At 40.1% G+C, this 106652-nt stretch overlaps 1 protein-coding gene across 9 annotated transcripts; it reads left to right on the top strand.

The window, feature by feature from the left end:
• Positions 1-18101: 18101 nt before the first annotated feature.
• ARHGAP12 (Rho GTPase activating protein 12) lies at positions 18102-94617 on the top strand. Of its 9 annotated transcripts, none has more exons than XM_057432878.1 (18): positions 18102-18167; positions 22721-23469; positions 54390-54653; positions 58133-58273; positions 59868-59948; positions 70543-70617; positions 73335-73396; positions 74981-75062; positions 76633-76755; positions 80838-80942; positions 81881-81979; positions 84515-84617; positions 85205-85324; positions 87928-88026; positions 90110-90187; positions 91200-91334; positions 91610-91712; positions 92143-94617. In XM_057432878.1, exons 2-18 carry the CDS (start codon positions 22807-22809, stop codon positions 92315-92317), a joined length of 2508 nt encoding a protein of 835 aa, XP_057288861.1. In that variant the 5' UTR covers positions 18102-18167; positions 22721-22806; the 3' UTR covers positions 92318-94617. The 9 variants fall into 9 exon arrangements, 8 of the variants coding, with proteins under 8 accessions (XP_057288861.1, XP_057288864.1, XP_057288858.1 ...); XM_057432875.1 differs by lacking the exon at positions 18102-18167 and adding an exon at positions 66926-67051 and having other exon boundaries at positions 85208-85324; XM_057432874.1 differs by lacking the exon at positions 18102-18167 and adding an exon at positions 66926-67051.
• The last annotated feature ends 12035 nt before the right edge of the window (positions 94618-106652 follow it).

Raw genomic sequence — 106652 nt, 5'->3', positions numbered from 1 at the left:
GTTAACCAGTCAGGGTGCTGAAATCTGCTCTTCTTACCTGACAAAAGCATGTCTGAATTTCACTCTCGCACTGTGACACAGGGATGTACTTCCAGCTGGCCCTCAGCCTTTTGTTGCAACCACCTGCCTAAGATTCATTGCAATTTTATACTTCTTGAATGACTGTCTTTAATAGATCTTTGATGTGTTCCTACTAACCCTGTGTGTGTGTGAACAGAAGGAAGCACAGAAGCACCTGTCAGGACAACAGTAATTAGTTGCAACTTCCGAACTGAAACACACAATTAGTACTGTGTCATATACCAAGTATCAGTCATGCAATGAGAGGGTTGTGACGGTAATTAGGAATTCCAGAGTTTTAGGGCAATTGCTGTGCCAGAAATCCTGCTCTGCTTGTACAAACTGTCCTGGGCAGTTGTGGTTTAAACCCAGATGGTAACTCAACAACACACAGCTATCCACTCACACTCCTCCTTCCCCCCCCCCCCCCCCCCCCCCCAGGAGGAGTGGGGAGGAGAATTAAAAGAATGTAAACCCCACAGGTTTAGATAAGAGCAGTTTAATAACTAAAGTACAGTATACTACTACTACTACTAATAATGGAAATAACAATGAGCGAGCAACACAAGGGGAAAGGGAGAAAAACAATAAACACAAGTGATGCACAATAAAATTACTCACAACCTGCTGACCGATACCCAGCCTAACCTAAGCAGCCATCTGCCCTTCTGGATGACTCCCCTCAGTTTATATACTGGGCATGGTGATCTGTGGTATGGAATACCCCTTTGGCTAGTTTGGGTCAGCTGTCCTGTCTCTTCTTCCTCTCAGCTTCTTGTGCCCCTGCTCATTGGCAGAGCATGAGACTGAAAAGTCCTTGATCAGGATAAGCATTACTGAGCAACAATGAAAACATCAGTGTGTTATCAGTGTTGTTCTCAGACCGAAGCCAAAACACAGCACTGCACCAGCTAATAGGAAGGAAATTATCCCAGCCCAAACCAGGATAGCAGTATTAATTCATTTTGTAGCATCAAGCAGAGGGTCTGTTTGCATCTCACAGTAACTATTGCAACCCTGCCTTCAAAGAGATGGTAGTTCCTCTGTAACATGTCTCTAGGTGATAAAGTAACCCTGACCCCAGCTGAAAAACAGTTCTCTCCCTGCAAAAAAAAACCAACAAAACAGTGAACAGTGAAGGTCTTCCTGCTTATCTTTCTTTCCTTAAAGTCTTTACAAACTCCAAGAGCTCCCATCCTCCCTCATGAGTTTCTTGCATTCCACAGAGAGTGAGGAGTGGACATGCAAGAGGCAGACCCATCAAAGAGCAGTGACACAGTGATGGCAGTGCCAGTGCAACACTTCCCTCCACCACAGATTCCATTAGCTTATGTGAGTATTGCTCATACAAGACTGATAGTGACTGTTTCTCTCTGATGGCACTTGGGAAAGGACCTCCTCACCCATCCTACAAACACAGAGCATGGCGCACGGAGAGCACCACTAGTCTTGTGCTCTGCGGGAGGGACTTGAAGCCTGAGAGCTTCACAAAATCATGTTTTCCTGCTCTTGGATGCAAACATGCCAGTTTTACAATTGCCAGCAGCCCTTGCCTGCTGCCTACCAGTTTGGGGAACAGATCTCGGACTTGCCCATGCCATCGGAGATGTGTGAACAAAAGGATCTGTGCCTGGCTTGGTGCCTGTGGCTCAACAATACATTCCACTGAAACCATCAGATTATGCAGTTTGTCTGTGGGTATCCAAAATACCTGTCAGAGATCTGAGACACGTTTGCAATGACTAAGGTCATGAGTCACTTCTCATGAACATTTGACATTGCAAAAGACATCTGGAAGGACAGCCCTTCCTGTCTGATGCCACTATGTTTGTTCTCTCCAGTATCACTGAGGCACTGCCAGATGTGTTTGGTTTGGGGACCCAACTTGGGATTTTCCAGTGTTTGGGTTTTCTCAGTCATGGTGAACATTGGGGCATTTTCATGGTCACCTCCAAAAGGGAAAGGATGGACTAACTGCCTACTGAACAACACAGGGACAAACTCAGCTGAGGCTAAAATTTAAGTCACACTGTTTTTAATGTGCTAAGGCACTTAGTTAATAAAAGAGGGAGCTTAGTGACTGTGCAGACAGCTCAGCACCCTGTGCCGGTCAGAGGGAGGAGAGAGAAGGGAACACTGAGCTCCCAGTTTCCTCATTAGCAACACTCCTGCTCTTTCTTTTTGAATTCCAAGAAAGCTAACTTGGTTTTTCTCACCAAATGCCTCCCACCTCTATACCCCAAACTCTTCATGGTCTGTTTCTGTTTTTCTAAAGCATTTTGAACTAATGCTGCTTTCAGACCTGTCCCCAAGCCCTACTGGTACCATACTGGATCAGCTTTTTTAACCTTTCACCTTTTAATGGTCCTCTTACAATATCTACTGCTTCCACTTTGAATAATGGGAGATTCATTCTGCATCTTTTCTGCCTAGTAGTTGTTATTAAATCTCTGAATCCTGATGCAGTATTATCAAGCAACTTCTACCAGCTGCTAGAATGGTAGGGCTGTATCCACAGACCACTGATTTCTTTCATTTTGTGAAAGCCATACAGGACTTAAGAAGGACCAGGTACTATTGTCACTGCAGACTTTTCACAGGTCACTAAACCAACCCCTGCACTGCCATTTTTATTCTAAACAGGGAGGCAGCCCCATCCCAGCATTATGAACTAGCTGAGAAAATTAGTGATTATCTTTTCAATCCAGCAGCTGAACTGAAATGTTAATAAAAGAAACAAAAATCAAAGGAGTGGGCAATAGGTGAATTTTGCTGGTGTTTCTTTTAGATTGAAAAAGCTTTGTCCACATAAACCATTCCATCTGACCCACAGCAAAATGTTTTGTTTTTTTTTTCCTTGCATTTATAAGAACAAAAATAAGGAGTGGGTCTATACACGGATCTGTTCCTACACATCCAAATTTATCTTTTACCAATAATACCTCACATAGCAGGTAGAAAAGATGGCAATATAAAAGAAACTTAAACCTACATCTGCCATTTAAGATCAGTGGAGACTTCCCAGGAGTGGGCTGGCCCAGGGGCATTGGGGCAGATACATATGCCAATCTATATTGGCCAAATGCCTTGGGAGAGACAGTTGTTCCTCCAGCTCTTCTCCCCTCCATGAGGAAACCCAGAAAATCATGTGAATAAAAGCCTTTGTGAGGATAAAGGAGAGAGGATCATGGAGAGAAGCTGGAGAGGAGGATGCCAGCCAAGCCCTCCCTCAGAAAGCAGCTGTGCCCCCATTGTGCTGGCTGAATGACAAGGCTCTGTAAGGCTTGTCGTGCTGACCCAAAATGTTGTGGCTGTGTCTAATTGACCAATAAATCATGTCTTGTTTGGGGATGACTTCCTGAACAGTGGGGTAATCACTGCTCCTTGGCTAAACGCTTCTTAATGGGTGAGGTTTCTTTTGGAGTAGATATGAGTCCCTGATGCCTAGAGGTGAGTGGTTTTCAGTGGTGCAAACTGGAAGAGCGGGTTTAAGAGCTAGGTCCCCTCTGCAGTGGGGAGAATGGTCACTAACAATTAATCATGGATTTGTTTGGTTGTGTTTTTTTTTCCTAGAAATAACTATCTGGGTTATATTTATGAACAGTTTTAAGATGACTGGATTACTTTTAGAGGATAATTTGCAATTTCCTTCTGAGAAACTGCTGAGATCTACCTGTTAATTACTACTAGCAGCTCTGAGGATCCTTCTGGCAGGTGGAGAATGCATAGAAGAGACAGAAGTGAGACAAAACATTTTCCAAGCAAAGATATAATTAGGGATTAGAAAGACTGATCCTACTGCATCGTATAATTAGGAGATTATGGCATGGCATTGGCCTGGATTAGTCTTGATAGAAAAACTCTACCCTGCTATATAAAACCTTACAATTTTTGAAATGGAAGCCTGTAAAAAAACAGGTCTTCACTGTCTTAAACCCTTGTCCTGCAGCAGCCTCACACTGCTGAGTCTTGCATATTGAGGAGTGAATGGAAACTTGTGTGGTCTCCTGGGTTAGAGGTACGGAAACATATGACAGGTGATGACCAGCATTTCCGCTCATGAAAGCTGGTCTCATTTCAGCCTCCTCTGGTTTACCCAGACCTCCCAGCCAAGCCTTTCTCTGCACCCTCCTGGGTGTAAGGAGCATGGGGCAGTGGGCTTGAGGACATCCTGCTCTGGCTTCTGGTCAGGGTCCTGCTGGGAACTCCCTTAGGGTTTGGGAAGAGGCTTGAAGAGCACCCACCATCCACCCAGCCCTGGGCATCACGTGTGAAGAGAGAACCATTCCCTGATGTGGTAAGGGTGGCCAGGGAAGGCACCCTGTAGGTCAGTGCGCAGGGAGAGAGAGAGAGAAACCCTCCTGTCACAGAGTTCTGCATCAGCCAAGCCAGCCCCTAAATCAAATGAAGACAAATATAACTGTGAGAATCAGCTGCACTGATTACATTCCCTTACCTCCTACCCTAAAGCAGTCCTAAAATCAATAACTAAAAAAAAAACAACAAGCAAACCACCAGCAGGATAAGCTTGGTGTGCTCTTGGCACATTACTTGCTTAATTCTCGCTAAAAGCCAATAAAACACTCCAGTGAAGCATCCCCCAAATCAAGCAGTATGACCAACACTGACATTCAACTGCAATATTTTCTGTGTTCCTAAAGCCATAGATTCCTTGAAGAGGACAGTGAGGAAGTGTAGTGCCCTCCCACAGCTCTAGCACTTTGCCGTGAGTTTCTTTGTCACACACTATGGTTGCAGCAGCAAGGCTGCTCACTTCCCACAGCATCTTCTTCTCTCCCTGTACCACTTTTTTCTTTTATCTAGTATCAATTCTCCAGCACAGAAGCCATATTTTTAATGTGTTAGATCTATTACTTGTTCACAGCAGTATAGATTGTGAATGTGAGCAAATCTGAGTACTACATTTTCCTCATTATATACTCCCCAGCACACAGCTGGATAATTAGATCATCATAATAAGAAATTTATTATTAACAAGATTAAATTTAATTAACAAGAATGGATCTGTGGAGGAAATGCATGTGACAAAAGCCCGGTGTGAGAAGGCCCTGCAGCCTCCACAGATCCTTTTCCTGTTTCTCTTTCTGCTGCTCAAAATTCAATGTTGAAACATCAGTTTCAACAGCCTTCACATGTCAATGCCACATAACAAGGGAAGATCTTGACCAAATCAAAGGCTTCTTTTACCTTGGGGAGCACTGATTTTAACAAGGTCATTTGTCTTTCCCTTTCCGTTCAATCACAGAATGAAAAATTGCAGAATTTACAGAAAATAGTCATCAGCACATCATCTTGTCAGACAATTTGTCTGGAGACAAATAACTGTCAGGTTTTCTCAGCCTAAGAAGTTAATCTGAGCACTGTCTGTGGTCTAGTAATTTTGCTAAACTTCCTAGTGCTCACACCAAGCCAAATGTTCAGATTACTAAAATGAAAATATTTAAACATGCGATTTTAATTAAAAAATGTCCCAGAACAAGTGTTTGGATTCTCAGATACACCCTCCTTTAGGGTGTTATTTGGAATTGTTTTACAATTATGTCTGTAATATGAACTAAATCTTTGTGATACACCATAGGCTTGTCTAGTAAATGTAACTGTCTCCCCTCTACATTGTATTTTCCTTGGTCAAGATTATTACCCCCCTTGAGTACCTTACTTAGCCTTTTGCTATCTGACAAGCCAACTAAAAAGTTATTTGAAGCTGTAAATAAAGAAGTAGAATATTTAGAACTATAAAAAGTAATCTGAATACTTCTATAAAAGCACCCATCTGGGGAACGTTAAATGACTGCAATGTATAATCAGGAATAAAAAGTACCACAGCAAACTGGAACTGTCATTTCATCTCCCATTAAAAGATTAATTATTTTTCCTTTGGCAGTGATAGCAGTTGAGCTTAAACATAATGACACATGATACAAAAGCATCAAAGCTTCTTTTATAAGAGCATATTGATAGTCATCTGCCTGGGATCCTACAAAGTACCATAGGAGTTTTTTCCCCCACATTTGATCCAGCAGGACTGTTAAGTAGTTCGTCAGAGGCTGCAGAAAGGCTCAGGAGTTCCTGAAATCAGAGTGAATCCCTATTTCCAGAGTGGGTTTTGTTTTTCAAGATGCTGAAGGTCTTACTGCTCCTAAAACATCTGCTTGCTTAAGGGATTTTTAAATGTGAGCCTCCTCACTTGTGTTTGGGATTCATTAACCCTTGGGAGAAGAAAGTCTTCCTGCATATCTAATACAATGACCTGAAAACATCTGTATGTAAAAGGAAGCCTACCAATGGCATGACAGCATAGTTCTATGCAATAATCCTGTTGCTGCTGCATGGTGGCTGGTTTTGGGGGTCCCCCAATGCCTCCAAAGATGCAACTTGAGCTGCAGCGAGCCCCAGTGCACAGCTCAGCCACCTAGTTTAAGGGGCCTGATGACTTCCAGGAACTGGGATGAGTTTCCTGGGCAGTCCAGCCTGATTTTCCAGCAGATGGCAATAACCCATAATGGGAGAGCAGGAGCAGCCCTGCCAAATCCCGGTCGACTGTGAGAGGGGAAAAGCAGGGAAGAGAAAGCAAGCCAATAAATAATAGATTACTAAAATCTAGCCAGCTAGAAAGTGCATACACAGGAGAGGGGAAGAGTGCATAATTCATCTATAATTGCTTGAGGAGGGGATTTAAAATAGAGAGATGGGTTGCACATTCCTTTTGTTTCTTTTTTTTTCAGGTTTCCGGTGGTGGAAATGTGTTTTTATTCACCCATCTTGGACTTAGGGCTCAAAGGTGACCCAGCTACCCTCCTGCCATGTCAGGTGACACTGCTGGTCACACACAGGGTGCCAAGGCATATCTGAAGCATGACCTAAAAATGACTGTTGTCTGTAATACTGCAGGCAAAAAGTGGTGAGCATAGAGCATGCATCTTAAAAAGACAGGGACAAAATCCTGATACTATCTTGTTGATGGCTATTTGATAGCTTCTGAAAATACTTATGAGGAATTTTTATCTTGTGATTCACCATGAATCATCCTGCTCACTTTTCAAACCATCAAAATTATGTGAAGTTTGATTTTGTCACAGCAAATGGAAACCATTTAGCTTTCTTGTGCTTCTCCGGAATAAATGAGGGAACAAGAGAGAACAACACAGGTTGGCTAACCTGGAGTCTATAAAGGATATTTCCTTGGGAATTTAGCAGGTTTGTGCCTAGAAGTGATGACTTTGTGCAATAAACTTACTTGCATTTGTCAGTTTCAAACATCTCAAAAACTGGTGTTACAGAAAGCAACACACAGACCCATGCTCTGAGCTCACAGTTCTGCTTGTGCCAACATCCCGTCCCTGAAAGTCAAAACCATCAAGCTCTTCTGGAGGAATAGCAAATGCGACTACCTGCCCTGGTTTCCTATTCACTGGGGGGGAAGTACAAAAGGCTGGCCCATGCTGTAAAACTTGATTGTTTATAACTGCTGCTGTTCACCGCTACCTGCGTAAAGCTCCTTTTGTTTTCTCGTCTTGCTATGCTCTTGGCCTGAGTGAAAGACTTTGGCAACAATTTCCATGTTCCAATTTGTGTGAAAATCTTTCTCAGTTTCTACTCTGTAACATTTCAGTATCACTGAATGTTCCCTTCTTTTTTCTTTTCTTTTTATAAAAGAAACTTCAGAAACTGTTAATCTACTTTCTCCTTGCTGGGATGTTATATTTCTCTTACAGTGTTTCCTTGTGCTAGTCTCTTCCAAAGATAATTCATTTTCAACGTGATAAAAAAAGGCATAATAAAGTGGAAAGAATGGGTAATGACCACTCATGCAGAAAAATACTGAGAGAAGTCAATTCTTTCATTTTGATGTCTCCCTTGCCCTTTTCCAAGAAGGAAACTAGAAGGGACGAGGAAGGTAACTGTTCTGGATGGGTATTTGATTGCGATTCTAATAATACTGTAATTGCAAGAGCAACAGTGGAAGGCTTTATATATTAGAAACTTGTAACTGTTTATTATTTACCTGCCACTGTATCAGCAGACCTGTTCTAACTTCTGCTGGCAAGACAGCTTCTCAGCCTCCACCACAATCTGTTTCATGCCTATTTTTGAATTATGATACGTTCAGCACCTAATGAGACATTCAGTTTGTGGCTTGCATGGAGTACGTGGTTCAGATCACCAGCTTTGTGTTTATTTTACTGTTCTGCCATGACAAAGCTGATGCAGGGAGGTGAATGCCAGCATTATCATTCAGTGCCAGATGGACTAGCACAGAAAACTGCAATTTCAGAGACCTGCTCAGAAGTAATTGTCATGTGCTTTATTTTCTGACCAAGAGACAAGATGCCTACAGAAACTGTGTTTCTTTTAGTGATAACTTGTGGTTATTGATGCACTAAACAATTTCCATCAACCAAGAGTAGGAATGGATGATGTATTTTCCAGTAAATAGTAAATTCACTGGAAAAAACAAATACAGTCTCATTCATTCAAAAACTTCATAGGTTTGATCTGAATTCGTTTGAACGATGCTGCCTAGGGAGAGCAAAGGAAGAGTGATGTCACTGTATTCCCATCACGGAGCTGGGGGAAGGAGCTGTCTCTCTTTGAACATTCACTCTCAGCATGAAAAACGCAGGTTCAGTGTCTGCTTGAGGGGATTTAAGCCCCCTCCACCACTTTTTTCTTAGTTCTTCATTGCTAACTGCCATGCCATTGAATATTCTGGGGTGCCTACAATCCTGTTGCTGCTGTTCCATTTAGCATTAATAATTAAATCTGGACTGAGCTTCAGATATCTTCCATCTTGAGGAGCGCTCCAGGCTGAGAAACATTCACGTCCTTTGTTGAAATGACTGCTCATATATTTTCCACACATTAAGACTGTGCCAGGCAGAAGGACTGAAAGTGGCCCACTTTAGAGTGACTGTCTCATGGTAAGGATGCTAGTCTAGAAGGGATGGTAAACATGACTTTAAATCCAGTTTCTGCTTCATTTGCACTAAACTACAAGCTCTTTGTTTTACTCTAAAAACTAGCACATTTAAATTTGTTTTGACCCAAGTCAGGCCCTGGTTTTAATTCCTCCTCCCCCCTTTGCTTTTTTGTCTCAGCAGGAAGCTTGAGAACTCTCACTCCCCTTTCATTAGCTGCAAATATAATGATAACAGAACTCTGAGCCAATGAACACCTCTCACTTGGCTTTGGAGTTTATTCATCCCTAAGGTATAGCTATTATTTTGTAATTGGAAGCACCTTCTAGGTATTCTTTTATCAGTAGTATAAATAGATACTTACAGCTCTGCTACTATTTCCTTGTGAAGCTGCCTTAGCATTAACAGCTTTTATCTTGGCTCAGCTGTTTGCAGGAGCTCTGGGGCCCCTCCCTTGCAGGACATAGTTTCATCCTGACCGAAACCAGCATCCTACACAGTGTTCACTTTGTCTCTAGAGCTGACAGGTGCTGCACCATTTTTCTTCCCACTCTGCAGGAAGAGATCATGATCTCAATTATGTAAAACAGTGGATGGATCATACATATCATGTACTGCTAAAGCCATGACCTAGTATGTACAAGGCTTCTAGACTTTACAATTACAAAATGAGCTAATTAGAACTGGCTAATATATCCATGGCTTTATTTCACAAGCTTCAAAAGAGACTTTCCCCCTTTCAAAAATCTTTGTATTTGTCATCAATATTTTCATTAAAATGCTTCGCATTTATTAAATTGAAACCTGACTTTCCAAATGGAGTCTGTGAGTACATGAATCAATGATTTTGATGAAAATAAGAGAGTCTGGAGATTGGCCTAGTGACAGTGGCACAGGTAAGAAGTTCATCTGAATGCTTTAGGGCGTGCCAGCACAGTGAGTGGCTGAGGTTGCAGGTAAAGGCATTGGACAACAGCTATGGTGAAGAGGTGCAATGCAGAGTCACAGCTAACATCCTCTTTCTTGCCCCCTTTATAGAAAAAGGAGAAATTGTAAAGTCAAGCTGCAATCTACCCTACATGTGCCACAGGATCCTTCACGTCAGATTGGGGTGTAAACCCATGCTGGGCCAGCTAAAACAGTACAAATTTCCATTCTTTCTAATGACACATCACTATCAATATTTAAAAAAACACAAATAACAAAGACCTGGCCAATTGTTTTTGATTAGTTTCTCTCATGGTTTGTTCTCTAGTGAAAAACTTGAGTGACTCCTTCCTGGCTAGAAACAGCTGAGGCAGCAGAATTAACAGCAGCATTGACTGCATTACCTACAACATTATTGCTATGCCAGCCTTAGAGCAAGGAAATACTTCGTAAGGGTTTCTTCTCCTTTTTCAATGGAAGATGATTAGGCAAACAGGAAGAGCAAGGAAAACAGCAGAGAAACTTGCAGGAAAGCAAACATAAGACCAGATGTGGGTTTGAGTTTCTGAAGATATCTTTATTTGAAGAAGGAGCAACAGGATTGGAAAGGGTTTGGTCTCTGAACTCCAGTGACTCCTTGGGGATGGCTATGATATGCTGAAATTACTAAGAACTCTGAGCCAGCACAGTTTCCTTCGTACCAGCCCACTCAGGGACTTGAAATAATGTTTTTGTCAGAAGCAAAGCACAGAACTGAAAGAAAGAAACACAGTATGTCATGGAAATGTCATAAGCTTCTACCTGATTCTTTCTGCAGTAGCTGTTGGCACAGTTTTGTTTTCTCTGTTATGAAGCAGAATTAAATAGAGTTGGTGCAGGGGGTATAATCAACACAGGAACTGAAGTAGGAAGAATAAAAGGTGGCATCTGCACTAGTAAATTAAACATGGTCACAGGCACTAGAACTTGATCATCAATACTGTGAAATTGTTAGAACAGTCCTTCCCATGGTTTTGGGCAGAGGCTAGCTTGCCATCTCCCATGCGTGTCCTGCAATTAGACCTTTCCCAACAGGTAGTCTACATACAAACTCCAGATTTTGAACAGAGCTCTATGGCTGTGGGGCCTTCTGGGCCAGTTGGCCTCACCATCTGAGAACTGCTTGGGCCTGCTTAACTCACTGGTGTAGGCACAGCCACAGAGAATTCAGGGCCCTTCACATTCTTCTTCGACATAAGCAATAAAGTCACATCTTTGCTCTAAATGTATCTTACAGCATCTTGAAAGGAGTTATGATTTTTCCTGATTCTAGTGCTCTCTCTGAAGTCATTCAAAATCTCCACCCTCCTGATGACAAAGAGCTTTTAAAGAAAATAATAATAATAAAAAAAAGCCATTTTGCATCCATTTGGTTTAGCTTCTGTTGGTGTTTCCCCTGACATATTTTCAGAGAGAAACCAAAATCCCTCTTCACCTTTGTTGTGTTCAACTAGAGAACATGGAAATGCTTAGCGACCTCACAAAAGATGGAGCGCACTGTTAAAGTATTTCAAATAGTCTCTTCCATGCTAAATCATAGAAAAGCATTTTTTTTCTTTCCTACTACTGGCTATTCAAGTTCTCATTTCTGTTATGGGTAGAAAGCACCTCCTAATTTCCAACTCATGTATCTTCACAGCTTGAACAGGAAAGCCACCCTGCACATACAGCATTTCCTGCAGCAGCAGTTTGCCCAGTCACACAGACAGCCCTGGATGCTGCAGCTGTGTCTGTCTTAGGAAATAAAACAGGCTATGGCTGTCCTTTGGAACTGGTGAGCTGGCACCATTCATCAGCTAAACTCTTTCACCCTCAGAAACAGAGTAGGTACATCCAAAATGCCTAATTCCCTTTCCACAGTCTCTGGTCTGTGTTATTTCTCAAACTGCTTGGACATGGAAAGATGCAGTTAGACCAAAACCATGCCAGGGAGCATGCTAACAATTGAACATGGTGGGTGGCCTTATTTGTTTACCAGCACAGCTATAGCCTTGGACTGTGATTTGAAAGAATGTTTACTGAGTTGAACATCATAGTTACCAGATGAAATATTTTTCTGTGTCACTGGGATCCATAGAGTGAAATCTCTTCCATCAGGACTGCTCTCCTGCTGTAGCACTTTTCTTCAAGATCAACCCCACGGTGACCAAGCAGCATCTTTAAAAGAAAATACGTTTATGGAACAAAAGATTTCAGAGACAATCTGAAATATAACACATACATGTATATTTTTCTGAGGATAGGTAGGACTAAATTCACTTCAGGCAGCTGAAATTTAAAATTCTAATTATTTTTTTTTCTCTGTGTAAATTATTTTTGAACATGGCAAAAAATTTTGAACATGGCCATTCACCAGTTCCAGTAGCAATGATTTCCACTGTTTAACTACATCAACAGACTCTAGAGTGCAGTTGTTCTGATCACATACAGGCACCTACTTTAGGATGAGACTAATTATTCTCCAGACTTCTTTGACTGTAACAAATACAACCCCACTTATTCTCATGGGAGATTAGACACCTAACTTTGATGTAGATACAGACTGGTAGATATCAAAAACACTTCCCTGGCTTTACAATATGCCTGTTAAGCTGAGATTGAATCCCATCCGGTCTATGGATTTCTGCTGTTCCTCAGAAACAGCATTCAGTATAAACAGGACAGCATCATGGTCACTTTGACCATCCACTGGGAACTTCACTGGATCTTGAGAAGCCTCTGTGGGATTAGCAATGTGCAGTACAAGTTTGAACTTCCAGTTTCAGAGCACCCAGAAGCGAGTGTGCTGCTTGCTGGGCCATGCCAGGACCTTGCACTGGAGCGAGTTCTGAACTTGTGTCATTTGGGGAACCTGAAACTCCCTTGTGTATCTCCTCTAAGTCTGAATTTTGTGCAATAATAAAAAGGACTTCAATACAAATAAAACATTTAACATAAAAGGTTTTATTTCATTGGTTTTGCACAGCTCTGTAATATCTTCATATTTATTTTGATTCAGCTTATCAGTGGTTCATAAACACAATTCCTTCTTTTCATTAGAAAAAAATAACCTACTTAGAAATAAAAGACACTGGTGCAGGACTCTCCTTAATTCTCCAAGGTATAAATGCACATTTACATTGTGCTTTTTGAATATCAATGTCTTTCATTATAGGTTTATCCCAGGAAAGTGATATTACTATTTAAAGGATTGATTGTACCTTCTCTGTATTTTGTTTGTTAGTTCATACTATGGCTAGATCAAGACATGATTAGTGCAGAGCTGACTATGATTTAGCTTAGCCAAAGGTCTTAAGTCAAGGTAGAACAAAGAAATGTTCTCCTTCACCCCATTCTAACGATGCTATGATTCTATGATTGTCTGCTTTAGCAATCCTGTCAGAAATACTTTTCTCTGCTTTTAATTCTGTGCTGTGACTCAGAGGTGTATTTTCATGCTCAACACAGAAGAGACACAGTTTGGAATGCTATGCTTAAGAAGACAAAAGTGATAAACAGTTTAACTACACAGGTAAGTAGTCAGCCTGGTCTTGGCAAGAGCAGAATTAAAGGATCAGTTGGGCCAAAACAAACCTCGCTTTGTTCATTAGTAATGCTGACAATCAGGCAGTTGTAAAAAATGGTTCTTTGCCTGCAGACTGAGACTGATAATACAAACAATAAACACATTTGAATTTTTGTCAGATTCTGTTGGATGATCTCAGGGAGAGATAAATACTGAACACCACCACAGTGACCATGTGGCAAATGAACAGAGAGGAGTAAAAAAGCAGGCCATTCTGGCTAATAGGATTTATAAAAATAATCTGCTGGCAAGATAAAAAAATCTTACAAATTCCTCTCTGCTTTTGTCACAGTAAACCAAATAATCTTCTCAGAACTGTGAATAAAAGTTCCTCCTTAAGGCAGAGAACATTCCTTTGCAGTGCCATGGTGAAAGAAGTTCTCTGAACTTCTGAGAAATCTGGGTTCCTATTTCTCTGTTCTTTATTTTCATTGTTCCCTTGTCAATTGACTTGCCTTATAATGCACAGTTATATAAATAAAGGTGGCTCATCTGTTACTTGAGTCAGGAGATGGGGTGTAAATTGACAAGTTCATGCAAAAAGCCCACAGTATCTGCACTTTTCTGAAAGTGCTTTTGTAGTAGCGAGAAAGAACAGAAAGGAGGAACTGATTGTGTTTAGATGTGTAGGTGGGAAAAGTATTTTAGACAGAGGTGAGAGGCTAGAAGCTGTCAAAAAACTGAGAGTAGGAGCAGATTAGACAGGAGATACGCCAGGTATCAAGGCAAGTTGAACCAATTTATAAAATACACTTGTAAGTAGTATTTGAAGTAAACCAAACATATTTTCTAGAACCAATATTTCAGAACCATTTGCTTAATTAAGTGCATTTCTTTGACTAAGTTTAGGTTTCTCTAGTGCATATCACTACTGAGGTTATATAAGACCAAACTGAGAGACAAAGCCTCTGAAATAATGGAGTGAAAACACAAGGAAACGGCAAAATGAGCAAGGTAGGTATCTGCAGTATCTGCCTGCAAGATGTGAGAGAGCTTTTTGTATTTACCTTCTCAGTCATTTCCGAAAGAAAGAATCAACATAGCTCATAATGAGATTAGACCGTTTGGTAAGGGGGGGGGGGCGGCGGCAAACAGTGAATAAACAACCCAGATTTAATGCCGATCCCGCTTTAACCAGCACATTTCTGTCGGTTACCTAACATCAGTCCTGGTATTATGAGTAACAAGACAGCAATGTCCAAGCCCAGATACACATTTCAAATTAAATTAAAACATGACGTGCATCTAGAATTACTGCAATTGAGGCACAAAAGAAGGGACAGCTGAACTTGTAGAGGTTTGAAATAGAGGACTTGGAAAAAAAAAATTGCAAAAAAAGTAAAATAGGAGTTTGTCATTCAAATTTAATAGGCTCAGAGTTTATACCCATGACCTTGGTATTTCAGAACTTTGTATCTACAGAAAGGAAGCATCCTTTCTATGTCTAATTCATACACCAAAAATGGATTCCTCCAAGACTGGATTTTCAGAACTATGAAACTTGTTTTCCATGGGTTTGTGTTTTCTGACAGACTGTAAGTATTGGGTCAACCTTTTCTCCACAACCGTGTCATTTTCACTGTCAGTTTCTTAAGTGGCTTTTCCTGCCCCTCTATACAGCTGCCTGCTTTCAGAAAACTTGTGGGAACATAATTACTTGGAGACAACTCCCTTTTGGCAAACATAGTTAAATCTGGACAAAGGTTTTGAAAGTTAGGCGTAACAGGACAGACGGACACAGTCCAAACACTGACTTTTTGTAAGGAATCAGCTTACAGAGACTGATGCGTGTGTGCATGTGAGTTATGATATAAAGCGTTCAAACACAATAGATACATGACTTAAGAGTCCTGTAGTTTCTACCATAGTTCACAAATACCACATAAAGCAATTGTAGTTGGCAATTCTTTCAACATGAAATTTGTGAGGTTACTACATGTACTAGATCTTTCCATGTAACGTATGGTCCCATCTGAGTTGTCACTGTGACAGCCATCCTACATCTCCAGGAAAACCAAGTCATGGTGAATAAGGGTTGTGAACTCTAGCACTTTCTACTCCAGTGAAATGGTGGAGAAATCCTCCACAGGCAGAATACGCAACAGATGCTAAAACTGCAACTGGGGCTGGACAGTTTATTTGTAATGAGTGCATTTTGGCAGGGACTCAACATTACATATCTTCTGGCACCTACATCTCTATTATGCATGCTGATATTATGTGGGCCGATTGGTTCAACACTGACTCAGAAGGAAGAGTGCCTTAGTCTGAATCACTAATGCCATGTCCTGCAGCACTCCAGTGAAGCTTTGGCAGTGAGGAAGGATAATTACAGTGTGGTTACTATGACTGATTTTTAAGATAGTTTTATGTATACCTCAGGCGTGTCAGTAGGTAAAATGTAGACAGCTTGCTTAGAAATACCCAAGTGTCCCAAATATACTATTTTCTACCACAAAATCGGGCATAGAGCTAAATCCTGTTAGACAAAAACCATACCCTCAATTTACCTTTTCCCCATACATATAATTTACAAAATAATGACTATAAAACTACTGTCCTTTTACACGTTTCTTTTGCCTTTCAATGATAAATAGTGGAGAGCTCTATAGAGAATTTGCTTACAACAGAAATACTAGCCTCTGGTCTGTTTTTCCTGACTGTGAAAAGCTGCTGAACACAAAGGTGTGACGGGGGTATCAGCCTCACAACATCAACAGAATTTTAATAATGATGTTTTGTGGCCAGACAGCCCAAGGTCTAACTATCTTGGTGTTGAGGGGATATCTTCACAACCTATTCAGTCGAAGACACACCGAAGCAAAGCTTTAAGGCATTTGCAGTGTTTACTACTTGTCTTGCATGTTGTCACATGCCTCCTAATACAAGCCATCAAGGAAATACTGATGTTGGAAATATCATTCAATATGAATGTGTCCACGTGTTCAGCATCTATCAATTTTTATCCCTTCCTCAAATAGAGTCTCAGTTTTGTTTCTCTCTTTCTGTTCCTTGCACTCCTCAGGTCGCTTTCCATTGCCTTTCTTTTCCTTCAGCAAACCTGTTCTTCCTACATCTTGAGGATTTTAGGGTCTTGTTCCTTCTGTGTGTTAAAATAATCAAAGAAAGAGTTAGGGCCAACATTAGTCTTGATTAGATTAATGGAGCATGGACAGTTTACACATCTCAGTGCCATTGTGTCAGGATGTTTGCAGATTCATTCAGATACCACTGTATCAGTTACAGTCAGTTCATGCTTTCAAAGTTATCTTTGCAACTATGAGGACTAGATCCCTTTATTGCTTTTTAAAAGAGAAGGATAAGATTACTTACAATGTGGAAATGCTGTGAAGGCCACATAAGTATGCCCAAACTGGATGCTTGGCTACTTTTACTAATATGAGATAGCAAGCAAATTAACTCAGAACAGCCGAATGGGGCTGTATCTTACTGTTTCTTTTTGGTCAGCCTATTTAGGAATTGTGGTTTCTTCAGTTTTGAACTATTCAACACTCAAAGCCCCGTCTGCAACGAGAAAGGGTTGTGGTTTTTGCTTTCCATCTGCTCTTTTTATTACGGCGGAAAGGCCTAGATATTCTACATTACCATGTGAATTAGAAAGTGATCTTATCACTCTGGCACTGGATTACTTTAGCAGGCTCTAACAAAGACGGACAGCACAACACACGACTAACCCGGGTCACGCTCACCGACCTGAAATTATGAGCAACCCGCTCTCCGGGGGCCAGGACCCGCATTAGCCGCCCCTTGAGCTCTTGTTCCGGTGAGAGGCCGGCAGCACCAGCCGCCGGCCCCAGCCATGCCCAGCGCTGCCTGGGGCCCCAAAACTCAGCTCTGGGGCCGGCGAGGGGCCGGGGCTCAGCCACCCGCCGATGCTTTTCCCATAGCAGCCTCAGGGGCCGCTAAGCAACACCAGGCCCTGGTACGTCGCCCGCGCCGGGAGCAGCTCGGGGCGGCCCGAACCGGCGGGGCTCGGTGCCCTCTGCGCCCGCCTTTCCCCGCCACACCCCCTGCCTCCGTCGCGCCACGCCCCCGGCACGTGACGGGCGAGCGGTGACGCCGCTCGTGGCCCGGAGCTGACACTCGGCGCGGGGCGGGCGGGGAGCGGGAGCAGTCGCAGCAGTAAGCGCGGACTGGGCCTGGCTGAGCCGTCGGAGCAGGTGAGGGGCAGTGCCGTGTCTCTTGGAGCCGCGGCGGGGAGGAGGAGGTCGGCGGCCGCGGGGGAGCGTGGCGGCGGCGGCGGCGCTGGGACAATCGGGCAGCGCAGCGCAGGGAGTCTCTGCGGAGGGCACGACCTCGCCGGCTCCCAGGGGCCCTGCCCCCCCCCCCAGCACCGCCCGCCCGCCCGCCCTCTCCCGGGGATCGTCCCTCGCGCCGCGCCTCCGGTGGGGGTCTGGGCGGTGCCGCCCCGCGGTGCCCCCCGCGGCGGTTTCGCTCCGCAGTCGCCGCCGGGAGCGCCGGGTTGGCGGCGGCGCCGGGAGGCAGGTCTGCACCTGGGCGCTGCCGGGGCCGGGCCGGGCCGCGCCGCCCGACCTGCCGTGTGTGCGCAGCGCCGCTCACCTGTGGGGCCGGTGGGGAACAAAGGGGGGAGGCGCGGCCTTCCACGGGCGGCCCCTGTGACCGGTGTGGGGGGCAACCGTGGGTTATCGTGGGGAGGTTTGGCTGCGGTGGGTGGCACGGGTTTGCTGCCCTCCGTGGAGCCCGGGACTCGATAGAAGCCCGCAGCGGGGAGCAGGTGGGCTGGTGATGTCCCGGGGGCTCGGCAAGGTGCGGGAGCTGCGGCGGTGGCTGGAGAAGTTGTCCCGACAGCTGTTTGAAAGGCATAGCTTGTTCAGTGCTCTGAGTCATAGGCAATTATTAAATGGTTACTTATTATGCCTTTAGTTTTTAAAGGACGTGTGATCCGGGGGAAGCCAGTTTATTTGGAACTGGTGCTCGATTTCTAACCCGTGTTAGTAATCTCTGAGGAAGCAGTAAAGTATTAAGCTGAGACGTTGCGCTTTGTCTCTATTGTTTGCATTTGCATCTTTGCATCTATTTTTACACAACTTTTGCACGCTTTAGATGCATGATTTGCAGACAGCGGTGAGGCCTGGTTGTCTGTGTGAAAGTATTAGCTGAGAACTTAGTTGTGCTGAATAAAGAGGGGTGCTCCTCATGAAGGAAGGTAGGAACAGAGTCGAATTTTGGCAAGGTTATGGTGGGACCACTCTCAATTAGTGGTCATGCAGTGCAGCTTGAACCCCTAAAAAACTGCCCAGGGAGAAGCAGAATCACAAAATGCAGTGAGCTGCAGTCAGGGTGTCTCATCTGGCCTGAACTGTTAAGAATTTATCCTCATTTAGCTTCAGTAATAGAGTTTATTTCTGTATCAGCACTGCGGAAGGGTTCATTTCAGTGGTGGGTGAAGTTTGATGCTGAAAATGGAAAAAGATTACACAAGTCAACTGCTGCCGCTTTGTAGGACAACGTGAACAAGGTCACATGAAGAATTTTAAGGCAATTGGTTAATGCCCTTGGTGGCATTTTTAATAGCTTATCATCTGTTTGTATTATAAAAAAAGTAACAATTTTATAGCCATGGTAAGGATTTTTCCGAGAGGAAAATAAAAGAAATAGCAAAATGTCTTTTTAGTACATCTCAAGTCTCAATTACCTGGTTCTAGATCAGAAGAAAAAAACGTTTCTGATAGTTTCAAAACATAGATACCAAGCACCTATTGTGTGCCTCCTGATATTTATTTCTGGTCTTGAGTTCTAGGATAATGTTGAAGTTGAAGCTAGGGGTGATTTTATCTAATATGGCATGTATGTGTTAGATTAGATATTAGGAAGAAATATTTTACTATGAGGATGGTGAGACACTGGCACAGGTTGCCCAGAGAAGCTGTGGCTGCCCCATCCCTGGCAGTGTTGAAGGCCAGGTTGGACAGGGCTTTGAGCAACCTGGTCTAGAGAAAGGTGGCCATGGCAGGGGGCTGGAACTAGAAGATCCTTTCCAGCCCTAACTACTCTGTGATTCTGTATCACCTTTGGCCATACTTGTGATTCGATGCTTGTATGTGCTAGGGACGTGCTTCTGGAAGACCATTTCAGGGTCAGTTCAGCACATGGCTGTGCAGTTCAGGTGAGTGCTGCCAGGCGGTGATGTGCTGCTGGAGGACATCACAATTAGCTGTCCCATGGGCTGTGCTTAGGGTACAGGCAGTCTACCTTCTGTGGCACAATGGCTGAATTAAAAGAATTCAAGCCAACTAAAACTTAATGGGTTTGGATCTGTAGAATCAAGGCAGTGGTAGCTGTTTGCAGACCTGTGGGGTTAATGTTGACTTGCTGAGAAAGGTTCCCCACCTATACCATAGGTATCTCTTGCTTCTCTCTGCTGAGGCAGAGAATTAGAGCCTTGCTTGGTCCTGATGATGTGATCTGTTTGTAAAACTGTTATAGTGTTCAGGCCAAATACAGAACCCAGCCTGTCTCTTTTTGATCGTATGCTCAACATTACCAAATGTTTGCTATTGACTTGATAATTTTGCAGCTTGGATGAAAGAACAAAAATCATGCAGCTTATTTTTGTTGTTTCATTCTTTCGTTTTGTTTTGGAAAGATATGAGGTTGCAAAAGTGGATAGAGGCATTTTTGTAGCTACTGTATTTTATTTGACTTGTATTTATCAAAATTCCGTAGGTTTTTTTAAAGCATAAAATGCAATTTACAGAATCCGTCTTGAAGCTATGTTAAACATGCATTCTCAATAAATAGTTATATGGAATTGGCAAAAGAGAAATGAAAAAATCAAGCTTTTAAACACTTGGTATCCCTGTGGAAAACCACAGGCTTTTGTTCTCTTTTTGGTTTCTGTATAGGAGAAGGAAAAAAAGAGTGTAAATGGGTCCTCGTCCTACATTTCAGCTTCCAAGGTAGCAAACCTTAGAGGTATACTGAAACTCAGAAATGCTCACATTTTTCCTGTATATGACCTTGAAGCTATGAAAGGGGCTGGTAGCAGCTTTTGAAGACATGTTGGAAGGAGTCAGGTTTAGTAACAAGGAAAAAAATAACATTCACATGGCAGAGGTTCCAGAACTAGGAAGAGAGTGGGAATAGCTGCCATTTGTTCATGTTTACCTTCTGTGACAATTGCTAAACAACTGCAGGGCTGTGCTTAAAATATCTATTTATGTAGAACAGTAGTCAAGCAAGTTGTTTTCTACTGTGGCTGTAAATAGACTATAATGCTGTGAATTTTGATGTGCCATTTTATGGTAGAGAGAGTAAACACCAGAAAGGAGCACCAGAATTCATTTCTGCTGCTTTGTCTTCCTACTGTCAGCTTTGCTGAATGTGGTATCATCATTCCTCCTGACAAGTCCTTGATAAAATTGTAAGTCTGACCTTGTGATTGCATTTAGAGTCTTGTAAATGAGGGTAGCTTTCAAGTTACCTGTAGGAAATGCTTCTTGGAAGGAAAAGAAGATAAGACTGTGGGAGAGAGACGCAGTTTTAAGATGAGGACTTCTGTCTTGGCATCATACTTGAGCTTTTTAGCTTCTTTTTCTATGTGGGAAATGTTATGTGGGAAATGCATTTTTTTATAAGACTCAAACCAAATAGCAGAAATAGTGAAGGAAAAATTGAAAAACTGTTAGGCTTTCTGCTTCAGCTCTCCCCAGAAGTCCTTTTTTGTTGTGGTTTCTGTCCATAGCCTTGTTGAGGGTAGCTGAGTTCACTTGCATGTGTGTACCTGCATGGAATTGCATTAGTTCCACTCTGTGGCAGGGTAAATGCTACAGATCTCATCACAAAGTCTTAACTTGCAGAGCTGCAAGTTCCTACATATTTTTTCTCATTCATGAAACATGCATTAAAAAAAAAATTAATTTGTTGATCTTTATAAGATTAAATGTGACAGCATTTTACTTGAATTCTCCCAGGTTCTGTTTGAATGCTAGAGACTTTTCCCTTGCATGCTTTTTCAAAATCAAGAAATCATATCTTTCATGATAATGTACTGTGTTGTGTTTAGTGCAAGTTGGCAAGACTGATGCTTATGCACTCGTGAATTGTGACATTGATGCTGTATGGTTAGAGAGAACTTGTAGTTCACAGGTGCAGATACAGTGGTGGTTGTCTGGATTATAAAATGCTAAAATTATATTTCAAAACGTTAATGTATTATTTATTAATCACTTTTGGTTTTGATTCATAGTCCTGTTTCTTTTTTTTTTTTTTTTTTTTTTTTTTGTTTTCTGTTGTAGCCCTTAAAGTCTTGGTTAATTCAGGTTTTCTGTAAGGTAAATAGCCCAAAAAGCTCATTTAAGAGCAAAGTAAATATGCAGAATTTAAATCGTTGAAACCGAAGTATCTTGGAAGCATTGAGTGCTTTTATCTCATGCTACTGTGGTTATAGATAAAATTCTATGTTGTAGTTATACTAGCAATTTAAAGAAATAAATCAGAAAGTTACTATACCACCTGTTTTGGGACAATAGCTAGGTGCAGAGGCAACGTGATCTGCAGCCTCTGACAGCGTGCATCAGGTACCTCCCTAGTCAGCTCCTTCTCTGGCTTGGTGAAGGTTAGGAGGCTCTGTAAGGTGTGCAGCACGTGCACCTGGGCCAAAGACTGTCAGGCTGTGCTAAACCTGATTATTGTGGTGTAGCATTGGAGGAAGATTTAAAGGATTTTGTATGGAATTCTGAGGACTCTGAAGGGACTCTAACTGAAAGAAGAATCAAAATAAGTAAATAATAATATTCTTCTTGTGAATATTTTGATTAAAACCAAAGTAGTAACACGGTTCCCTGAGGAAATTAAGCCTGTGGATAAGTAGGAGATAGACTCAGACTAGTCACCCCCTCCCCCCAGGCCCCTGATGATCAATTGACGTTATTTAGTAGCAGAAACAGGCTTAATGAGCCACTGGATAGCAGGAAAAATGTGTGAAAAGGAGGGTTAAATCAGTGACTGAATTGTTCTACTGACTTTCTGTTTCATTGACGAGAAAAGTATCTGAAAAGTCTTGCAATTTCCGTTGATTAATTAGTCTGATGTTGGTGTAAATTGAATAGGCAAGGTTACAAGTTTATTTTTTTAAATTATTTTCCTCTAAAGGGCTCTTAAACGATTACTTCATTACATATATATGTATGTATTTTTTCTCTTACAGCTCTGATTGTTAACAGCAAAATAACGCTTCTGGAACAGAATGTGGCTTACCTTTTGCCTGAGAAGGTGAAATCTTTTCAAATAGAAATGGCTGATAAAGGTGGGAAGATCCTTCCAGGACAGTTGTACATTGAAGTGGAGTACGACTATGAATATGAGGCCAAGGACAAGAAAATTGTGATTAAGCAAGGGGAGAAATACATCTTGGTGAAAAAGACTAATGATGATTGGTGGCAAGTCAAAAGAGATGAAAATTCCAAACCCTTTTATGTGCCAGCGCAGTACGTGAAGGAAATACCACGGAAAGCGCTGATGCCACCAGTTAAACAGGCAAGCATTCTGCCAAATAATGCTTTGAAGTTGACACATGGATTACAGAGATCAACAGAAAACGTGAATAAGTCACCAGAGCTTTCTAGTTTTGGAAAATCTTCTCCGGTTCAAGTGTCTTGCTTAGTTCGAGATGCCAATCAAAACCTGGGACCAAACAATAGTCAAACTCTTGGTTTGAGTCTGGACCTTACCCAAAACAATGGAAAACCTAACAATGAGTTGCAATCTCCCAAGGTTTCTAATCAGTTTAGAACCATCTCCATGGGTCATTTCCCGTGTCCAGAGTTTTTGGAAATAGAGAAGACCAGCTTTTTGCATGAACAATCTTGTGATTCAGCAGGAGAAGGCTCAGAAAAAATTCACCAAGATTCAGAGTCTGGAGATGAACTCAGTAGTAGCTCCACAGAACAAGTGCAGGTAAGCTAAAAAAAAACAAAATAGTCCCTGTAAATTTGTGTGTGTGTGTTTTTTTGTTTTCCTCCCCCTTTTGTGTCCTTATTGCCATAATTACTTGCTACTGTTTTCAGAATTATTCCTAATAAAATCGGCTTGTTTAAGTAAAAATGTCTTATCAGCATGAACTGGTTATAAAAGTCTAAATAGTTGATGTTCATAACTCTATTTCTTGCAGAAATACTTTGCTTGGGGATTAATTCCATTTATGTTATCCCATGATTGAATGTTACAGAAATACTTTTGTTCGTTCTTTATTAAGATTGTTTTGAGATGGCACTGAATTTGGGTTACATTTTTTTTTTCCAGAGGAAGGGAGCCTACTTCTGTAACTCCTCACATTCTGCTTGTTGAGATAATAGTGCTAGTTATTGTCAGTTTTTCCTACGTATGTGTGTAGATAGCTTGAGAGTTGTAAATTGATGCATTAGTGGGTTTAATAGTTTAAAAATGGTACTTAAGATTTCTATGGAGTTTAATTTCTGGCTTGAGTATTTTATGTATGAACTCTTCTTATAATCAGTCAGCCTTGCCAGTGCTGCTTCTCATGATTTTACTCTGGATTATAACTCAAAACATGTGAGTTTGTTAATTAATATGAAAAAATCTCAGGAATGATGTACTCCCACTTTAGGCTCAAACTGAGCATTGATGGCCTTTTTCCTTAGTAAGGCGATTTCTCTCACTGCTTTAATTTTTTTTCTTATTCTTTTACAGGCCTCCCCCACCCCCAATGAAAGATTAGCACTCTGCTTTAGATAATCAGGTCATTTCTGGTAATTAGTCTATTGTAATCCAGGTTGGTTCTTGAACCAGCAATGTATGGGTACATACACATAATAATATTGTATGTCTGTATACAGATAATGTCCCCCACTGAGACACCCCCACTCGCCATCTTTGTCTAGGGAGATACTAAATTAGTTAAATTCTAAGGTTAAAAGCTCCCTAGGCTTGAACATTTTTACTCTGTAATGTGAAACTGTTGTTGCTTGGGTACAAACTGATCCTTAAAGTAAAATCCCCCTTGTCAGCATATATTCAGAGTGTCAAAGGCACTCACTCAAGTGCGCTATTCAAATAAAAGTTGATGCTAACTATAGAAATAAAACTTATCATGCAGACCTGTGAATCAGTACTTTGTTTATAAGGCACAATTAAGAAAAAGCTGCTTAGTTAATGAGTGTGGGAAGATCTTAAAGATACAGTATTGATTGGGTGATTTATATAGTCTTGAACTGTATGAGCTCATATATTTTTATTGAAATATTCAGAATCAGTAGTTTTTTCAATATTCTGCTCTACTCTTGGCCTTATTCTGGAAATTCAGAGGTTCTTTTGCTATAGGACTTCATAGAATCATAGAATAGAATCATAGAATAGTTAGAGTTGGAAAGGACCTTGAGATCATCTAGTTCTAACCCCCCTGCCATGGACAGGGACACCTCACACTAAACCATGCCACCCAAGGCTCCTTCCAACCCAGCCTTGAACAGTGCCAGCGATGGAGCATTCACAACTTCCCTGGGCAGCACATTCCAGTGTCTCACCACCCTAACAGTAAAGAATTTCTTCCTTATATCCAATCTAAACTTCCCCTGTTTGAGTTTGAACCCGTTACCCCTTGTCCTGTCACTACAGTCCCTAATGAAGAGTCCATTCCCAGCATCCTTGTAGGCCCCCTTCAGATCCTGGAAGGCTGCTATGAGGTCTCCATGCAGCCTTCTCTTCTCCAGGCTGAACAGACCCAACTTTCTCAGCCTGTCTTCATATGGGAGGTGCTCCAGTCCCCTGATCATCCTCGTGGCCCTCCTCTGGACTTTTCCAACAGTTCCATGTCTTTTTTATGTTGAGGGCACCAGAACTGTACACAATATTCCCAAGTGAGGTCTCACGAGAACAGAGTAGAGGGACAGGATCACCTCCTTCGACCTGCTGGTCACACTCCTTTTGATGCAGCCCAGGATACGGTTGGCTTTCTGGGCTGCGAGTGCACACTGAAGCCAGCTCATGTTCATTTTCTCATCGACCAACAGCCCCAAGTCCTTCTCTGCAGGGCTGCTCTGAATCTCTTCTCTGCCCAACCTGTAGCTGTGCCTGGGATTGCTCTGACCCAGGTGTAGGACCTTGCACTTGGCATGGTTAAACTTCATGAGGTTGGTTGGCATCAGCGCACCTCACAAGCGTGTCAAGGTTCCACTGGAGGGGTTCCTTCCCTCCAGCGTATCAACTGAACCACACACCTTGGTCGCAGCTCAATCCCACTGTCCATGTCATTGACAAAGATGTTGAACAAGACTGGTCCCAACACTGATCCCTGAGGGACACCACTCGTTACTGGTCTCCAGCTGGACATTGAGCTGCTGACCACAACTCTTTGCATGCGGCCATCCAGCCAGTTCTTTATCCACTGAGTGGTCCACCTATCAAATTGATGTCTCTCCTATTTAGAGACAAGGATGTCGTGTGGGACAGTGTTGAACACTGACTCGCTCGTGTGTCTAATATTTGTATTTTTATGTCAATTCTAACAACCCTCCCAAATAATAAGGAATAAATAGGATTACTTAATTTATTTTTATAATTTATTTCTTATGCTGTATGAAGATTGATCAATTTTCTTGCACCTTCTGTACAGTAGTGTCTATCTCACTGTAGTAGATATGAGCCACTTGGAACAATAAAATCATTATTAGGTGTTTTTTTTAGTAGCACGTGTAGTAGCCCATCTATGCCATACTAATCAATTGCCACACAAATCATGAAAATACTAAGAAATGTTTAGAATGTATCCTACTTTAAACAGTTCACCACACTAGAGTTTATATTGTATGTTAAGATGGTTCCTTCTGTTGTGTTCACTATAGGTCAATGCATCTCCTTCTGTAAAGTAGATGAAATTAATGTTACATGGGTGTCTTTTGTCAAACAGTAAGAAATAGATTTTGTGACTGCTGTCACAGTGACATTTACTCTTTTCACCTTTCTCTTTCCTCTCACCCTCACAAACATATTTGACTCAGTGCTGCAGTTCACAAATAAGGTTGTGTTTGTGTGGGGCAGCCATGCACATATCTGTAGGCTTCCCTGGGTTATGGAAGGTCTGAAGATGGGAGTTTTCACAGTGCTTAAAAATTTCAGATCCTAAAAATTCTACATTTCGGCTGTGGAAAAAGCATGGCAGTTTGACTGATGTCACTGAATAATTTGCCATTATTGTGGTCTTGGGTGACAAGAGTGCGGGCGCTCACTGTGATTTTAAAACTGTGAAGTAACTTAATGCCATCGTGTGCAATCACAGGCTTTTTAAATACAATGAAAATGTTTGACATTTAGTAACCATAGGGATTAGGGTTGTAGTAGCACTGATGTCACCGTTAGCTCAGTCGAGATATTTGTAGTGCTAGCCTTCTCACTGGAACAGCCTTGTGGGTTTTTTAGAATTCTTTCAATAATGAGCATTGTTTAGTAGAAATCAGCTGTGCAGAAATTAATGGCTCAGAAAGCTGTTTTTATTGCTCTTAGTCTGTAGTGAGAACATCAAGTTCCTGGCTTTCACGCATAAACAGGATTTCACTTCACAAGGCTGACTGTGGTTCTCCCTCCCCTGCCTGCTGTGGAGATCAGTTTATGCACTCTGCATTATAATAAACTCTAAGCTACAGGTGTTTTCCCTTAAATTTGTAAGATTAGAAGCTAGGATAACCTAAATAATAATGTCTTTGTGTATGTGGCTTTGGGGAGGGGGGTTTAGAGCTGCTAGTATTCAGCTTTAGCCCAACCTTCAGTGTATTTTTGGTATCCTGAATAGAAATATATGAGATGAAGAGAAGTGTTTCTGTGATGAGGTTCTTCTACGAGGAGGTTACATTATTTATTCTCTGAAGATTATCTTCCTTCTCCTTTCCAGTAATGAAATGCAGGTTCTGCAGCTGTACAGTCTCTAGCTTGGGGTCACTGTCCGTGGAAATACTGGAAGATCCAGAGCTTCCAAAGTGCTGCATAAAGGAAGAATTTTTTTAGCAGCTGAAATATTATATGAAAGGAAAGATGTGACAGTGTGAGATGAAGAATTTGCTAGTGAAGATGTAAACAAATGATCTGGTCAAGGGAAAGGTCAGGACTGGATAATGAGTATTGTTGACATTTTACGCAAAAATATTCCAACTACTGGGTGCAACTCTTGTGCATAAGGCATTGTAAGAATCAGGTGACAGTTTATGGACTTGAACTGTGGGAAGGTTGGAGGTAATTAGAGGAAGTAGGGCTTGAGAGGAAACAAGCTCCAATTTAACTGAATTTCAGTCTCTGGTGGAGACAGTAACTCCATGTAGAATTGGAATTGAATGTTCAAGAGTGCGCAGCTCAGCGTAAGAATTACCTGAACGGGAAAGAAAAGTTGAAGCAAAAGTGGAAGACATTAAAAGTCTTGAAAAGGAGCTTTGTGCAGTGTTTGCAGGTAAAATCTACTAATGAGTTTTGAGAAAGAAGGTGTGCAGATGGGGGAAGAGTTGGGTTAGTTCAAAGATCACATCAAGAATGGTTAGGTGTCGCCTTTACGAATATGGTGCTTTGGAATGAAGTTGTTAGAGACGGAAATTGAAATCAGCTTTCAGCAATGGTAATGTATTTCACGTATATGAAATAACTTCTGGTGAGTGTAACTTCTGTCATTGTAGACATGGAATGTGTTTAAGAATAAAATACATGCACTGTTTTAATGTTACTATTTATGCTTATGAAAAATTACTTTTAACAGCAGGCTAGTTTTAATCATTATAAATATACACAGTGACCTATTTGCAAAGATTGTTCTCTCTTTCATCCTCTTTAGTAATTCACTATTGCATAAACTGTGAAGCACTAAAGGGGATTATCACTAGGATGGCTGTTTTGCTTTGATTAGCTGAGGAGTAGAGATCTTGCAAAGAGATCTTTCTGCCTTACCTCTGCAGTTTCTGTGGGATTGCCGTAACCTTAACTGAGTAAACTCTTTTTACTTTGTGTTTCTGTAGAATATGTGAGAGCATATCTTGTGGAGGTCTTGGTGCTCTTGACACTGTCACTTAGGTGAAGGACTGGTGGCAAATCATTAGTGTTAGGCTGCCTTGCTGGTCAAACATAAAACTTCTAAAATAAATGGCTTTTACATCATTGCTTCTATTATAAGAAATTTCATGCCTTTTTTTTATTTTTTTAGTATTTTTTTTTTCTTCTTCCCTTTTCATTCATTTGCCCAACAAACCTGTGTCTTTCATCCTGGTAGAACCTCTTACTAGCTCAAGCAAAGCCCAAGCTTAGTGCTTAAGGAATAACAGTCATAATATGGAATGTTTTGGTTTTTTTTTTATCTATAAAAGTATAATTTCTAATAGGAATTATGATTTTTGGGGTCTGCTGTTCCACCTGCCTTTTCTTCTGAAGTAGTATAAAATACCACCTTTAGCAGAATCTTTAGGGATGGTGGAGTGAATGCTTAAATAGAAGAGCCACCGTTGGAAAAGGAATGGGTGTTTTGTCTGACTGCTGCCTAAACTGAAAGCAGCTGGAGATACTGGGGGCTTGCTTGTTCTCTGTTGGCAGTGCTTTTGTTGGTTTTAAGGCTAGAACCTCCAGACATAGAACAAACTTAAATTGCTTTGTAATAATAAATTTGAGAATATTTGGTCATATCTTGTTCTTGCACATAGCTCTTCATATAAACAATTGCATTTGGTATGTCTTTACTTAGTTACTATCTAGGCAGTTGTTTAACACTGCAGTGCTTGCCTATGGAATAAATGCGCTGTTCTTTTGTAGAATTCTAAAGAAAGTATCATTTGTTTCACAGCAGTGTGACAAAACAGTAGGGAACGTATGACTCGGTAGAATAAAATGCAGAACACTTTCTTTTTTTTAGGCAGCTCTCTCTGGAATAGTAGACATTTGTTCTTAAAAAATGAAAGCAAAATCTATGTGTATCTGGCACCCAAACAGCTGATATTTCTCTGACGTGCCTCACCAGGTACGTTTGATTTAAAAACCCGAGAGAAATGCCCTTATGTGGGGGTTTGTTCCAATACTGAAGGCCAGTAATTTTTGGACAAAACAATCTCTCAAGATAATAAGAATTGGTGATATTCAAAAGACTTTTGTGATGGTGAGTAATTGGGCAATATAACGTTAGATTACATTTATCAATTTTTAATTTATCAATATAGCTTCTGAGCTAGTTCTCGGGATAGAAAGTAACTTTTGATTGTTTTATGAAAGTGCTAGGTTAATGCAGAGAAGCAATCAAGAATAGAGGATATTAGTAGGAAATGGAGCAAAACAAAAATGCAGAACTCCAAGCCTGTATTTTTAAGTAGCATGCAGTTGCTGGCCTCTCATCTTGAAAAGGAGGTAATAGTGCTCAAAATAGCATAGAAGAGATGAAAAGTATGAGCAGAGACATGGAACAATTCCTGTGTGAAGGCTTTGCACAAACCTTACATGCTAGTGGGTGCACATTTAGTACTGTATGCAGAAGACTCCTGATTTTTAAGTTACTGTTGTAATTATTGATGCTGAAATGGCTGAGAGATTGTTGAGAAGTAAAGCAACCTTAATTCCTCCCCTAGTTTTTATCTGCTTCTCCTGCCTTTTCTTTTATAAAGTCTTTCGACAGAGACTTCGAGCTCCTGTACAGTGATACTCTGAAGACTGGCATAGGTGTTTGGAGTATATATTTTAGTTAATTCTAGTTCTCTGTCTTCCAGAAGTTTTGTAAATGAAAAATAAAAGTTGAGCTGTCTGAATGAATTGAGCTTATTGCCTATGTTAGGTTTTAATGTTGCATTATATGGCTTCATGTTCTATTTGTAATCAAATTAATAATTAGAACTTACTGGCTCCTATTTTAAATCTCAAGTTACATATGAAGTTCTGAATTTAATTAACATAGTGTTAATTGTTTCCTTTTTTTTTAATGCTTTGCTTGGGGTTTCTGGATAATCTTTGATTCATCCAGTTAAATTGAGTAACTTCCCTGTGTTCTGTTTAGATGCAGTGCTGAAGAGCAGAGTTCTGTGTCTGTTTTCTGGCTCTATCTAGCATATGCACTTGCCATCTTTCTTATGCCTTTGTGGATTATCATTCAGTTGAATCATTTTGCTCTAGTTGCCACCTGGCTTGACAAATTTATTGTCAGTACAGCACTGAGATGGAGTGGTGTTGTCTTAAGTGGTTTTGGGGTGAAGCATGTCAACAGCCAGTATATACTCCTTTATTGCAACTTGAGTAGTCATAAATAGTCTAGTGCAAAGTCTGCAAATCTGATGGATTGAAGGACACACTTGCCTATTTAGTGCTAATCATGTGATGGGACTTGTGCAACAAATTTGCTGATGTAAAGAAATATTGTAATATTATGTCTGATAAAAAACAAAAATGCTGTTAGCAAACTTTCTGGACTCTCAACTGGTTGTTAACTACTCTAGTAGTGTTGCATACACATTTACTTTCTAGACAGTTTACCAGATTGCCAGGATATTGTTTAGAAATGATTCATGCTACAACGAAGCTTTGTATCATGTTGCACATAATCATTGTTTGTTCTTTAAGTATTTAGAAGAAATTTTACCCTGTGGTACAGTGTTGTAACACTAAGGTTCTTGAGCGACTTTGGTTTGACTGCTTTTCCTGTTGAAAATGGATAAAGTTGCTTTCCTGCCTGCTTGTGGTCTGTCAACATGCTTGATGCTATGCACATCATAGAATGGTTTGAGTTTGAAAGGGACCTTAAAGATCATCCAGTGGGTTTATTGTGTGGGTGGTGTGTTGTTGTTTGTGTGTGTTTTTAATTTGTTTTTGGTGCTAAATCCTCCAAACAAGTCCCTTTATCCTGGCTGTGGCTTTTTCCTTATTCTCCCTCCCAGGTGCTGTATTCGAACTTCTAATAGCATCTTCATGCTACCCCAAGGCCCTGAACTTTCCATACCATGATGTGTGTTACTCCGTAGTGCTCATGCCCATAAGCTATGCCAGAGGATTTAATTGCTTCCTCCCAGGCATGGTTTCACAGCTGGGCTCTGTGGCTGCCTTGCTTTAGGTTGGGTGCTGGAGCCAGAGCTCTTAGAGAAGACGCAGTGTGGCCCTCCTAGTCCTTCAGACCCTTCACTCATTGCTCATTCACTCGTGGAGCTCAGCTTCTTGCTTGTGCTAGTGCCTGTGGGAGATCCTAATCTGCTATCCACAGCAGCCTTCACAGTAGCAAGCTACAGCCTTCAGCTTTGCTTGCTTTCCTTCCTCTTGCCTTTGCCAGCGTGAAGGGTTATGTTCTTCATGTGACTGCCTGAGAAGGGAGGACGTTTAGGGTGGGGGCAGTAAAATTTTAAGAGATTTTTCGCTTGTACTTCCATGCTGCTCTCACAAGGAAAGACCTCTCTCGGTTCTTTCTTTTTCCAAGTTTGAGATGACTTGTTCCTACAGCAAGTTGTGGGTTGTGATGCACCAAGGTGCAAATTTTCCTTTAAGCTTGTTTACTTTTTGTTAATAGTATGTATAAAAACTATTCACCCTTTTTTTGTCTTTTCCTGCTCCAAAGTTCCTATAGTAACCATTGTTTGAGCAGAACTTGGGTATGTGCTTGTGCTCAATTATGTATTTATATCCCTTCCACCTGTATGTAAAACCTTAACCTGGCTTTTGTCTTAAGTCATCTGAAAAACCCCAGACTTGTTTAATGTCAATTTTTATTGAAGTAAAGTGATAGTTACAAAGTTACTTTATTTTAACATCTGTTTGTTAAAACACATTAAGCGACAGAAGTAGAACTATTAATTCTGGATACTGAGTTGCAGAAGTAGTTGTTCTTAAAAATGAAAGCAATTCTTGCTAGTGTAAGGAAAATAAATGGGAAGAAAGGGTGCAGAAATGCATGGTTGAGTGTTTCGTGCTTTCTGCCCTGAAACTGAGTGCCAACGAACTGTCTCCAAGTAGAAACAGGCTAGAAATACAGTCAGAGGACAAATATATCTATTTTTAGTTGGGGGAGGGGAGGAGGGAGGGGAAAGATGCAACCTGTTTGAGATTCCCAGGAGAATTTTATTGCTTTGCTTAGTTCTGCTGGAAGCAGTATATGTAGCCTATTGTTGAGTATTTCTGTGGTTTTAAGGTTGTTGTTAACAGTACAGTTGTATACTTTTAGCATTAAAAAAAAATAAGTGAATTTTTTTTTTTTAAGATCACTTTTAAATTAGTCATGGGGGGGTTGGGTCTGTTTCTAAAAGCATTCATCCTAGTATTTGGTACGCTTCTGCAAAATGGAATCATGATGTTAAAACTGGAGTGATTGCAGCCTATTGTAGCTCAGATAAAAGTTGAGAATTAAAAAAGACCTTAGAAGCACCATGGCATAATTACTTACAGGTTTTTTTTTTTATTTTTTTTTTTTTGTGTGGCCTTGAAGAGCTACTAAAGGCAATATCTCTGCTTTGCTCAAATGTTGAAATAACTCTTGTATAAATATGCAAGCCACTAATGTTTACTGTTCATCTTATTATGCTTTTTAAACCAGAATTTAAAACCAAAGTCTTGAATTAAACTGCTGTGTGTGTATCTTGTCTGGCATGAGATTTTGATTTCTCCTTTATCCTTCATTGCCAGGAAAAAAAAAAGATGATGCATAATGTAATAGTAGATGTTCTTTGTCTTAAGTCATTAAAATACATGAGTTTGAGGGGGTTCAAGCAGCCCTAACAAAACCTCAAAGTTTTGATGGTGTGCTGGAGCATATGTTATCATGAAAGGCAGTGTCTTCTGAATTTAGAAGTATTCGTGACATTTTGTCTTAATTCTTCATGTCTCCCTCCAATACAAATGATGGATGTTAATATATGTGGGATTCTTATGGTTTATTTGGAAACTTTAACACACAAACTAAACAGCTGAGTAGATCGGTATAGTGGAGGTGACAATACATAGACAGCTTCTGGATCTATTAAGAGCCTAACTTATAATGAGAATTTGATCTGAGAATACTTTTCCAGTGGAGCTGTGAACTTCATTTTCCTAAGTGACAGAATCAGATTTTTTTTTCCCCTAGTAAAAGGGGTTTACAAGCACAAAACCCATAAAAAATATTGAAAAACCAAATATATTCATTTTAATGCCATGCATTTGTTTTTTCCTCTTTTGCTTTTTGCTCTAAGGTTTGTTTGCTCCAGTCAGGCTGGTGAATATCCCATTTCAACATACTGGGAGACAGCAAGGATGTCAAAGAAATGCAGTATTGTAAAATAGCAAAGACTCCTTTCAAAATGAAATTGCAGTCTCTGCTCGAAGTTGTTGTAGGGTGACTTTGTCTTGCACCTCATACAAAATCTTGCTGTCTGTCATGGAGTCCACTAATTACATGCAGTGTTACACAGTAAACGTGAGAAAATACTGGATCTGAATGCAGATTGAGTAACGGATAATCCACTACAGGCACTCATGGTTTTTAAAGATGGAGAAGTCTTATCTGTTCACCACTCTGTTTGAAGCTTGCCAGGTTAATATGAGTTTTGTTGTCAAAATAACTAAATTTTAGATAATCTATTTTAATGGTGAGTTAAATAAGAGCTTAACATATAATTTTATTTTAACTAAGCTTCTTGTTCCAAATACTTTTCAAGCTGCAGGATCTTTTTCATATTAATTTCTTACACTAAGCATCTCAAATAAAGGCATGCTTTAGGACAAGTGCCTTTTTTTTTTTAATTGATATTTGTAACTTCTTCCAGCTACTAGATTCATTTTGTTATGATACGCCAGCATGGCCAAAAGCTTTGTGCTGCCTTTTGCAAAAGCTGGTCTAAAATGTCAGTTTTTGCTCAATACAGATGACTCTGTGTGTTAAAATGTACTGTTTGCCCCTGTGGTTTTAGCAGAGTTTATCAGTTTAATATCTTTCTGTAATTCTTACCCGGTATTCTTTCTGAGAGAATGATGGCTGTGAGGCTCCTTGTACCTTGAGGCTTTGTTGCAGGTTTTATGATGGCTGTACTGTCGGTGCCAGATTGCTTGCCCGTTGTCTAATCCCCCATTTCAGTGGCAATCCAAAAAGCAAGCTCTTAATTCTTCCAGTAAGTGTTACTTAGAAGATGTAGTTAATCACCCTACATACTCAATTGCTGCTCTTGTGAAGACAAAAGCATTTTGAGGAATATTATTACAGCCTGTTCAGGTATTCAAATTTTTCAGTTTTTCCAGTAAGTATTTTTAATACAGCTGTTGTACTAGATGTAACTGAACAGCAAAGTCTTAACAGTCATCAAGCAGAATGAGCTATTTATTGACAGTGGTGTTGCAGAAAGCTATCTGGGCAGTGGGCTGGTCAGCTTCCAGCAGTGTAACTTTACAGACCATGTGAGACCTGCAACCTGGAGCTCCTACAATGCCTGCACCTTTTAAAAGAAGCTCAATGGAAATGTCTCTAGGAAACAGCATAGAAATTGATGGCAAAGTATTCTTGTATACGTTAGTTTTAAATACACTTGTTTTTCTGCTTGCTTTATTCATGGCAAATTATTCCCAGAAATAGTAGTGCTTTAACTGTCCCTAGTTTGTGATAGTCTGCTTTAGCTAAATAGTCAAACAAATGCAACAGACATTGGTGCATGATTTACTGATGACCATAGTAGAAAAATAGCATGCCTTTTTCCCTAGTATATGTTTTTCTTTGGGACTCCCAGAAAGTTCAGCTTCCATTCAACCTGTTTTCTGCAGTTGAGCGGTTGCTTTCTGTCAGCTTTCAAGAACAGATTTATGTGCTGAGTCTTGCTGTATACTTCACCATAGAGACTTTTAATGCCTACGTGTCCTTAAAAGCATTTTTTAATTTTCCTCCTCCCCAATAGCTTGTCAGAGAGTGCTGCAATATTTTGTTATACTTGTAGTTTGAATGAGAATATTCTCTGAAGGCTGGTGGCTCCAGCTGATCCGCTGAGTGCTGAGCACGGAATTGTAATTCAGCTGCATGGGGGAGAGCCGTAGCGAGCTCAGGGGGGCACTGCATACTGAATGTTGCTTAATCAGCCTGAAGCTATTAGCAAATTCTTGCCAGTTCAGCTATAACCTACTGCTAATAGGTTTGCTTTACTGCATAGGATAGTCAAAAATGCCTGGAATATTTTAGTAATTTGGAAGTAGCATAATGTTTCTCTTAACAAAGTATGACAGCATTTTCAAAACTCCCTCACACTGTATAACGAGTACTATAGATGCATTCCTGTGTACTAAGTGCTGGTACTTATCTGTGTATTTTCCTAATGAAAGTTTTCTTATGTGAAATTTTTTGTTATAATTTTAAATTCGAATGTGTTATATAAAATAGATTTCTGGCAACAAAAGTACCTGTATAATTAATCCATTTTAATGCGCTCTCTTAATTTTGTCAGTTTTGTATCTGTCAGATGATTTTGTAAAACTTCAGTCAAAAAAGAAAGAACCCAACAACTTTTGTGATTTTTTTATTTTTTAAATTACCCCCTCAACCCCAGTATTTTAGAATGTGTTTTGTAATCTGAGGTACACAGTGCACGAGGGTTAATCTGGTCTCTCTCATTCAGACCATCAGCAGCAAGTTCCAGAGAGGGCTAGTGGCAGATACCTGAGTCTGTCATTTTCTTTTTCCTCTCCACCTTTTGCTTTAGAGGCAGGATTAATTTAATTTTTTTAGTGGCAGTTTAATAACTTCTTCATTTCACTGGTAAATTGGGATGGATGTCTGATATCTAGGGATTACAGCAATTTTAATTTTTGGTTGTCAGCAGTGAAAAATGGTGTTGCTTGACAGAAAGCCCATTCAAGTATGTGGGTAATTCACAGTAATAATCTGTGAATGTCTTACAATCATGGGAGAAGTGGGAAGGATCACTGTGTTTCCCCACTTCCCACCTTGGAACTAGGCAGACAGCATGGGCAGTCTGTGCGGGCACACATGTAGAGAAGGTGGCAGGTTTATTGCAGGGTCTGGTTCATTTCCAGCCACATACACTCATTTTTCTCTTACATCTAAGAGTCTTATCTCACTTCTGGAGCCTGACTTCGAGAGTGTTTTTTTACAGTCTTAATTCAGCAGTGCTGCTTGTAGTAAGAGTTTGAATGTAGTACCATATGTGGGAGGACCAGATGCCATCTTTATGTTAAGTGCATCCTTAGCAGGCCCTGTCTGGAACTGTGACAGCAGGCTTTTGGAGATGGAGGCTGTACCTGAAATACCAAAATACTTGATCTCCCCCCTTATTTGTGGCAAACTCCTCATATAAGAGGTCTTTCATCCTGGGAAAGCTGTGTTTGGGAAGGACCTGCAAACAAAAGGGGATTTCTGTTAAACATGTAATTATGATTTGTTGTTGATGCTTGTCTGAAGGAATGAAATCATTGCATAAAGCTGGAATAAGGTAGTTTGTGTATGTGGGTGCTGTTACTTACACAGTTTGCTTCTAAAGGAAACACGGCATTTTACGTTGAACAGATCTTCCCAAGCCTTTAATTCAGAATTTTCAACTTAGGATGTGAAAAGTTCAGTAGCAGGAAAAGTTGATTTCCTTTCCTTCATTAGTTATCAAACGACTTGGCTGCAGCAGTCAGGGATAATTGTGGTGACTTCATAGTCTGATATATATCAAAACTAGTAGAAAAAAATATGGTGAAACAGAGGAAATGTGCCTGTGTACCATGTTAACTGTCAGTCCAATCTGTAATGATCTATCCAATCTATAAATATTTTCACCTCAATATAACCTCCCTAAAATGGGTGTTTAAAAATAATAATATCCTGAACTGTGTTATGGGGAGCTTGGCTGATATGCTGTACTGTTTAACTTTTGTTCGTTTCCGTTTTCCTTCCACTGTACAGTTAGAAGTACTGAAGTGGAGCTGCTTCCTATTAAGTAGATTGGAAGTGTCAGAAAATAAAATACATATTTTGATTTGGTTCCTGAAAAGCTGATGAGATGCTAATTCTTGAAATACCTAATTTTGTATTTAAAATCAGGTAGTTTTTCTATGGAGTGGGCCTTTAACCTCTTGATTCTCATGGTGCTTGACCACCGATGTATACGGCTTTCTATCCAACAGTAGTCATACAAGCCTGGAAGGGGAGTTACTTTCAGTGGGTTTTTAATTGATTTTTTTTTTTTTTTCCTTTGTCATATATTTGAATCCTTTGTCTTCAGTTGAATATTAAGGTTTGATTTGGTTATATTTATTTATTTTACTTGAATTGCTCAGTAGATCATGTAGGGCATAAGGGACAATTAGAACATGTCCTGACACCTCTTTTGTAACACATACCAGCAAATGTAGTACAGTAATTTTTTGTGTGACACCTGTTACGTTTAAGGAAAATTGTTGGAGGAGGGAAGATGCTCAGATTTAGTTTTGGCTCTTGAGGGTGGGTGGCTGTGCCAAGCTTCTGGAGATAGGCTTAGTCTGTTGCTGAGGAGCAGATTATCATTCGAGTACCCTAGCATACACTTAAAAGTAAGTTTCTAGACCATGTGACACTGCTATAGTTCCTTCATCAATTCTTTCATTGAAGATACTATAGATATACGTGAGGCTGTATGCACTGATGCTGTTTTGTGGTTCTTTTTCCATTATGGTAGCATGCAATCTACTGAAATTTTTATTCTAATGGCCACATTGAGATTATATTTGAACTGCAACAGTTGCAACTAACTACTTTCAAACAGATGAATATTGAAGCTTAGATTACACTACAGCTACTCAGAAGCTTAGTGCTGAGCAAAAGCCCCTATGCCCAGTTCACTTAGTTTACAAGACCTCTACTTTGTATTACAAAATGCAGCTTGTTTTGTCATTTGCTTATTTGCAACTTCTCAGGCAAGAGAAGTGACTTGAAGTTTCCTGTCAGTGCTGCAGCTGTGAAAGCAAACCAGGGGAAATGGCCACAGGTCTCAATAAAACTGCCCTTCATTAAATGTGTGGAGTTTGCCATCTAAATAGTCACATTTTGGTTTTTTTTTCCTTCAAGTTATAGCTGGGAATTGACTTGCCCACTCCATTTCTGAGGGCAGTGAAGTGATAATTCACAGTCCAGGAAGCCTTTCCAGTCATTGGGCTCATTTCAGGATATTGTTTCAGATGACTTAAATTCTGTGCTGGAAAGCTGCTCAGTATAGAGATGATTTCATTGCCTTTGTGGTTATCTCTAAACACAGAAGTGGGTTTATCATTATTAATCTTACATAGGTTTTTCAGAGCGGGTATTAATCCCACAAAGTACAGCACAGTGTATGTTTTTCCTGTCTGGTTTGATTTGCATCTTACTAAAATTTTGGGCTAGCCATGTTAAGTGAATGGGATAGGAGCCACTATGGGATTGATGTGACTGTAAGTGAATGGGTACATGTCCTTATTTTTCTGAAATTTGAGGTGCTTGATTCTCCAGAACTCATCTCGCATATCTGTGAGAATGTCTGAAATCAGAAGCATGTCTAGAGCTGGTGGAAACTTCTTTATCCATGTCATTTTTGCTACAGACTGAAGAAAATTGTCCTCAGCTGCCTTTTCTTCCCTGAGTGATAGGGTGGTGGTGTTTCTCCCTTTCATTACTGGTGTATTTCTGAATGTTTTATAGCTCTTCTGGGCTGTAACTTATTTTGGGTATTGATATACCCTGAAGGTTTGCAGAGGAGAGGAAAACATAGCATCTTTTCTTGCTTAAATTAATTAAGATATTCCCATCATGCCTGATCTAGGTTTTTCTATTAAAAATTAGTATTGGTAATTTTTTTAATTTTGCAAGAAGTGACTATGACTGTAAGTACTCTGAACAATGTACTGTTCTTCTTAAAGAAAAATAAAATGAAAATTGACAGACATAGCAGTCCAGCATAGTTAAGACTATATACTAGTTCTTTGCTTCACTACACTTTCCATTCCATCTCATTTGATGACAGCTGTGGTGAGAGTATCTCTTTTCTGTCTAATTCTGTGAGGTTGTTTATTAGATGGCAGTGTGATAGGCATTTTGTTGTGCTTGTTCACGCAAACTGGTAGAAGACCTTCAGCATTGCCAGACTGGGTGAATGCCTCACTGGTCAGTGAGCAACTCACACCGTAGTATGTGCAAGTACCTTGGTTTACTTGTTGCCTGAGATAGTCATAACAAGTAAGGCTTATCATCAGGTTTTGTCTCACAGGCACATGAATCGTCAGTATGATACCCTTTTTCCTGTGGTTGGAAGGGCTTGGATGACTGTGAGAAAAAGACTTTATTTTATGCTGCATGTATAAAGTATTGTGTGTGATATTTTCTGTTAAAATAGTTTTTTTTTCAAAATACTAACAAAACCACTCTCTTCAGAGGTGTTTGTTGCGTTGTTTTTTTTTTCCCACTACAAATGGAGGACTTAAGCTAGTGAGCAGATCTGTAGTTCTCTCTTCATTATTATTCATACTACTGCTGTGTTCTGTACTCTGGGGTGACCGGAAGAGCTGTCCTTAATCAGCTTAAAAATCTTTGTTATTCCTTGTCTGAGCTGCTTTGGGTCCTTATTTCTTCCTTTGATGATGGTAGGTATGTTCTTTAATGCTTGGATCCCTGTGGTACTATATTAATTGTTCATATAGGCTCTTGATTTTTCTTAGGAAAAGGGACTTCAGTTGAACATTACAGGTGTTCATTCATACTTGTACAATAAAACAGCTTCTAGCTGCACATTTTTAATAGTTTGCTTTCTTTGTTTCTAACTTCAGATGTGAATGTGCTGCCTTTCAGGATGAGAGTTACAAATGTGTGCAGCTATATAAAACCTTGTGAGAATAATAAACTCAGAGAGAAATCCCAGTGTGGCTCTTTCTCACTGCACAGGGACAGAAGCAAGAATGCCAAAAGTGCCATTGAAAGTTCTTGACTAGCCTGCATTTAAGCCTGCTAGGAAAGTTCCCGTTTTTCTCATGTCTCTTTTCGATTTTCCAACCTAACCATTCTGTGATTCTATGTTTGAAGATAATTCCTTCCTCCCAGCCACCTATGGGGTTTAATGAAGCAGCTAAACCTCCTTCAGAGCTAACAGGTCTTGAGGTCCTTCTTTCCTATCTCCTAATTCAGACACTTTAAAGGCATTTCTGACTGACCTTACAGCTACCTGCAAACACCTAAAGGGTCTAAGTATGGTGGGTTTTTTTTGTTCGTTTGTTTTTTTTTTTTATTGTTTTAAAGTCTCAATGGGTCTAATTTACTGCCATTCTAGGTTTGTTTTTTTTTTTTTTTCCATAAGCTGCTACAGGGTCACATCAGCACCAGAGGCGGGGGGGGAGGAGATGGGGTTGCTCCCATTAGTAGTGGGTGGACAGCAGACCAGCTTAGCTACATCTTAAAACTGTATCAGTAGTCTTTTATTTTCTGAAATAAATTCGTGATAGCTCTTGTTTTCTAAACATTGAGTGTTGGCCAAGTCCTTTGAACTGTGTGCTTTATTAATTTGGTGATATGAACAGAGTTAGCAAAACCATTTGCTGGACTTCTCATGTAAGCAGAAGTGTCAGTGTGGCTTCTGCCTTTCTGCACAAAGGGAATTCTTTCCTTGTGTGCATGGGGAGTTAGGGTAACTAACTCATTTAATATGGCAGATTACTTTTGGCTTTCTTTTCTAAGATGAGCAAATCAGTTTTTCCAAAAGGAAAGAGAGCAAAAAGGATAGATTTTTATTCTGAGGTGTTAAAAAGGATAGCTGTTGAAATATATTCTTGAAATTTTGAAATATGGAAGCAGTCAGACTTAAGAACATCCCAACATTTGTGTTTCCCTACCTTAGGTCTTTTTTTTTGTGTTAGAGTATGAATAAATTACTTGGACAGATTTAGTCATAATTTTTCTAGACTTTGGGTATATAATTTGATTTTTTTTTTTTTTTTTTTTTTTATTTGTAGAGGTATACAGCCAGCATGACACTATGTAAAATGTGGTTCTTCAAATTGTGTATTTTGAATTGTGTGGCCAGTCAGGATCCCTGGAATGTACTTTTCAGATGTTGCTTTCCGGTTACAAACTGGGCAGTACTGAGACTTGTTTCTGAGGTTTTTAATATAATGTTTATGGAAGGTTATGTCAATAGCTACACTGGCTGTTTTCTGAAGGGGTTGCTTGTTTGTTGCCAAGCGGGACATTCTAATCAAGGGAACTGCCCACTGGAGATCTGGGGCACATGAGTAGCGCAGTAATAAACACAGGGAGAGCTCTGAGAAGCAGACTTGAAGGGTAGCAGCTGCCTGGGTGGGTGTTCAGGAAAGGATAGAGCCTAGCAGTTGCACAGTAGTATATATCCTTACTAATAAATTGGTAAGGCAAGCCAACAGAAATTATTCTAATATCCGATTTCATACTATGCTGTGGTTTCTTCCTAGGCCACTTAGCTGTGTTATTCATGAGAGTTTGCCACCTTTATTTATTCCATATTATATTTCCAGTATACCAGTAAGTGTGATGATACTTTAGCATTGTGCATACTGTTAGAATGCTGGTAAAGGTCTGCAGCTGTATATGTTGTTAAAATCTTATAAGTGTTGCAGTTCATAAGCTCAAGAAGTTATTTTGGAATTACTCTGTTACCTAACAAAGAAATACTAGCATAACAAATGCTTGCAGAATTTGCTGCCACAAGCAACATTTAGTGAAGCGCAGTTTCACACAAGTGAAATCTGCTTTTACAGCAGACTAAAAGGACAACAGCTGTAAATGGTGTGGGAGTTACGCATTTTCTTGTCAAGTGTTTGGAATTAAATAGCCTTTCTGTCAGAACGCAGAGTTGATGACTGCTGTGTTTTAGAACTTTCTCTTGCAAATTGTTCTTTTCTCTATTTGCCCCCCTCAACTGAGCCACTAATATGCACATATATAGGTTTTAAATTCTTAATGGCTCTGGATTTTTCCTTCTCTTTCAAAGACTAGGATATTACAGTTTTTGCTCTACTGAGTAATATTTTTTGCTAACTTGCACGGTAGTAATTAGATTACATTCTGTTTGATCAAATGGTACTCAAGTTGGGTTTTTTAGGCTTTTGAGCTTGCCCAGTAATACAAATTCAGTAACTTCTGTGTAGCTTGGGAATCTTATCAAAGGTGATGCTTACTTTCCCATCTGCACTTTTCATGATTGCCCAGATTTGCACTGCTTTGTGTAAGCACTGGACCCTCACCAAGTATGCTTAAGTGCTGTGGGATCTGTACTTTAGAAAATGTAAAGCGTAGGAAAAATTGCTATTCAGTTTGAAGTGAGTTATACTAATGGAAACTTCTTCTTGACTCTTAAGTTATTAGGAGTTCAAGTAGCAGCGTTTTACCTCCCACTTACGCTTCATAGGAGCTAGTGTTTTAGATGTGCTATGGTGCTGTAATGGTGAGAGCACAGAAGATGCTAACAATCTGTCTTAAAAACTTTGTCCTTTATGAGGCAAATGAGATGTCTAGCTATACCTTAAAATAGTGAATGGCTCACTAAGTGAGGGCTCTCCAGCCCTCCTGTATTGGTTATTCTGCTGCAACACTTCCAAAAAGGACTTGTACTTTTGTGATACTGCCATTCTTAAAAGCAGTAATTGTTGACATATTCCAGAACAGTTTTCTACTGGGGAAGGCAACCTAGGTTTTTCTGATGTTTTCTTAGTGTACTTAGTTTTTTATAGAAAATAATCACTGAGAGACATCACAAATAATTCCCAACAGCTTTGTTCTTCATAAATCTGCATTTGAACATGTACTGTGTGTTCCCCAGAGGTCAAGAATTGACAACAGTTGAACTAAAATACAGAATAAACTTGGTGTTTTCACTAGTATTGTTGAAACATCCTTTATTACAGAATCAGCTTCATACCACTTCCATGAAGGTGGAGAAAAAATATAAATGTACTACTGAGTGACATGTCTAGGTTGTTCAAGATGTCAGCTAAATTTCTGTATGTTGAACATATCGGTAGTTTTCATGGTGGACAGGCTTAAAAAGAAGTGAAGGACATTTACTGTCTGACTTTTCAATATTATTAAATTTGGCCACTTTTACCTAATTGAAGTAAGCTTGCCGTGTGAGCATTTATGAAGTAAAGTGTTTCATATGGTATTTAGATTTTCTACTATAGGAAAAGCAGCTTTGTCTGTATCCTTGGACAAAAGCTTTTTTATGGAAGGGAGAAGCTAGATTGTGCAAGTGGCAAAGTACAAGTACGGTAAACACTGTCATCTTTGTGCATGTTTTACAAAGGATCCCATTGTAAGTTCTTATTTCCGCTTTTTAAAATATTTGACATTATTGGTGCAGTCCTTCAATCAATCATATACTTTCTTTTCTTGCTATAAACTGCTTAAGTTCATATGTGATAGTTTTGCTCGCTGAGATGGTCATGAGCACTGCAAAAGTGTGAATGGGAAATCTGTAGACTGTACGGGGAAGAAAGGTTTTCCATCGGTTTTCTTTGATTGGTCGCTTATGATGGATGATCTCTGCTCCTCAGAGACCCAGCCAGTTACTCCCCTCTGTAGCAGGCAAAGGCGTACCAGAGAGCCCTGCTATCACAACCACTTTCCACTTCTGTTCATAAGAGCTTGTGAATGTGATCAGGGAAGCCACCTCTTGGCTTTCCATGCTATAGGATTTTTGCAGTGTCATTTAGTAAATCATTGTCTTGATGAGTATGAAAGTAATTAAAGTCCCTTCCTTTGGGCTGCCAAGAATAGGGAATGTATTTAGTTTGAGGCTTTTTACTACACATCTAGAATTTTTGTCCTTTTTTTTTTTTTAATTGATAGGATTTACAATATCACCAGATAAACATTTATATTTTTGGCAACTCTGGGAATTTTATTTTTTGCCTGTGTTACAGGAGAGCTGGAGCAGAAGGGAACTTAAATGGCTGAAATAACACAAGCGCATTCTGGCAGAACACGATGTCCTATGTACTAAGACTCTTTGTTTTGTAAAACAAAGTATTAATAGATGTATTTATATTAAAAAGAATTATATGTAAATGTCTCCAGAAATAGAAATAATAGCTCAGCCTGTAATTCAGTCTAAGTAAAAAGCAAAATTGACTAAAGTTAGAACTAGCAAACTAGATCAGATGCCTAATTTTACTGTTTTTGATGTAACAAAGTTACCAGCTAGCCATTTAAAGTAAGTTATTTTGAATGTGTCTGCTTAATTTTTAAATGTGGCATTTAAAATACTTAACTGATGAACAGCCTTTATGAAGCCATATTTGAATGATTTGTACAGGATGTTTTTAATTCTGCATTGCTTTGTAATGTCTTTTTTTTTTTTTTTAGATCTCAGTTCGTAATGGTATAAAAACTGAACGTGAGAACTTTGGTGCAGCTAAATAATATTTATGGCTTGTTTGACATTTATAATCAGATATTAACAGGTATATAATATTCACTGTCATTTTTTTATGTACTCCTTAGGCTTAGTGAATTATCCAGTTAAGGCTGGAAAAGGTTAGTGCATAAAAAAATCGTTTGGGTTCCCATTTCAATTTGGCTTGTTAAATTAGTTGCTGTCTTCACATCTGAGGTAGTAGAGGACTTGCTGAAAAATCCCTCTTATGGATATTTGGATATTACAGAATATTTTAAATGTGGCTGAATATGTTAGAAAGCAGGGTTCAGAACATGTTTGTAAAAACATAAGCCAGCAGCAGAAAGAGGAAGGAGGGGATGAGCTAATTCTTCCAGTTGAAGCTGTCACTTTGTGAAAATGAAACTAGATTTTTTGAGGTTTCTTTTAGATCATTCCTGTTGAATAAAGCTGGTATTGAAGGCCCAGGCCTTCCTAAAAGGACAGTGGCAATTCCTTGGCAAGAAGCTTGGTTGTTGAGGGAACTGGGATGCTTCATTCTGTCTTGGGATGCTGTGGGATGTGCCTGTTTGCCTTTCTTAGGTTTGCTGCTGCAAAGAGCTGGTATTCCCTCGTTTTCCTTCAGTGTAATTCTGTTCCTTCACATGAATGTGGACAATCTGTTTCTTGTACATAAGAGTATTAAGATGAGATTTGTGGTGTTGTTTTTTTTGGTTTTTTGTTGTTGTTTTTTTTTTTTTTCTCTTTCCCCATTTTTAGCAGCTAGTTTCAGCAATCCAAATGCTGCTACTGTAATGGAAGCTTTTAATTTCAAATTCATTACACTAAGAAAAGCTGCAAACAGAGACACAACAACTAAAGCAATTTCTTTGTGAAGGAGGGATAATGATGTGTGGTAGGTGATGTTTTGCAGGCTAGCACTGCAGTTCTTTAAACAGAATCTTTTGTCTTGGATTTAAGTGCTGTGAAAGGAAAAAGTAATTGTCAGTTTCAAGGAAACTTTGTTTTCTGTCTTTTAATTGCTGGCATCCTCAATGCAGTATGTTCTCATTGCATGAAAATAAACCAAAAGCATTTTTAGGTGGTGGATAGGGAAGAGATCTGTTGTCTTTGTTTCTCCCAGAACAAAATGTTCAGTGTGCTGAACCTTTTTAAAGTTTGCTTTGGTTTTGAATGCTTAAACAAATACTGCCATCTGAAAAAGGCCGTTTGTGTAAGGTAACAGTGAAATTTAAGGTATCCTCTGAGAAGTTGATATCCATTTTGGTGATGAAAAGTGCCTTGTGAAGTATACTAAGTTTGTTTTCCATTGCACTGAGCTCAAGTGTTAAGAGGCCTGATAGAGTATTTTCGGCCTTTGTTGAAAATGTTGACTGTTCATTCATGAATGATTAACAGGCTGTTTTATTTAAAGGCACGGATCTGCTTCCTCCTGTGCCAGTGTAAAAATCAGCTTCTGAAAAAGCTGTGTGTACAGTCCCTATTTGAAGAATGTTGTGTGTTCATCCAGAAAACTTCGCCCTGCCTGCAGGAAACTCTTCCTGGTCGATTTGCAAGGGTTTAGAGCTAGCAAACCTTTCTGTGAGGCTGAACTAAATATGGCAGGTTTCTAAAGTGTTAGTACAGAACATTGTTGAGCTCAGAATGAGGTCCATATGTTAATAAAGTTGTCATAATGCTTGATGCCTGTACAATTTTCATTTAAGTTGCAACACCATACAAGTATTTATTTCTAGTTTATCACTCTTTTAGTAAGAGTCTTTGCCTGTTCTTAGCAGGAGAAAGCAACATGAAAAAGTCTGAAAAGCATATCAAATAACAAATGAATGTTGAAATGTTTTGAGTATAAGGTGCACATGCATAGGCACGTTGACGGATGTGTTCTTGTGATTCTGATAGTAAGAAGACAGAGTCTCTTTTAGTAGATTTATTTCCATGTTTATGAGCATTCAGAGCTTGTTAGTGCAAAAACAAAGCTCAGGGAATGAAGTTCTAGATGGAAGTCCTTATGTGCATACTAGCTGTTTAGTGATTAGCATATATTTAAGTTTCCCTTAACTACATATGTCTGGTTTTGGGAAAACAGCCATGGAAGTAGTCAGAAGCTACTTTGATATAGATAATGCTTTACATACTCGGATTTATACCTTGGTAATAAGTAATGTGTTTGGTAAATGAAAGGAATGTAGTTAAATGCTTTTTGGCTTGAAACCATTAAAGGCTTTTGCAGAACAAAGTCTTGAATTTGAAACAGTCATTTGAAATGAAACAGTGAGGCGTTGCAGGGCCTGGGAGCTCTACAGGGACATCTGGTGTGACCTGCCTTTGCAGGGCTCTCCTCAGGTTGGGGGGGAGACTATTCACCTTCCTGCCAACACTGATGTAAAAAGTACACCAAAGTTAATTTCAGGAAACTTTGAGCTTTCTAAAAGCTGGTTTCTTCATCCGTAAATGAGAAATTCTTCAAAATTAGCCTTGATAAGGTTGGGTGCTTTTGAACTGAGCATTACTATAGACACAATAACATAACTTAGTTGTGCAGCTTGAGGTATGAGGAAGTATTACTGTGTGCTCTGTGGTTATTTAAAATAGCTCCTGATAAGAAAGTTGTATCCCTCAAAGATGTACTTATGAGCTAAACTGGGTGTTGTAGATAGATTAATGGCTTTGCGTTTTTTTTTTTTTTTATGCTTTGCTGAAACCAGTAACCTACAGCTGCCTTTGGACATATTGTAATTCTCCCTGAAAAGTCTCTTGGAAGAGAGAGCAACAGGGATTGAGTAGCTGGAGGCTCAGCTGGCAGGACAGTTAGCTGTCCTCTTTGCTATTGAAAACGAAAGTTCTGGCTTTCCCTTGAAAACCGGAAATCAGTATATTGAGTTTGGAAGTAAAAAGCATTCAGAAGAAAATCCCTCATTTCATATTATTGTTTTAAACTTAATTAGTATGAGTTAACATGGCAGTATCTTGGTTGTGGGCTTCCAGTATTGGCTTAGTACATACATGTCCTGCAGTTTTATCTGAAGCTGTTCTGGTTATAATGCTGAAAGCATTGAAAAACAGTGTGGAACCTCTGAGCCATATTTCTATGTGTTTAAGGTTTAAGAAAATGTTCAAAGAACTGTATTGAGTATTCTTTTTCACAGGCTTTCTATTTGGAAAACACTTTTATTAATACACGGATTTTAATAATGGCACCTCATTGTCTGTCTTAAAAAAACAATTGGCAGATGTAGGCCAGATAGCAAAGCATTCTTACTGTCTTGTGGGGAAGAGCAGCTTTAGGAGAACAGGAGCGTTGTGCAAACCACCAGCTTCCTGCCACAGCAGCCAGGCTCTTGATGGAGCTGCTTTTGACACTTCCTTGAAATAGAGGAAGAACTTTAGGCTTTGTGCATTCCACAGTGCAGGTGTATGTTGTAGATTCAAATTACAAGCCCAGTGGTTTAATGGTAGGATGATTTGTGTGGGAAATGCAGTTCTGCAGGCTGATGGAACAAAGGGAAATGGCTTTAAACTGAAAGAGGGTAGATTTAGATTAGATATTAAGAAGAAAATCTTTACTGTGAGGGTGGTGAGGCACTGGAAAGGGCTGCCCTGAGAAGCTGTGACTGCCCCATCCCTGGCAGTGTTCAAGCCAGGTCGGATGGGGCTTTGAGCAACTTGGTCTAGTGAGAGGTGTCCCTGCCTATAGCGGGGGGTGGGAACTGCCTGATCTTTAAGGTCCCTTATAACTCAAACCTTTTTATGATTCTGTGATCAGTCAACCAAGGCAGAAACTGTGATCCTGAATGGGGAGACCTCAAAGTTTCTCTCCTTGCTTCCCGGGAAATTGATATGCATCCTCAAAGACAGTGAAGTCATGTTTTGTTCATAGTAGAATTCTCTCAAAGGCAGCCATTCTAACCTCATCAAAAAAACAAGGAGGGGTGAGGGGGAGAAGACTTGGGTAGTAGAAAAATAGTCTTTTACTGCTCATCAAGTTTTGTAACAGATTTTTATTTCTTCGAATTAGCTAGAGGAGGATACTAATTGGTTTTGGCTCTATGATTTTGTCAGTGCTGAAGCTTTTTTTTTTCCTTTGTGGTTTGCCTTAAACATACTGTACTTGCCATATCTAGTAAGCTGTGTTTTCTCTTTCAAAGGAATAGAAAACAAGTCTGTGCCTGTTTTAATCTTACTAAGTTCCCCTCTAGCTGTTTCCCCTTTTGGTTGGGGATATTGCCCATATTTGGTTCTACCTCTGGTGCAATCAGTTTATATCTGATTGTGTGGTATGGTATGCTGCCTTGCCTGAGCAAACCCTGGTCTAATTTATGAATAGATGTGGCCTAGATTAGCAGCTTTTGATTTTAATGTTTAAAAGGACATTATAAAAGATCTTTTATGTAATGCAATATGTTATTTTTTTCCTGTGAAAAATGCAACAAGAGGCACAAGGACTCGCCTGCAGCAAAGCTGATGAATTAAAACCAAGCAGGGGGAAGGGATAAATTACAGTTCCTTTCTTTGGAGTGCCTAAATAATACAGCTTAAAATAGAGATGACAGTGCATTACCAGGAAATTATTCAATTTGATTTAATAACAAGCTGCTTTCACAATCTCTTGCAATTCTGCATGGTGTGTTTTGTATATGTGTATTATGCGTCAAAAACTGAACATCTGAAAGTGTATTTGTCTCCTAAACATATTAGTGGCTTATTTGAAAGTACTCATGGTTTCAGTGAGTGCCATGGACTTTTAACTATGATTTCTGCTGGCCTCTATGTTAGCAAACTATTTATTAACAAGAAATTGTCATTGGTGTTTTGTTTTTGTTGTAGTTATTTGTTGTTCTGCTTGGGTGCACGTATATAGATAAAATCGGGTGAATAAGATTGCCCAATTCTGTTACAGGAATGGTAATCAGAACACTGGGTGCTATTGCTTAAAATATTTTTAAACAAGCATGTGTTTGGAAAGGCTTACAGGTAAACTATCCAGGTGTTTTCCAGGGTTAGTCCCAACACTGCACTCATCTTTCCAGCTGAACTGTCTACTTAGGTCTTGCTGAGAAGATAGAAGTGCTGCTTTACATTCTACATCTGTACTAGAAGTGAGGGGGAAAGGTTGGAGAACCATAGGATCATAGAATAGTTAGGGTTGGAAAGGACCTTAAGATGATCTAGTTCCAACCCCCCTGCCATGGGCAGGGACACCTCACACTAAACCATGCCACTCAAGGCTCTGTCCAACCCAGCCTTGAACACTGCCTGTCTTCATCCGTCCAACTGATGTCTCTCCAATTTAGAGACAAGGATGTCATGCGGGACAGTGTCGAATGCTTTGCACAAGTCCAGGTAGATGACATCAGCTGCTCTACCCCGTCCATCAGTTCCTTAGCCCCACCATAGAAGGCCCCCAGATTGTTCAGGCAGGATTTCCCCTTAGTGAAGCCATGCTGGCTGTCACCAAGCACCTTGTTGTTTTTCATGTGCCTTAGCAGGCCTTCCAGGAGAACCTGCTCCAAGACTTTGCCAGCCACAGAGGTGAGACTGACTGCTCTGTAGTTCCCCGAGTCATCCATTTTCTCCTTCTTGAAAATGGGGGTTATATTTTCCCTTTTTCCAGTCATTGGGAACTTCACCTGACTGCCATGATTTCTCAAAGATGACGGACGGTGGCTTAGCAACTTCATTCGCCAGCTCCTTCAGGACCCGCGGATGGATTTCATCTGGACCCATGGACTTGTGCACGTTCAGGTTCTTAAGATGGTCTCGAACCAGATCCTCTCCTAGCTCCATGTTCTTCTTACACGATACTTCCCCGAGGGTTTTAATTCTATCCTACAGAACCGAGTCACTTACTTGTGTTTCATGAGTGTTGCAGGGAAAACCTGCTCGGCCCAGACAGTTTAAACCAAACTGGGATCAAAACACTTTGTTGAGCTTTCGAGAACGTGGAATTAGGCAGCAGTCAGTAAGGTGTTGCGTTCAAGTAGTAGTACAAGAGGTAAACCGCCAGACGAGACACATGAATGTTGACAAACACAAGCAAATATCTAAACACCCTCTGCTACAAACATTACCCTGCGTAACAAACGCAGAAGAGATTTCTTGAATTCTCCTTTCCAAGAAGATCTCACCATAGGCAGTGTAGTAGCAAATGCCAGTTGGTGTATTGATAAGGAATGGTGAGGAAATGATGCATGCTCTCTACGTCTCTGCCAAGTTCATGCAGATGGAACCCAAACCCCTTTCCTTTCTCCTTTGGGATCGCCACACTCCCACGACTGTACGTGGTATAAAAGCCTTTACGGATACAGTATGAACATACAGATTTATTTAGAGGGACACCCCGCGGCGATGCCCAGTGTGTGGCCACCATGGGCAGGGACATCCCCTGGGCCTCCTGGGCACAGGCGCTGCCTCAGGGCCAGCAGGACAAAGGCCTTTCTCCAAGGGATGCTGGGTGAAGGGGCAGCAGCAGCAGCAGGGCTGCGGTGGGCAGGGCTGCAGGGGCCCCGTCACCCCCGTGTCATAGTGCCGGCACCCGGCCACGCAGCATCACAATGCTCCGGGGCAGTATGAATCCAGCGCCCTCCCTGCCCCACTGCCAGAGTGCCCGGCGCTGCCACCAGGACAGAGCTGGCAGGCGGAGGGCATCCGAGAGGCAGTCCTTGGGGCACCGGGGGAATTCCTGGCAGGGGAAAGGGGGTTAATGGGGGCAACCCTTGAAGCTGCACAAAGCTGCAGGAGGTTCTGTGCTGCGGTTCCAGCTCCTGGAGGGGCCACGCTCAAAGCTCATCAGATCTATGGATGGATGGATGGAAATCCTGCCTCAGTCACTGGGGAGCTTGCCGTCCTCATCTGCTGGGCACCAGGGCATTAGGTGAGGGGGGGACTAAGGGAGGGAACACTTGAAGCTGTGAAGCTGCAGGAGGTTCTGTGCTGCGGTTCCAGCTCCTGGAGGGGACATGCTCAAAGCTCATCGGATCTATGGATGGATGGATGGATGGATGGAAATCCTGCTTCAGTCACTGGGGAGCTCGCCATCCTCCTCTGCTGGGCACCAGGGTATTAGGTGACGGGGGGGGACTGAGGGAGGGAACACTTGAAGCTGCGAAGCTGCAGGAGGTTCTGTGCTGCGGTTCCAGCTTCTGGAGGGGCCACGCTCAAAGCATCATCGAGGGATCCTGCTTTGGTTGTCAGGGAGCTCGCCGTCCTCACCTCCTGGGGAGAGAGTGGCAGTAGCCAGAAGAAAAAGGATGCACAGGTGGCTCAGTGCCCTCCCCCAGTGCTCTGGAGCTCCTACTGCCAAGCACAGGAAGGATTCGTGCTCCGAGGATTCATCAGGCCAATGGCATTTTGCTGTTGTTGGAAGCCCCTGAGACGGCTTCATGTGGAAGCAGAAAAAGCAGTGCCAGTGTCCCCTTGTCCCCTTAGAGGCGTAACCAGCGTGTGGAGCGGGAGCAGGTCTTGCTCACATGCTCAGGGAGTAGCCGACCGCCAGCACTGGGGTCAGGAAGGAATTTTCCCCCGGGGCAGATTGGCACCGGTCCCCGGGGGTTTTTTGCCTTCCTCTGAGCACTGAGCATGACCCCTTGTCAGGGCTCCTGGGTCCATTCTGGCTGCGTTATCGCCCGGTGCTCATGCTCCACGAAGGCGGCCCCTCGTGTCCTGCAGATGGGGGGGGAAGGCTTTTTTCCCCCCAGGCTGGACTAGCAAGCGTCCCTGGGGTTTTTTGCCTTCCTCTGCAGCCGAGCACAGCCCCTTCACGGGGCTCTTTTGGGTCATGGTGTCCCAAAGGCAGCTGCTCGTGCTCCACGCAGGTGGCCCTCGTGCCCCGCATCCGGGGGGAGGCAGCTTTCTGGACTCCCAGGGTGGCCCCAGCGTGGCCCCGGGACTTGCTGCTGTCCTCTGGAGTACTGAGCACCAGCCCTCGTCAGCTCTTCCCTGGCCCTTTCTGGCTGGGTTCTTCCGTGCACTGCTCTCGCACCACCACGGCACCGCTCCTGCCCTGGCTTTCCTTTCTCAGGCTGCAAGGGAGGGTTTTTCCAGCTAAACTGAAGGGTCTAAGCTAAACCAGACTAAAATTAACTAAGCTAAACTAAATCAAATCACTTTATTTAGAAATAAATCAAATACTCTTTCTACCCGTAACCGTTCTGAGCTGTGTCTTTGAAAGTGGTTTTGGTGCTGATATTCCCTTGGCATTTCAGGTAAATAAGGATCTCCTCATTGTACAACTTGTGAGTGCAGGGAAGGGGAGGCAATAAAATGCAATGGAATAGAACAGAAGGGAGTGGAATGGAACTGAACAGAATGCAACAGAAAGCTCTGCTATGTTATGCATATAGAATCTTAGAATAGTTAGGGTTGGAAAGGACCTTAAGATCATGGGCAGGGACACCTCACACTTAACCATGTCACCCAAGGCTCCTTCCAACCTGGTCTTGAACCCTGCCCAGGATGGAGCATTCACAACTTCCTTGGGCAACCCATTCCAGTGCCTCACCACCCTTACAGTAAAGAACTTCCTCCTTACATCCAATCTAAACTTGCCCTGTTGAAGTTTTAACCCGTTACCCCATGTCCTGTCACTACAGTCCCTAATGAAGAGTCCCTCCCCAGCATCCTTAGAGGCCCCTTTCAGATACCGGAAGGCTTCTATGAGGTCTCCATGCAGCCTTCTCTTCTCCAGGCTGAACAGCCCCAGCTTTCTCAGCCTGTCTTCATACGGGAAGTGCTCCAGTCCCCTGATCGTCCTCGTGGCCCTTCTCCATTCTTGTTCCAACAGTTCCATGTCCTTTTTATGTTGAGGATGCCAGAACTGCACATAACACTCCCAAGTGAGGTCTCACGAGAGCAGAGTAGAGGGGCAGGATCACCTCCTTCGACCTGCTGGTCACGCTGCTTTTGATGCAGCGCAGGATACGGTTGCCTTTCTGGGCTGCGAGCGCACACTGAAGCCGGCCATGTTCACTTTCTCATTGACCAACAGCCCCAAGTCCTTCTCTGCAGGGCTGCTCTGAATCTCTTCTCTGCCCAACCTGTAACTGTGCCTGGGATTGCTCCGACCCAGGTGTAGGACCTTGTACTTGGCATGGTTAATCTTCATAAGGTTGGCATCAGCCCACCTTACAAGCATGTTATCTTTGGCTAAGAAGTGGCATCTCAGAAACTCTATGTCTTGTCTTGAACAAGATCACATTGCTTATGGTTCCTGAGCAATACTTGCATTGTAAAGCTGAAGTTTTTCAACAAGGCAAGCATATACTTTTTTTAAATGATGATTCCAGTGTATTTCAAGTCCAGTGTAAGACATAATAATCAGCTGTCATCTTGAGAGATGCTGTAGAATTGTTTCAGTAATAAATAAATGTCTTGTGATATCTACCTTACAGTTAACGATTTAATGTTTTTCACGCCCCAGCATCTCATGGCTGTCCTTTGTGCTCTTGTACCTAACAACAAATAAGGGAGTTTGTTGGTTTGTTTTACTACTGTAGTATATTCTGATTTGTAAGGGAGCATTCTAAAATTGTTTGCTCTTTAACAATACGTATTTTCTCTCAATAGCCAACTACTCCACCAAGCCAAGGGAGGCCTGATTCACCAGTTTATGCTAATTTACAAGAACTGAAAATATCTCAGTCTGCACTTCCACCACTACCTACAAGTGCTCCAGTCCAAATAAATGGGGAATGGGAAACCCATAAAGATACGACAGGACGCTGTTATTACTACAACAGAGGATCACAGGAACGAACCTGGAAACCTCCACGGTGGGGCCGAGATGCAAGCATTAATAAAGGGGATACCCAGAGCCATGCAGATCATGAGGTAGTTGTTCTGAGACCACAAGCAGTGAGATTGTAATGCACGTGAATGCTGTTTTGCTGTGGAATTTGGTATTGCTGAGTTTTGGGGTGTCAAGGAATGTCTTCATTTGTCTTCTTGGTCATGTGTCTTGGTATGAAGTTGTAAACAGTTTAGCTCTTTAATTGCTTTTGTGTGCAAGAATGAGTACATGAGCTGTTTATGAGAGTAATAAGTAAGTAGTAAACAGGTACTGCAGCTTTTCTTTTAAAGGTAAATGAAAACAAAGGAAAACTAATATATTTTGAAACTTAATAGGACTATAAATGACAGTAGAATAAGACAACCTTTGTAACTTCTCTGACAGAGAATGTGTTCTCTTTCCCAATGTATTTGGCACGTTTTCGGGGAGAGGAGGGGAAATGTGACAGTGCTTCTAGAGCAGGATTTATAGGGACATGTTGAAAAAGGCAAAGGAATTATTTATTTTTTCTCCAGACCAGTCAAATAAATGTTAAAACAAAGGCAAGGGATATACAGGTGTTTGCTACTGCTGGGTTATTGCTGTGGCAGTTAATTTTAAGTATGGTATATTTTTCTTAGAGGAAAGTATTTTTGTAGAGGGGAATTAAGACAGATTTAGAGATCAAGATAGATGTAGAAAACTCGAGAGTTCTGGAGTCAAACCCAGGCTTAATAGAGTTTGACAGCACTTTTCTCCCACATAAAAAAGGACATAATTGAAGCTTCTATCAAATTAAAATAGATTGATTTTTATTTTTGTACTTAAATTTACACATGTATTAATAATATGTTCTATAATGCTTTAAGAACATTTTTTAAAATATTACTTCAAACTCAAATTCTATTTAATGAATTATTAAAAAGGTGAAATAATAAGAATATAAAATAAGTTTAATTGGATACCTTGTTGTAGCTTTTTATTTGACTATTTGCTTAGGAGATTTGAATTTATCACTTGTCAGTGATTTCTGCCTTGGATAGCTGTAGACCAAACTGGGAGAAAGGGCAGTTAAAGGAGCAATGTTTTGTTGTCAATTTGTGTTAACTCTGAGAAAATGCCTTTCTTCATTCTGTGAGTGACACCCTAGAGAACAGAAGACAAGATCATTAAAATTACTGTGCTAGAAGCTCTGCCTAGCCAAGTGTCTAGGTCCAAGGTAGCAAATGCTGGTGGGGGGAGGATATCCACCCCAGCTCTTGGAAATTGGCTATAGAAGCTTTTGACTATATTACGTTCAGGCCATGGACAGGTTCTGTAGATGTATCAATGGTTGGTTTTTTTTTCGTTATGCAAACCTTTTGCAAAACCTTTGGGCAAAGCTTTGCCACAGACCTTGCTTAAGAGAGTTGAAATGTACCATGAAGTTATTTATGTTAAAAACAGATTTCGGCTAATATTTGAGGTGCAGATATATTCAGTGCAGCCAGTTGCTAGGGAGAGCCAGGCATTGATTCGGGTGTGTTTTATCTGAACTACAGTGGTTCAGATAAAGCAAAGGAATAGTTGGGAGATGGATATTACTATTTAAATATGCTTAAAATTGTGCTTTTGTTTTTAAACAGTACTTAGGTTAATCAGTTTTCTGATTGAAAGAAAAAGCAAACATCAAGAAATCTTCTACATATTTCACTTTTACATAGCTTTTCAAATATTAATGGTTTAGGTGGATTTCCTCTGGAGCCTATTACAGTATTTAGTTTTAAAATTCAATTGTGGAATGCTCAAAGATTTTAGGTTGCTGGAAGCTCTGTCGTAGGTGTCTACTTCTGGAATGGTAGTGCCAGAAACAGGAGAGAAAGGAAAAAGGGAAGCTTTTATTGCCTTTGGCAGTGCCCTTCATAGCAGCCCTTACATCTGCAAGCATTTGAACAGCCAAATTCTCTTGCCACAGGCTAGTGGCAGCAACAGGTAAACTGATAAAATGTTTGTGGCTGTTACTTTGGTATCTCTAACGATGGTCTGTTAATTTATCACTGGCTGTCCTTTTGCTGGATAAGACTCCTGTTTTTAGTATGGATAAGGTGATTGCTTTTTTGAGTAGTTACTCTCCTTGTAGTAAGTGTAACTGGCTTTCTGTTGTTATCATTCTTCCTCCTTTTCATGGAAGGACTTCCAGTAAATCTTCCGCATCTGCAGATGATCCCTCCATCTTGTACTCATTCATCAATACCATAACTTCGAAATTAAAGTACTGTGATTTCTGAATAGCAGGATGTGTTCCATCTGAAATGTTATGCCTTCTACCAGCCAAGGATCCACGATAGTGTGAAAGCCAGTGTGCACGGAATTCCTCAGGAGTCTGTGGCATAGATATTGTTTTGGGAAATGAATGCAGGGAGATTGCTTGATTGCTTTTTTTCTTTGTGTGTGTGTGTTTTTTTCTCTTTGATGTATGGAATGGATACTTTGAATAATACTACAATGTCAGCAAGGACATGAACAAGGTGTACAAGGAAACAAATTGTTTGACATGTCTGTGCAAAAATCTTTTCTACTCTACACACCAAACTTGTTCCTTATATTATAATTTACTTCTACTTTCAGAAAATAATCTTAAACCTCAGCTAGCTGTGCCTGGTAGAAAGCCTTGCTTTTGCATTGCTTGTTGTGATATGCATCAGAGTTAGAAGGAGGAGAGCAAGTGGAAATTCGTAATATTTCAGGAGGCATTCAGAGAATCATAGAAAGGTTTGGGTTGGAAAGGACCTTAAGATCATCTAGTTCCAGCCCCCCTGCCATGGGCAGGGTTGCCTTACACTAGACAGTGTTGCTGACCATCTTGTCCAACCTGGTCTTGAGCACTGCCAGGGATGTAGCATTACCACTACCTTGGGCAACCTATTCCAGTGCCTCACCACCCTCACAGTAAAGAACTTCCTTGAATCTAATCTGAACTTCCCCTGTGTAAGTTTAAGACCGTTACGCCTTGTCCTATCACTACAGTCCCTGTTGTACAAAACCTGTTGTATAAATACTGTAAAATACTGGGCTCTACAAAGGTGCAATTGGAGTTTCAAGTTGTCCTTAATGATTATTGTGTTTCCAGATACTATTTGGGAATGGAAGAAAAGGGTTTAGGTATAAAGTTATGGTGGTGGCAGAAAACCAAGGTAGCGTGTCTTCCAAGATTTTTGAGGCAATCCAGATTACTAAAGCCAAGTCTCTTCATTCAGTAATGTAAATTTGTGGGAATAAAATTTAGATCAGAGTTTAAAATTGAGTAGCTGAAATGTGGTATAGTAGAATTAAAAATTATATCAGTATAAACCAGTTGTTCTGAAAATACTTTGAATTGCTTAGCAATTATCAAATATTTCTGTACTGTAAAAATGCATCTCTTGCTCCCTGATGTAAGGTATAAAAATGTGAACTTCCTGAATTTATTACTATTCTCTTTCTAGTCAAATAACCTTTGATCTTTCAGATTTTAAACACTTTCATTCTCAAAATCGCCTTGTATGTTTCCAACTACTTGTAGCATCTTTCATCAGAAGAAAACGACCACAGTTCTTGTTACAGCCAGTCAGATAGTCAGTATGGTTCTCCTCCAAAGGGTTGGTCAGAAGAGTTGGATGAACATGGTCAAACCTTATATACCAATGACTATACTAATGAAAAGGTACTATTTCCTTCTTCTCGTCATGTGTTCTAAATCTTTTCCACTAATTTACTGTTAGAAATACAGATTTCTTTTCCAGAAGTGCATACCTCAGCAGTATCCTCTTGTTTTTTTTTTTTTAAAATGCATGAAACTTTAGCAACTGAACTGACATTTTTTTATGTATGTTCTTTACTACTTAGAAAAAGCTTTCTTATTTTCAGCTGGGTATTAGATTACATTAAATGAACATATTATGTGTGTATATATATATATATTTTAATTCCTGCCCTCCCTCATCTTCTTAGTTACACTTCAGGAACGAACTTCATATCAATATAATGTTTTTCTTACTGTCTTATAAAAGTTGTTCTTGTCTAGATAGGCCTTCCAGTTAGGATGGTTTCGAGCTGAAAATAATACTGCTTTATCAGTTTCATCCTTTACCAGAGATTTTCAGTACTGCTTTCAGATGTAGGCAAACTTCTTAATTGAACTACAGCTGTATCAGCAGATTTATGTTCTGTTCTAATTATCTAATTGCTGCTGACAACTTAGTGTGATTCTGGGTATGGCATAAAAATCTGCTCCGCATAGGATAAATGACTCCATGTTTATATTTGTAAGCAGTCAGGTTTTTGTAACTGTTCACCAAAGTTGCGTTTCGTTTTGTTTTTTAACTTCAAAAAGTGGTCACTGAAACAGTAGATTATTGTATTATAGCACCACCTCTTCTGCAGTTGATGTATGCAAGTTTGTTTTGAAGTCTTTAAAGAATTGAGTTTTATGTCCATTTGGGAATCTTATCCTGCTTAATCTACCTCACTTTCCGATGTTTTAGCAAGCATGCAAACTTTTTTTTTTTAAAATTGCACTAGGATTGGTAGAAAATAGTACTTCCTATCACAGCTTATTGGAAGACAGTCTTGTGAAATCTGTATGACCCAAGAGCTTTGTTGTGTTTCTATGCATATTTTTGTGTAATCTTCTTGTAGATGTTTGCTCATTACCGTTTTTCCCTTTCTACATAACTAGTCACAGTTTTCATAGTTTTCATAGTTTTCATAGTTTTAACTCTCTTAATTGTGGGAGCTGCATATAGAGGTTAAGTAAATATCTTTTTCGTGATTTATCTAGGAACTGCATCTCATGTTCCTGTTGATGTATTAAAAATTGAGTTGTTCACAAAGTGAACAACTTAAATTATCTTAAATTATCAGCAGTTGCTGGCTGAGCTTCTTGTAATTCTGTGATTTGATGCAGATTTGCATCCTTATGCAGATTTGATGCAAAGATTGTGCCTCTGTAAAAGTGAGATATGGCATCTTCAAAAATACCTATTTATCGCAATCTCTTGGGTGATATTGCAGGACTATTTTCTGAAGAGTTATACAGAAAAAGTATTAGTGAAATCAATTCGGGAAGCTGAAAATTGTGTTGCTGTCACTGCTAACTAACCTTGGTTAGCTAATGGAGGTTGTGCGCTAGATGCTGCCGAAGTGGATGGCACTTCGTTGAAAATTAACTTTAAATCCCAAGTGTCAGAAATTTAGTGTGTTACGACTGTCATGCTGATTGCATTTCCTGTTGTACATTTTCTTTTTTTCTTCTACAGTGGATAAAACATGCAGATGAACAAGGTAGACCATACTACTACAGTGCTGATGGTTCCCGATCAGAATGGGAATTACCTAAGGTGAGTGACTTAAAAAAGGAACTTTGACAACTTGGGACTTTCAGCTTCTCTTCAATAAATGCTCTATAGGGCCTTTAACACGAGTTATTCACAAGAAGAGGTCTTACATATTGCACTTGGTTATTTCTTGCATTATTTGTGGAATTTCTGATCAAGAGGAAAAAATACTCTCAAGGACCATGAAAAATGGATGTATGTAACTATTCAGATGTCAAAGAAGATCTTACCTTTGCTGAACTGAGCTTTTCATGCAAGGCTGCAAAATGATGTATGTGATCTTGCTGTGATAAAGAAAGTTCTGTAGGAAAAAAGATTATTGGTTTTTTTTTTAGTACAAAATGTTCCTGAGAAACTGTAGTCTATTTTTATTTATGTTTATTCAGGCAGGTGTTGAAAACCAAAACTTTCAGTAGAGTTTTGTGGTATTTTTGAGGATGATGCAGTTTCACCAGAAACGTGTTCTGGTATTTATTAATTATGTAAGTAAACCAGGAATTTGTAGGAAAATAACAGAGCTAGGGACACTTGGTATGTGAGGATGTACCTAATACAGTTTAGTTCTCATTTTGGCTTTGAAAAACTACTGGGTGTTTTTCATAATGATGTAACTGTGTATGTCTTTCCTGTCGCTAGGCTGTTAGTTCAATCCTACATAGTAAGATGACTATTAAAAAGAAAGCTTCATGCACAATGTGTGTCTAAGTATACAAAAGAGCATGTTTCTCAATTACTACTCCTTCAGGCCAAGAATTGGTGTCCTAAGTTGCTTTCACTTAGAAAGGACCCACCTCAATAGACAGTGCTTTCATAGTATTTTTGAGAAAATACTTCTGATTGAAATTTATGAATGAAGCTGTATGCTAGACTGTTTTATTATGTCAGTAAGAGAATTTGTATTGGAGTCACTGAAGAGTTGAGTTAGGTTTTTGAATTCTCCTGTGTTCATCTGATGTGTTAAGTACCTTAAGTTTTGTAAGATACATAAACCTAACAATTTATAACTGTTGGTTTTAAAAGCTCCTTATTTATTGATTAGCTATTAGATTAAAAGTCTGGAAAACCTGCTAGACCAGGTTTTACCAGAAGCAATTGTTTGTTCTGTCTGTATAACTGCAGTTAATTTTGGGGAATAATGTTTTGGCTACTTCATTCTGTGACTTCTGCAATGCAGAAAATTTTGACTCTGAAGTTGTTTTCCATGAAAATAGATTGGATTGGATTTGAACTAAATAGCAAATTAAATTGGCTTTAATCCAACTACAGCAAGACATAAAGGTAATCCAGAACTGCTACTTGATTCATATTAGCATAAAGGCATGGGGCGTCTAGTATTTGTGTGTTAGTACATGAAATTCTAACTGAACAGTAGTTCTAAACAAACATCTGATCTCCACTGTATTAATAGCTACTTACAGAATGAAACATAACATCTGTTTTGGAGTTCTGATTTAGTTCTTGCTTATATGAAAATCGTCACGTATTGCTGCTACAAATTTTCATTGAAAATTACTTCTCATGAGCTATTTGGGCAGAATGTACTTCTTGAAACGAGTAAATCTTGTGTGGCAACAAATACAACATTAATAAAAGTGTCTGTATCTGAAGAACATCCAGCAGAACTGTTACACTTCTAACTGAAGTGTGATTGAAGCTTAGTGTCTCAAATCTTGCTGAAGCTGGTTCCAGAAGTGCTTAGGAACAAGTGAATTGAAAAGACAATGTAGGCTACAGAAAAGTTATTAAGAAAAAAAATAATCCGTATTGAAAACTAATGAGTGGTGAAAGAAAACTGTAGGAAGACTTCAGCTCTTGTTTAAATGAAAATTAAGTTACTAAGTGTCCTGGTTTCAGAGGTAACAGTTTCGTGGGTTGTGTTTTTTGTTTTGTTGGGTTTTTTTTTGGTTTTGGTTTTTTTTTTTTTTTCTTTTTGGGGGGTTTTTGGTTTTGTTGTTTGGGTTGTTTTTTTTTTTTTTTCCTAGCAGCTGGTGCAGTGCTGTGTTTTGGCTTTAGTCTGAGAGCAATGCTGATAACACACCAGTGAGTAATGCTTACCCTGATGAAAGACTTTTCAGTCTCATGCTCTACCAGTGAGGAGGGGCACAGGAAGCTGGGAGGAAGCAGAGACAGGACATCTGACCCAAACTAGCTAAAGGGGTATTCCATACCACAGCATGCCATGCCCAGTATATAAACTGAGGGGAATCACCCAGAAGGGCAGATCGCTGCTTAGGTTGGGCTGCTGGAGTCAGTCTGGATGTCAGTTGGCAGGTAGTGAGCAATTGTATTGTGCATCACTTGTGTTTATTGGGGTTTTTCCCTTTCCTCTTTTAGTTTTATATTCTCTCTCCATGTCATTTCTATTATTATTAATAGTAATATTTTGTACTTCAGTTGCTGAACTGTTCTTATCTCAACCCGTAGGGTTTTACATTCTTTTAATTCTCCTCCCCATCCTGCATGGATGCTGGAGACCTGAATGCTGTCAAACAGAGCACGCTATCTGAAAAATTTCAAGGAAACATGAAGACATGATGCAGATAATACCAGGAAGATATCGTGCGATCAAATGGAAACAGAAAATAAAGATGAAAACATGTAAATGGGGCCTACTTGTCTTACAGTAAATTTGTCTTATTCTGAGCTGTGCTACTTAGTTTGGAGGTAACATACTGTGTGTTGGCGTTAATATCCACTGTAAGTCTATGCACTAAACAGTATCATTAGCAATAGTGAATCCTGTTCACACTTTTATCATAAACTTTGGGATTGCTTGGTGAAATTTGAGACAGTCTCAGCCGATGTGAGGATCTGGATGGTTTTTAAGGCCATAAGTGCAAGTGATATGACAAACCTGCTTGTCCCAGTGCTCCTCCTCATTCTGCATGTGTTCTGTTTAGGTTCTGTTCCTTCAGCGCAGCTGACTCTTCCAACTGCCAGCAGACATCCTGTGGCAGAGAATGAGGAATTTTCTTTCCCTAGAGAAAAAAGGGAATGAAGTCCTTAGAAAGACAAAAATTACCGTTCTGTTGTTGTTGTTTGTTTATGTAGGTGTAAGAAAAGTGTTATTGATTTAGTTGGTAAGAAAAGCAGAAGCTGTAACATCGGCATTAGGTCCATCACAGCACCAATAAAGTTTATTCGAAGCCAGTAACAGCAGTAGCAACATGTAAATTTTTTTTTCCTTCTAAATCTTTTGATTTCAAGCAGTTTGTTGGGACAGCTGCAGATAACAGAGTGTACAAGGTGCTAAAGGTACTAGGATACCAGGGTATTTGTAAATGCTGCTCTTTTGAGCTTTGATCGCAAGAACGTAAAATGCTTTACAAACTTTCACTGTGTATCTGTTGCTTCCCACTCTTCTCTCCCTTCAACCACCCATCTCCTTTCATCTGGCTGAGGATGTTACTAATGCAAACCAAGAAGAATCTTTTTCTGTTTCTTAAAGCTGACAGATCTGTGTCATCTCTGTAAGAATGGGGACAACTGCTACAAATAACTTGAGGCTGTTACATTTATTTCAGACACAATTGGGCTAGGACAGAGCCTTGAGCCATCCACAAATGAGGTTAAAATTAAATGTAAATCACTCAGCCAGTTGAGAGGGTTAGAAAATTTTATACCAAGGCAAAGAAAGCTTTTAAGTAACTGGTGAAGGCATTGAACAAATTTAGCAATCAAAATAACCCTGTGTAACCTAAATTTATCCCACCAGTGTCCTTACCCTACACCAAGAGCTGTTGTACCAGGAATTCTCTGTAACTTGATGTATGCAGTCAGGGTATGAACAACTGGCTTGTGTTCTCCTTTCCTGACAGGAGATGCTCCCAGTGAAATGGGGAACTGAAGGGATGTGCCAGTAATGGGTTCATGTAATGGAACAAATTTGAGTTTGTGGAGGATTCTCAAGGAGCGGTAGTGTGTATGTTTGGAGTTTCATGCTGCAGTATCAAAAGCTTTAGAATTAAGCAAACAGTGCCATACCCTTAGAAGGTGCTGTTAATGTTCATGGTATAGCAGATGTGACGTTAAGGTACGTGGTGTAGCAGAGATTGTTCTATCAGGCAGTGCGTAGTCTTGAATGGGTCAGTTTTATTGCAGTATACCGCCCTTGCCTGATCTGTTTTCAAGATTACACCAAGGCTTAGACACAGGCTTAGACACAGGCTTAGACACAAGGCTTAGACAAAGCCTGCTCAGAGTTACGAAAAACAAGATTTTTGTGTGAGGGAAGAAGAGCCCAACCTAGCTGTTTATCATTACTGATAAACAGTGGGAAATATTGCAAATGCCTGTAGCAGAGGCAACAGATCTGCAGGTGGAGGCGTATAGAGTGTCAGTCAACCTGATTTGAAACTGTTCTGAAAGGCTTTTTGAACCAAGATGATTGGGTGGCAACAGACCGAAGAGTAGCAGGGGTGGTGTCATCTGTCTTGGCTGGGCTACTGGTGCTGGCTGCTTCTCATTAGCCAGCAGACTCTACCTGATCTAGAGGATGGCTAGTTCAGTTGGATAATGCAGAGCCTGCAACAGTATCTGTATTTCACTGTGATTCTCTTTGATGATCATGGATCAGTCCATTTATTTTAAAAGTGGAGACTTCTCTTGAGCCCAGAAATATATAAGCTTTGTCTTTCCCCCCCTGCTTAGTACTGTTTTACTATTTGTAATGAATAAAACAAAATCCCTAAAAAAACCCTCATAAATACCTGAGTGAAAGATGTTTACTTTACACCTCTGTGGTGAAAAATGGGGCAAAAATGTCAAATGTTCCCTTTAAAGACTCATCAGTTTAATTACACTGTTTATATTGCCAATGCAAATTATTTAAACTGCTAAGATATATATAGCTCAGTGTTCCTGAGTTGTTAGCTGTGCTTTGTTAATGAGCTCCATACACTGTTGCTTTGCTTTCTTATTAAATATGCTCTGTACAACTAGATTTTCGGATTACTTTATAGGTCCTTTCCCCTTCAAGATGGGGTTGTCTATTAGATAAGTTAATTCTGACAGCTTGTGATGGTATCACAGGCACCTTTTAAATAGAGATCACCTGTAATTAGGCCTGTGTCAATATCCTAACTCTTAACATAGATTTAAATTCAAGACAACAGTCTTTGACTATTTAAACTTCAATTCCTCCAGTTACTCAAATGAAAAGTGCATAGAGAATTTTCATAAATAATATTCACTGGTGTCACTAAAGTGTAAGTCTATTTCTGAAATAAGTGGTTCTATTTCATAGCAAGAAATAGGTTTGAAATGCCCACTTAAATATGTTAGAACTGCTGCAAGAAACAGTGGCAACCTTCTGTGATTTAGATACAGTTTCACTGAAAATGGTTTAGATTTAGTTGTAGTACCAGTGGGCAGTTCTGCTGCATATTGCTTAGCTTTCTGCCACAGTTTTGAGTTGTAGGAGCATCTGCAGAGTGGATGTTTCCATAACAAGAAAGTAAACTAGTATTAGATTGCTTGCAGCATGAATGGTTCAGCTATTGATATAAGAAGGGGACAGAGTTACTAATCCTCACCGCTGTAAAGCAGTTGTCATGTGGGTGTAGATGTGTTGAGCCCAATACAAAGTTAGTACAATCTCGGAAGTGAATTTCTGCAGTGATAACCAATACGTTTCTGTATGTACAAGAACTACCAGGTTCTATTCTCGGTACTGCTTGATTCATTCACCTAGGAATATTTTACTACTCTTGTGCATATTGAAATACTTCAATGAAATGCTAATGTTACTTACCTTTTCAGCATCTTATTGATGCACTGGAGCATTAACTTCGTTCACAGCAAAATACAAACCTAACGCATGCATAGTTACATAGTAGTACAAGTGTACTACTGCCATGGTAGTAATGCTGGTTCTTTATTTGGGCAGGAAACGTAACTGTGTTTTGCAACTTAGCTTAAGTTTAGCATTTTTGTTAATTAGGTTAAACCTTGCCATGCTTTGTTGGTATGTGTAGGTATAGGCTAGGGTTGTCTTTAAAGACCTGAGGCTCTGAGCTTATGGTAGGAATCAGCAACAAAACTATGGAGTTCAGTGTGTTTGCAAAGATTGTTGCTTTAGCCTTTTTAAGTAAAAAGGACACTTGACTTTCCTTTGTTACTTCTCACCCAGTGGATTCTCGTCCTTTACATGACTCTGCAAATACTGCCTTATGTTTCTCTTTTTGTGTAGATTTTAGTCTTCTGTTGCCGAGTAGAAAGAATTTGTGATGACTTGAAAAAGCCATATACTGATAATTGTCTCTTCTTGTTTGTATTTTTAGTATTAAAAGAGTTGTTGAAAATTTATTATTTTATTGTGTAATTCATTGTAATTGTATATAATTTAGAATGGCAGTGCTGCTAAGTATGCTGCAATGCTGGTATCTAATCAAATGCTGGGTCCTTCTTGTGACCTCCTTCACATTTTCTCAGCTTGTACTTTGGATGCTCCTCTGTTATTAGAAAACCTATGTTATGATAAATCCTTTCTCTCCTTGGCTATTACAGCTCTGCTGAGTCTTAAACTTGATCTAAACACCTTGCTGCAGGATAGTAGGGTTTTCCTTTTCTTGCACAAGAGCCGGACAGGTGGTATGGTACTGTTAGTGCAACAGGAAGAATGAGTATTAAAATCTTTTATTTATTCTAATTCCGTGTTAGCTCTTAATACACTGGTCGGTTGCAAATCCAGCAGTAAGCTGTTGCACAAGAAATCAAACTTCCGTCTGCCAATGGACAGTATTATCCCAATAGGCCGGTCTTGGTTACTGCATTGGAGAGGACTACAAGCAGAAAGAACAGTTCTTGAAGACTCAATGCAAAATTCAGTGGCCTTCAAACCAAGGCTATTTTCACAGCCTTGAGTGACATCAGGAATCTGAAAGTTTGCAGTGTTAAGAAGTATGAATGGTATGTTCAAGTCTTGTTTACATGAATTAGATTCTACTTATAGTTTGATTTTTCTTTTTTCTCTTATTTAGTATAATGCTTCACCACAGCAGCAAAGAGATATAATAAAGAGTAGGAGTCTGGACAGGAGGCTACAAGAACCAATAGTTTTAACAAAATGGAGGCACAGCACAATTGTGTTGGATACCAATGATAAGGTAGGAGCAAGTTAAACAGCATCCTGGAATACAAACTGCTTTTGATGTGTGAAATATTTAATGTAACAGAAATAAGTATGCATGAATTTCTGAAATACCATTTTTCTTCTGTTGTATCATTGTGTATATTATTCACTGCAACCAAGTGCTGTTCAACAACTTTGCTACTATTACTTTGTGAGTAATAGCTCATTTCTTGTTATTCTTCAAGTATGTTAAGTGGTGTTAGTTCAGGGTTTGGTGTGTACAGCTGTTTTACTTACAATTTGGAATTTCCTAATTCAGTTTAGGCTATGGAGTGTAATTAGTATTTGAATTCAAGAGTTAATGGATGTGGGTGAGGTGCTCATATAAAGTATGCTGAAATGTCATGCCTCAATGTTTCAATTATAGGAAACACCAAGTAGGAATACACTTGAAAGATTGCAGATGAATAACTGAAATATTCATAGAATTGAAATAAAAGTTGCACTTGCTAAACTAAAAACTATGCCTAAAAGATGTAAGTATTAGTTTTATATACTGGACTTATCCCATTAATGACTGTTTCATTGACCTCCACTGTAATATCTTAAGGAAAGAAGAAAAGCTCTGTGTGGTTACAGCAGAGTTATAATATTGTTTTTGAAGGACAGACAAGAGTACTGAAAGTGCTGAAACACTTGGCTTTGGTCCTGTCCAGAGCTGAGCTGGGAGTTTAGTCTGAAAAGAGCTGTTGATTAGTAACAACAAAAGCTGTTTTCTGCCCATTCTTAGGGCATGTTCTTGATAGTCTGTGCAGTAATAGATACTGTTTAGGCCAACAAGAAGACAGAGCCTCTCCCTTGCTTTCTCTCTGCCTGTTTCTCTCCAGTTTGATTTTTGTCCCAGCTGTTTCTGCTTCTGCCTGAGACATTCAGCCTGGGGGTGGGGAGGGTCAATGTGAGCTGAGTGGGGAGGAACTGAGATTGGTTATTGTAGGACTGTAACTTGCTGGGTTCTGTAACTTCTCAGCAACCCATCCCAAGTTTCTTGGAAACAAATACTTTGTAATGCTCATATCACAGACTACTCAGAATGAGATATCAGGAAACAGCATTGCAGCTCCTCTTTTCTAAAGATACAGGGGAAAATGGGATGAATGTAGATTTGGGAGTATGAAGAAAAGCCTGGAAGTGGGGCAGTAAAATCACAGATGTCAAAGAAAACTTAAATGGGCAAAACACAGTACTTGTAATGAAAATGGATCTGCTGCCCCGAATATTAGTTGCTTGACCTGTTGCTTCTGGCCTGTTTTAGTGACTTTACTTGCTGAAATAGAGTATAGGAGAACGGGTTGTCATGAGCTGACTTAATTCCTAGAATAGGATTTATTGGATTTGATCTTAAGCTTTTGAGCTGTCTGTTTAGAAAATATCAAATGTGATGTTGAGGAGCAGTGGACCATGCTTGTCTTGGGCTTTCCACCTGTACAAATTAGTTTAACTTGAGTGATTCTGAGATCCCTATACGGCTCCTTTCCCCTCCCTCCTCCTCCTTATGTATCCTGTATCGAGTGTGTTGTGATATTGCATGAGAGACAGTCTAGATGGAGGAGTCCTGATAAATCAAAGCTGGGTAAACACTTCCAGCCTGGTGCAGTTTACTCTGAGGAGTAAATAAGAAAGAGAATGAACAAATCTATTTTGGAGATGGCTTAAAGTTTTGGCCTCACTTCTAAAGACTTACCTTTTCATTTTTGGCATAAAGTTTACTTCTGTTCTGGAATGACCTCTAGCGCTGCACTGAATGAAGAAGCTCTTTTAAAACACTGAATATGTTGGTTTACTTTTCTCCAAGACTCAATGTTCAGACACTGACACCTTAAACCTAGTGAAGCAAACATGAAAGTGTACAAATGCCTAGTGTAATAACCAAAACAAACTGTATATATGAGCCACATTTCTTAATAAAAAGTCAGTAGCTTAAAGTTACTTTTAACAGCTTCAAAATGTGCAGGCAGCATGCATTATTTTGAATGGTAAAGAGACTATATATAGTTCATATAACAGCACAATGTTAATGCTTTGAAAAAATACTAAAAATGTGTAGTGGAACATTAACTAGTGTTCTGTGGAAAGATAGGATTTGTTTAGTGCATTGATGCACCTGTTTTATTACCACTGGCAGGCACACTGTTATACATCCTGCTTTAAATTAGTACGTGGAAAGGAAATAATTCATGACCAGAAATACTGGACTTCTTGTTTCAGAGTTCCTCAGTGTATGAAAGCTATCTGAAATTGAGAATGAGACAGAAAGAAAAACAAGCGGGATTGTCAGGATAGGTACATCAGCCCCAAGTTAGTTTTTTAGCTGGCTCCTAGGAAAGCTATTTTCTTTAGATTTACTTACTTGTTTTTCCTGGAAAATCAACACTGTTCTATGAAAACAGGCCAGTCAAAAGAGTGCTTGAAATGTGTCAGGGTAAAAGTATGAGCTTCCATGACTGATCAGAATTTGATGATATCAAGTGTACTTGTTAACTGTTTATTGGCTATGGCTGTATATAGCTGTCAGCTAAAAAATTGGGAAAAAATACCTTCCTGGGAGGACAATGCTGATTTCCTTAATTTGAACTTTTTAAATTATTACAGACATACGAAGCATTTAGGCTGTTCTTAGGACTGCTAATGTTCTCTTGTTATTACGCTATTAAAAGGAACTATTGGGCCACTCCTGTAGGGAGATTTACAAGTGCATGTTAAAGCATGGATGTGCAGAGTGTCATGTAATGCTGGAAAAGTAAACTGAATTTGGGATAGCTACAAAGGGTGTTAAGAAGAAAGAGGGAGAAAAGTGCTTTAACAGTAACAGAGAACAAGTGATGTTTTTATTCTGCTTTAAATTCTTTACCAGATTTTCAAGCGGTGTATTTGTGTAAAGCAATCATTACTTGAGAGGAAATGCACATGCCTTTTTTTGTTCCAGATGGGCAATTTTCCCTAGTTTCAGAGAGTGCTTTTTTTTTTGGTCTGTAGTTAGTCTAGTTTAAAAGAAATAACCTGAATCTCTAGAAATATTCAGTGCTTAATTATAATGATCATGACTCACAAAAATTAATAGAGCTAGTATATGCTTTTCTACATATAAATCAATTTGTTGTACTAATCTTATCTACTAACCACACAGACACGTAATCTACTTTTTAAATTTCTTGGGTTTTTTTTGTATTTCTTGTATGGTGCCCTGTATTAAGTTAGTATTAGCTGTGTGTTTCGTAATTTGCTAGCAATGGTATAAAAAAATCTGCCCCTTAATAAAGGTAATCCTCTCACATTAATGCATAAAACCACTGTTTAGTAAGCAGGTTTATAATACAACTATCTAAGAGTACAACAAATGCTTGATAAAAGTAGTCTGTTATTTTTGTAATGTGTGAGTGTGTATAAAGAGAAATATCTTTAGGGTTTAAAAAAGTAAAAGAATTGTAAGAAAGGCAATAACTTATGTTACCTATTTGAATTTTACAGGAATCATCAACTGCTTCTAAGGCCAGTTTTCCTGAAAATGAGACCTCTCCTTCTTCACCAAAGCATCAAGCCACGGTCAGTATGCAAAGTGTTTGAATAGATAAGTCGGTTTTGTAGAAACTAGGCTATTCATGATCAGAGAATTGAGGGTAAGCCTGCTTGGTATTGAGAAAAATAATGGGATAAAGTTATTTGAAGGCTTTACATTTTAAAAGGAATGCATTGCATCCAACTGTGCTTTCAGAAAAAAGTTAAATGTCTTTGGTTTAGATACAGCATGGTGATAGGAAATTAAGTAAAAATTCATTGTAGGATAAAGTTATGTCAGATTATTTAGAACTCAGTTTAATTCTTCCAACAGCCATGTCTTCTCATCTAGCAACTTGGAAGGTCAATACAGAAGTAAACTCCCCATTTCTATAGAATCTCTCACTGTCAGTAATCAGTAATAGTTTCTAGGACTTGATATCTCTTATTTTTCTCCTATGTTTCAGTCTCCTTAAAGAGGCACAGAGAACCTGGCATAAATAAACTATGTCTTTTTTTTGATTGAGTAGAATAACTATTGGGAGAAAAACTTAAGCTTGGTAAACTTGCTGTGAACTTTTCCTAGACTTCCTTGCTTCAGTTTATATTTTAAATGTGATTATTGCTTTTTAAACAGTGGGAAATAGTTAAATAGTTTTTATATTTAAAAAGAAAATTTGGAACTGTACAGTGCTACAGTAGCATTGAAATATGTGCCTTGATCAGCTTTAGCAACCCTTTAGTAGGTAGCTCAGGGCATTAAAGGCACAACTTCCGTTTCATGCTTACTCTGCACGCAGAGGAATCTTTGGTTTATTCCTGCTAGTCCATCTTTACGGCACTTCAAACAGTTTTCCACAATAAAACAAACATTGTTTATTAAGCAAGCATAGTTGATAGCCTTATACACAAGCAATTATTGCTGCATATCTTCTAATTTCTTTAAATATAGTTCAGACCTTGAATTATTAAAATTGTATTTTTCAGAAGAAATCACTGCTGCTTTTGAGAATAGAAGAAAATAATCTGTGTTTTCTTTAGCTGTCCCCTGGGATTTAAATACTACAAAGCAAGCTGGTGAATTGTTGTGTCTTTTTGATCCTTAACTTGCTTTCTATTTCCATTTCCCTGATTACAGTAATTTTCCCATTAGTACCCCCTAGTGTCGCTGTGAAGTAGGGCATCATGATACTTCTGAATAATTCTTTATTGGAGCATTCGCACAGTTTCCACCATGAGTAATTTATTAAAACCATAAGTTAATTGAGAAAGTGGGTGTGGGTTGCTCAGCCACTGTGAAAGATGGTGACAGGCTGTTCCACTTACTAAAGCCAGAGGTTGTTGGAGGCTGCAGTGCATAGGATTGTTAGTAATGGTCTGCATGGATCACAAATAAAGTAATAAAAAGAATAGGCTAGGGGTTTTTGGGGTGTGGGGGAAGAAAGTGACTAATTTCTTCTATTAAAAGTATCATTTTGGGAAAATTTTATATATATATTGCTGGCTTTGGGTAAGTGTGACAGCCCAATGGAGATACTAGATGGAGTAAGAGCAGCAGTTACCACTGGAGTGAAATAACATCTGAATCACCAGCTAAACACTGTTATCCTTGAAACATGTTTATCTTTTTTGTATTTTGTGTTGTGCTTGAAACATGTGGGCAAAATTCTTAAAGTTCATGAAAACCACATCTATGTCTTTGGTAAGAATGTTGTCACAGTATTCCAGAAAATAAATGTTCTTTGATATTGTATTCTGCAGTAATGGTCCAGTTAAATTTGAGATTGAGGAGAATGCTGAAGGGAGTACATCTTCTGTTTTCATTGGATCTAGAATTGAGGACATTTTTGTTATGATAAAACTGATTTAGTTCCTTTCCCTAGTTGATTGTTTCAAGTAATGGCTTAGTTCTTAAGTTGGGAGCTCTGTTACAAGCTGTTACTGAAAAGGAATTGACTGGAAAAATAACTTAATATTCTTTCAACACTATTCGTTGATATGACAAGGCTGAGGTGACAGGAGCAAATTATAGAATTTGTTACATCATCTTGAGAGTCACAAATGTATAAATCAATGGTTTTCCAGTATCTGGAACTTGCAAATAACTGCCTTATTCGTCAGTTGTCTTTTACCACTGTTCACTGACTGATCACCAAATTTGAACAGAGGCACACCAATATAAATGATTTTCATCAACAGGACATAATGAAGTAGTTTAAAATTCTAGCATTTCACTTGGGGATAGAAAAACATAGGAGATCAAAGAAACGTTTCACTCACGTATTTTAAAAATGAATATGTTAATATTTTTATGCATTTCAGCCATGTTTTATTTAAAGTATGCAGTTACGTTAAAATAACTTGGAAGAATTTTGTCAGAGAATTTCGGCTGTTTGTTTGTCAGCCATCTCCTTTTTCAGTAAAAGACACAAACATAAACATCCTATTACACAAATCAGTATCATTTATGTTGCGAAATTTCCACTGTCTAGTATCACAGATGATTTAGTTAGGCTTGTCCAAATAACCTAGGCCTTGAAGGAAAGTTTTTTGCCCTCTGAATGGTAATGAGTGCTTCCTCAGAGGAATTTTGATTTTGCTGATGTCTGCATATTTAAATATACGTAAGACAATTTCTTGAAGTTATAACAGACAAAGACGGCTTATTGCCAGAAACTGATTATCTGGGGGATTGCTTCAGTGCCATGATGGCGATAGAAGCAGATTTTCTTTTATATTTGTTATGTCTTACTCTTACCTTACAGGGTCAAGAGAAGTATGGGCTATTGAATGTGACAAAAATTACAGAAAATGGGAAGAAAGTTCGGTAAGTCTGGACTTCCAGAAATACATGTGCATAAGGGTTTGTGTAAGGTATCTGACTTCTGTATTAGGTTAGCGTACAGGGTTTTGCAGTTTCTTACTTTTTGTCTTAATTTGCTTTAAAGGTTTTCCTGTAGGGCATAATGTTTCCTTATCCCAAAGTATGTGTCTCTCCTGGTGAGCAAAAGATAATGGACTTCAGAGAGCCAGAGGCTCATGTATGCCAGGGTTCAACACAAGGGTAGTGATTTCATGAAAGTGTGCTGGTGAGAGGCAGCTTTTTAGAATGGGATTGATTGATTTATTGAAGAGAAGATCTGTATAGGTGATAGCCTGTCTTGTTCCTTGGATAGAATCAGTGTAGGAGGGGCTTTCATTTGATCTCCTTTGATTTTCAAAGAGTGTATGTGTCACATACTCTCTAGTTCTTCTTTCACTCTGCTTGTGAAAGATTTAAAGCAGAATGTATTGACCAGTCTGGGTCTCCCTGTAGGTGATGGGTGACCTTATTTCTAACTTTTCCTTTCTCTGCTTCACAGGCAGGCATTTACATTATATATCGTAACATATTTATTTTATTTAACATATTTATTATTTCTGGTATTTTGCAAAGAGTCAGTGTTAAATACTGTGCAAGAGTGGCATATCCTCAGATTTAATTTAGGTTTTTTTACTTTTTAAAGATTTAATGGTTTTGGATCTAATACTGTGTTATATTTATCTAGCTCAGTGTTTCCCATATATGAAGCACTTTCCCTGAGGCTTTAATAGTCAGCACCTAGCTGATACTCCAGACTCCCTTGACCCAGGACAGTACAGCTGGGCAGCACATCTGACCACCAGCTTAGTTTCTCATTGCTGCTTCTAAGAGCTTGGTAGGAAGGGGTAGACAGTGTCTCATGTAAGCTGCTACTGGTACAGTATGCTCTCACCATTTGTTGCACCTGTTGGAATCATTGACTGCGCTGCTGTACAGAAAGATGCACCATGGCCATCCTGTCACTTTTAGAGCTGTTGAATAAAAATTCATGTTTGGGCAATGGAAATTGTCAGAGCTTGTCAAGACTTATGTTTTTAACCTCAGGAGGACAGGTACTCAGGCATAAAATCAAGTAGACAGCTGGAACAACTTATTTGTTCTTTCTGCAAATTTTTTGATGTGTAGCAAATATTTTATTGCCAGTGTAAATGAGCTTATTCCATAGATGTGCAACACTTGCATCCCAGCTAGATGTGAACAATCAGTTTTAGAATTATGCAGTACTTTGGCATAATTTGCTAAGTACACAGTAGGTTGAGCGTTCCAGATTAGCCCCTTTGAAATTGTAATTGTATGGTGTTTCTCCTTGTGAACTGCTTCCACTACTAATTAGCTTTGTTTGATTTAGACTTTGATGGTCAGGCTGGGACTGGTAACGTGTGTCTCTTCTACAAATATAATAGCAGTTAAGACTTACTGGTGGCACAAATGACTGTATGCATGGCTAAGTATATTAACATACAGGTCAGCTGGGGAAACAGTGATTGACAGTTTAAATACCTACTTTCAAAGTCAATTTATCTTATTTTTATTTACCAATATTAACAGAAAGAATTGGATGTCATCATGGGCAGTGTTACAAGGTTCATCAGTGCTGTTCACTAAAACCCAAGGAAGTGGAACTGGCTGGGTAAGCGCAGGAACAACTCCCCATCCTCATTTAAGTGTTAATCACATAAAATACAATAAAATGAAGTCCTTTTATTTATAGGGTATAAATGTTGATATGCACACTTCATTTAGAAAAAAATAAGTGTAAGTTATCAAGGAAAAAGTTTAATGTAACAGTTACAATGTACAGTGAGAAGAAGCCGTGTAAGTTTTAAGTTTTTGCTCCAAGATGCATATTTATGTTCCTCACTAATATTTTTGTCTAAAACATTTGTTTCACCGTTCTTGCATTTTTTATTTTTTAGTTTTTTTCATACACTCCAGGTAATTTTGAATGTAATACATATAATGAAGAAAACAGCCTGACACTTGCCTAGTTGCATTAGACTATTTGAATAATCTAGTATTATTGTCTTAGTCTTTGGCTTGGTGGATTCCTTACTTTATGTCTGTAGCGCTTGACAAGTATTTTGTATCTATTTTGGTGTCTAATGAAACTCTCAAGGGAAGCATCACACTGAAGATAATGACTGTTCAATTTTTATATCACCTCTAGTTTAATAGCTCTGTAACTAAATGTGCTATATTTATCCAGCTATTTATACATTAATAGGTATAGAAATGGTTCTTTATCTACTGGTTGCTTAATTTTGGAGGTCTGACTTTAAACTGTGTGGATCTTCTGTAATAATTGGAGAGGTCAAAATCAGTATTCATTATTCCAGTGTATTATCATATGAATTCCAGCAAAATTGCATCTTACAGATATATGCTATCTTGCTGGGCTTTGCTGGTCTTTCTACTTGGCTCACTTTTTCCTGCTGTGCTTCTTTTTGGTTAGTGAATTGGTATTGACAATTTTTTTCTAAATCATTGAGTCTATTTCAGAGCTGTAAACAAATTTTTTTTTGCCTTACTGTTGCTGTAGAAGGGGTGGTTGGGAAAAAAATGGATGAGGATGAGTAAATAACATTTGGGGTAGAAGAGAATGAAAGAGTGAAGTTGGGCAAGATGGTCAAGCAGAAGGAAAAGAGAAGGGAAGGAAAAAGAATAAAGATCAAATGCGTGAGATAAGGTAAATTAAGCTGTCTGGTAGGAAATGGACTTGGTGACTTCTGCTAGTTACTTTAATAGCTGTGGGTCCAAAACGTGCTTTAGTTTTATAGGCATAAGTACTGTGGAGTATTGGAGGAGGGTCAGAAAAATATCAATAATATGGACAGAATCGAGTGAAGCTGGATATACTAAGGGAGAATCTCTTTCAAGGGCTTTGTGTTGTATACCTGCATACTTGCAGTTGGCTTTGGAAAGACATAATTTAATATCTAGCGCACACTCTTCTTGCTGTCTGTATAGGATTTTTTTTTTTTTTGGGGGGGTAGGTCTCGAAAATTCCACTTCACCTCAAACATTGATCTGTGTCAGTATTTTGTCAAGTCTAACAGTTTGACATGTGGTAAGCATCACATTTCTTCGTCTTAAAAGAAGAATGTGGTTAGCATTTGTCTAGTGATTGATATAACCGTATCTTCTTTATTTTTGTGCATTGTTTTGTGACTTCATCACTTCTTTTCCTTTTTCTCATCAAGTCATTTTGCCAAGGGAGCTCAATTCCTGAGCTCTTGCTCTCGCTGCTTTCTTCTTGGAAAAATGCTCTCGGTCGTCGACCTGCTGTCACCTATGTAAACTCTGACCAAGTTTCAGCTATCACTGTATGTGTTCTTGTTGCATGCCTCTTGTCACTGTAAGGCTATTTGCCACTAATCTTGAAAGTCAATTTGAATTTTTCCAAGGTTCATGTTTTGTCATTTTCTATAACAACTTGCGTATCCTGTTTGCTGTTTGAAGTCATCCAAGATGCAGATTAACATAAGTATAGTGGAATAATTGAGTAATTGCTCTAATGGAACAAAGCAGAAGGAGTATGTGGTTCATCAGTGCCAGATTTATAATCCCAAATTTGCCTTCTATTTGAGCCACCAGTGACTTGACTAATAAACAGCATGGTATGGTCAGTTTTTTAACAGATACTTATGTCTAATTCTTTCTAACAAAACTAATTTGGGATATTTATAAGGTGCACATGATACTTTTGATACAATGATGTACATGTTATTAATTCTAGCTATAATTTGAATATCTAAAAATGTAAATGTTATGCATAAAAAGCTGAAAGGAAAAGAGCTTCAGGATGTTCTGGCTGTATGCCATAAACAGAAAGCTGATGTAACTTTGTAGGACTCTTTGTAAATAATTTAAGTGTCTGTTGTTAGTCATGTTTTGAAGTACAGATGCCAAGCATGGGAGTGCTGCTTATCATAAACTGATAAAAACGTCAGTAGCTAATATGTTAGCTTGTTGCTCAAGGTGGATGAGGAGGAATTCAGATCATTATACTAGTGTTAGAAGAAACAAACAGGCTTGACTGGTTGTCTGACTGGTTTTTAATACTGCTTTTTTGGCACTCGTCAGAATTGAACTAAAGATTTCATGGAAAAAATCATATGCTGAAGATATTAAAAGCAGTGTTTCAATAATTTAACTTTTTAAGGATTTTAGTATGTTGGTGATGTTTAAAACTATGTTGGTGTCTTGGCTTGTATTTCCTGAAGTGTGGTGGGAGAGCTGTATGCTTTGAGTTTAGTTATGGTTCCTAAGACTTCTAGAATGACCATTTTGATGACCAGTACCTTATTTGTTTTTTTTTCTTGTAAGGGAATTGTAGGCTTATTCAATTAACCTTGTGCTAAAAATGATGCAGCTGCCTTTTCTTTGTCAAATTCATTGCTATGTATGTGGAAGCCTAAACCAGACAATTTATACACAGTCTGGTTGCCTTTACAGGGCTACTTCCTGTAAGGAAATATAGATTTATTTGTTTTTAATATCCCTTTTCACAAAAATTTGAATTTTTGACTGTTGAAAGAAGGTGCTTCTCATTTTGATATGAATGAGTTGCAATAGCGATTGCCAAATTTAAGCTGCAGGGGTTCATAAAATACAGCAAATGGTGATACGACAGCTTCGTATCTAGGGCAGCTGGCACCACCACGTATAGACCTTTCCTTCTTTCCATCTCACACTGCTGCCCTTTTCAAAATTCCCAGATAGCTCAAAAGAGAAATCCAGTAAGAATAAGGTGTCTACTCACCGAGACCTAAATTTAACCTGACTAGTGCTGACTTCGTAGCTCAATCTTGTTTGGAGAAAGCAGACACTGCCAAAGCAAAAGGTTTTCCTTTTGCTGCTCTCAACAGAATCTGCTTGCTTCAGGAGGGTTTGATTGCTTTAGCTAACCTTTGTATGCAGTGTCTCAGCAGCCCTGTAGAGGACTTGCTCCTGGCTGCTGGCATCTTGTTTCATACATCTTTCTTTCAGGAGCTTAAAAGAACCTTTACAAGAAAGCTTATAGGACAGCCAACATGCTAAACTTAGATTTTATTTGAATAAAGAAATTAAGTTTGTGATGAGCATATTGGTGTATCAGAGAAGCTTTACAGAGAGTCTGGATTATTAGTGTGAGTTTCCCCATCCTTGTATCTGGCACAGAAACTTGGGCTCTGTTTGTGTGAAGGAGCTAAGGAAGATGTTTTCCCTTCTGAAGAATTTAGCTTCTAGTTTCTTGTTTGTTCTGTGCTTCTCTGAAATGATGAAGGGAGTCAGGCCACAAAGATGGGTAGAGTGCACAGGTGTTTGGGGTAGTTCTGTGTTCTGTAAGGTGGAGAGTTCAACAAGCTAATGGGTTGGAGGGCTTCCCTTTTGCTCAGAACAGCAGTGACTTAGATTTAATGGGGTTTTTTTGGTCATTGTTAGCTGATTTCACCTGTAGCAGGTCTTCTGTGCTTCTGAGCATCATCTGAATGGTGTTTTTAATGAATCCCCCTGGATCCTGCAGAGGACTTAAAAGGACTTGATTTTGGCTCTAGTCTCGCAACTCTCTCCAGTGCCAAACTCTAGAAACAGGGCGGGTGGGGGGGTGGTATTTAAATTTATTTTTTTTTTTAAATTTATTTATTTTTCATCTTTCTTCTTCCTCCCAACATGCAGCAAGATTGACCCAGGCTGTCAGGAAGTGTGTGGCTGGGGTGCTTTGGCTGTATGTGAAGTAGTTATGTGAATCCCTCTTAAATAGGCATTGCCACCTACAACTGTAAGAGCCATAGTAGCCCAGAGATTGTTCCTGTGGTCTCCACTGCTGAGCTGGGCCTCTCAAAAGCTCTGCTATAATTAATAGGAAATGTTCTTGGATGAGATATCTGAGAATTAAGTTAGAAACCAGAAGGTTGTGGGGTTTTGGTGGTGGTTGTTTGGTTTTTGGTTTTGTGGGGTTTGGTTTTCTTTCATCTCTTCCCCCTCCCCCTGTCCCCAGGTGCTAGTTGGCATTAGGTAAATTATAAATATTCCCCAATTCTGATATTTCGTGGGCAAAATAAAGAACTTAAGATGCTACTTTCCGTTCAGCATTTAATTGCCCTTAGACTCAAGGCAGGAAGATTTTCCAGTGGTAAATGGCCTTTCTAAAACACAATTAGCATTAATTAACATACATGCTGGGAATTTAATCAGAAGCAGCAGATTAGTTCTGTTTTCTGAACTGTTTTTTCTCCCCTTGGATATGGATGTTCTTGTACAGGCTGGAAACTTGTGTTCGCAGCAAGGAGCTTGTCCTGGGGCTCACGTCCCCCAGAGCTGTCACATGAACAGCATTTGCACATCAAAGACACTTTAAAGAAATAGAAAAGAACCTTTCTGGTGGATCTGATGCTACAAGCTTCCCCTAGAACTACAGCATTAAATTTCTGTGCCTACATCCAAGTGACTTACGGCTTTCCCTGTTTTGTGTTTTACTCATTTAACTCACAGTTACCGCTTTTTGTTCGTGTGGGTCACTGCACTGGTTTCCTTGAGGAATGATTTCAGAGCTCTGTGGTGTAGGTAGAAACCCTAATACAAGTACTTTGTGATACCTAGTGTAAATGTAAAAGTAATAGGTAAAAATAGCTCCCAGGTGTCTTCCTCCACGTTGTTTGAAGGGTTCCTTCTGGGCTAGATGCTTTATTTTATTAAGTTACTTGCTTTTTCATTTAGTAGCTAGACTGAAATTGAGTTCTGTTTACTTGGTAAGCTGTGCTCCAGTGCTGCAGTAGAAGAACCACAGAAAAGTATGAAATAACATGGAAGGCATTATTGGAAATACAAAAACGTGCATAAAATATACAGATATTACAAAAACGTAAAACCTGAAAGTGCTCTTCCAGTGCAGGAGGGATGTGATTCGTCTCTAGCAAAGATACTATTTCTGTTTTTTGTTTGTTTGTTTTGTTTTGTTTGTTTTTTTTTTTGTTTTTTGTTTTTTTTTTTTTGTTTATATGGAACCATTGATTAACTGACAGAATGGGGTTGTTTTGTACAGGTACTTCTGAGCCAGTTTTATTTAAAGCTTGGGACCATCTTGACTAAAGTCAAGCTACAGTCAAATGCTGTATGGACTTCTACCATTCATGATAGAAAAAAAAGCTTTGCTGCAACTTGGCATATAATGTTACAGATTTTTAAGGCCTTTAAGCTGTGCAGGTTTTAATAGGCATGCTTAAAGGTTGTTTTTTGTGGTTTCTGTTTGGATTTTGTTTTCCTGGTATCATGCCTGTTGATTTGTGGCGAAGTATTGTATTTGGGTTAAGTTGTATGGACTGTAAATAATGTATGTTATAGCTAGAGGACTGCAAGACTTGTGTACCTGTTAGGAGTTTCTTTACTTGTTTTAAGTTTGTCATCATTGTGCCTTTTTTTCCAGAAGTTTGGTGTCAATCAGTCTAAGCCAGAATTTACAGTGGATCTCAAAGGAGCACTGATTGACTGGGCCTCAAAGGACAAATCCAGCAAAAAGAATGTTATTGAGGTGAATTATGTGATTTACATGCAGAATTGTCTCTCTCTCTCGCTCCGTCTCTCTCTCTCGCTCCGTCTCTCTCTCTCGCTCCGTCTCTCTCTCTCGCTCCGTCTCTCTCTCTCTGTCTCTCTCTCTCTCTCTCTCTGTCTCTCTCTCTCTCTCTCTCTCTCTCTCTCTCTCTCTCTCTGTCTCTCTCTCTCTCTCCGTCTCTCTCTCTCTCTCTCTCTCTCTCTCTCTCTCTCTCTCTCTCTCTCTCTCTCTCTCTCTCTCTCTCTCTCTCTCTCTCTCTCTCTCTCTCTCTCTCTCTCTCTCTCTCTCTCTCTCTCTCTCTCTCTCTCTCTCTCTCTCTCTCTCTCTCTCCCTCTCTCTCTCTCTCTCTCTCTCTCTCTCTCTCTCTCTCTCTCTCTCTCTCTCTCTCTCTCTCTCTCTCTCTCTCTCTCTCCCTCCGTCTCTCGCTCGCTCTCACTCTCCGGCTCTCGCTCTCCCTCTCTCTCTCTCCGGCTCTCTCGCTCCCGCTCCGGCTCTCTCACTCCCGCTCCGGCTCTCGCTCCCACTCCGGCTCTGTCCCTTGCTCTTCCCTTCTGGCGCTCTTTCTCTCTCTATATATGTATGTATATATATGTATGTGTGTGTGTGTGTATATATATATATATATATATAAAATATCTCTTTAAAAGCCTTTGAGTTGTCTACATTGCTTCCTGCTGAAATGAGGATGTATCTTAGTACCTGCAAGAAATGTCCATTTTTATTATGTCTTCATTGGATATGCTTTTTAATTTTAAGTAGACTGTTATTTACTGTTTTCACTGGGAAGTGTTCCTGAGTGGCTATGTATTACCTAAAAGTTATGCCAGGGAGAAATTTAATTTGACTTAGGTAATTTAACTTTTGAATCCTATTGCGTTTATCAATTCTGATGATCCTCTGTTTTTATTTCTTTAAAGCTAAAAACCCGCCAAGGAACTGAGCTCTTAATTCAATCTGATAATGACAGCTTTATTAATGAATGGTATAAAGTTCTTAACTATACCATCAACAATCAGGTACGTGTTTGACTTGTGAAGGCTCTATTTTCAGGGTAATGTTATTTATTAAAATAATTGTGTAACAACTCCTAGTGCTTCGCATACATCTTAATTTTCTGATTTTCTTGAGTGCAGCAGGGGGTTGAGGATATGACTGTTTCTGGTGGTGACAAGTGAAATATAATTAATAACGTCAAAGGAAAAAGGATGGTGCACTGGATTAAGAACCAGGAGATGTGGGCTGACCTCCAGCTTGGAAATGAGTTTCCTTCTGTGGCCAAATATTTGTTCTGTCTCAGTGACCTGAAAGAGACAGGGAGGATCCTCTCTATCTCTGACAAAGAGGGAGGAAGGGGGGAAGGATGGCCAAGGGAGTGCTTCATGACATGTGTTAATCAGCATTTAATACTGCTGTTCACTTAATAAGGCTGCACTGAAGTGCAAATTAGAAGCCCTGGCAAAACACTGTATTATTTCTTCTTATCAGCCAGTATAATGCCAACTGTTTAATCAACAGAAAAGTGTTCAAGCATTTGCTTTTGATATTGCCAAACAGGATTTACCATCTTCAAATTCAGAAGGAGTTGGAGGAGATTTTGGAGAAAATATTCCTGTCATACTAAGTTGACTTCATGTATATTCTTAATTTTTATAGTCATAAGCTTGGTTACTGCTCATATGCTGCATTTATGTTGCTTTTGATGTAGTGACCTTTGTTTATGTTGGCTCTGATAGTGTTTTCCCCATATGGGTGTTTTCCACCCAAACACAGGCAGCTAATATGAATGTTTTGGTTTGTTTGAGTACTCATGGTTTAGGCTCCCAGTCTTCTGCCTTTTCCCAGTATGAAAATGTCATGACCCTTAATAACCAGGCAAGGCAGTGACTCTGCAGTACCCTCCTGCTGTCTGTGCTTTGTAAGGCAACTGAGGCCACTTCTTCCCTGCTTAAATACAAATGAAGTTAGAAAGGTTGAGATATGTTGAGATGAAAATGAGGCATTACATGTTAGATTGAGAAAGTAAATGGTGGAGTAGGGAGAGTTTGTCAACGCTCTGGAGGAAGTGCTATTGCTGCTGGGAGCTGATAGCCAAGAGACCCAAGATGACAAGGAAAATGTTCAATAAGTACATTATCAGACCATCTGATAAGCTGGAGCACTGAAGTTTTGGGTAGGAAAGTCTGTCAGATCTGAAGCAAGCTTTTAATTTTGGGATCTTTATGGTAACAGGGGCTGTGAATCTCTTTCCCAGGACAGAGACAGTAGTTGTAGTGTGATGAGATCTTCCTCAAAAGAATGTACAGATTAGATTCTGATCTCTGTTCCTTCAGGCTGCTCTTGTGGCAATATGCTGTACCTGATGTACCTGAGAAGGATGTGGCTGCTCTTTTTTACATACAGAAGGTCCAAGTTACTAGATTAGACTTGTTCTGTGACGCAAACTAGATTCCAGATTATTTTTTTTCCAAAGCAGTGAATGGTTTTGAAATTTATCAGTCTGAAAAAGCTTTGAGGCCTATTAAGAGAGCACTGTCCAAATGGTGTCAGCTTGCAGAGGGATCCTTAGAGGGAATGTGAACTGGGCAGTTCAATATATTGATCTTCGATGTGTAAAAAGGCTATCCAATGCATTTGAAAAGCAACAGAGAATGAGTTGATGAAGTCATGTTTCTGCTTGTTCAGTGCTCTGGAATACACAACCTTACCTTGTCTTTAAAATGTCTTCCTTGTAACAGAAGACACTGTATAGTCAGTTTTTTGTAACTGCATAAAGTCAAGTTTACTTTAGAAGAAGTGAAGTAAGAAATACGCAGTTTTGGAAGGGAATATGTTGCAGTGAGACCAGAAGAAGTTTCTTTTCCTATTTTCTGATATGCCTGCAGTCATGCGTGTAGCACAGGTATGAGCCTGCAGGTGGGGAGTTTTAACAGTCTCTAATAGCTGCCACCACGCTACCACATGATCTACATTTTCAGTTGACTGCATTTAATGGCAGTATGCTGACAGCAATTACATAGGACAAGAATTTCAGGTGATAGTGTATCTACTTTCTCAGAGTGAATTCATTGTATGTTTTGACAGTGGTGAAATTTTCCAGCTGGTGGTTCTATTTTCTATTAAGAAAATTTGCATTGCAGAGATCAGAAATAACGTAAATGCCCTAGAAATGTTGTGGGGGTTTTTTAGACTGTTACCCATCAGGTGATTCTGTAGCAAACTCTGGATTTAGGGAAAAAAAAAATCTGTTTTTTATTGGTTGATGTAATTAAGTGATATCTGAAAAGGCTGGTTATACTTGGTTCAGTGTCCAGAAAACCTTACTTTGTTTGGTCTTATGATCAAATAGTGTTTGTCAAAGTTATTTACTCTGCCAGTGAGAATTGGTATAATTTCTGAAGATATTTTTAGCCATCTAGAGTTCAGGAAAGAACCAGCTGAATATCATTATAGGCTAAAAAATATATTTTAGAACTGCCTACAGGAAATGTTTGTCAATGCTCTATTTTGTGAATTGAGAAACTGATCACTCTGTATCTCCTTAAATCTAATAGGTAGTGGAGTCTGATGAAGCATTAGAAGATGAGATTCCAGATTCCCCAGGGGTGGAAAAACAAGACAAAGAGAAAGAGAATAAAGACTCTAAGAAACTTCGTTGTGAGTTGAAAATTTTCCATGAATTGTTTTAGCAATGCTCACTTTCATCTTTTTTGCATCTTCAGTATTATGTGTCAGTAGAGAAGAATTCAAAAGGACAGCTAGAAATGAAACTACTCCAGTTTTGGGACAGGGTTTTATATAGTTTATTCTAGATCCTGATGGCAGTTAGCAGGTTTTCTTCCATGTTTTAATAATCATAAAAAAAAAAAAGGAAATAGGAAAAAAATGTACATGTCTTTAGCTCCTACTGTATGATGCGTGAAAAAAATAGGAGAAAATAGGCAGTGGTGAAATAGATTAATTTTGTGGTGTTGTCGAATGCACAGAAGCAATTAGACGTTTGTTTTTTCTGACTTCTGTGGTTTTGATTAAGAATTGTCTTTGTGAGAGAGTTGTCTTTTGGTGGTTTGAAAAATGGATGCTATTTACTTGGAGTTCCAAAAGGAAAAAAAAGTGGATGTATTGCAAATTTGAATAGGGTTTTTTATGTGGTTTTGAGCTTAATTTTTTGATGTTGGTTCTTTGACAGATAAATGCAGTATTGATTCTTTAGATATTCATGCTAAATGTGTTTCTCTTTTCAGCAGCGAAAGCACCTAGCAATATAGATTCCACAGATCAGAAAAAGACCAAAACAAAGCTCAAGAAGTTCCTTACACGGCGCCCTACGTTACAAGCTGTCCGTGAAAAAGGCTACATCAAGGGTAAATGAACCTTTTTAACAAAGGAAAAAATTTGGAAAACTGGATTTAGGAGTGTCTGTGTAGAATGGGGCTGAAAATGGTCTAGTTTTAGAGTAAAACACATGTACATAGCTGGTTTAACAAAAATCTTGGCTGTATAGTGGAACTGGTGTTTTATTGTGATAATCGTATGTCCGTACAAGGGAAAGCACAGTGCTTTGGGTACAAAACTGAATGTGCTTACCTGTTTCACAAGGATGTTTTTGTCTGAGTGGAACCGACAATAATGTGCCATCTCAATAAGAAAGGAAATATTTAGGCAAACCAGCATGAGGGTAAAGGAGTCTTAACTTGAACATCTTTCTGCCGTAACCTTTTCTGAATGTATACCTTTTTTAATTGTTTCACAACGAGTCTTAGAGATATTCTTGAATCAAACTTCTGAAAGAATCGATTTCCATTTGTCACACATGTTAAAATTTTGAGAGAACAGTATTTGCAGAGGTTTAAGTTAATGTATTTGTGTAAATTACTGGCTTGGTACTCATTGTAAAGCTTTATTTATTTATTTGTATGCTTTGGCAGGAGTTGTAGGTGGTGCTCTACTAGGGTCAGAATAGTGTATTGGTAGGCAAATATCAGACCAAATACTATTGTGATTTGCCTAACTACATACTTTAACAGGTGTGCTTCTGTTGCATGTGGCATTTGATATATTTGTGTATCTGCAAATATAATTTAACTGTAAATTATGGAATTTTTGTTTTGCTCTGCTTTACACTTAATATTCATGTCATTGCTCAGTGACATAACTTCTGACAAGCAACAGTGAATACAAAGCCAAGTTTAATTTGTACACGTGCATGCTGATGATTGGATTTTTTAAATAAAGACATTAAGGAATTAAGAGTTTGTTTTTATTTAAAAGCATGGTGTAGATTTTAAAAGTTGGATCTGTGCTGTACAGTTTTACATTTACTGTATGAATGAAAAGTTCATTCAGAAGTGTTTATTTAAATGCCCAGTGTACTTTTATGGCTGCTACAGAAAAAGCTTAGCACACAGAAAACTTGGCAAACCCAGTCTGAGCAAAAAAAAAAAATGAAAAAAGCCCCACTTGGAACAGCATGCACTAAGCAGAGAAGTAACCATGGTGAAGTTTTGTGGAAAAACAAAATTACAAAGGTTACTTTAAAATGAGGGATAAAAGTATGATTCCTTGTGTGGAAATTATCAAAGTTGGAAGTAATTGTAGCAAATTAGTTTGCTGCTACCTAGTATTTTCTTGTGCTGTCTAATCTGCCTTGCTTTATCTGCTATAGCTGCATGCTAGCCTTGCTTTCTACTGTGTGGGCTTTTCCAATCCTTTGCTACTGATCCTGCTGGAGTAGCAACAGCAAGACTGAGGTGTTTTGGGTCACCAGCCTTGTACGCATATAGCTAATAATGGCATTATGTGCCGGTTTTCATACTGTATAATTGGTTTGGTGTGCTGCTTGCATTTCCCAAAGCAGTAGTCAGATGCAAGTGTTGTTAATGAATCTACTTAGATTGCTGAACATGAAAAATGGGCTAGATGCTATGCATGATGCAAATGCAAGAACAGTTTCTATCTTGCATAAGCTCTGAAGTAAGATCTACTAGATACTGTGAAGACTGCCACTTATTTACCTGCTACCTTATTTAACATATTAAAATAAGGTAAAAACTTTCTTCCATTTAGGAGTGTGAGCTATTTCAGTCTCATGCATCTGAACAGGGGAGGCCATCTATTATTCGGTCATCTTTGATGAAAACCATAGAAATGGGTCTTGGAAGGACTTTGGTGATAACAAAATGTGAACATGAGGAGTTAACATGTTACTGAAATACACTGAAATGTTGCAAGAATCTGTTCTCTGCTCAAGCTGATTTTTATATTTGCTCCACTTTATGATAGAAAACATGCTCACTGGATTGTGTAGTTTTGCAAACAAGACTCAAAGCTAAATATCTGTATTGACATTCCAACCTTGAGGCCAGGTTGCCTATGCATAGTTATACTTTCATCCATTCAGAGCTCTTTGATATAAAGGTCTGTCATTTACAAATCCATGTCAGAACTTCCATTAGTTAAAGACTATGTTCAAGTAAATATGTAATGCTGGGTTAAACAGCAGGTGCAATGAAAGATGCAATTTTACAGGGTTTTCCAACAAACAATGCCAACAGCTTTCGCTTTGATTACAGTTTATTGTCTCTGTTCAGATTTTGAACAAAGGTTACAGTAAATACATTTTGAACTTGGAACAGGAATGGAGTGTAACAAGGCTTTTGAATCCATTATTTCTTATTACTGTAATGACTGTATGACTCTTACAGGTGTCTTCTGCTGGATTAAAATAATTTCTGTAGCAGAATTTCCTTACTCAGAGACTCATGTTTGTGTAACTGCTGGCACTCTTTCTTACTGTGAGCTTTTTCTTGCTGGGAACTGCTGGGAGCTCTTTTCAGAACTTTCACTCTAATACTGCGACAATTGTATCCAGTAGGCTTTGCCCTGTGTAGAGGTTTGTTTTAATCTGAACTAGTTCTGTCACTTGAGTCCTGTTCCACTGTAAATCAGTCTCTTTACTTGGTTCCAGATCAAGTGTTTGGTTCCAATCTCACCAGCTTGTGTCAAAGAGAAAACAGCACGGTGCCAAAGTTCGTGAAGCTGTGCATTGAGCATGTTGAGGAACATGGTATGGCTGAAGTTTTTTGTTTCCAAATCTCTCTTGCTAACCACATGATCTGATTTTGAATGTTTCAATCCTTAAAATGCTGTAGATTTATTTGGGAAAAGTAATCTGAAATTTGCATCTGTAGTTAGCAATGAGTTTTCAAGGGCAGGGGGTGGGGGGGGTGTTTGTCTCTGTGATCCAAAATGGAGAGAGGGAAGGAAATCTTATTTTGGAGAAATTGATCCTCTTCAGTATATTTCAAGCTCAGGAGAAGGCAGGACAGCCTCCTGGCAGCAAGGATCTAAGGAAAGAGGGATTACAAGAAGTAATAGAAGAGCTCAGTCCATCAAGGTGTTTTTCCAGATGAAAAAGAGGCTGTCAGAACACAACCATTCATTTTTGGAAGGTTTAAGCATACTAACAGTCGTTTATATGAAAACTTCCTTGAAACAAACTTATAGGAAAAAGTTGTATTCCTGCTCTGTATATGCCCTGAAGAAGATACTGGTTTGATGCCCTTCAGCCAGTTACACTGATTGCTATGTGAAGATCTGTGCAATTCTGGACATTATCAGTATCCACATATTTACTCAATTTTTGTTTGCTTTTATTGAAAATAAGTCACTCCTACTTAATAACTGAGAAAACTGTTTGAAACTTACATGTGATTTTCGGGGTTGTCTGATATAAGTGACATTGCCACATTTTTGTTGAAAATATGTCGGTTATGGCTCCTGGTATGGCTGTACTCCGTCCTGGTTTTCTTGCTTCTTTCTTGCTGTTGTCATTGCCCTATCTCTTTTAAAAGATGACTGAAAGGTGATTATGGAATCTTCATAATCATAATTCAGATATATACCAGTCTTTTAATCTGAAAACATTGTCTTGAGAATCAGGGTAAGTGTTACAGGGGAATAACATGTGAGAATTTTAAGGCATCTTCCATGGGAACTTCATTTAGGATTTTGTGCAGCCGGTAGTCCTCTTTCTCAATGCTGCTGTCTTATGGCCTGGGAGGGAAAAATAACCGCTTCTGTTGCCATACCCCAGTTCAACAAACTGCCCCCTTGTTTGTAACAGCAGGCTTTATTCCATTTGTGATCTGCAGTTTGTGAGAAAGGGGTTATTTTGCTTTGTTCTTTTTTATTTCTTTTTTTATTTTAAAGGCAGGACTGCAGTGAAGATAGTGAAGTTTTCCTTTTTTAAATACCTGAGGGGAAGCTGACAGAAATGAACAGCTTTACCCCCCTGCTTCTCCAACTCTTCTTCCTACTGCCAATACACTTCAAATCAGTTCTTTCTGTAAAGGAATGACTAGTGGATTATGGGGAAAAGGGATATGTCAGATGGTGCTGGTAACTGTGCTGTGTTGCATCAGACAACTCCTTGAGGAGCTACAGGGACTTGCAGGTATTCTGGCAACACTCACCCTTTCAGTGGCGCTGACTCACATGCTGCATTCAAGTGGCGTTTCAATTAAATTCTTTACCTCCTAATCACTTCTGAGTAACTGCAGTAGCAACCACAGACCCATTTTTCTTTTCTGGTAGAGTGTGCGATATTGTAAAAGCAAAAGACTACCCATTTTATTTTGTAGGCTGTTGGGTATTGATGAGTGTGCATGCACATCATTACTTTTCTGTGCAGACCGGTCACTTGGCAACTTTGAGATGCTCTCTATGCATGACTTGATTTTTCTTAACCATACATTAAAAAATCGAACATCCACAAAATACTTGGTTCTTGCATGTTGGAGCCCCATATACTCCCTGCCGACCCACCAAGAGCATCTTACAGACCCCTAGTCTCATTGGGGAAACTTAGAGCTGTTGCCTCATTACTACTGTTCTACTGTGTAGGAAGTTTCAGAAATTACTTTGAGCTGGATGCTGCCAGACCTGTGCAGTCAAACTAAACCTCCTCTGATATGCTCTCCCCATTAAAAAAGCTAGTTTAACTTTATTTTGTCGTTGAACTGAGTGTTCTTTGTTACAAGATGGGTTTCTTTTAATTTTAATGGGTAGACCTATAAAGAAGCAGCATAATGATTCCAGAGTTCATGCATGGACAAGGTATTAAAACAGATTTAATCCCTTTGTTTTAGGATTAGATGTTGATGGCTTATACCGAGTTAGTGGCAATCTTGCAGTGATACAGAAGCTAAGATTTGCAGTCAATCATGGTAAGTTTCCTTCAACTGTATTACAATTGCATATGCTTTTGGATTATTGAAGTTCATAGAAAGTTCAGGAAAAAGTTTTCTTAGTGTGTCACTGCAGTCTTTCATGAGAAGTGATTGTCATCTTTAAAATTACTTCAGAATTGCAGAATTTAGTGTGTAATACACATCATTTGAAAAACCTTGCATCCTGGAGGTTTAGTGTTCTGTGGAGCATAGAGGCATTTCTAGAACACAATTCTAAAGAAAGATGCTAATAGAACTCGAATCAGAATGGTTTGAGTTGGAAGGGATGTTGAAGACCACCTAATTCCAACCCCCTTCAGTGGGCAGGAACACCTTCCACTAGACCAGGTTGCTCAAAGCCACTTCCAGCCTGACGCTGAACACTGCCAGGGATGGGGCAGCCACCGCTTCTCTGGGCAACCTGTTCCAGTGCCTCACCACTCTCTCACAGTGAAGAGCTTCTTCCTAATATTTGAATTTGAAGGGAGGGGATTATTTTTAAGTGACTGGAAAAACAGTAAGCATATTAAACATCCACTAGCATTAAATTTTTAAGTTAATGCTTTGTAGCAAGGTTTGCTACTCCTTTTTAGTATGTGGCTGTTTAGCTCCTCTGCCATACTCTGTATAAACCCCTTTCACATATGGCTGTATTTCAGTGTTCGGTGAGAATCAATAGGCAGCTTGCAATTAGGAAGAGGACAGTAGCCCATCTACAATTTGACCTCTCATTCCCTGATTAGCAGGATCTAACAGTAACTTTTGTGTTGCATCAGCAGTTTCTATTCCCCTCTGAAAAATACCATTCGTGTAGGGGAGCTGCATGCAGTGCAGTAGGCAGAGTTTGGCCATCTATGTCTGTAGTGGTTGAGCTTTTGTATCCCCTTTTACACTGCAGCAGGGCTGAGTCTTCACTGCTGTAAGAACAGAAGAGTACTTCAGTTTATTTGTAAAAAAGCTTTTATAGCTAAATTGTTAACGTTAATGCTATTCATGTTTTCTCTTTCAGATGAGAAGTTAGACTTGAATGACAGTAAATGGGAAGACATACATGTCATCACAGGAGCTCTAAAGATGTTTTTCAGAGAATTGCCAGAGCCGCTGTTCACTTACAATCACTTCAATGACTTTGTCAATGCAATTAGTAAGTCTGGAAAACCTGTGTGTGCTTGGTTTCTATACAAGTTCCTCTCAATACGTGTAATTTTCAACAGTAAAAAGAATGTTTTGGTTATGAACATGTGTCAGGTTTCCCTAAAATTGCCTGTCAGTAATGCACAGTCCTGCCAGCAGGTGTCAGTATTTTATCTCATATTAGCACTGCAAAACGTTTGCTTTTATTCTCTGTCTGTTAAATTTTATGCTGAAGTTTTAAACAAAAAACCTGAATTTCTATTTCTGCATCTCATCCTTTTGCAGAACAAGAACCAAGGCAGCGTGTCCATGCTGTTAAAGATTTAATCAAACAGTTGCCAAAACCAAATCAGGACACTATGCAGGTACTCTTTAGACATCTGAAGAGGTAAGTAGCAGATAGAAGGAAAGGCTTTGTGTTGTGGAGCATCAATTAAAGCTAACTAGTCCAATTAAAAGTATTAGGTGACTGTTCCTACTGCATATTTCTTACCTGTATTTGATTTGATGAAACCAGTATATCAGTCTGTATTTATACAAGCTTGCAGAGCCCCAAACAGACTTCAGAGAAAATGTCATAGTTGTGGTGTTCACTGCCAAGCCCTTGTGTTTGAGGGATTGTAAGAGGATCAGGAATAGCATTTCAAAATAAAACTTTTCCATAGAGGAAATCACAGCAGCTGTAGGTCCTGATAACAAGACTACTCATTAAATAAATACTGTGAATATTCATTTGCTTAGGACTGTGCCTTTTCCTATTATACTTTTACTCTAGTACTGATAAATCCCTCTTTATGTATCTTTTTTTTCTCTTTCAGAGTTGTAGAAAATGGAGAAAAGAACCGAATGACATATCAAAGTGTAGCAATAGTTTTTGGTCCAACCTTATTAAAGCCAGAGAAAGAGACTGGTAACATAGCAGTCCACACAGTATACCAGAATCAGATTGTAGAGTTAATTCTGCTGGAATTGAATTCCATCTTTGGACGCTGACATTTTTCTTGGAGTAGAAACTGGAAGTGATGGATTGACAGCAGTACTCCATCAGAAGGAAAATCTCTTGCTGTACATGATGTATTATGTTTGTGGACCAAGCAGCAACTTGTTTTTTGCACTTTTGGGAGGGGAGAAACAGGAGAAATGTTTGACCACTTTAATGCAAATTAAAGGCATCACTTTGGTTTTCTTTGAAAAGTTCAATGTAAAAAGTGAATAGAAAAGTTTATAGTTTGCCTTTTTTACAGTAGCATTGGAAAAATGTAATATAGGTTCATACACTGGATTTCTTGGAGAGTAAAGCTATTGATCTCAAACTGGATAATCTGGAATTTAATCTTAAAATTCTGCCACTTTATATGGAAAATTCCTACCAACTGGTATGGAAGAATTCAGTGAAGTTACATCTTAACCTTGTCTATTACAACCTACTCAGATCTGCATAACACTTTTCCAAGGGGTTTCTGCATGCAGTGACTGTCTTAAATTTGTGCTAACAGTTTGGTTTAGTTTTTCAAATCTAATTCTTCACTTGATATCTGCTGTCTTCCCTCACCCACCATTCTTCTTTCTTCCTTTTATTCCCCAGCAAACTTTCTGAAACTTCTTAGTTTCCTTATAAAACAGCACACTATTTCAAACACTGAACTGGTAAGAATATCCAGCAATGGATATTTGTTTTGTGGCACAATAGAAGTCATATTTAATAAACATGTTCATTTTTTTCAGGGTGTTTCCTGAGCTTAGTTTTGTGTTATACTGATTTAAAACTAAAATCCTAAGTAAATACGGACTGTAACAGTGTTGAGTTCTTGGTATAATGCTGTGGTAGTGGAAGTTTCTTGATGTAAATACAGGCTGTCCTTTTGATTCTTGTATATAATTCAGGTCCTGTATAGTTTAAGAACACTTCAGTCACACATTTCTAATCATGGATAGATTAGCTACAGTAGCATAATGTTACCAGTGGATGTCTGGGTTTCCAGCAGGGAAACAGGTTTTGGGGAGGGAGGGAGGGGGCTTACTGTGTGCACTTTTAGATGTTAATTACATTTGCGGGCAAATAACTGTAATGCAAATGGTACTGGAGAAATACTGAGTGTGCTTGCTACATTGTTAATGCACTACAAGAGGAGCCGTTTAGGTTATTTAATATGTACAGGATATGTTAGAAAAATGTATTATGAATTCTAACATCGACAGATAGTGAAACTCATGTTTTGATAGGCAGACGTTTGATGGAATCCATGATGCTAAATTTAAGATTTTCTTTTTACATTAATGTAGAATAATTTGTAAAATTGGTTTTGAAAGATTTTGTTACAGGGAGCATGGTCTGCTGAAGATTTTTTTTAAATGTATTTTTCTAGACTAACTGCTGTATCTGACATATTTGTTATGTCTAACCTGAATAAAGAAAACCATTAGTTCTTTTAGAGTTTGCCATTCCCGCTTCAGACAACATGAACCCCTTTAAACAGTAAGACCAATGTATCTTACTGCTTGGCATGGATACTACTTGTGACAAAGGGTTGTATTGCTGGATTAAAAGATGAATGCTTACTTTGTAACCTGACAGTTTAGGAACTTCCCACTCCCTTTCTTTAACAACTTAAATTCTAACGTAAGGTTCAGAGAGGGCAGAAGTAATTTATTGATATAAATTCTTTAAACCATATCCCAGCTTACAGTAGGTTCCAAGTACAGAAAGCAGGTACATTGGGAAATAACTGTATTTTGCCTTTGATCTGTTGCATTCCTTTCACAACACAGTTCTGGCTTACAGCAGAGGGGATGTGCAGTGAAGTACCGAGGTGTAACCAGTTGAATGGTACGAGAATTTCATGAGCATAGGGCTTGCATGAGAAGTCTTCAGAGATTAAAGAGAAGACGAGTTACCTTGTGGCTTTCTCACTGTCTTCTTGTGGTAATGGTGAAGTCTTGTGGTTTGTTGCAAAGCGACCTGGGTGAGAATTGTGAAAGCTCCGTCTCCCATTGCGTTGTGAGCTCCTGGTAGGCTGTCAAACTGGAGCAGTGCCAAGTGGCAGGTGTGCGTCAGGCTACCAGAAAGTATCAGCAAAGCTGAAGTCTGTTGCTGCGGATTATTCAAATCCCAGCTTCAGCTGTGAAATGAAAAAGAATTCCCACTGCTAAATGAGAGGGCTTACCCACAGGTCACCTTTTCTGTATGAGTGCTATGTTTTTCAAAGAAAGAATGCCTTTTTAGAACAATTTGATAATGAGGATGTCACACTTTTCCTTGTATTCCCCCAAAATAAAGCATTCTGTTACTACAATTTATGGTATGGTTTTGTGCAGTGAAGTTGTCATGTTTTAATGTTCTCATTTTTAGTTTGGGGAGGGGAGAGGTATTTTTTTAATTGAAAGGTGTAGCTGAACATTCGAGGCAGTCAGCAAGAGGAGGCTGTCCAAGCTGATGGTATGCTTGTCGTGACCAACTTGAAACTGTGTGTATCAGCACATTGGGTTTATTCACTACTCAAAATACCTTGCTTGTTCCTGCAGTTAGCTTTCTTTTAAAATTCAAACCCAGAATTTTGCACAAAGATAGCAGGGGAAAACTCTTTGTATTAAATGAAACATAATTATATATTCCTCAGTTTGTTTTAAATCGGGTTTGGTTCTGCTTTAAAACCAATATATAGTAAATATAAACTTTTGCAGCCATAACCACTCAAAGATTCTGGAGGTCCAATGTTATGTATCAGTGCCAGCTGAAATTCTTTTCTAGCCGTGTTCATCTCTGTAGATCACCTGCACAACATTAGTACCAAGAAATTCTCAGACTTGTACTTGATCTGTACCAGTTGCGGGTTTCTTCACTTTAAAACTTGAGAGAGAACGGGCACAAAAAGGATAAGGCAAATAGTCATTCTGTGTAAACTAATTTTTTTAGATCAGAGTTGCATGTAAGTGAGGCTTCCTGTGTGCAAGTGGGTTGGTCACGCTGACCACCTAGGCCCAGACTTTCCATCTTCACAGAAAGGTATGATAAATTCCCTTTGTACTGAACCCATTTTGTCCTGGCAAGGGCATCCTTGGCTTGCAGAGTGAGAGAGAGAAGGGAGTTTGTAGGTGAAACAGCATCAGTTTACTCCAATGTGGAGCCCTGACTTTTTCCCCATAGTGAAGAACAGCTTTTTTTAGCCCCAAAGTAATGATATTTTCTGAATCAATTGGTTAATTCATAAGGCATAATGTAAACCAAGCACAGTGGGGCATTCTGCTGGGCAAAGGGGGAGGTACGGCATGTCTAATGAGGCCTTCTGCAGCCGCTGGGGAGAGGAGAGCTTCTCCGAAGAATCTTAATTAGCCTCCACAATTGCAAAGTTTTGTGGGCAAGCAGCTGGTAGGACTGGATCAGACCTTTACAAAAGTAGCCCTATGTGAGTGTGGGACTTAAATGAACATCTCCCCCCCCCCCCCCCAGCCTTCTTGTAAACAGAGCACTTGTAAAACAAGATCACACTGTGTAACAGACCAACATGAAAGACATTCAGAGGCGAGCCGGCCTCTTGGTCCTTTTTACTGCCTTGAGAATTAAATAGCAGCTCTAATACTAGAGTTCCCTACAACTTCCACAATTGGATTTGAGTTTGTTAAGGAATTTCACTAATATCTGTCAGAAGAAGAAATCTTGTGTTGCATTCAGCAACCTCGGAACTGAAAACTGGAGCATGGCAGGGTTTATTTCTCATAGAAGCCCATCTTGCAGCTTATTGCACCAAAATGTAGCTGGCTACAGAAGTGGAGAGTGGCCCCTTAGTGTGGGAATAAGTAAATGCAAAGCACTGGAGGCAACCAGACAAAGCAGGTGTGATGGACAAGCAAGATGGCAAAGAAACAGTCACTTAGAAAATCTGCAGGAATCCAAGCCAGAGACCTGGGAAAAAGCCAGGCTGCCAAGAGACTGGGTTTGGGGTTTTCCTTTTCTTTTTTCCTTCTTTTTCCACAATGCAGGTGAAGGCCTGGCTAATGTTTCGTAGGGGTACGTTGCTCTGTAAACAGAGTTCAAGTGACATTGCAAAACAGCAGTGCCCACCCTTCTCTAGACTTTTCCATAGCAGCTTCTGTGTCAGCTGATGTGCTTCTCTTCAGGTTCAATTGACCCAAACACCTGAGTGCTAATGGGGTTCAAGAAGTATGTTCCTTCAGTATAATCGTGAATGCACAACTAGCATCTGCGTGATACAAAAATAAACCTGTTCTCAGTTTGGCAGCATTGTGCTGATGGCACTGGATGCCCCATCCAAGATCAGAACCAGATCCTGAAGAGCACCAGTTTGTTTGTTACAAACTCAGCACTCAGGAAGAAGGAAATGTATGAAGCTGAACAGGGGGAGTATGCAGAAAAAAATAAAACCCAAAGCTAAACTGTCCCTACAACGAGTTTAGATTTGCATGTATGGTATCGATCTGCTCAGAATAGTTTGAAAATTCATAATGTCTAAGAAACAGCTGTCCTCACAAAACAAAACTACTGTAATTAAAAGTTGTCTTTTTTTTTTATATCTAGCACTGGAAGATAACTGTTAAACGCTGATCAGCTTGTCTAGTTGTCATAGAATCATAGAATGGGTTGGGTTGGAAAGGACCTTAAGATCATGTAGTTCCAACTTCCCTGCCACGGGCAGGGACACCTTACACTAGACCAGGTTGCTCAAAGCACTATCCAGCCTGGCCTTGGACACTGCCAGGGATGGGGCAGCCACATCTTCCTTGTGCAGCCTGTTGCAGTGTCTCACCACCCTCACATAAATCTCCTGTTCATCATGTGCTGAATCCCAATGGTTGATCAAAGCACTGTTGGTGCTAGCCAACTGATGTGCCAGTGCCCTCTGCCTTTTCTTTACCAAGAGGGTTCACCTTCCTGCTGCAGGGGTGCTCTCCCTGGGGCTAAGTGAGTATATTGCCTGTGGGTGCTGGCCTTGGCAAGGCTTCTGCCAACACACATGTGACGTGCTCAACTTTGTGCTTGCTTCTGTGAAACAAAATGGAGACATGGCTATGCAAGAGGTCCTCTGCATGCCCTTAAAGCATAATGTACAATGAAGGATGCCACCATATTCCCTGCTACATAATGGCTGGTTCATAGCTGAGGTACTGTTCTGATCAATACACTAATCTTGCTCTAAGTTTTCTCTTTGAAGTGTTAAGAAGAAAACTCCTTTTCCTATTAATGTCTCCCTTTCTCTGCATCCACCCACCTGCTATTCCTGCTGCACTGAAAGTCAATCCCACTTGGATCATTTGCTTCCTTATTTGTACAACAGCCTGAAGCCTGGGGACTGGAATGCGCTGTGCTCTGCCCAGAGTGCCACTTCGCCTACGGAGGCTGAGGTAGCAGCCGTTCTGCCATAGACACTTCATTAAGGCACAGTCAGCAGCGTTAATGCTAAATGGTGATGTAAATAGGGGAAAAGAAATTAAAAAAGGAAAAAAAACTCACTAGAAGAATAAAAGAATGGTCTTTTCAAGGTAACAGTTAAAGCTGGCTGAGTGCTGCTCCCCCGCTTCCCAGAGTGCCCATTCTTGTGTGTTGCAGCAATGTATATAAGCCTAGCAATGAGGTATTATATTTGGCATGAGAGCAAGGGAAAGCAACGTAATTCCATGCAACCTCCACCATCCGTATCGCTTGTGTAGGCTGAGCTGTGAGCCACCTGCCGAGGAGATGGCACAATCTTCAGGTTTGCATTAAAACACTGCGGCTATAGGCTAGGGTCATACTTGTCCCTTTCTTTGGCTTGAGCTTCCCAGCCTGCCCTATTTAAATGCATGAAAATAAGTAACTTTCTCTCAACCTTTCCTGTGTGTGGATTACAGAAGCTGTGTCCAGCAAGCCAAGTGCTCAGGGTGTCCGTGGGTACAGCTTCTTCCCCTGTATATACACAGTTTAGTTAAGAGGGGGAGAAGACAGTTTATTATAAACATTGAACAGTGGGCGGCATCATTAGCTCTTAAATATCATAACTAACTCCCCAGGTGGTTGTCCTAATGTGTTCTGGGCTCTTTGCATCCCTGAGATAAAAGGAAAGCCTGAGCACGTGAGGGCAGGATGCTGCACAATGAAAGGTTGAGTGCTGCTGTTGCTGTCAAGGCATACTCCGTTTTGCCATCATCAAGTCTTAGTAAATTAGAAAGGCAGCAGGAAGGAAGGAAAGGCACAAGTCCCCACCTCTGGCTTGCACAGCACAGGCATCGCTTCTAAATTATGAGCTAAGGCTTGTGGCATGTTGCAGGCCACACAGCACAATTATAATGGTCCTCTCCAGTTTTAAAGAATCTATGAATGAAGTTGGCGCGTAGCCTTCCATTTAGCCATTGGTTTCCTTGTTCCTACTTGGCCATTCACAACCTGTATCAAATGAAAGCGCTTTTCCTGGCCAAAGCTTCATTCCCATTTCTGTCCTAATGTGATGCTGCTCAATGGAACAAGCCTGTCTCATCACCCACTGCAGCACTGGCAGCCTCACTGTGCTGGAGCATTCCTTGGGACTGGGATGGCTGTGGTGGTACCAGGTACTGCCACAGTTCCAACTAGTGACCATGAATTCAGTAAAACCCTGTTAAAGTTACTCTTTCTTTACGACAGCCTGAAGTACCAGCTGGGTGCTTGCAGCCACCAAGGCTTCAGTCTTGAAGTGCTTCACACCAGATACAAAGAAATCCTCAAAGCTATGAACCCTGGCAGCCCCAACCAGTGCAGTCCTACCATGGGATGTGGCACCAGCACTGCAGTTTCTCCCCCAGCCCAGCAACGGATGTCTCTCTGGGAATACATAGGCAGAATGTGCTAGAAGGCAGCCTGCAGAGCACCCAGCACTCCTGCCTATCCCTGCCTGGACACAGCCAGCATGAAGCAGTCCCAGGCCACAGGCATGGGCACCAAAGATGACTGCAGAGAGAGAAGTCAGGGCTGGGAGACAAAGAGCTGTATTTCTCCCAGGCCCAGCAGCAGTTTGGGCTGCTCTTAAAGACCTCTACTGCCGGAGAGGGTAGAGTCTCCCAGACAGTTTTATCTAGCATGTAATCTTCATCCCACTCAGAAAGTTTTTCTTTTTGCACATCTAAATAGCTCTTGCTGCAGTTTACTTTCATCTTTTTCCTTACTCTGTCCTTATCTATTGCTTTTATCCCATTCTGCAAGTTACTTTTCCTTGCATCAGTATGTATGCAATAGCAGTCCACTAAACTATAAAAGGTTACTGTGTCTCACTTCTCCCTTCTCTAGACTAAGCAAACTCAATCCTCCTAATCTTTCCTTGGATGTCAAGCAGCCAGCTGCTTCCTGCATGGCACAGGGAACTGTGAGTTCACGTCCCCTCAAGGAGAAGCCTTCAGCATCCACCTATTAAATAAAAATAAGTTGCAGAATGCTCTTCACTTCTTCACTCTTTGATACCTACCCTCCAGGTCAGCCCCAGCCTTTGCTTTATGTGCTTATCCAAGCCCACTGCTGTGTCCTGGGAACTCCCACTGCTGGCTGACTCAGAAGCTCTGGTCTGGGTATCCCTGGATCCATCCCTGAATCCCTGATTTCCAGCTACTTATGGAACTAGAGACTCTACAGCCCCTGAAGCTATGCAGTATCGGAGGCACATTTTGCTTCCTGAAGCAATTAGCCAGCAAGTAGGCCCCTATGCCCTGTTTTAGACAAAGCAGAGTGGCTTAAGGGCAAGTGCTGCAGCTAGCACGCCCCAGGCTGGAAGTCCATGCCTGCCCTGGTGGGGTTTTGAGGGAGAGAGGTGGGCAAATCAATCTGCCTGACATCTGCAGGGACGCATCCCTGGGAGAAGCAAAAGCTCTGATTAAGAGCTGATAATTCAAAGTGCTCCAAAATTTACACGTCTGCCCAGAAGTGCTGGCAAAGAAAACTGGCCTTAGTTAAGTAACAGGGAGGAAAGTGAAAACCATCATGGGGAGCAACATTAGGATTATGCAGCTGAGGTGTTTACTCTTACTGCTTTCCAGAATGACAGGTTTGGGCGATATCAATACCCAGGTAACTGCAATTCTTGCTGTCTGTGTGAACAAAAGCTTTGCTGAAGCACCAGGGACTACAGCACCGGTAGAAAGCACTGCTCCAGGTCTGGGCTGTGTGCAAGGGCCATGTAGCCTAAAGCAAGACTAGAAGCTGCCTCCCTGGCTGTCCCCAGGGCACTGCAAAGGGACCGCACTGACTCCCAGGATACAGACTTTGGAGAGGGAGGAAGAAGAATTGCTTTCAGAAGTTGTCACCACAAACAGCAGCCCCAGCACAACCTGCTGCTGTCTCCCTAGAGCCTGCAAAGCCTCAGAAACATCCCAGATAGGATCAGTGCCACCGACTGGGGCAGACCCTGGTGTTTCCCTCCCTGGCTTGCTGCCATTACCGCATCCCTCTGTGCCTTTGTGGTACCCACGGTTGCTGCCATGCTGTCCTGCCCTAACCTATGGCTTCCATGAGTCAGGTTGTCTGTGCAAGAGCTGCCCTGCCAGCTGTGCACCAGGGAGACTAAGAAAAGCTGGAATTACATTTCTACTCACAGCAGGAAAGCCAACACTTGAAGGACAGTTAGTTATGTTGCGGCAGCTGGAAGAGGTTTTTCGAGACAGAAGTACCGAACACATTTAGCTTGATTATAATTTTCGAGACAAAGCTTGTTGTGACAACGAATTATTTAACTTGGAGAGGTTCTGAGCATCCTATAATTATGTACAAAAAATCAAGGCTCTGCACATTAAAAACCAAAGTGAAAGAAAAAAAGAAGATACTAGCAGATTTGGGTTAGTCTAGCAGATTTGTCTGATAAATTAAAAGCACATACCTCTCTATTACTATTTCACCTGACCTGGTGTTCAGCTGCATCACTGAGAAGAACATGGCAAAGCCTGAATTTCCTTTTGTTTCCAGACACCCATGAAAAGGCTGTACACTACTGAAAAGCTGTGATTTAAACCCTGAGAAGAAAATACGTGATAGTTTGGAGACTAGTAAGGATTTACCTCAATGCTTTGCTGAGTGGAAGATATGCCTGAGTCCCCTTCCTGACAGATAGCTCAAGGTCTGCAAAGCAATTCCCTCCTTATTCACACAGTGTTTCTCCAGTCAAGCCACAAAACTCTGGGTGAAGTTGGAAGAGCTGGATATTACAATCCAGGGCAGAGCAGATGGTGGAGTCACAGTGACTGAGCTACTGCTCCTCTGATAGGGCCATCTGGGCCCTCTCCCACCTGCCTGCAAACAAGCCCTGGCAAAGTTTACGTCCTCCCTTGCAACCCTACTCCCCACTAAGTTGGCCAACAGCATCTCACACTGTTGCACAGAGTCTCCCTTTACAGTTAAAGTGCAGAAAAGAAAGGGAACGCATTATTAGGAGGACTCTGGTCCTCTTTTTTGCAACTTTAAGCCTGCTCCTGTTTAATGTGGCAGAACAGTGCTGTCACCTTCTCCCAGGATAATGAACTGGGGTCTGGCAGTCTCCTTCCTAGGAAGGTGAAATATCCAACAGATTCTGGCCCCTGTTGCCCATTAAGTACAAATTGCTTCAGAATTGCCTTAACCTGATCACATCAGTAGTCCTTAGTACTGGTCATCATCCTCATTACCTTTCCTCTGAACAGCACACTCATGAATGCTACCGTGAAAGCAAAAATCCCCCTTCTTCTCCCTCTCCTTGAGCTATACACTAGATGCAGCTCCACATGGGCAGAAGGACACACCTCCTTGCCAAGCCATCCATGACAACCTGCAACAAGACTCCTGGGGTGGCCATGGCTCATCCCATCATAGCCCCTGCCACACTGGGCATAAGCAGGAGGAAACAGCCCAGGCCAAGGGTGGGCTGGATCCCCTGACTGAAGAGTGCTTTGGAGAAGACCGGAGATGCTTGCCAGCCCAGGGAGAGGTGGAATTTCCAGGGAAATTCTGGCCAAGTCCTTTCCTTGCTTGAGACCTCACACTTCCATCTGTCTGACTGTCTTGAAGGACTTGGCTACCAGCAGAATTAAGGCCACAGATCAGTCTGTTAAAAATACCTATCCAATTATCAGTTGGGCCATATTTATCCTTTATTCTCCTGGCTGCAAGTAGCCCCAGAAGGCACAGGACCCCTGACCTCAGCGAAGCCAGCTCATCTGGATGTATGGTTTCTTTGTTCTCATCTGCTTTCTCCCCAAAAGTGCAGTGCAAGTTTTCTGGTCTCCCCTTTAAAGGGGTCTCATAGTCTTATCTCTGAGAGTGCTGCGAGGTCTGCACCAGCAGCAATCTGTGCACAGCATAATTGTTCTCCATTAAGGCCTCAGAGGCGGCGAGGCTCCTGACATTTTTCATTGCCTGGAGAGGTGTAATTTTTCATTGCTTTCCTGAGGACCCTTGCACTTCGCAACGGTAATGGAGCATCCAGCCACGCCGAGCTGCACCTTAGAGTTTATTTTTATCTCTTGATGGACGCATGGTAAGGGACTTCTAGCTCAGACTGGGAAACTGGGAAGGTGTAAGCAAAGCTATGAAGCAAGTTATTGCAGAAGCTCATAATCAGTTTTTCATGGTAGATTGTACATGATTTTGAAATTGGACAACAAGAAGATACACTTTAACAAATACTAAGCTGTAAGCAAAAAGTAGCAGTAGAGAGGGGATCTCAAATTACATTAAAATAAATAAACTCTGAAATGCAGTCAGCAATATCATACATGCCTCCAGCTTTATCTGTCTCCAGCTACAGATCTAGAAGCCACAACCCCACTGCAGCTAATATGTGACTGTGTCAGCTAAGCTGCTGGTGGAGGAAAGATATCACTTCATCTCTGTGATACACACTAAGAAAAACAGAGCCTAGAAACTGTACTTTGGCAGGATCTGCACATCTCCAGCTAGTTACTGCATTCTTTCACATGGTCTGTTTAAAAGTAAGTAATTGCAACAGAAACCACTCTTGCAAACAGCTGGTAAGCAAACAGAGCAGAAAAGGGTTGAAATTTTAGTTTGGATTTGAAATGAAATTTTTCTTGCAAACAAGAAGTCTTTTCAAGTATTTACTTCCGAAACCTAACATCTAATTTAACGTACCAAAACAGATGAGCAACAACCTACAAGCCTGAAAAATAAAAACGTCCGAGTTTCGCCAAACCTTTCCAGTGATTGCCAAAGAGTATTTTAGTTCAAGCTCTGAAAGGGAATTAGCTCTGAGAACGAAACTGCAGAGCAAAAAACAAGAGTTCTCTTTTAACTTATTTTTTTGGTGGCATTCCCAGTGGTGCTGAAGAAAGACAGGTGGTTGGGCTGCTTCTCCCCTTTACAAAGAGTACAGTGGGGTTGGGGGTACAAACAGGACTGGGGACACTGCCCTGGGCAGGGCAAATCCCTTCTCCTGAGTCAACCAAATGCCTTTCTGTCCTGCAATTACTTCTCCCTTTTATTAGACACTCTGCACTTAGTCACGGAGTAAAAGTCAGTCAATTTTTGTTAGCACAGTCTAGGGCAAAAGCAAGTATGGTGCTGCTTTGCTCCAGACAGGGGGCTTTTATTTTTTTCCCTTTTTAAACCCAACCCTAAAATTCAAATTAGCCTCCAGCTCAAAGCCTCTACCACCAGGGCATGAATGCTAAATAGCCTGCTCCGAGTCCAATCTGTTCACTGCCTGGCTAATGATTATTCTCCATAGAAACCCTACCAGAATCAGTTATTATTCTCTTCTCATGCACTTGTATCTCTCTTGTATTTATATAAGATTAAGTAGCCCTGTTAAATTTTTACTTTCTGATTGGAGCTTATTTTAACCTCAATTAAGCCATCAGCCCGGCTTTCTGAAGCCAGAGCAATAGCATAGCCATTATCATTCTCTCCACCTTTTGTATGAAAATGATGTTGAGGATTGGTTGCTTTGGGGATTGCTCTGTGGCAGGTAACCAACGCCGAGAGTCGGGGAGGATAAATGGTGCCAGACTCCCAGAGGTGCCGTGGCACTGTGTAATTATTGTTCCAGACAGCTGAAAGCAGCAGGGTTTCTGGTTCCCCTGCTTAGTTTCAGTCTGCCATGATTGCTGGCACAGAAAGATGCTGATTATAAGTAAACATTAATTATGCCCTGCTACCCCACTGCTAGCATCGTTGGGCTTGCAAGCAACAGAAACACAGTGCTGCATTTGACTCCCGCATCTGAAAATCCTCTATACGGATTTTCATCTTGCTTGGCCAGAGAACATTTCTCCTAACCATTATCCCCACACATAGCTAGAGTTATAGTGCATTTTATACCATTGCTTCAGTAGTGTACTTCAATGCTGTTGCTAAAATAATGACTAAAGTATTTATTCTTTGAAAAAGTTAAGCTCAGGTGATGCAGCAAGCAATTCTGTTATCTGTGCCGGAGCAGAGGAATCATTTTAGTGTCTTTAAAGGAAAAAAAACAACCAAACAAAAAAAAGGCAAATAAAACTTATCAATCATTCTATATGTCAAAGGCAATTTTTTTCCAGGTAATGTGCTTTATTTAAATGGCAGCCTATTCCTTCCTTTTTTTTTTTTTTATGTGGATTTGAGATTTCTTTTCATCTTTGTTAAAGGAGGCTTAAAAATGCAAAGCCCCTAGACGGTAAACATTGCTCCTTGAGTCGCGTGGACAGTTACAAAGTGATTTCCATGGCACTCGAAATGCAGCCTTCGACGCTGATGGAATTTCACTGCGCTGTGATTGCACCGCACTGCAGTGAAATAGGTTCAATTTCATTATCTGGCTATTCCATTTCGCCTATATTTACAACCTGCCTGACCTCTGGGGGAAGGGGAGGACAGGCAGCCAATCATGCCAGAGACATTTCGAAAGGTCAAAGCAATACAGCGTTTACCACTGTAATTCACAGGCTCTACAATTCGGAGACCCTGCTCTCATGACAAAAATTGGCAGAAGAGCAGAGTTAATCTGAAATATTTGTCTATTCCTAGAGCAAATACAGAAAATAGAGAACATCTTAAAATTTGTCCCTTTCTCCTTTTGGCAGAAGATGACATGCAAGTGCATAAATGCAGTGCACGGCAACACCAAGCTTTTTACAAGTTGCCCTTGGCTGGTGCTGAAAGGTTTGTGCTGGACTGGCTACCTGGGGTCTGCCCCTCCTTGTAAGCAGCCTCAGCTCTGATGTTAACACATTCACAGTCCCACGGGGATGCTTTTGAGCTCGCTGCTGCTTCCAGATGGGTGTTACCCTCCACACCTCATCTCCACCATCCGCAGTCGGCAGCAAGGCCACACCGTCCTTTCTACATCACACCAGCAGCTTGGGGGCCTCAGGGGCAGAAAATGCTTTCAAATTTTAATTAAGCATCACATGCAGTCCTCCCTTCCTGAAGAACAGATTCATTATGGTCATAAACAACCACCACCGGTTCCAACTGGTTAATAATAAAATAGTGTGATGATGCCAAAGCATTATATTTAAACTCCTGCATACTTAAAAGGCCCCAAAAGTCAGGAAGGAAGAATAACAGCTTCAGGCCCATTCAAGTCACTGCAGCTACCCAGTTCTGATTTTTCCATCCCTCCCAAGCCTGGGTCCTGGGTCTGTGTGGCCACACAATCTGGATCCACATTTTGCACCTCGTGTCTCTTTGTATTTAAACGCTGTTTAGTCTTTAATCTCTGCTCAAGTTAGACTTGCCAGAGCTCCTGGGGCCAGAGGTGCTGTGAGTTACAACAGTTTCATTTTGAAAACTGAACTGGTTTATGTTTCTTTTAAAGTGAACACTTTGTATGACATCTCCTGAGAACTTCCATCTAGCATCTTACATGTTATTGGATTAATATGGGAGAGAGCAGAGTCTGAAAGGCAGCTGTAAGGCTTACTTCTTAGCATCTTTTATCTTTGCAGGGAAGATCTATTTGAAAGGCAGCCTAACAGAGCAGACCTGCTTGAAATAAGGTACTGCATCAGCTCTAAGAGTCAGCACAAATAGGAAATATAAAGTGGCTTTTGTAGGGAGGCATTTCATTTAGTTGCTGCATCGAGTTCGAAAAGGATCCCTTGAGGCTCATGCTGCCTCTCCACACAGCTGCCACAAGATTCTGGCCCTTATCTTTGTCCCTAACAGAGGTCTTTGATGACACCCTCCCATTGTGCAGAGCCAAGCAGAGGCAGTTTCTGTATGGGACAGGGATGAACCCTGGTTTGGTTAGTGCTGCTTGGACAGTTTCAGGCAGAAAATACTTTGTTCACATTGCTCCCTCCGTTCCAGTTAGCAACTCACCATCACCTTCTGCCCAGTCTTAACAGTGTTATTTGATGAGACACCAAAATAATAGCAGCTTGCAGGGAAGGGAAGAAGAGATAC

This window comes from Pezoporus wallicus, unplaced genomic scaffold (genome assembly GCF_028554395.1).
Source record: "Pezoporus wallicus isolate ANWC-B61680 ecotype Strahan unplaced genomic scaffold, APGP_CSIRO_Pwel_v1 scaffold_2584, whole genome shotgun sequence".
Taxonomy (NCBI): domain Eukaryota; kingdom Metazoa; phylum Chordata; class Aves; order Psittaciformes; family Psittacidae; genus Pezoporus; species Pezoporus wallicus.
Note: the sequence above shows the minus strand (reverse complement) of the source record. Positions and strands in the feature narration are given on the sequence as shown.

Excerpts from the sequence above, each read along its gene's own strand:
- ARHGAP12 (XM_057432874.1), top strand. The coding sequence starts at position 22,807 with ATGGCTGATAAAGGTGGGAAGATCCTTCCAGGACAGTTGTACATTGAA. Across the intron at positions 67,052-70,542 it reads TGTTGGATACCAATGATAAG|GAATCATCAACTGCTTCTAA; the intron begins GTAGGAGCAAGT and ends TGAATTTTACAG. Across the intron at positions 90,188-91,199 it reads AAGATTTGCAGTCAATCATG|ATGAGAAGTTAGACTTGAAT; the intron begins GTAAGTTTCCTT and ends TTTCTCTTTCAG.